General features: G+C 44.6%; 2 protein-coding genes across 8 annotated transcripts; one reads left to right on the top strand and one right to left on the bottom strand.

Annotated features, from left to right (window-relative positions):
• Positions 1-28,052: 28,052 nt before the first annotated feature.
• On the bottom strand, positions 28,053-67,122 carry LOC125446335 (butyrophilin subfamily 1 member A1-like). Of its 2 annotated transcripts, XM_059639476.1 has the most exons (10): positions 66,796-67,122; positions 63,528-63,577; positions 48,739-48,813; positions 45,219-45,566; positions 44,012-44,296; positions 40,363-40,482; positions 40,209-40,241; positions 34,527-34,553; positions 31,731-31,757; positions 28,053-29,105 (listed from the first exon to the last, which is right to left on the bottom strand). In XM_059639476.1, exons 3-10 carry the CDS (start codon positions 48,809-48,811, stop codon positions 28,579-28,581), a joined length of 1,440 nt encoding a protein of 479 aa, XP_059495459.1. In that variant the 5' UTR covers positions 48,812-48,813; positions 63,528-63,577; positions 66,796-67,122; the 3' UTR covers positions 28,053-28,578. The 2 variants fall into 2 exon arrangements, with proteins under 2 accessions (XP_059495459.1, XP_048375792.2); XM_048519835.2 differs by lacking the exon at positions 63,528-63,577 and having other exon boundaries at positions 66,796-67,120.
• A 4,287-nt stretch (positions 67,123-71,409) lies between these two features.
• On the top strand, positions 71,410-107,509 carry LOC132206208 (butyrophilin subfamily 3 member A3-like). 6 transcript variants are annotated; one of them, XM_059639484.1, is made up of 9 exons: positions 71,410-71,522; positions 80,301-80,388; positions 84,315-84,662; positions 87,586-87,870; positions 92,483-92,602; positions 93,287-93,319; positions 99,625-99,651; positions 101,012-101,038; positions 104,381-107,509. In XM_059639484.1, exons 2-9 carry the CDS (start codon positions 80,331-80,333, stop codon positions 104,896-104,898), a joined length of 1,416 nt encoding a protein of 471 aa, XP_059495467.1. In that variant the 5' UTR covers positions 71,410-71,522; positions 80,301-80,330; the 3' UTR covers positions 104,899-107,509. The 6 variants fall into 6 exon arrangements, with proteins under 6 accessions (XP_059495467.1, XP_059495466.1, XP_059495469.1 ...); XM_059639483.1 differs by lacking the exon at positions 71,410-71,522 and adding an exon at positions 79,404-79,524; XM_059639485.1 differs by lacking the exon at positions 71,410-71,522 and adding an exon at positions 80,186-80,204.
• Positions 107,510-144,179: the final 36,670 nt, after the last annotated feature.

Consider the following 144,179-nt stretch of genomic DNA (forward strand, 5'->3'; position numbering starts at 1 on the left):
GCTAATGGTCATTCCTCTCCATTGGACCAACTTTGAACTAATAATGCCCAGTGCCATATGGGGAGGCATTGCACATCAACACTAGATATTGCCTGTGATTCTGATGTGCCAACACTATAAAGGATGATAGCTGTTACTTCACTTCCCTGAAGGCTATGGCTTGACCACACAACCATTTCCAAAGTTGACATTTTTTGAAGAGTTGATGCAAAGGTGCCAGCATGGAGGCCAGGTTATGTATGAACTTTATAAACTACTTCACTAGCCCAAGGAAACACCGGTACTGACATGGGAACCAGGGCATCTTTCATTCCTTTCACTTTATCTTCCAACAAATGTAAGCTGGTCTTGTCCACTGTAGCTCAAGTAGGTCACCTGGGGTGTCCTGAACACACATTTTTCCGTACTAAGGCATACACCCACCTAGGACAAATGTTTAAGTTCTCTGTGCTCCTTATTGGTTATTAGCATGGCATCTAGATAAACTGCAGCCTGGGATGGGCCTTGTAAAATGTTCTACATCATCCACTGAAAAATTGCATAGGGCAACAATACCCAAAATGGCAGTCTTATATTTTCATACAACTCCTTACGGGTATTAATTGTCGCATACTTCTGGGAATCTTCATCTGACTGACCATACAGAACAGACCCCTGCCAGCTTTGCATATCAATCCTCAATGCGAGGGACAGCACATTTATCCAGCTGCAAAAAGTGGTTTACCATTACTTAATATCCCCACAGAGGTGAACCAATCTGTCAGGCTTCATTATCAGTAGAATTGGTGCTGCCAGTTTCTCAAACTGGATTGGTTTAATGATTCCTTCATTTTCTAGCCTTCTGATTTCTGCTTGTACATTTGCCCATAAGGCAAATGGCACGGGGCTGGCCTTGAAGAATCATGGAATTGCTTTGTTGTCAATGTGCAAGGTAGCCTTGGCTCCTTTGGTAGTCCCTAGACCATCCTGAAAAACCTCAGAATATTTAATTAGGACTTCACTAAGGCAGCCATTTGCTAATTGAAAAACATTGAGCCAATCAAGGTGTATCTGTCTCAACTAATTTCATCTCATCAAGCTTGGGCCTGAGCCTTTTACTGAAATCAATGGTAACTGAACCAGCTGCTCCTCATAAGAGGTGAGAACCTAAACTGTACCCTTAATCTGTAGTGGCTACTTAGTACAGGTTGTCAGTGTAGCCTAGATCTTGCGCAAACATAAGGATCAGAATCCATAGAATAAGTGTTAAAGACTTGTTCTGTGATCACTGAAACTAACGTGCTGGTGTGGGCCTCCATTAGAATTGGGTGATGATATAACCAGTTGGTTATTTTGATTGGTTCCAATTTGGATGTTGCTGAGCAATTTAACTGTACCAAACTAGATGTAAGTGGGCTTTCCAGGGTAAGCACTTTCCTGGATACCAGCCTATGACATCTCTTACACAATTTAAATCTAGCAGGACACTTTTGCTTTCTTGAGTCATACTGGCAACAACTACAATGACAGTTCCTGAGCAAAATTTAACCATTTGGCTGAGGTATGATTTTATTTTAGTGTTTTGCTGTGGGCTGCCTGAGGTTCCTCTACATAGGATGTGTCCTGAGTGAGGTTATGTAATTGCCTTCACTCAAATGGTGTCCAGTCAGACTGGCAAGAATATACCCTCAGAATACCCTGCAAATCACATGCTCCACGTGTTGCATTTTCCACTAATAAAACCATCAAAGTTCCTGTTTGCGGTCCCGTTGGGCTTTGGACTTTTGCATGATTACATCATTAATCCCACTTACCAAATAGTCACTTAGCATCTCATTAAGGATAAAAACAGTCACATGTTTTTACCAGTCATCTTAACCTAGTCGAAAATCTCAAATGGATTCCTCTGGTTCTCAAATTGCCAAGTAAAACTGATAGCATCTCAGAATTAGACGAGGTGGGGGATGGCGGGGGCGTAATATTCCTTAACTAAATCTATCAACTCCTGAAACGGTTTTGTATCTGGTGCCTCAGGGAAAGTTTCGCTCCTCATAACCAAAAGAGATGCAGATCCACAAGCTGTCAGGAGAATTATTCATTGCTTTTCATTTGCTCCAATGCGTTTGCCCAGGAAAATTAATGCAGTCTTTCCACATACTGGGTCTGAAGCCAACCCAGCTCATCCCCTCTTCCCACTGCATCCCATAACCAGCCCAGTATGTCCCCACCTCCCTAACCTGTTCTTCCTCTCACATATCCCCTCCTCCCACCTCAAGCCACACCCCCATTTCCCACCTACTAACCTCATCCCGCCTCCTTGACCTGTCCATCCTCCCCGGACTGACCTACCCCTCCCCACCTATACTCTCCTCTCCACCTATCTTCTCCTCTATCCATCTTCGGTCCGCCTCCCCCTCTCTCCCTATTTATTTCAGAACCCTCTCCCCATCCCCCTCTCTGATGAAGGGTCTAGGCCCGAAACGTCAGCTTTTGTGCTCCTAGATGCTGCATGGCCTGCTGTGTTCATCCAGCTTCACACTTTGTTATCTTGGATTCACCAGCATCTGCAGTCCCCATTGTCTCTGATCACAATTTTAATCTGCTCGGTGATGCCCAGTTTGGATTCTGTCAGTGCCACTGAGCCCCTGACCTCATTGCAGCCTTGGTTCATACATTGACAAAACAGCTGAATTCCAGAGGTAAGGCAAGAGTGACAGCCCTGGTGTCAAGGCTGCATTCAACGAGAGTTTCATCAAGAAGCCCTAGCAAAACTGGAATCATTTGGTATCAGGGGAAAATTCTCCAGAGTTTGGGGTCATACCATAAGAAGATAGTTGTAGTTATTGGAGGTGAGTCATCTCTACTTGAGGGCATCTCTGCAGGAGTTCCTCATAGAATCCCTGGTAGGGAAACAGGCTCTTTGGCCCAGCAAGTCCACACTGACCCCTCTGAGCATCCCAGCCAGATCTGATTCCCCTAATCTACACATCTCTGGACACTACGTGGAATATAACATGGCTAATCCACCTACCCTGCACATCTTTGAACTGTGGGAGGAAACTGGAGCACCCGGAGGAAACCCACAGAGACACAGGGTGAATGTGCAAACTCCACACAGATAGTCACCTGAGAGTGGAATTGAACCCGGGTCCCTAGTGCTGACAGACAGCAGTGTTAACCACTGAGCTGCTGTGCCACCCAACCAGCCTAGGCTCAACCAACTTCAACTGCTTCATCAATGACGTTCCCTCCACCATAAGATCATTTACAGGAAGAGGGCATCAATGGCCAGGCAGTACTTATTGCCCACCCTGAATTGCCCAGAAGGCAATTAAGAGTCAACTATGTTGCTGGGAGTCTGCAGTCATATGTAGGCCAAACCAGGTGAGAACGGCTGTTTCCTTCACTAAAGGATATTAATCACCCAGATGGGTTTTTCAAGGCTTGCCAGTGGATTCGTGGTCATCATTAGACTCTTAATTCCAGATTTTTTTTATTGGATTGCAAATTCCACTATTCCTGCCTTGGCTGGGTTTGAACCCATGTTCCCAAAACATTACCTGGGCCTCTAGATTAACAGCACAGTGATAATACCACAAGGCCATTGCCTCATCTCCATATACTTGATGACTCTTAACATTGTAGATGCTTGTCTTCTGGGGATGATGCTGTGCTTAGACAGCACTGTCTAGAGTCTCCTAAAATGTTGTAGGTATACCTTTCTCATCTCAACAGCAGCAGGCAAAAATGTTAATTGCAGGCAGATGTTGAAGAACAGAGAACTTCTGAAATTTATTGAGATGATGGTTAATGGGGGCCTGATGGAGGAAAAAGTGAATGCTTTGCTACTGTTTCCTGTGGCAGATCAGGAGCTTCATCCTCAGACTGGTAACACAACTGTGGAAAGGCTGCAGATTTTTGTGTACAGCAGGCCACTGTCATCCAACAATGCTTGAACAGAAAGGTAAAGAACAATTTGGTGAAGACAAAGATCTTATGCTGTCTAATGTAATTGCCTTCCTACACATTTTTGGGTAGCAGACCACAATGTTGCTTATCAGCCACCTCTGACATTCTCATCACCGATCACCACAAGCATATTAATGGGCTTCCTCTGCCTACTCAGCTGCTTACTCCACCAACAGGATGAGCAGAATAACCAGTGGAGTTGAGAATTATCATACCACTTATGATTTCATTGAATAGCAGACTCAATTTGCTGAATTACATACTCCTGTCCCCATGACATATAGTCATCCTCTTGACAGTCTTGACACTCACAGCTTGGTCTTATCCCGAAGAGAGAGAATAAGACGGACTGAATTTGGTGCCAGTGGTTCCTGGAACACTTCATGAGCTTGCAGGTCAATGTCCAGAAGTAAGCCCTCTCCAGCAGGAAACACAGTGCTCAGGAAGAGTTAATGCTTTGAGAACATGAGGCACCTGGAAGTTGTTGAATACACACATAAATGCAAGAGATGCTACGATTTGCAGGCAATCACCCAACTGAATTCCAGTGCAGTGACTCAGTTAAAGTGAGTGAATCCCTGTGACTGTGGGCTCGCAGAGGGAAGACAGTGCAAACTGCCCTCAAAGCATTCCAACCATTACTCTTCTTCCAATGGTGCATCTAGGTTTGCACTTGTATAGTATTAGCACTGCACAACACCAACTGGGCACAGGCCAGATGAGTTTGGTGAGATAGTCTCCAGGCGCCATCCCTTGGGAAGTACATCACAGAATGACAGGTGTGTTATGGCACAGAAGAAAGCCATTTAGCTCATTCTGTCTGCACCAGCTCTCCAAATGAACATCATGACAATGCATGACAAAGCCGAATTCTTCGGCTTTTTCCACACGTGCTTACACATGGCTTCTATTCAAGTAATCGTCCAGTATCTTTGCAAATGCCTCAGTTGGTTCTGCCTCCACTGGTGTGTGACAGGAGCACGGAAGCGGGAAGTCCAGGTTCACGTTTTCTTCGATCCAATTCTCTTTCAGTTGTGAAGTCTTGCCTGAATTGTTTGATCAGCTGAGTGTTTCAGCATTTTGTTTCTGGTTTCCACCTCCAGCTCAACATCTCCAGCAGCAGTGGGTGAAGCTGCACCGTCAAACTGGACTGATCTTTGTACAGTTCAGCACCACCATCATCTGGCTGAAATAGGCTCTGCAATGAATTGCAAGGGAAAAGACAATACCACCCAGGGCTCAATTATCACTTTTATCATTGGACACAAAACAGGTATTAGTAAATCAGCAATGAATTTTATCCACAGCACAACAAAAAGTAAAAGTTCTGTCATTGAATACTAAGATTCACAAACTCTTAATTCACTGTCAGAATTAATGTGTGCACCTCCTGTTACTGACGATGCAAGGGGCTACACCCAATGGATATTCCAATTTTCACAGCACAATGACAGCCTCTTTTTTAAAACAAATTAAAATGTCTGAGTAATGAGAAGGGGCTAGAATGGAGTCATTGCAGCTGCACACAATTTTCCTTAAGAATGCTGCAAAAACATCAAACACAATGAACACTGCTATATCTGACCACAGTTAATTTGTTACAAATACCTCTACTCTGCCTCCACTGTGATCTTACCACTTTGAAACATCCAAAATGGTGGTCAGTGAGGAAAATACTGGAATGATCAGGTCTGGATGGTAATGACAGAAAAAGATACACTGCAGTGCTGAGGTAAGAGAGATGGGCAATGTTATGAAGACAGTAAGAGGTGGAAATGAAAGGAAGTGAGTGGCACAGGTTGGTTCTTTTCTTTGTTGGTGGTCTGTTGGAATCAAAGATGATGTCTATTAAGATAAGTGAGGCCGAAGATAATTAGGAGCTCAATTTTTCCACAGTTGTGGTGAACCGTTGCATCGAGAAACTGAATGTGCAGCCCTGGATTGGATTCCTTCTACTTCCTCTCCAAAGGTCCATTTCACAGTTGGGCTGCTGAGCTTTGAAGTGGCTTTTGCCTTAATGGATTGGGAGATATCATGTCAAGTAGTGGACAGTTTTTTCTTCTTGATCAGTGGCATCAATATCTTTATTCTTCAGGAAGCCTTTGAAGTATCCTGGTAACTTTGCCTTTGGCCACACTTGAGTATGAGTGGATGGACAAATGTAAAAGGATCTGTCGACAGAGGAGGCTTTTCTTGATGCAATTGTGCAGCAAAGTTAGCTCATCAGGAGCGGGGCTACATTGTTGGTAGATGGCACAGGATAGGTAATGGCCTAGTGATATTATAACTAGACTATTAATCCAGAAACCTAGGTGTGTTCTGGGGACCCAGGATTAATTATTTTTTAAAACAGCTTGGAATTAAAAATCTACTGATCACCACGAGATCATCACTGATTGTCAGGAAAAAATCCATTTGGTTCACTAAAGTCCTTCAGGGGAGTAACTCTGCCACCCTACTTGGGCGGGCCGACATGTCACTCCAGACCCACAAAGTGGGTGGCTCTCAACTACCCTCTGAAATAGCCTAGCAAGCCACACAGTTGCACCAACTGCTCAAAGAAATCAAATTTGTCAGATCACCTGGCATCGACCTAAGCACCGGAAAAGATGTAGATGTAGGCAGATTCTTCACTTGCGAAGATCAGTTGGGAAGAGATTCGTCAGCGATTTCGTTGGCACACCCGTTGGTGGCTGTAGAGTCCTATCCTGGACCTGCAGATCCTGGGGCAATGCGGGCAGGGGAATGCTCCGGACAGCGGGGCTTGAGATGAGGGGTCCTTCTTGAGTTTCCGTCTGTCCTCTGCAGCTGCTCTCCTCAAACATTCGAATTGCTCCGTCGCCGTCATAGTTTCCTTCTGCCATGCGACCCTGTCAGAGGCCAGCTTTTGCCATTCCGTTGAGGTGACGCCGGCCTGAGACAGCTGTTGTTTCAGTTGGTCCTTGTAGCGCTTGCACGGGACACCGCGGTTTCTTTTGCCGTCGCAGAGTTCCCCAAAGAACACTGTCCTGGGTATTCTGGTGTTGACCATCCAGGATACATGACCAGACCATCGAAGTTGCTTCAGGAGAAGGGTCGCTTCGATGCTGGGGAGCTGGGACTTTTGCAGCACTTCATTGTTAGAGACGCGGTCCTGCCAGGTGATGCCCAATATAGAGAGCAGGCAACGTTGGTGGAATCATTCCAGCAGCCGCATCTGTTTCCGATACAGAACCAGGCCTCGGAGCCATAGAGCAGTGTGGTGATGACCGCGGCCTTGTAAACCTGGATTTTCGTTGACATGCTTATCGAGTGGTTTCCCCATACACGCTTCCGCAGTCGCCCGAAGGCACTGCTTGCTTTCGCAAGGCGATTGTCGATGTTTCCTGTGACTGTAGTATCGTTGGAGATTACGCTTCCCAGGTACGTGAAGAGTTCGACCATGTTGAGAGGGTGGCCGTCGATCGAGATTCGAGGTGGGTTGTATGCGCTGCATGGTGGCTTCTGGTACAGGATCTCCGTCTTCTTCAGACTGATCGTTTGCAGCTTCGGAGAAACGCGTCACTGCAGTCTTAAGTGCATCTTCTGTGTGCGTGAGAAGAGTACAGTCATCCGCATACAGCAGCTCCATGATGGGGTCCAGAGTTGTCTTCGTGCGAGCGAGGAAGCGGCACAGATTGAAGATATTGCCGTCTGGGTGGAAGTGAATGTAGATGCTGCTCATGATGCCCTCCTTCACTTCCTGCAGCATCATGTTGAAGAAGATGGCTAAGAGCGTTGATGCCATGACGCAGCCCTGCTTCACGCCGTTGCTGATGGGGAACGGGTGTGATAGGTCACCGTTGCCACTCTGACCTTCATGAAGTTGCTGTAGGATGGTTAAGAACTTAGGAGGGCATCCGAGCTTCCCCAGGATTTTCCATAGACCGTCGCGGCTGACAGTATTGAAGGCTTTGGTGAGGTCAATGAATGCCGTGTACAGTCCAGCGTTCTGCTCACGGCATTTCTCTGAAGTTGGCGTAGTGCGAAGATCATGTCGGATGTGCCTCTGTTCGCTCTAAAACCACATTGACTTTCTGTCAGGTTGTCCTCCACAATGGTGGGAATCAGTCTGCCCAAGAGGATTCGGGAGAGAATCTTCCCGGCCATAGACAGCAGAGTGACACCTCTGTAATTCGAACAGTCCGATTTCTCACCCTTGTTCTTATACAGGGAGACTATCACAGTCATGTAGATCAGCTGGCACCTCACCTTGTTCCCAACAGAGTGCAAATAGGTTGGTAAGTTTGTTCAGGAGCAAAGGTCCTCCTAATTTGTATACTGCTGCAGGGATTCCGTCGATACCGGGGGCTTTGTGGAGTTTTAGCTTAGAGATGGCTGATTGAACCTCATCCAGCATTGGTGGACAGTCGAGTTCGGATCTGATGTTGTGCTGCAGGATTCTCTCGATGGACGCTGTTTGTACTTTGCTACTGTCCAGGAAGAGGTTCTCATAGTGTTCTGTCCATCGCTCCATAATGGCTTCTTTGTCAGTAAGCAAACTGGCACCATCAGCAGAGCGCAAAGGGGCCTGAAGTTGGCGGGTCGGTCCACACATCGTGCGCAGAGACTCATAAAAAGCTCTGGTGTTGCCAGTGTCTGCATACTGCTGTGTTTGTTCTGCCAGTTTTGACCACCAGTCGTTTTGCATCGTTCTGAGGTTGAAAAGACAAAGAGCAGAAATAGCCCTGTTCAACTTGCAAAGTCCTCCTCATTAACAATTGATGGTTAGTGCCAAAATTGGGAGAGCTCTCTCACAGGTTAATCAAGCAACAGCTCGACATTGTCATATGCACAGAATCACACCTTGCAGACAATGTTCCAGACACCACCATCACTATCCCTGGATCTGTCCTGTCCCACTGGCACAACAGACCCAACAGAGGTCACGGCATAGTGGTATACAGTCAGGAGGGTGCTGCTCCAGGAGTCCTCAACATGGAGTCCGGACCTCATGAAGTCTCATGGCTTCACATTCAACATGGGCAAGGAAACCTCCTGCTGACTACCACATACCATCTTCCCTCAGTATTGAGGAGTATTGGTTAATGTTGAACATCACTTCAGGGAAGCACTCAGGATGGGAAGGCAAAAAGTATGCTCTGGGTGGGGCGTTTTCAATGTACACCATCAAGAGTGGCTCAACAGCTGCATCAAGCTAGTCGGGTCCTAAAGGCATAGCTGCTAGGCTTGGTCAGCGGTAGGCAGTGGGAGAACCAACAAGAGGAAGAAACATATTTGACCTCATCCTTACTAAAGTGCCAAATGCAGTTACATCCAGAACATAGAACATTACAGCACAGTACAGGCCCTTCGGCCCTCGATGTTGTACTGACCTGTCAGACCAATCTCAAGCCCATCTAACTTACACTATTCCACGTACATCCATATGCTTATCCAATGACGCCTTAAATGCACCCTTTCCAAAGCTTCGACATCCTTCTTATAAGGCGGTGACCAGAACTGTACACAATACTCCAAGTGCGGCCGCACCAGAGTTTTGTACAGCTTCACCATAACCTCTTGGTTCCGGAACTCGATCCCTCTATTAATAAAAGTTAAAACACTGTATTGCCTTCTTAACAGCCCTGTCAACCTGGGTGGCAACTTTCAAGGATCTGTGTAGATAGACACCGAGATCTCTCTGCTCATCTACACTACTAAGGATCTTACCATTAGCCCTGTACTTTGCCTTCCGGTTACTCCTACCAAAGTGCATCACCTCACACTTGTCTGCATTAAACTCCATTTGCCACCTCTCAGCCCAGCTCTGCAGCTTATCTACGTCTCTCTGCAACCTACAGCATCCTTCATCACTATCCACAACTCCACCGACCTTAGTGTCGTCTGCAAATTTACTAACCCATCCTTCTATGCCCTCATCCAAGTCATTTCTAAAAATGACAAACAGCAGTGGACCCAACACCGACCCTTGCGATACACCACTGGGAACTGGTCTCCAGGATGAACATTTCCCATCAACTACCACCCTCTGTCTTCTTTCAGCAAGCCAATTTCCGATCCAAACTGCTATATCTCCCACAATTCCATTCCGCCACATTTTGTACAATAGCCTATTGCGGGGAACCTTATCGAATGCCTTGCTGAAATCCATATACACCACATCAACCGGTTTATTCTCATCTACCTGTTTGGTCACCTTCTCAAAGAACTCAATAAGGTTTGTGAGGCACGACCTTCCCTTCACAAATCCTTGCTGACTATCCCTAATCAATTTATTCTTTTCTGGATGATTATAAATCCTATCTCTTATAACATTTTCAAACACTTTACCAACAACTGAGGTAAGGCTCACAGGTCTATAATTACCAGGGTTGTCTCTACTCCCCTTCTTAAACAGGGGAACCACATTTGCTATCCTCCAGTCATCTGGTACTATTCCTGTAGATAATGACGAGTTAAAGATCAACGCCAAAGGCTCGGCAATCTCCTCCCTGGCTTCCCAGAGGATCTGAGGATAAATCCCATCCGGCCCAGGGGACTTATCTATCTTCACCCTCTGAAGGATTTCTAATACCTCTTCCTTGTGAACCTCAATCCCACCTAGTCTAGTAGCCTGTATCTCAGTATTCACCTCGACAACATTGTCATTTTCTAGAGTGAATACTGTTGAAAAATATTCATTTAGCACTTCCCCTATCTCATCTGACTCCACACACAACTTACCACTACTATCCTTGATTGGGCCTAATCTTACTCTCGTCATTATTTTATTCCTTAAATACCTATAGAAAGCATTAGGGTTTACCCTGATCCTATCCACCAGCAACTTCTCATGTCTCCTCCTGGCTCTTCTGAGCTCTCTCTTTAGGTCTTTCCTGGCTACCTTGTAACCCTCAAGTGCCCTAACTGAGCCTTCACATCTCATCCTAACATTAGCCTTTTTCTTCCTATTGACCAGAGATTCCACTTCCTTTGTAACCCACGGCTCCCGCACTCTACAGCTTCCTCCCTGCCTGACAGGTACATACTTATCCAGGACACACAGGAGCTTTTCCTTGAATAAGCTCCACATTTCTAATGTGCCCACCCATGTGCAGTTTCCTTCCCCATCCTATGCTCCCTAAATCTTGCCTAATCTCATCGTAATTACCTTTCCCCCAGCTATAACTCTTGCCCAGTGGTATACACCTGTCCCTTTCCATCACTAAAGCAAACATAACAGAATTGTGTTTGCTATCACCAAAGTGCTCACCTACTTCCAAATCTAACACCTGGCCGGGCTCATTACCCAGTGCCAAATCTAATGTGGCTTCACCCCTTGTTGGCCTATCTACATACTGTGTCAGGAAGCCCTCCTGTACACACTGGACATAAACTGACCCATCTATAGTACTCGAACTATAGTGTTCCCAGTCAATATTTGGAAAGTTGAAGTCCCCCATGACAACTACCCTGTCTCCCTCACTTCTATCAAGAATCATCTTTGCTATCCTTTCCTCTACATCTCTGGAACTATTCGGAGGCCTATAGAAAACTCCCAACAGGGTGACCTCTCCTTTCCTGTTTCTAACCTCAGCCCATACTACCTCAGTTGACGAGTCGCCAAACATCCTTTCTGCAACTGTAATACTGTCCTTGACCAACAATGCCACACCTCCGCCTCTTTTACCATCTTCTCTGCTCTTACTGAAACATCTAAATCCCGGAACCTGCAACATCCATTCCTATCCCTGCTCTATCCATGTCTCCAAAATGGCCACAACATCGAAGTCCCAGGTACCAACCCATGCTCCAAGTTCACCCACCTTATTCCGGACACTCCTGGCATTGAAGTAGACACACTTCACACCAACCTCTTGCTTGCCAGTGCCACCTTGCATCCCTGAAACTTTATTTCGGACCACCCTACTCTCAACCTTTTCTATAGTCGAACTACAATTTTGGTGCCCATCCCCTTGCTGAATTAGTTTAAACCCACCTGAATAGCCTTAGCAAATTTCCCCCTCAGGATATCGATACCCCTCTGGTTCAGGTGAAGACCATCCTCCTTGTAGAGGTCCCACCTACCCCAGAAAGAGCCCTAATTATCCAAGAATCCAAAACCCTCCCTCCTGCACCATCTCTGTAGCCACGTGTTCAACTCCTCTCTCTCCCTATTCCTCGCCTCAGTAGCACGTGGCACAGGCAACAAACCAGAGACAACAACTCTGTTCGTCCTAGCTCTCAGCTTCCATCCTAGCTCCCTGAATTTCTGCCTTAAATCCCCATGTCTCTTCCTACCTATGTCGTTGGTGCCTATGTGGACCACGACTTGTGGCTGCTCCCCCTCTCCCTTAAGGATCCCAAAAACACGATCAGAGACATCACGCACCCTGGCACCTGGGAGGCAACACACCAACCGTGAGTCTCTCTCGTCCCCACAGAACCTCCTATCTGTCCCTCTAATTATGGAGTCCCCAATGACTAATGCTCTGCTCCTCTTCCCCCTTCCCTTCTGAGCAGCAGGGACAGGCTCTGTGCCAGAGACCTGTGCCCCACTGCTTTCCCCTGGTAAGTCGACCCCCCAACAGTATCCAAAACGGTATACTTATTGTTGAGGGGAATAGCCACAGGGGACCCCTGCACTGCCTGCCGGTTCCCTTTCCGTCCCCTGACCGTAACCATCTGCCTTTTTCCTGTACTTGAGGAGTGACTACCTCCCTGTAACTCCTCTTAATAACCCCCTCTGCCTCCAGAATGATCCGAATTTCATCCAGCTCCAGCTCCAGTTCCCTAACAAGGTTTTCAAGGAGCTGGAGTTGGGTGCACTTCCCGCAGATGTAGTCAGCAGGGACACTAGTGGTGACCCTTACCTCCCACATTCTGCAGGAGGAACATTCAACTGCCCTGACCTCCTTTCCCATTATTCTAAATTCCCAAGACTTAAAAGTGAAGAATAAAAAATAAACTTGTTACCTTACCAATCAGGTACACAGAACCTTTTTTTTGTAGTGTTTCGGGTAACACAACCACAAGAATATATTACCTCACTCACTCACCAGTCCCGTGTCGGCTCCTGATCAGCGTACCTCCGCCTATTCATGAGGTAAGCTTTTTAACGATTCAAAAACAGTGACTCACTGGCTTCCCGACAGGCTCCTGCTCCAAGCTCCCGCTCGCGCTGCTGCTGCAACCAGAAATGGAAGGCACCGGCACTCGAGGTAAGCTTTTTGTCCATGACAGTATTGGTAAAGTTACATAGTCCTTGTGGGGATGAAGTCCTTCCTTCACATTGAGAACCTCCATTATAGTGTCAAACAATATCACCGTGCTAAATGGAACATACTTCACACAGATCTAGCAACTCAAGCCTGGGCTTCCAGGAAGCACTATGGGCCATCAACAGCAGCAAAATTGTACACCAGCATAATCTATAATCTCATGGCCTAACATATCCCCTACTCAACCATGACCATCAAGCCAGTGGATGAACCCTGATTCAATACAGAGTGAAGGAGGGCATGGCAGGAGCAGCAGAGGTAACATGATGAAGCCCCCAAACAGGACTACTTGCTCGCCAGACAGTGAAAGCAGCAAGTGACAGAGCTAAGCGATCCCACAACCAATGGATCAGATCTAAGCTCTGCAGTCCTGCCACATCCAGTAGTGAATGGTAGTGGACAATTAAACAACTCTTCGGAGGAGGCGGCTCCACAAATCTCCCCATCCTCAATGACAGAAGAGCCCAGCACATCAGTGTAAAAGATAATGCTGAAGCATTTGCAGCAACCTTCAGCCAGAAGTACCATGTGGATGATCCATCTCAGCCTCCTCCAGTGGTCCCCAGCATTATAAATAACAGTCTTCAAACAATTCGATTCACTCCATGTGGTATCAAGAAATGGTTGGAGACATTGGGTATTGCAAAGGCAATAGGCCCTGACAACATTCCGGCAATAGTGCTGAACCCTTTTGCTCCAGAACACACTGCTCCCCGGCCAAGCTGTTCCAGTAAAGTTCCAACACTGGTATCAACCCAACAATGTGGAAAATTGTCAAAGTATGTCCTTTACACAAAATGCAAGACCAATCCAACCCAGCCAATTACCAACCCATCAGTCTACTCTCAATCATCAGTAAAGTGATGGAAGGTGTCATCAACTGTGCTATCAAACAGCACCTTATCAGCAATAACCTGCTCAGTGACACCCAGTTTGGATTCCGCCAGGGCCACTCAGCTCCTGATCTCAATACAGCCTTGGTTCAAACATGGACAAGGAGCTGAATTCCAGAGATCAGCTGAGAGTGACAGCCCCTGACATCAAGGTTGCATTCGACTGAATGTGGCATCAGGGAGCCCTAGCAAAATTGCAATTAATGGGTATCAGGGGGAAAACAGTCCGGTGATTTGAACCATGCATTGGAAGATAGTTGTGGCTGCTGGTGAGGAATCACATCAGCTCTAGAACATTTTTGCTGGAGTTCCTCAGGGTAGTGTCCTTGGTCCAAACATCTTCAGCTGCTTCATCAATGACCTTCCCTCCATCATAAGGTCAGAAGTGGGTATGTTCGCCAATGATTGCACAACACTCAGCATCATTCATAATTCTTCAGATATTGAAGCAGGCCATGTTCACATGCAACAAGATCCGGACAATATCCAAGCTTGACAAGTGGCAAGTGACATTCATGCCACACAAATGTCAGGCTATGACCATCACCAATTAGAGAAAATCTAACCACCACCCTCTGATGTTCAATGGAGTTGCCATCACTGAATCCCCAACTATCAACATCCTGGGGGTTACCATGACCAGAAACTCAACTAGACTCACCACATTAATGCAGTGGCTACAAGAACAGGCCAGAAGTTAGGAATACTGCCGCAAGTAACTCATCTCCTGACTCCTCAAAGCCCATCTGCCATCTAAAAGGCACAAGTCAGGAGTCTGTTGGAATACTCTACACTTGCCTGGATGAGTGCAGCCCCAACAACACTCAAGACGCTTGACACCATCCAGGACAAAGCAGCCTGCTTGACTAACACCAGCATTCACTCACTCCACCACCAACGCTCAATAGCAGCACTATCTACCAGATGCACTGCAGAAATTCACCAAAGATCCTCAGACAGCATCTTCTAAACCAACAGCCACTTCCATCTAGAAGGACAAGGGCAGCAGACATATGGGAACACCACCATCTCCAAGTCACTCATCATCCTGGCTTGGAAATATATCGCCATTCCTTCAGTCGCTGGGTCAAAATCCTGGAATTCCACCCCCCCCCCCCATAGCATCGTGGATCAACCCACAGCAGGAAGACTATAGCAGTTCAAAAAGGTAGCTCACCACCACCTCCTCTAGGGCAACTCTGGATGGGCGAGAAATGCTAACCAGTCAGCAACTTCCACATCGCACAAATGAATAGGAAAAAAAAAATGTACTTTCATGAAGGACGTGCACACATCAGGATTGCTCCCATTTAAACATAGAGACATTTGTGGCTGTTTTCAAGGACCTTAATGTCACATTGGTACGCAGTCCAAGTTTCACTAGAGCACAGAAGAATCATTAACACAAGTCTTTTGATCAGGATCTTTGTTGACTTCCAGAGGTTCATTTGTCACAACTTGGGAGACATTAGCAATGACACAGTTGACTGGATTTGTTCATCACTGGTAATCCCTTGGAAGAGGTGGTTGCAAAGGCGTGGGTTGTGCTGCACATGCTGCAGAGCCAGCACATTTACTAGATAGCACAAGGAATGTTCAACTGACCTGAGGAAGGTTGGTGGAGGACATCTGCAGTGGTGATGTTTAAAATAAACTAAGCATCAAATAGGTATTGAAAGGCTTGAGTATCCTTTGCACCTTGTGTTTGAAGTGTGCCATCACATCGCAGTCATTTGTAACTGAAGGTCATGGATGTCTATGTTGCTGTGTTTTTTCCTGGAAGTGATCATGTTTGCAGATCTTCCTGCCTGATGATACTGGATATTGACACCAGGTGGTAGACCATCTTAGATGAGGTACAGGATTATGATTAGGTATAAAATGAACAAGATGCGGCAATCATACAACACTTTTCTAATCCTGGTCCAGACGTACCAAACGTAAGAATTTCCAAATAGTGGCAGTCATTTTGTCATGCAGGAATCTGGGCACGAACTTACCACAGGGCAACCAAAGAGCCAAAGGACAGCTCCCATACTTCATAATTTGGAGAAGCAAACAGCTGGTCAGCTGGATGAAGGCAGCAGATTCTAGACTTGGCTCCTGACATGGCAGATGTGATGATAATCGCTCCTTAGCTTCTGCAATCAGATTTATCCCATCCTGTATTTGGTCACATTCTTGAAATCATTGGGAATGTCCCCTTCGTTCTATAATGATCCTGAATGTACCCACCAATTTGCTCAATAGTAGTTATGGGGCAACTACACAAACTGGATATTTTTAATAATCGGGTTGACAGGCTATAATCTATGGGAGAACCAAGGATAAGAAAATAAACGGCAGATTTTCAAGATTAAATTGAAACGTAAAAAAAAACTTGCAACTTAAAACAAAAAAAAGTGATCCTGGCCAATGAGATGGTTCTAAACATTGCAGAATCTATGTATGCCCTCTACATTCATTCTTAATGCTAGAATATAAGGTTACTCCCATGTACTGCAACTTGAATGGCCCACATGGTTCAGATGGATCACACTCCAGAGCTGATGGCAGTGGGTGACAAATCTTATCAAAACTCTGTCTTTCATAAGTGGATCTAATTCTTTACTTTCAAAGATTTAGACTTGCAACGCTCGCAAAGTTTCTCTGGATGCCTCAATGACTGCCACATATCGGCAATTGAATCTCTCCTCCTGAATTCTCCAGCATTCATGAGCCTTCTCACAAGCTTCAAATTACCAGCTGCTATTTGGAAAAATCTGATTGAAGATTTTCACCGAAGAGAATAATTGTTATAATATTTAGATGCATACAACCGCGCACTGAACTTAGCAAATTCATTCATTTCCATTTTCTATTTTTTTTAACCAAGGTGCAACTATGATGATACTATGACTTTAAGAACTGTATTTTGTCTTTTTTGATATGAGAAAAGTTGAAACAGAGGGGATCAGTCTGCTCAGACCAATAATGTCAACAATTGAGAGGCCTTGGCCATTTTGTTTTGAGATGGAACAATACAGGCAGCCTGAACAGGTGGGGTCAAGCTCCCACACAATCAGGATTTTTAGTTTCAGCCTACACAAGTTGCTGGGGTCTTGAAGCTGGATATGGAAGCTCTTATTCCTCTGTTACAGCTAAAGGCTAGGGTTCTATTCCTGCTGCTCAAATTACATTTGAGACAATCTATTTTACTGGATTTGCCTTTGTCAAAGGTGTTTATATGGGATGTTAGGTTTTCCAATAGAGTTATGTTACTCCAATTCTTTCTTTTGTTGTACCTTAACTCCAGCTCTGGAGTGTGATCCATCTGAACCATGTGGGCCATTCAAGTTGCAGTACATGGGAGTAACCTTATATTCTAGCATTAAGAACAAATGTAGAGGGCATACATAGATTCTGCAATGTTTAGAATCATCTCATTGGTCAGTAAAGTGTGTTTTGTTTCAAGACTCATAGTTTGACCAATCAAATTGCATCTGGAATGCAACACTTGCCTTTAAAACAAGGAACAGTTAGGGACTAGTCTATCTTCGTTATATTTTGAGGGGGCCTGGTTCACTATGTAACATGACAAATTCAAAGAAAAAGTCAGTTTTACACCATAAATAAGAAGGGTAAAATGGCAAATAATAAATTAAGCATTTGTGCAACAGCATTTAACAACACGAGTTTAGGGTGACGAACATTACTTGTGGCTTGTGCAGCCTCAAAAGGAATTGATTTTGAGAGGGAAGGTAAAAGTGAATGCCCTTGACATCAAAGCCATATTTGATCATGTGTGACACCAAGGAGCCCTAGAAAAACTGGAGTCAATGGAAATCAGGGAGACTATCTTCCACAGGTCAGAGTCCTAAGACAATGGAATATGTTTGAGGTTGCTGGAGGCAAATCATCTCCGTCTGAGATCATCACTGCACGAGTTTCTTAGGGTAGTGTCCTAGTCCCAACATCTTCAGCTTTTTCACCAATGACCTTCCCTCCATCATAAGGTCAGAAGTAGGGATGGTTACTGATGATTGTATGATGCTCAGCACCATTTGTGACTTCTCAGAAACTCGTCAGATACTGAAGTAGCTCATGTCAAAATGAAGCGAGAGCTGGACAATATCTAATCTTGGGTTCATAAGTTGCAACTAACATTCACACCACCCAAGTGTCAGATACTGAATCTCTCCAACAGGAGGAAATCTAACCATTGTTACTTGCCATTCAGTAGCATTATCAGTGCTAAATTCCCCACTTCCAAATTGGGAGCACTCGGGAGCTACCGTTAACCAAAAACTGAATTGGGCTAGCCATACAAGCACTGTGGGCCCAAGTCAGAGCCCAGAAATCCTGTAGCAAATAAGTCACCTCCTGACTGTTGAAAGCCTTTACATGATCTAGAAGGCACAGGTTAGGGGTTTAATGGAATATTGACCTGGATGAGTGTGGCAACAACAATCATCGAGAAGCCTAACAGCATCCAGGACAAAGTAAGCTTCTTGATTAGCATATCGACAAATATTCACTTCCCATGGCAGCACAACACCAATAAACAGCAGTAGCTGCTGCATCTCCTCTTGTTTTCTTTTTGATTGTGCAGGAGATCAACCTGAAGTACTGACTTCCATAACTGGAAGTCAATGCCTCAACTGCCATGCCAATGGCAATCACAGAAACTTGGAGAGGTAGCAGGCACACGCAACTTAGAGGGAACGCTTATAGTTAAAGTATACCTTCTGCAAGATGCAGTGCAGAAATTTACCATGGCTCTTTAGACATCACTTTGTAAACTCACAAACACTACCAACTAGAAAGACAGTGCAGCAGACACACAAACTGCCTTCCAAATAACTCTACTCTGCTTCAATGCCACTGGGTCAAAACTCTGGAATTTGTTCCTAATTGCACAGAGGATGTAAATCTTTGCAAGGACTTCTGTGGGTCTAGTAGGCAGATCCCCACCATATTCTCATAAATAAATACAGATCTATAATACTCACAAGATGTTTTGAACTAAAAAGTAAAGGAAGATCTGCTTGGGGTCAACACTAGGTCAGACCATGAGATGGAATGTAGGAGAAGCTCGTAATATAGGATTTCCGAAACAAAATAATTGGCAGACTCTGGCTTCCAGAATTGCTCAGTAATATGGTGTTGCAACCCAACATCATTTCTTTTGAACACTATCCAATCTGAATGCATCAGCCTATCTAAAGAAATCTCCAAAATTATAGAAACTTAGCTGTTGTATAATATAGAAATGCAACATTTGCAGATGAAACCAAGTTGGATGGGAGGATAAACTGTGCCAAGGATGCAGAAATCCTTCAGCATGATCTGGATAGGTTGGGTGAGTGAGCAAATCAATGGCAGATGCCATATAATTTGGACAAATGCAAGGTTATTCCCTTTGGAAGCAAAAATAAGGCAGATCACTACCTGAATGGCTGTAAATTGGGAGAGGGGTGTATGCAGTTGGACCTAGGTGTCTTTGTGCACCAGTCGCTGAAGGTAAGCATGCAGGTGCAGGAGGTGGTAGAGAAGACAAATGGTGTGTTGGCCTTCATTATGAGAGGTTTCAAGTGCAGGAATGTGTTGTTGCAGTTATACAGGGCCTTGGTGAGGCCACTCTTAGAATATGGTGTGCAGATTTGGTCTCTTTTTCTGAGGAAGGATGCTTTTGCTCTCAAGGGAGTGCAGCAAAGGTTTACCAGGCTAATTCCAGTGATGGTAAGACTAACGTATGAGGAGAATTTGACTAGTTTAAGATTGTTTTTGCTGGAGTTCAAATGATTGGGGAGGGTGCTGGGGGGAATCTCAGACAGACTTATAAAAATCTAACAGGTCTAGACAGGATAGATGCAGGAAAGACGTTCCCAATTTTGGGTGCGTCCAGAACCGGGGGCACAGCATGAGGATTTGGAGTAGATTATTTAAGAGGGAGCTTGAGGAGACATTTCTTCACCCAAAGACTGGTGAGTCTGTGGAATTTAATACCACAGGAGTTGATGTCAAAACATTGAATGTATTCAAGAGGGGATTAGATAAAACACTTGGGGTGAATGGGATCAAAAGGTTATGGAGAGAAAGCAGGATTAGGCTTTTGAGTCGGATGCTCAGCCATGATCCTGAAGAATGGCAGAGCAGGTTGGAAGGATCAAATGCCTCCTCCTATCTTCTCTGGTTCAATGACATAAATCCCGTATGCCAGAAATGCCTGAAAGGACAATCACTCTGATCTCACACCTCCTGCAGGAGCCACCACTTATTGCCATTTTCCTGAATAAATCAGGGCCACCTGCTCTCCTAGATCATGTAAAGAACTGAAGTCTCTCCCATATCCTGATGGACCCAGCCTCAGGACCAACAGGGTGTTACACAACTGAGGATTTACTTCCGATTTCCAGCGACAGATCCTAAAGCGTACACAGCATTCCTCACTAACTCATTTCAGGTACTTTCTAATCAACCTGTTCAGGGATGTTATTTCAAACATGCAGCAGGTAAGAATTGTATCCAGGCCTCCTGGCTCAGAGGCAGGGACACGACCATGGTGTTACAAGAACCCTACCAACTTGTTCAATATTTACAATTGCCACTTTCCATTTTCCTGCACACTCCTTATGCACGATGTCCTGACGAGAATCTTAGCACACTCATCCTCTGACTTTGTGAGGGACTTAGACACTGAAAGACAACCAAGTTAACCATTGTAACTGAACCTTATTGGGTATTTGCTGAAACTATAAGAACACACTGGGGTCATCAAAGCAGACAGCAATATCAATTGAGTGATTCTAATTGTAATAAGAAGAGGCAGTAAGGAAGTAAGCTGTTAAACTGAAATCTACCGCTCTCTTCATGTCCTGTACTGCACACAAATTTCAGTAGGTCATAAGAAAATCAGAGGAGAACATGACTTCTTGTTTAGGTATGAGCTTACTTATTCTGAATGACATAGACATACTCTCCTATTTGACATTCTTAATCTTGTAATGTTATAGCATTTCTGTAACCTTGCGTGTTATTCCAGCAAGTAACCTTGTATCAAGATTAAATTAAGCAAGACATCAATTGATATGAATAATTTCTATCACGCTTGGTTAAGACAGATTCCCAATGTCCTCCAGGAATGCCTCGAATATCTGCTCAAATGGAAGTATACATCAAAAGTTCTTGTGTCCCCAGTCGTAACACTGTTCTGGGACTGCTTCTGACTTTGTATAACCTTTGCAAGTTACTTTTTCTTTCCCCCAACAGATAACACACTTGAGTCCTAGCTGCTTATTAATTTTACCTGTGAGGCTTCCCACCACCGCCCCCCTCCCCCATAGCACCGAGACGGATTCATGGGATGGAATCTTAACAAGGGTAAAAGCAATGAGGGCTTTGGCAGGATTAGTGGTAGAATTATCTTCAACATTACAGTGGTGGCAAGGTAGACAGTATTGGGGGGCACCTGATCCCACCGCTCCCAATCACAAGGCTCTTCATTTCTCATTCATCTCAAAGTTCACCTTCTCCTTTTTGGCTGTTGAAGTGCAAGAAAGCAGTTGCGAGGGACTGCCGCAGTAGAGGTGGCATGGTGGGTCCGCATCATTCCTCCTGGCCGTGGTGGCCACAGTTTGAACAGTGGCTTCAGCATCAGAGATTTATTGGGCCAATCCTTTCCTCCTGACTATGATGGGAACACAGCAGCGGTGCAGTGGGTCTGGTCAGTTCCTTCTAGCTACGGCGCTCCTGCCGTGGCTTCAGCAGCAGAGTCGGACCAGGAATATCAGTGACGGATCGAGAAAGTGGCTGGAGCGGCGGATGGGCGGTGCATCTAGTCAATTCCACCAGGAACAGTTCATTGGCAAATGCTGCAGAGATGCGAACAGTCAGACGATATTCTCGTTAGGCAGCAGCCAGTTGCCATTTAAAAGGAATTACAGCTAGTTGAATGCCTCATTTATGCAACAACTCAAAACAATATTCAGCATTCTATTTTACCAACTGTCTGACCATTACCATTTATTTCTGTCTAATGATTTCCCCCTCCCTCTGGTTTCCATCTCCACCTAGTCCCTTCCCCACACCCCTTCTCTAGGATATGTACCAACATTTTCCTAGGTACAATTACTTCTGTAGAACAGTCACTGGACCCAAAATGTTAACTCTGCTTTCTTGTCACATGCTGCCAGAGCTGTTGAGTTTTTCCAGCAATTTTGGTTTTTGGTTTTGGGCACACAGGCCCAAGTATTTTGCAGGTAACAGATTTCGGCAAACTCACCCATCCCTGATAAATAGGTGATCATACAGCACCGTGTTCCAGTTGTGCTATACACCTCTCTGTGGTACACCATCTTACGCTATTGACAATCTCATTCGTATCAGGACTTTTGAACTCAGAAATCAAAGAAAGAACAGGTACGTTTCACCACAATGCACAAATATATCAGCAGAGTCCACTGACTGTATATACCTTGCTTGTCTTGCTCAATATACATACATTTGACGTATGGTACATTCTTTATAGAAATGAAACTAGGCACCATACTGCCAAAGTTACATTTAAGGCTGCACAAACATTCACAATATAGACAAACAATTATTTTTAAGGGTGATGCTGGAATGTAAATTGCCAAAGTGCCCACATTTTTTCCCTCTACCTCTCAATATGGTTTAGTATTGGCCCTGGTTCTGCAGTTGGAATGGGTAGAAGGGAACCTGCACAGCTGTGGAACATGTGAGCTTTGGAAGTTACATCAATGATTGGGGAGCATTTGTCATGCTGCAGGTCTCCTTGCCAAGGGCAGGTGGACTCTTTCTGGAACTTCCAAGGCTCAGATAGGGGCAGGCAGAATGGAGGTGGAGGCTGAGACACCTCTGCAGTGTCCTCTGAGGGGCATGCATGTGGTTCCTCTTCAGCTGGGTGCCTCCTTGAACTGTCCTGCCTTCTTGTGAAAAGGAGGCACCTTTAATGAGATCAAGGTCCCCCAGTGCCTGGTCACCACACCCTTATTCATGAGGTCCAGGTATATGCAGATCTCCAGCAGACCCAAGGGTGTCAGATCTAGCGCTCCATGGCATACACCAATCTATCCATGCAGGCAGTAAGACAATCACCAAAATTATTTTCTAGGCAATGTGCATCAGCGAGTCCCATATATCTGTCTGCTGTTGCTGTTCAACTAGAGGGACTAGAACAAAGTCCCTAATTTCCAATAACATAATGGACTTCTCCTGTCTATGGCCGAGAAGGTGCCTGCTCTTCAGCCTGGATAATTCTTCCTTGTCCAGCTGTGAAGCTTTCAATGTGCTCACAAGCTTGTGCTGCCAAATTCTCATGTTCCAACTGAGGTGTCAGTATCTCAGCTGGCGGGTGCTGAAGGAAGTAACCTTGCTAATGTTTCCACCAAGACCTTGGTCCTTTCTTCTTCAGCGGGTAAGGAGGTAGATCCTGGTTAAGTTGGCCATTTTTCTGCTTGAGGCCAGGGATACCCCACTGGTATGTGCAAGCCACAAAGGAGAGAAGGCATCACACCCAATAGTTACAAGTGATGTGTAATGAATGACATTGACAACAGAATTAATGAGACTGTTGCAGTGAATTGAATTGTATTGAATTGAATTGAATATCTTTTATCACCACTTGTACTCCAATACAGAAGTACAGGAATGCAGTGAAACGTTTTTACGATAGCTGCCTTTTACTGCCACCATCTGAGGTACAAGTAACTAGGTACAAATCTTACAGATGTTCACTCTGCTGCTGTTGTTCCAGGTTTTGTTGTTCCAGGTCTAGCCACATCCAAATTGCAGCAGCAACGCATCGCCCTGCCAACACTGTCATTTTTTATTTTAACTTATAAATTAATTACTCAAGATTCCCTGCTCTTCATTCTTCATTGTAATGATGTCATTTTATTTTAGTTTATGAAAATGATAATCAGTTAATACTTAGTAGCTATTTTTAAAAGAAACAAGAAAATCACTGGAGATCTAACACAATCTGAAGAACTTATGTTTACTTTAAAGACTATAAGATTCACCAATCCTACTCACCAAGCAGCTTTTTCTGCATTCTCATTATGGTGTGGTTTCTGATATTGTTCTGGTGCTGGTCTCACTGCAGGTCAGCCTCACAATCAATGCTTTTTATCCTACTCACCTCTCACCCTGGAGTTTGCTTCTCACAGTAAACCTTAGATAAAGCACTTCTGCCCATCTTGGGATCAAATTTCCACTTTAAACAACATTTCCAACAATCTAGTCAGTAACACACTTGTCCTTACTTTCCTGCTGTCTCATTCAGTGACTGTGCTCCTCACTAACTGTGCGATTCTTCTGTGCAAAAGAACATTCTTTCTTATACAAATCAAGTCTTCTCTAAAGTTAGATCACCTTTCCACCGTAATTAATCTGACAATCAGGTTTATCAAAATCTCCTACAACAATTCTGTCCCTAATGAACTGTTTGCCAGTCTTCATAGTCACCTGTATCAATTAATTTGTAAAGGTAATGAATTTTCAAAGGGCACTTAGTGATCCTGGGCTTCTTGGCAACCATGGGCATCTCATCTGTCCAACTAAGAATTCTGTTAACTTAAAAGTGATTGTTGAAAACCTTCCTGTCATCAAAGTGTCTACATTTTGTTTCATTTTTGGTCATTTATAACATCAGCTGCTACAGAAATCATTGAAGTATTACAGTATTAATTTCTGCTTCTGATTTGGTACTTAACTTTGGAGCAATTTCATATCTTGGTAACTGAATTCCCTGGAGAGAACAATCTTGTATGCTGTCAGAACTGTATCTGTTCTTTAATCCACTAGGATTCGTTAGCATTTCTTCTTGATGTGTTGATCAATCTTATGATTTTAAACCAGTACAGCTTCGATATTGTTGAAAAGTTTGCCTTCTCCCATTCAGGAACTCAGTTTCATTTTGTTACCATGAAGTTTGTTTGTATTTTTTCCAGAGCTCATAGCTTATGTTTTTGTTAGTTATGCATCACTGCTGAATTGTATCAAATTCTTTAAATAACAGCATCATTTGTTTGGTAACACCATCATTTGTTTTCTGTGATCCTCTGTTGTGGTTCACTTACCAGCTTCCCCCACCCACCCCCCCCGCCACCGACCCAACTTCTCTTGTAATGCACTTTTTTAAAAAGTTGCTTAGAGCTATAAAAATTCTGCACTGCAGCAAAACTCTTTTAATCATTTCAAACATTGTAAATTCTGTTTTATCTTCCTAATATCAAGAATCACTATGGAGGATTCCAGCCTCTTTCGCTTCTTTCTGGGAGCCTTCAGCCTTTTGAACAAAACAGGGGCTTCATATTCTTGTCTTCTTCGGATGATTTGCACTATTTTACCTGATTTAAAGAAAAATGCACGTCTGCACTCTTTCCATCATCAAAACATATCCAATTTTTAAAAACTTCTCACCTCTGAAATGTTTTACTGGTCACAGCCTTGTTCTTCAGTACACTTACTATTCTTAAGTTTCTTGATCATACTTCTGACTTCAATATGAAGCAAAATTATGATTCCATTTTGCAACTAAAGCTCATGACGCCTGTTTGTAATTTCAGAAATGTTCATATTTTCAGTTTAAATTTTTCCCTTCTCCAAGCCTGGATTTTGTACGATCTGGGTAAGTCTAATGCCTGGATATCAATAGCTAATGGGTGGGGTCAAGTGCTACTACCATTCCTCCTCCTTATGCTAATCTAATAAGTAGTCAGTGGTGTCAGGATGGGCTATGAACATGTCTCAGCAGAAGTGGCACTTGTCTCAGATAAGATGTTGTTTCATAAACAACAGAAACTATACACAAACATATTCATTATTACTAACAAGAGGCACAGAAGACAATGTGCATCGCCATTAAGAGGCCACACCAAGCTCAACAGATTCTCCACCCAAATGCTCACAGACATCATTAGATTGGTTGGAGTTCGGTAAAGTTCAAAGCTTAACTATTTTAGAACCATTACCTTATTACAACTAATACCAGTTTGGAAGTCACAAATTTTAAGAATCTTTTTCATTTAAAAAAATCTCTCACAGTAGAGTCACGAAAACCTCATGCAATTAAGGAAACTTCTCCTGCTCAGACAAGTATTTCCTCCCATGCAGGATCTGTAGATTTCTAAGGGGTTAGCATATTAAGCACAGCTCGTCGGCTATATCATGGATCAATCCTGATTTTTCGATGAAGCGTCTGTTCTTCCCTCATTGTCCTTCACAAGCTGCTCGGGTCCAGTCACACAACCAACGAACCATCTTCCCTTCAAATGTTAATATGTATATTCATCACCGCCAACCCACCCACCCCTCCTTTTTTTAAGTCTCAAATATTGAACCTTTTTTTGCCGGGCAACCAGTGTACACTGCCGCTCCAAATCAAAGCTCCGCTCAATTTGGGCACCGGCAGCGAGCTGAGCTTTCAAATTCAAACCGTCAGAGCGCGAGCCCAGCTTTCAAACTCAAACCGTCAGAGCGCGAGCCCAGCTTTCAAATTCAAACCGTCAGAGCGCGGGCCCAGCTTTCAAATTCAAACCGTCAGAGCGCGAGCCCAGCTTTCAAACTCAAACCGTCAGAGCGCGGGCCCAGCTTTCAAATTCAAACCGTCAGAGCGCGAGCCCAGCTTTCAAATTCAAACCGTCAGAGCGCGGGCCCAGCTTTCAAATTCAAACCGTCAGAGCGCGAGCCCAGCTTTCAAACTCAAACCGTCAGAGCGCGGGCCCAGCTTTCAAATTCAAACCGTCAGAGCGCGAGCCCAGCTTTCAAACTCAAACCGTCAGAGCGCGAGCCCAGCTTTCAAACTCAAACCGTCAGAGCGCGAGCGGGCGCGGGACGCGAGAGGGCGACAGAGAGAAAGTGATGGGGTGGGGAGGTGGAATGTCAATCTGCGATTGGAGGATCCATGAAAAGCTGCACGTGACATAGGCGCCGAAGGTTCAAACGCTAGCTGTCAGCGCGCGAGCGGGTAAAATGCCAGTCTCTGATTGGAGCAATGGCGCGTGTGCGCGCACTGGGGAAGCAAGACTTGGAGATGCTGGAGCTGCATGAACACAGCAGGTCAGGCGGCATTAGAAGAGCCGGAAGACTGACGTTTCGGGGCGGGACCCGTTTTCGGGAAAGAGGGGAAAGTTTCTGAAACAGAGGAGGGGTGATGGTGATGGGAGAGAAGGTGGACAGGTTGTGTCAGGTCAAGGAGGCAGTGGGGAAGAATATGAAACTGGTAAGGTCTACATTGAAACAATTGGGCTGTAGGCTCCCAAGGTGGAATATGAGGTGCTGCTCCAGGTGGCATTGTTTTGATACTAGAGGAGGTCAAGGATGGACGTGTTACCCAGGGACGGGGAGTTAAAATATTTCTTGACCAGAGGTGTTGACTATTTTGTAGGCCTGTACTGCGACATGACAAATGACAACACCTTCCTGTCACCAACAGTTTTAACTCCCTCTCCCATTCCCCAGGCCTCCTCCAGTGTCACCATGATACCACCCACAAACTGGCGGAGCAGCACCTCCTATTCAGCTGTGGTTGCTGACAGCCCAGTGGCTTAAACATGGATTTTGTCAGTTTTAAACTCTCATCCCATGACCAACACTCCCTCACCTCCTTGACCTGACACAACTTGTCCATCTTCTCTCCCACCACTGCCTACCTGCACTCACCTATCACCATCCCACCTAGCCCTCCACCCCATTCTCTATTTATTTCTGATCTCCCCGCTCTCCCCTCCCCATTTCTGAAGCAGGGTCCTGACCCGAAATGTCAACTTCCTGTTTGTCTGATGCTGCCTGGCCTGCTCTGTTCCGCCAACTCCACACTGTTATCTCTGGAGAAGAAAGAAATTTATTTTTGCAACATGTAGTTTTTAAAAGGGTTATGTGCCTTTCTTATGTGTGCATTGTTGTTAAGTTGATTAGAAAATGCAGTGAAAAATCTGAAATTTAATTTGTTTTATTATGGTTTATTAAAAAATCTAAATCTGACAAAATATTAATGATCATAGAATCCCTGCAGTGTGAAAACAGGCAGTTTAACCCATTGTTACAATTTCATTCAAAGCAACCAACATATTGCAAAGTGTTTTTATATTTAAATGCAAAGCAATATATCTTCAGTTTTTTAAATACATGTGTATTTTTTTTAAAAAGTCTAGAAAATTACCCATGACAGTAAATACAAAGGAAAATACAAACAGCTGAAGATATTCAGTTTTGAACTAAGCTGCTAACATCATTTGCAGATTCAACTGATAATTGTTAGACAAGTTTAAAAAAACTCTTATTAAAAATTAATTTTTTCTGAAGTTACTGATTTCTTTTCATGAGATTCTCAGTTTATGAACAATAATTGTCATAATCACTAAAGTACTTTTTGATATTTTCTGTAAGTCTTATCTTAGAATCCAAGATTGACTTTTATATTTACACATTTGTTGGGTTCCTTTAGCTAACTGTGTTAACCTGGAACCTGTCTTGAAGAAAGCATGAGGTCAGAGGTCTTGAACTGAGCAGATTCTCAGCCATTTGTTACAGTGCTCCGTGGTCAAGAAAGGATAAATTTTCTCTGTGAATTTACACCCAGTGAAAGAGTAGAGGTAAGACTTGGTATCGGCACTATAAAATGAAACTATTCCAGAATCAGAATTGAGATAAACACCAATCTTCTTGGGAATCTCATACACTGTAATATCAGATTTTTCATTAGAATTTGACTGAAACTGATTCTCAGTCCTCCCAATTGTCCAGACACCATTCATTGGTGTCAACTGGATTTCTGTCTTCCGTTCCACAGACTCCTTGGCCACTCCCACATGCCAGCATTGATTCCCCTCCACCTCCACTTCCCAGTAATGTGAGCCTGATGTGAATCCATCTGATCCCATCACAGATTCCAAGACTGTAAATCTGTCTTCACTGTCATGGACATTCATCGCTTTCTGGATTAATCTTACATTTTTCATATCCTTAGATATTTCAAGCCTTGGGTTTGCTGTTTCTGTATCCAGGTTTACATTGACTGGAAGGAATATTGCAAAGTTATTGAGAATGATTAAGAAAGGTTCTGAGGCTAGCTTTAATCAATATTTGAACAACCAAATGAAGGGAATCACAATTTGGTGAACAACAGGTTATATCCCTTTAGGGCTCTTAACTGGAACTTGAGGCCTGAAATAACTTTGAGGGGAAGTAAATTCAGGACACCCCCCACCCCCACCCCCACCCCCACCCCCACCCCCTTACCGATTCTGGTTTGCCTCCCTCCATTTCCCTCCCACCTTAGTAGTCCTCCCCAGCACGCCCTCCTAACCCATTCCACACATCTAAAGACTGAAAGAACTGCAGATGCTGTAAATCAGGAACAAAAACAAAGTTGCTGGAAAAACTCTGCAGGTCTGACAGCATCTTTGAAGGAATAATAGAGTTAACATTTGGGGTCCGGTTCTGAAGAACGGTCCGAAGCATTAACTGTGGTTTTTTTTTCCTTCACAATGCTGCCAGACCTGCTGAGTTTTTCCAGCCTCTTTGCTGTTGTCTCCGCCACACATGTTGGGCCTCTCTCTAAATTGCCGAGTGAGTTGCTCCACTCTTGTACCACCCTTCCAGCTCTAATTTGCTTTGTTGCCTTCTTGCTTGCTCCTGCTCACCCGTGAGTGATAGGGAGCTGGATCAGAGGGTGGAGTCTTTCAGAGGTGTAATTTGTCTGCTTTTCCAGGGAAAGGATTTTTCAGTATCATTTTGTCATTCTGAAGGCTACAGTTGCTTGAACTGCATTTCCAGAATACATAAGTGAAGTTAAAATGTTTTCCTGTAAATGTAAGTAAAATTAACAGTTTGGTAACAATTTAATTTGAAAGCACCACTTGCATTCTTTGGAATCATTATTGTTAATGACCTTCCATTGAAAGTAGATCAACAAGGAAAGGATTAGGAATAGTAAGGAGAAACCATGGGTAATTACTTTAAATTTTAAATCATCTGCTTTGTGGTCAGTGGTGAGTTACACCTGGAATACTTCGAAAAACTTAGTCCCCTTGCCAAAGGAAAGATATACTGATACTGGAGGCAGTCAAGAGATTGGTCATTAGGTTGATCCTGTGCATGGAGCAATTGCCTAATGAGTATAGTTTGACTAGTTTGTGTCTATACTCAATGAAATTTAGAAGAATGAGAGGTGGCTTTGTTGAAACACTCAAGATTCTTAGGGGACTCAAAAGTGTAAATGTAGAAAGGTTATGGCTTCTTGTGGAAAATTCTAGGACCAGAGGGCATGATCTGAGAGTAAGGACAGTCACTCAGAACAGAGACGAGAAACAATTTTTTTAGAGGATACTGATTAAGTGGAATGCTTTACTGCAGAGAGCTCTAGAGGCTGGGATAGGCTCGGATAAATTCAGGTCTGAGATAGACATTTTTAATCATTAAGGGAATCAAGTATCCTGGGACAAAGGCAAGAAAGTGAAGTTGAGGATCTTCAGTTCAATCATGAATTCATTGAAAGCCATAGCAGATTCAACGGACAACTTCTGCAATGGCTTATAGTCGGTGTGAAAAGAGAAATAGACTAATATTAATTCTGATCTGTTGACAAGACCGGAAGTTGCTTTGATTGATGTTGCACAACCATATTCAATAAATATTGGGAAAATATCATTCAGCGTGAAAATGGCCAGGATTTTGTCAGCCATTCTTCACTTGGTTTTGGTGGAACAGCGCTTTTCCAGCAAGTCCCCCTTTTTTTAAATTAGTCACATGTATTTATCATAGTGATATTTAAGTGACAGAATTGCTTCATCTGACATTCTCAGCTGTTTATTCCTTAGCAGCATTGGGAACTAGGGTGCCTATTCAAAATGTCTATTGTTATGTTGATGGAGGAAGAGACAACGATTTCCATGGCAATTAGGTTCAATTTTAATGATTTCAACAGTCAGCACCTCGATGAAATCACCTATTTAGCAAATAGTTGATGGAAGTGAAAACAGGTGCTTACAAAACTCAAAAAGCAATGTTCAAGAAAATTAAACAAGCTGCTTTATTTCATAGAAAAAGGCCTTGCTAAGAATTCATTATTTTGAGCCTTGCAGATGAGGAAAACACCACAGAAAAAGATACACATGGGGCAAGGAAGAAAAATTTCAACAGGGCATTGATGGAGCTGATGTAGTGTAATGTAGGTTGACTGGGAGACAGGAGAAACTGCAGACTGCAGTTTGGATGGAAACTGAAACAGGAAGATAACAGGAATCGGGGATGAACGGGGGAAAGGCTACTGTTGTGGATGACATTGATTTCCACAAAAGAAATTAATTCTACACAGCTATGAGCTGGTTTTCTGAGAAGTTTGGCTTGTTCTGCAGCTATGCAAATTGGTTAACTACATGCACACTGCTCTCGATTTGTCATCCATTCCAAATGATCCAGGGAAAATTGTGGACAGTGATCCTGCAAATTCCTGTAACGTACTGCTGACATTTGACACTCTTAGTCAGCAACACGAATCCAGAAGATTACCCTAATATATCCAAACAAGTTGGACACAGAGGAGAGGGTGTCTCTGCAAAGTGGTGATTATGATCAAACAGTGTGATCAGTTATATTCAAATTCACAAAAATATTTATTAGACTAACTTGAAGATCTTACCCTTGCACTCTGAAATCTTCGTCCAATCTGAAATCAGAAAACAAACCCACTAAATTTGAGGAAAGCACCATGTAAATAACTCAACAGAAATGAATTCCCTTGCATTTTTAACTAATGGCTGTAAATTGGGAAACACAGTCTGGATATGACTGAGACTTTAAGTAATACAATATTGCCACAGTCTGAATAGGCAAGGGAATTTAGAGCACAATCTTTTCACATTGTTTTGATGTCTCTTTTTAAGACTGTTTTGAAATTACATTGCAACTGGGGTAGATGCTTTTTCAGACCTGTTTCCACATGGGCTGTTAACATCAGCTAGAGATCTTAAGAAGTTGTTTCCAACATAAAGTCATACAGCATGGAAACAGACCCTTCATTTCGACAAGTCCATGCTGAACATAATCCCAAACTAAACTAGGCCCACCTCCTTGGTCCTGGCCCATATTCCCTCCACACATTTCCTATTTATGTACTCATCTAAGTATCTTTTAAACAGTGTAACTGTAGCCACATCCACTATTTCCTCAGGAAGTTCATTCCACATGCAAACCACCCATGTCTTTTTTAAATCTCTCTCCTTTCACCTTAAACATGTGCCCCCAACTCTTGAAATCCCCCAGATTTTGCTTCCAATATAAAGTCAGAGGCATACAACACTGAAACAGATCATTTGGTCCCACTTATCTGCACCAACCAGATATCCTAAACTGTTTGAGTCCCATTTGCCCACATTTGACCAATATCCCTCCAAACCCTTCCAATTCATTTGCCCATCCAGATGCCTTTTAAATGTTGTAATTATACCCACTTCTACCACTTCCTCCTGCAGCTAATTCCATATACACACCACCTGCTATGTGAAACAATTGCCCCTCAGATCCCTTTTAATTCTGTCCCCTCTCACTTTACACCTATGCCCCCTAGTTTTGTAATCTCCTACCCTCAGAAAAAGACTTTTCAGCACTCCAAGGAAAAAGCCCCAGCAGAATTCCACCTTTCCCTTTAGCTCAAATACGATACAACATGGCATCCGAGCGTGCCAAGACCTGGTCCTGGGGTAAGTGATTCAACACATTTTAAGTTTCTCTAATTGAACCATACACCAGGAATTTCCATGCTATTTCCTGCTGGTGAGAATTGCTTAGGCACTCTGAGTAGAACAGGTCTTATATTTTACACATCTCACAGAATGATTTCAAACATACAGGTGTGGGCAGTTGTAAAAAAATTAAATTAATTACATTAATTGTAAATACATCAAATCATCTTCAATGCAAGACTTATATTCAGACTGTGAAAGAGGAAGTATTTGAAAGAATGTTATAACATGGAAGGAAGCCATTCGGCTGACCATAACTGTGCCAGCTGCTGTGTAGAGTTTTACAATATCTCACTGCCCAATCTTTCCCAATAGACCTCTCCTTTCCCAGGTGTATATCCAGCTGTCTTACAGAAGTTATGACAGAATCTGTTGCTATTTACCATTTTAGAAGTGTCTAGATCACAATGAATGATTAAAAACAGAGACAAAAGTTCCACAACTTCCCTTTGGTTCTTTTGGTAATTGTTTTAAATCTTTCTCCTTTGACCATCACTCCAAACAGGAGACACAATTTCCTTCAAAAGCCCTTATCATTTAGAATCTCTATTAAATCTCTCCTTTAAACTAATGCTGTATTTGACCATTACGATTTTTACAGGAAGTTAGGTCTTATCTTTATCAGTACCTTTTAAACAATTTAATCACTTTTAATGACTATAATCAACCCGTCTATCAGGAAAAAGTAACTATTAGTCTTGATCCTTTGGGTTTTCAATTTTTCAGGGAGATTTTAAAATGATAATCATTTAAATTGCTTTCTTTCTAGCTTTCCATCTCTCTCTTCCAATTATTCTTCCCCTCTCTTTACTGTGTATCATTTGACATTGAATTTATCTGTTGAATTTACCCATCTTCTAAGTGTTTTGAATTTTTTCCTCAATCCTTAGATCTCATTGGTTAAGGAAATTGCCTTTTGGCTGAAGAGTTCACCAGGTCCCAGACGCTGTTTCTATCACTTAGGTCATCTGATGGCACCTACAGTAACTTTGCGAGCAAAACATAACTGAGCTAAAAAGAGTTCAGGGTATTTCTATCAATGTCCTATTTCAGCTGGTCACAAAGGCATACCAGTTATATTTTGAAGTGGGATGCCAATTCAATAATGGTGAGCAGGCTCATATTCCTGGGCAAGGTGCTGAAGCCTGAGACCCCTTCAGTATGCCCAGATTGACACCCATTGAGGGAGCAGTGAGTGAGTTAACTTAAATTTTTCAAATATTATTTCAAAGAAGAATTAGCAGCAGTTGTTTGGTGACATTATGAATGTAGGTGAAGTGAACAATGGGACCTCCATTGCCCCACTATCACATTAATATGTTCCAGACCAATGTGGGCTTCCTGTGTTGCCAACTGGAACCCTTGGAAATGTGAATTTAACTGAAACTTTAATTAAAGTAATTTCTCAGTTGTTAGCTAGCCTCTGGTTGTCAGCGGGCAGCTGATCCAATCCCAACCTGGTCTCTTTGAAAATAGCTCATGATCAAAACCATAGCAGAGAATTGGCATGACAGCTGATGACAGCAAACTGTTCCTAGCCGCATTTGATCTAAATGGCAACTTGATTGAAAATTAATTCCTCTGATTCTCATCAGATTTTTACTGTAGCAAAGACTTTGCTGACTATGGCTAATGCCACAAATTACTCAGTGCATTAATATATAACAGCTGCTTTAGGTGCGAGAGGAACATACCTGATGCAATAAGAGATTTCCACTGGTCTACAAAAGGAGAGAAGATAAATATACCTTATTAATTTGTTTGTCACAAATATTAAAATATTGACAAGCACTCCCTTTTTGATTTGTACCTTAAAATTCTAATGTGTTAATCTCTTTCACGTCCTGAACAAGATATTGTGGGATCTACTCCAAAGCCCTGAATGCACAACTTAAGTGACACAGTCAGTGCTGTGCTGTCAGAGGTACCACATTTCCAGTCAAGTGTTAAACCACGGTCTGTCTCTCAAGTGGACATAAAAGGTCTCACGGCACCAAATTGAAGAAAAGTGAGGGAGCTCTCCCGGTATCCTTCAACTACCATCACAATAACATTTACTTGCTCATGCGTTTCCTTACTGTTTGAGAGACATTGCTATGTGCAAATTGGTTCCTGTGTTCATAGAACATAGAACAACACAGCACAGAACAGGCCCTTCAGCCCTCCATGTTGCACCGACCTGTGAACTAATCTAAGCCCATCCCCCTTGCACTATCCCATCATCATCCAGCTGCTTATCTAAGGACTGTTTAAATGCCCCTAATGTGGCTGAGTTAACTACATTGGCAGGCGGGGCATTCCACGCCCTTACCACTCTCTGAGTAAAGAACCTGCCTCTGACATCTGTCTTCAATCTATCACCCCTCAATTTGTAGCTATGCCCCCTCATACAAGCTGATGTCATCATCCTAGGAAAAAGACTCTCACTGTCCACCCTATCTAATCCTCTGATCATCTTGCACGTCTCTATTAAATCCCCTCTTAGCCTTCTTCTCTCCAATGAGAACAGACCCAAGTCCCTCAGCCTTTCTTCATAAGGTCTTCGTTCCAGACCAAGCAACATCCGGGAAAATCTCCTCTGCAACTTTTCCAATGCTTCCACATCCTCACATTGTAACAGCCAATCCATTTTATATACACATTGTTTGAAAAGTGCTTTAAAATCCTGCAGTCATTAAAAGTACCATACAAACAAGAGTATAAGAGATAACAAAGTGCGGAGGTGGATGAACACAGCAGGCCAAGCAGCGTCTTAGGAGCACAAAAGCTGACTTTTCAGGCCTAGACCCTTCATCAGAAAAGTTCTTTTCATAATCTTCACAAAGCACTGTTATTTTATACTTTGAAGCAATTGCAAAACCTACAAACATAACATTTTTCTTTCAGTTTTTATGCCTGTGTTTCTCCCCTTACAGGCCAGGAATGCTGCTACTACTGAGCAGCTTTAATAGGGTTTTGCTCATCTGGTCATTCACCACATCCAAGTTAAGACAATAAGCATTACATAGTCACTCAAACACAAGGAGCATCAGGGTTCAGAGGATAACCTTCACGGTTGTAATTTCAAATGATCCAGCACACATTTAGGGTATAACAAGGCCTTAATTGCTGGATGGCTTATTAGCACATTGTGCAATAGCTGAAATTATTCAATAGCAACAGGAGACCTGCACCCAAGGCTAAAAGCAGGGGAGGCAGTCACGATTTGGAAGGCAGCAAGACCTGGCAGCATTTTACAGGCAGTTGTGCCATTAATTGACACTCACTCCTGGGAACTGACAGCTCAATCAGCACTGGAAACAGCAGCCTTAGGCTGTACCTAGAGAAATGGAATATATTAATGGATATGCGCCTTCATGACCTGAGGAGTGGTTGGGTCAAAGTGACACTCCCTGGTTCAAGATGGGTCATGTTGGTTAGGGCAGGCAGCACCAATGCTGCAGGAGCAATAATTGTCAAAGTGAAGTCCCTCCATGAGCCAAAATACCCCACAAGTGAAAACCACACCCACGCACCTTCCGCACTGGAACCAGCAGTGAGACTGCAAGAATTTATTTGGCCCTATCCCCATACATTAGAGGGCCATTCTGCTGCTGGTAAAATGCTAGTGGAGACAAGAAGAGGCCCTCAATTATTGATTTAAATCACTCAATCTGCCACCTTTCCTACTACTAGCTGGCAGAAAGGCATGATGATAGAAAGCCATCAAGCATGTCACCTGATGCATTTCCATGCTATTTTGCCAGTCTTCCCATTCAACATTCCAGAAATACCTTGCAAATTCCCATCAAAGTCCTTACACGTACTAATGCCAACAGTGTGTAATTGCACTAATAACTGTTCATTTGATATTCCGAATGATGGTGTGAGAAATGGAGTCAGGACACTAAGGCTTTACATTTTCAGATTGTATACTTTTCCAGTAACAGTCCATCACTGTCAAAGATACTTTTTCTCCAGAATTGAATCTATCTGGTCTTAATGCTTCAAGCAGAGAATAGACAACTTGTTTCCAGTTCTTGCTGCTGTCATCTGGTTGGAAGTATTTACTTAAACTTGAAGACGTAAGATGTTGAACATTTTCTCAAGTGTTTTTTATGAATGAAATCCTGAGAAATGTAAACAATGTGCCTCATTCTGTTTATAATTTTTGGAACATTAATTGAGTGCACAATTAAATTCAGTATCTTAAATTACAAGCTGCACTTTTTCTCGAGGTTTGTATTCAATGCTATTAACATGTACGAAACAAGTACTTTAACAATCAGTGGATTTTCTGTTCGTCTGACAGTTATCATTCTAACTATTTAATATTGTTGCTTTGATACTAACCAATAGTTTCTATCTTGGGTGAATCTCTGAAGAAATTATTACTTTTTAAAAGCATACATATTTTTCTCCATTTGTTCATGGTATGTGTGTGTCGCTGGCTAGGTCAGAAATAAAAGACATTGTTGTTAAGTTTGCAAATGACACAAAGATGGGTGGAAGGATCTTGAACTTCTTCAGATGACAGCTCCTGTCCCTTAAAAGGTTTTATTGATAGAGGGATTGAGTACTGGCGCCATGATGTCATGGTGCAACCGTACAAAATGCTAGTGCGGCCTCATATGGAATATTGCATGCAGTTCTGGTCACCCCATTACAGGAAGGATGTGGAAGCATTGGAAAAGGTGCAGAGGAGATTTAACAGGATGTTGCCTGGTCTGGAGCGCAGGCCCAGTGAAGAAAGGCTGAGGGATTTGGGTCTGTTCTCATTGGAGAGAAGGAGGCTAAGAGGGGATTTAATAGTGGCATACAAGATGATCAGAGGATTAGATAGGGTGGACAGTGAGAGTCTTTTTCCGAAGATGATGACTTCAGCTCGTACAAGGGGGCATAGCTACAAATTTAGGGGTGATAGATTGAAGACAGATGTCAGAGGCAGGTTCTTTACTCAGAGAGTAGTAAGGGCATGGAATGCTCTGCCTGCCAATGTAGTTAACTCAGCCACATTAGGGGCATTTAAACAGTCCTTGGATAAGCTTATGGATAATGATGGGATAGTGTAGGGGGAGGGGCCTAGATTAGTTCACAGGTCGGCGCAACATTGAGGGCCAAAGGGCCTGTGTTGCGCTGTATTGTTCTATGTTCTAAAGTGAGGGAAAGCTGCCTTCCTAAACTGCTATAGGCCAGGTGGTATAGGTGCAGGCATAATACTGATTTCTAATCCAGTAACCGTGAAGGAGCAGTGACATCATTCCAAGTCAGGGTGGTATGCGGCTTAGAGGGGAACTTTCAGGTGTTGGTATTCCCACATGTTTGCTGTTTTATTTCTCCAAAGTGATAGAGGTTATGAGTTTGAAAGATGCTATCAAATACTTGGTAAGTTGCTACAGTGCATGGAATAGTGTAGGTTAGATGGGCTTGAGATCGGTATGACAGGTCGGCACAACATCGAGGGCCGAAGGGCCTGTACTGTGCTGTAATGTTCTATATTCTATGCATCTTGTGGATGGTGCACATTGCTGCAACTATTTAAGGTGATGGTTGGGTGACCATTAAGCAGGCTACTTTATCTTGGATACTGTTGAGCTTCTCAAGTGTTGTCGGAACCACCCCCAGATGAATAAAAGGAGCTTATTCCATTGAACCCTTGACTTGTGCTTGTATGTGATGGACATGCTTTGGACAGTCAGGAGGTGAGTGGCTCACTGACAAACTGCAAGCTTCTGACCTGCTTTTGTAGCCATTGAATTTTAATGGCCAATCCCCAGTTCAGTTTCTGATCAACAGTAACCTCCAGGATATTGCAAGTGGACATCCTGGGATGGTAATACCAAAGGGAAGATAGTGATATTGCTGTAATGTTACAGGACTAGTAATCCAGAGACTCGAGCTAATTCTTAGGGGACACGGTTCAAATCACATCATGGCAACAGGTGGAATTTAAATTAAATTAATAATTTGGTGTATAAAGCAAGTTTCAATAATGGTGACCAGAACAGCTTTCATCTGTTCTATAAAAGTCCATTGTGTTTACCTACATCCTTTCAGGAAGAAAATCTACTGTCGTTATCTGGTGTTACTTACATGTGTCTTCAGACCCACAGGGACTGGTTTATTTTTACAGCTCTCTAGAATGGCACTAACAAGCCACCCAATGACATCTACAGCCCAGGGAAGAATAGAAAGAATGTCAAATGGAGATTATTAGATTCTATTTCATGGGAGTATTGCCTTATGTTGCCATTCATCAATCCAAGCCTTTGAATGCTCGTCAGGTCTGGCTGCATATGCACGTTGACCACTTCAGCATCTGAGGAGTTGAAAATGGGATTGAATATTATGTAAAAATAAACAAGTGTGCTGATATAGGCTGACCTTCTGATGGTGAGAAGGTTATTGATAATGCTGAAGATGGTTGAGACAGGGACAAATTTCCAAATGTTTAGGATATATGTACCCCTTATTGCTCATGCAGCAGTACATGGTATATTTCATGCAATACCTGGTACAGCTTGCTACAATCCCTATTGAATCAATATTCATCACCCACATGATGATGGTGAAATTAGCACATGCAATTCTACAATGGTATAGCTTATGGGAGTCAACAGTTAAGTTGCTACTGACAATTCAAAACACCTCATATAGTCTAGTTTGATCTGCTATACAGTCTCTAACCTGTCTCATATAGCACGATGGCACTGCTACACTATAGCATGGATAATTTGTAGGTAGGACCTTTCACTCTTAAGGAATGGGCAATGGTTATGCTCACTGCTGTTATCATGAATGCATATTTGTTGATGAGGACAAGATTTAAGTTGTTTATTCCCTTGAACTGGTTCCTTCAGGGTTCGTAGAGTTTAGTCAGTGCCATAAATTGCATGTCAATCTCAGTGCTTCTATCCATGTTAATTGTGAGTACTGTTCCAACGTTAGTGATCACTGATTACTTAGTTGAGAATGTGGTAGGCAGTTATCCCCAACTTTGTTAAATTGGCATCAAGCCCAAATGTTGGCATAAAGAATCAAATGGGCATCTTCACCTTATAATTAATTATGAAACGTTATTTTGGAGATACTAGTGAAGAGCTGTAAGGTAACGTTTATCAAAAAGCATACTATAGATAAAAGGCTCATCTAAATTGGTAACTTGACTGACACTAATTATCCCAGTTTTTTCACCAGCCTTGATGTTGCTTCATGCTCCCTATTGTGGTTTTACAAATAATGGAAGCTTATGAAAAAGGTATTGGCATGTTGAAAATAATACTTAACAATTCAGTTTAATTGGTATTATTCAAAAGTAAAGCTGGATCATTGCTACATGTACTGAAACTCAACATTCACTACCATTTTGTATATATTTCAAATGTTTAAATCCTTACCGTATTGTTTGATAGATTTGTCACGTTCAAGATCTGAAAAAATCCAATAAATTCAATAATCAGTCAAGCTTTTACTTCTAATAGAATAAATAGTTCTGTTTAATCTTAAATCTTACATCTGTATTCAATGTTGTCACTTAGACTGAGGCCATACCTTTGATGTGCATGTGTTTTCTCACAATCCAAATGACCCCAGCAATAAAAGTTATTATTAGAAGTACGAGCATCAGAGATAAAAAAACCAACCAGCCCGAAACAGATGGGAAAAATTCAGCTGCAAAGTAAATGGCAATCAATTAGATACAATAACTTCAAATATATTCCACAGTAATCGTTCTTTCAAAATGCTTGATGTTACCAAAGTTAAAAGTTTATGGCCACACCCAAATTGTGTTTTCATTTGCACTGAATGAAGCAGCTTCCCATCAATCATAATTTCTACACAGGCTTCTTAATTTATAGCCAATTCAGTTTTCCATTGTTGGCTTCTTGAAACACACAAATCAGAATTGCAACGTGTTATTGTACACAGACTGTAATTTTAATTCAGAAAGTCAAACTCAACTAAGTCAGGGAATCCTGAACAGGGAATGTGAAGGGGTCCTAAAAGATAAGTTATTCAAATCAACCTGGGGCTTGGAGGAGTTGCTCCAGACAGGAGCACTCCAACACATTCCAGATAGGAATTGTAGCAAATTAATGATAGCTGGGGTTAAAGCAACAGAGGCCTGGTTTGCTCAATGACAGGAGAGTTTCCAGCTGTGTTCATTCTGTCAATCTCGGGCACAGGGATTTTGAGAGCTAGGCATTCAACCAAGAGCTTGTCTAAGAATTAAACTTTCCAACAAAACTGTCAGTTTGCCATAAAAGCTCATCTTATTAATGACTTCTAGTGATGGAAATGTCTCGCAAGCAAATGATAGGGCATTAGAATCTTCCGGCCAAGGTCTTTCTTTTACTCCAAGACTTCTTAAATTAATTCAAATTCTTTCCCATAATTCAATAATTTACAAAATATTTGTTCTAACTAACAGCTCTAGTTGTCTGAAATTCTTTCAGTTTTTATTCACACACTGAAACCTTGAACAATTCCTTGTTCCCTGTTTGATTCCCTTGGGGAATCAGAGATGAATCTATCCATTTTTATTTTTCTCACTGCCACTCAGAGGAAGAATTGCTGTAGCATGTACGGTCAGTTTGTAAGATCCATATCATGTACTGATTGGGCCATGCATTGAGGGGCCTCCTCTTGTCAATTTCTGTATATCACATATTACTCTTTATTTTTATTCTCTGCGCATTTCTTTTTTGCATAGATAGCAAAGTGTGGAGCTGGATGAACACAGCAGGCCAAGCAGCATCTCAGGAGCACAAAAGCTGACGTTTCGGGCCTAGACCCTGCATCTGATGCTTTTGTCAGCTTTTGTGCTCCTAAGATGCTGCTTGGCCTTCTGTGTTCTTCCAGCTCCATACTTTGTTATCTCGGATTCTCCAGCATCTGCAGTTCCCATTATCTCTGATCACAATTTCTTTTTTGCAGACTTCTTTCCTTGCTCCTTTAATCTGTAGTTTATTGATAACATTTATTGTCAATCCTAGCCTAAGGTTTACTCTCCCTCATTTATATCCGTTTAAATCATTCAGCCCTACTTTATTTCCTGTGGTAGATTTAGCTGAAGCCCACAGTGTCAGTAGTTTCCACTGGAACTTCTGAAATCATTCCAAGGCACCAAATGTCTGAAATATTTCCTCTTACACTATCTGTCATACACTACCTATCCTGACTTTATATTGAAGATACCTTACATCCTGTTGTGTAGCAATATTGGTAAATGGGATAGGCTTCGAACAAATCCAACAACTTAGTTGGGTATCCATAAGGCACAAAGGGCCATCAGAAGCAATAGAGTCATAATCCAACATAATCTGATACCTCGTGGCCTTGCATTACCATTAAGCAAGTGGATCAACCCTGGTTCAATGAAGAGTGCAGAAGGGCAGAACAGGAGTAGCAGCAGGCACATCTATAAATTAAGTGAAGCTACAAAACAAGGAGACTTGAGTGTGAAACAGCATAGCAGCAAGCAATAGACAGGGTTAAGCAATCCCAAAATCAACAGATCAAATCTGAAACAAAAATCGAAATTGCTGTGAAGCTCATAAGGTTTGACTACATCTCTGGTGAGAAAGCAGAATCAATGTTTCATGTCCAATGACTCTTCATCAGGTCTAATTTCGGAAATCCTGACTCATCAGTGATGAATAGTGGTGCATAATTAAACAACTTACTGGAGGAGGAAGCTCCACAAATATCCCCATCCTCAATCCTAAGGGAGCCTAGCATCACGGTGCAAACAATAAGGCTGAAGCATTCACGACAACCTTCAGCTAGAATTGCAAAGGGGATGATACATCTCAGCCTCTTCCAGAGGTCTCCAGCATCACAAATGCCAATATTCAATCAATTTGATTCAAAACATGTGATTTCAAGAAATGTCTGGGGCACTGAATGCTGCAACGGCAATGGGGCCTGACAATATTTTAGCAATAGTACTGAAGACATATGGTCCAGAATCTACCAGATCCTTAACCAAGCTATTCCAGCTACAATGCTGGTGTCTACCTGTCAAAGTGCAAAATTGCTTGGGTATGTCCTGTACACAAAAAGCAGGACAATTTGAACATAATCAATTACTACACATCAGTCTATCCTCAATAGTCAATAAAGTGATGGAAGGGTAGAATCGAAATGACTTCAATTAGCATTTGCTCAGCAATAACCTGTTCAATGACATCCAGTTTGGGTTTGACCAGATTCAGTCAGCATCTGATCTCATTACAGCCTTGGTTCAAACATGGATAAAAGAACTGAATACCAGGGGTGATGTGAGAGTGACTGCTCTTGCTATAAATGCTGCATTTGACCAAATGTGGCATCAAGGGGCACAAGCAAAGTTGGTATCTGGGGAAAAACTTTATGCTGGCTGGAGTCATATCTAGCAGAAAGGAAGATGGTTATGGCTGTTGGAGGTCAGTCATCTCAGCTGCAGGACATCTCTGCAGGAGTTCCTCAGGGTAGTATCCACAGCTCAACCATCATCCTCAATTCCTTCATTAATAACCTGCAGTCAAGTTGTGCAGATATTCGCTGATGATTACACAGTGTTCAGCATCATTTGCAACACCTCAGATACTGAAGCAGAACATATGCACACCACACAAATGCAAGGCAATGACTATCTCCATAAAGAGAGAATCTAATAATTACCGCTTGACATTCAGTTGCTTTACCATCACCGAATCCCTCTCTATCAATATGCTCAGGGTCACCATTAGCCAAAAACTAAGCTAGTCGTGCATCTTCCAAATCCACAATCACTACCATCCAGAAGGATAAAGGCAAGAGATATATAGGAACACCAGCTGCAAGTTCCCTCCATGCTATTCACTATCCTGCCTTGGAAATATATTGCTGTTTCTTTATTGTTGCAGGGTCAAAATCCTGGAACTCCCTCCATAACAACATTGTGGGTGTACCTACGCCAAATGGACTGCAGCAATTCAAGAATGCATCTCATCGATTTCGTACTTCAAAATTATTTGCAAAGCAAGCAATAATATTTCCAATTTCACAGTCACCATGTTTATGTAAATATCTTCCATTAAATTTAAATAATTTGAAAGATCATTCTTAATTAAATACAACAGGATAATATCTTAGTCATAATTTGATTTATGATGCTATTGGAACTGTAAATCAATCATTAATCTCTTTAACTGAGTCCATCTTATAATTTACAGACCCGATATCTGGATAGTTGCTTCTTGTTCTTTTTTCAGTAGGTTGTTCTGTATGAGACACTTGAAGGTGTTTGTTGAATCTTGTGTTACAGATACACTGCTCTGCACAGTGACCAGTCCTTTGGAGTCCTGGTGGTAACTTATTTTAGACTGTGCTGTTAAATTTTGTCCAGCTGCACTAGCCCACTGTAGCCCTGGCTTTGGGAACCATCCATTAGATTCACACACAAGCTGAATTCCTTGATTCTTATATCCCTCTATCTGGATCCAGTGCTTACGCCCCAAACCTACAAAGAAATAAACATTTTTTTTAAAAAAACTGTTTGTTAACAATGTGTAAACCACAGAAAATATTTGTGTTGTATCATATCCGTTGGTGGAAAAGTATATATTTTGTTTGGGTGTTGGTTCCTGTAAGAATTAGATTTGTCTGAAAGTAAGAAATATTTACTTTCAAGAACCAAATATATGATTAAGTTGTACAGGGACAAACAAAAGAAAACAGGTCACCCAGAAGGTTATTATATGGCTGAGTAGGTTACTGGTTGTTACTCTGTGTCCAAGCATTTTGGTTTTAGATTTGGATCAAGCTAGCTACAGAGAGATTTCTTTCAATCAAAATTCAGGCAAAATGTTAGCTAAAATTGTTTTTTTAACTAATAACTGAAGGTCTCCACTCACAGGGAGTTGAATTTTGGAATAGCCAAGCTAGCCAAAGGAGGGGAAACAGTAAGAGAGATCATAGCTATAAGACTTAAGGAACATTAGAATCAGAGACCTCTGATCCAAAATGACTACACCAAAGATTCTAGTGATGCTTTATTGTACGGAGAACAACAGTGTAGAATGTTTGGAGGAGATTTGAAGGGAAAACCTTACCAAAAATAAGCAGTAAGTCCAAGAAATCTCATCCAAGAAGCAGTACCCTGGCCAACTGGTTAATATTCCAATTTTTGTTTTGTAAGTATCTGACTTGAGTTTGTTAGGGGCATACATTAGATGGTTATAGAAAGAAACCGGAGTTCAGGTTACAGTATAAGTATCTGTGTTTGCCATACTTTTAATATCTTTAAAATAAAGTGTGGTTATCAGTGATCACATTCTTTGGTGTCGTGTTGTACAATTTTGTAGTAATATGTTTGATCAAAAAACTGTTTTAAAAATGTTGTTTTCCCAGTTATTAGTTTCTACGAAAATCAGTTCACTCACCTCCCACTTTCAATTCTATCACAGTTTCTTCAAAATCTGTTTCATCATCAACTGAACATCTGTATTTTCCCTCATCAAATACTCTTGTATTTTTTACTTTAAGGGAAATGTTTCCTTTGGGTAGCTCATCTTTAAACAGTTCAGTCCTTCCTCTGTAGTCAGAATCCTGAGTAGCAGTGTCATCTTCTCCATTTCTGTATGTGTACACAGCTGAACCAAGGTCTGATTTAAGCCATCGCACCACCATGTTGTTGACGGGTAAACTTGGCATAACCTGACATCCCAATGTAACATCTTCACCCACAATGGCTACAACAGGGTGTGCTGGTCCAGTAACTGTGAATTTACCTGTAGAATTATTCAAACTTAAGGTGTTTAAATTTTAAGTTTAAAAAAATGAACTTTACCAATAGCATCTCTTCTCAAACAATTAATCTGAAGTAAATATTTTTTTCTGTTGGAATAAAATGCTTATTTTATAACTACTTGTTCTGCAAAACATGTTAAGCATTTGGTGAATAAATATTTCTGTTCTAGTACTAAACATTAAATCTTTGAAATAAATAATTCTCATTTTCTTAATTCATACTTTCTTTGTAGATGAGAGAGAAGGGGCATAAGAAAGGGCATAATTATTTCAGTATCACTGAACAAAGATACATTTCTTAAAGTTCTTGTTTGCACACATCAGACACCAAGTTTGAATTATCTAATTTAGGAGATCTGACTGCCTCCTTAAGCAATATCCATGTAACTTTCCCCCTCCCCTATTAGAGTGCAATGTCTACAGCTCAGATTCCAGTTCCTTAGATCCTAAGAGAAGTTGCTCAAGCTGCAAATACTTGTTACAGAGATGTTCACTCCCAAACAGCACTGTGCATTTACCTGCACCACATGAACTGATGTGGATCATCAGGCAGCTGACTTCAATCTTCTCATGGACAATTGAGAATGAGCAATAAATGCTGGCCTAGCCTGTTTCAGCCACATTCTGGGAATGGATAAAGTTAATATCTGCTCAGAAATACTGTGTCCCTGACTGTACCTCTACATTGTGTAAACTGGACTATAAAATAAAGTGTTCTAGAATATTTCAATGTTATGGGGGGATCTTCTTTGTTCTTTGTTGCATTCAGATATTGATTACCAGGAATGAGACAGTACAGAATTAAAGCCAAAGCACACGTGTAAGTGAAATTGGGAAAGAAGGCAACTCGGCAACAATAGGATCTGAGCATGTCTCAGAAGAGTACAGCAAATCTGTAAGTATCAGATCTCCAATGTCATTGCTCATAGCAAACAGGCAAATACAGTAATCCCCCTTTACTGTACTTTCTAGCTGTGTTTGTTTCAAAGCTGTTTGCACACAGTGCAACTTCTTCAGTAGTGCAGCTAGGCACAGCCTTAATTTTCAACACAGCAGTTGGTAAGTCTCGAGGGACTGCTGCTGTTGATTTATATCAATGTACCAGTCAGTCCTGGTGATACCAATGAAATATTCCAATTTGTCCTGGTGACAGATGATTCAGCCCAAGCCTGTGCTGGTGGAATGGGAAAGATTGATTCCCGATCTTTCTTGACGAGACAGGGTATGTTCCCCCGTCCCACCTTATAGGACAGGGTATGATTCTCAACCTGTCCTGGTGAAATAGGGAATGATTCTCCTGAAGGGACAAGGACTGATTCCTGGCATATTTTGATGGAACAGGGACTGATTCCCAATCTCTCCCACAGGATCGGGATCTTTCGGTTCCTGTCCTCCTGCTCAGGGTGTTTACCTGTGGCTGCTCCAGTTTCTCTCTGTGGCACCTTTGGATAGAGACATAATTGGAGCTTTGCAGGGCCTAACCACTTCTAGCTGGGAAACATGTCCAAAATCTGGCCCCAGACTGGATCCCTCACTCTCCCACATTCAGCTCACACCCAAACATAACTCATCCTGAGGATATTCTTGTCTTATTAGAAAACTATTTAGCCCATGCCACCTCAGAAGCACATCAGACGACACAATCTAGATATTCTGTACTGCTTAACATTAAGTATATCTCTATAATCAATGATTTACAGTGAGTGATTAAATCAAATTGAATTTGTATTATGAGCACATCATCTTTTTAGCTCAAATTTCAGACCATGTCTATAATTACAGAGATATAGTAAATGGTTACCTTGTTTACCATGAAGGTTCTTCATGCACCAACAATCATATAACATCAAGAGGTTTACAGGGTCTCTATATACACATATACTTCAGCACAACTGTGTTGTGAATAATGACTCTGGCCACACTGCCACTGAACACTAAGTATTTCAGCTTAAATATGTCATCTATCTCTTGTGGAAAGGTTTGTATGCAAAACACAAGTCCACGAGGCAATGTGGTCAGCACTGAATGTTCTAAAAACCCACATGGTGATGGTGATCCTGTCAGATGGTTCAATGAGCAAACTTTCAAAGTCATTTGGCTTTTTGTCTCAATCCCAGAACTTCCAAACAAACAACAAGGCCTAACTTGGTAGTGATATTGTTCATGCTCACTCAGACTCTCCACACCACCACACACTGCTCTCAAGACAGCTGTGATGATGAGGAAACTATTAAACATCTTCTTTTGGAATGTGCCATTGTGATGTGCTTAGGGGCATTTAAACAGTCCTTGGATAAGCATATGGATAATGATGGGATAGTGGAGGGGGAGGGGCTAAGATTAGTTCACAGGTCGGCGCAACATCGAGGGCCGAAGGGCCTGTTCTGCGCTGTATCGTTCTATGTTCTATGAAGGACCAGAGGGAAATGCAATAGTTCTTGTTAATATTCATCCACAGCAGCAGCTCGTGATGAATGAATGTGTTATATAGGAATGTACACTAAGCCAAAAATCAACTGAGCCTGAAGGACCATCGACTTGGTGTCACATGCTCATTAGTCTATCTGAAATCACCACAGAGAGCTATTTTACAAGAAAGGCCACTATTAGAAATGCCTTGATAAAGGACAGACCAAATGTTTGACAGATGGGATACTGGAAGTGGAGTTGTTGATGAATTAGGGAATAGTATTTATCTGTTGGCAGAATCAGACAGAGGTCAGGATGTGAAAGGGCAATGTGGGTAGAGAGTGATACAAGGACATAGATGGCCTTATCTGTGATTGATAGTAGGAACTGCAGATGCTGGAGAATCTGAGAAAACAAGGTGTAGAGCTGGATGAACACAGCAGGCCAAGCAGCATCAGAGGAACAGGAAGGCTGACATTTTGGGCCTAGTACCTTCTTCAGAAATTTCCGAAACATCAGCCTTCCTGCTCCTCTGATGCTGCTTCGCCTGCTGTGCTCATCCAGCTCTACACCTTGTTATCTTGGAAGTTTTTCCAAAGCAAGTTCACTTTTCAAGAAACAGATAAATTCACAATTAAGAGTCTGCAACTTTAAAACGACACACTTCTGCAATCACAGCAGAATAACAATTCATTGCATATTGCCACGAATATAATTAAATGAATAAATGTTAATATTTCTTACCACCCGTGGATAACGGAACCCACAAGAGTAAAAGCGTAATGAAGTTGATTCCTTCCATTTGTGCAATAATCATTCCTGATTCACAAAAAAATCAATTTAAATCACATGCTGTATGTGTTAAACATGTTTCTGTTACTTCTACAAAGCTTCTTGTGAAATGTAAAATAGCTTTAAAAATTTAATTGTTAATCAATTCAAATGTAATATTTCTGAAAAACATCAGAGATAATGGGAACTGCAGATGCTGGAGAATTCCAAGATAATAAAATGTGAGGCTGGATGAACACAGCAGGCCAAGCAGCATCTCAGGAGCACAAAAGCTGACGTTTCGGGCCTAGACCCTTCATCAGAGGGCCTAGGCCCGAAACGTCAGCTTTTGTGCTCCTGAGATGCTGCTTGGCCTGCTGTGTTCATCCAGCCTCACATTTTATTATCTCTATTTCTGAAAAACATTCTTATTTTCAGGTGAATAGAATTCTGCTATTACATTCTTGACTTTGTGGAATATTAGATTTATTTTTTCATATGTATTAATTTGTTTGTTTTAAACAGCAAGCATACCTTTTTTAATTGAAAACAGTCATGTGAAAAGATATACAGTCAACTGACCAAAAACCCTGTCGGGTGACAGTCAAACTAAGTGGTGGGTTCTTGCAAACATCTGAAAGGATTGTACAAGTCAATGTGAGGAAGTCTTCACCTGACTGTGGCAGTGAATCACAGAACCCTGTGTGGAACAGACCATTCAGCCCACTAAGTCCATAGCAACCCTCCAAACAACATTGCACTGAATCTAACCTCCCATCCACCCCAGGAAATTTAGCATGGCCAATCCACCTAACCTAAATATCTTTGGGAGGAAACCAGAGCATCCAACAAATACAAACTCCAAACAGACAGTCAATCAAAGCTTGAATCAAACCCAAGTGCCTGGCATTTTGAGGCAGCAGTGCCAACCACTGAGCTACCTTGTTGCCCAGAGATGGAAGCTGAGTGAGCCTACCTGGGAATTACAGAGATAAAGTCAAATTCTGGCCTCAAACTATAGCTCTTAAGTAAGTTTAAATAGCCTAATTAAACGGCAACTGTCTGATAGTGGCGCTTATCTATCAATTTCCTTAACTCCCTTGCCTGAATAAGGTGTTAATTACTGCAGCTTGAAGCAAGACAGCTCAATGTCTTTAACACATATGATCAGTAACAGTCCAAAATCACTGTGAGGGAAACATCACCTGAGAAAGGTGGAGACAGAAATGGCAGTTTGAAGTGCAGAGAGAAAAGAGGCACTTCAAGTAAAGTTTACTGCAAGAAGCAGAAAGTATGGAGTGGGTTGTGTGAGGGGGTGTTGTTGGTGAAGGGAGGGGAGGAGGTGCTTTCTTCTTCTTCTCCTCTTTTTCAGCAAGCTGATTCGTTGGTAAGAAACTGCCAGTCGGGACTGTCTTTAAAATGCCGTAAATTAGAAAAGTGTATTATTTTTAAAGAAGTAGCTGTACTTGGACTTGACTTGGAAACAAGGGAATAAGGGAAACTCAGAGCCAATATGTCATTGCAGTGTATTCACAAGGCTGAGAGCCACATGGATAGTATGTTCAGAGTATAGCGATTGTAACAAGGTCAGCCAGCTGGCCCTTACAGAATATGAGTTCCCTGATTGGGGCTGTTAATCTGGTTTTTGTCAGCGAGTCCTGGCTGACAGTTAAAAAAAGGAATGTCAAAGGTTCTGACTCTCTGAGACCTGACTCTGACTGGGGCAGTACTTGAGGCAAAAACTCTCCATGTGTAAATAAAGGGTGACTTGGTGAAAAGATACCAGCCTCTGTAGAGTTATTTAACGGAGAGGTGGTCATGTCAAAGCTTCATGGACTGAAGGCAGAAGAGGAATCAGTGACTACCAGTCAGTCCACAAGAAGCAGATAGGTAGTATAGGAGTCCCCTCGGGTCCCACTGACAAACCATTTTTATATTTTGGAAACTGATGAGGGCACTGGTCCTTCAAGGGAATGTAGTCAGCGCTACGTTTGCAGTCCCACAAGTTGCTCAGCTTTTTGCAGGGGGAGGAAGAAGAAAGGAAGAGCAATAGTGATAAGAGATTATTCAGTTAGGTGAACAAACAGGCATTTCTGTGACTGTAGAAACGGCTCCAGGATGTTGTGTGCCTCTGTGGTTCCAGTTTGAAGGATGTCACAGACTGCCTGCAGGATATTCCTCTGGGAGAGAGTGAACAGCCAGACATCATGGTTCACATTGGTACCAATGACTTGGGTTGGAAAGGGGATGTCATCCTGAAGTTAGAATTTAGGGAACTGTGTGCAATGTTACCAGGTAGGACCTCAAATGTAGTACTATCTGGATTATTTCCAGTGACACATGAAAATGAGTACATCAATCGGAAGGTAATGCAGATGAATACATGGCTGGGAAGAATGGTTCAGGTGAGGAGTGTGAGTATTGGAGGTGGGGGTGGTAACAGAAAAGGAAAAGGTGGGGGTATCGGTTAAGGGGAAATTGTAGCAAAAGGAGCTGTCCCAGAGCATTTAGAGACAGTCAATTTAGCTGGAACTACAGAACAAAAAGGGTGCAATTACATTGCTGGCTGTAGTCTACATACCATTAACTAGCGGAAAGAATGCAGACGAACAAACCTGCAAAAATTACAGAAGTCCCACCATTATACAGTAGGTATAATGGGAGATTATAATTCCCCAAATATAACTGGGGTACTGACAGTGTAATGGGCAGCTGGGGGCAAGCAGTTCTAGATTGTACTTGGAGAATTTCCTCCAACAGTTATGTGCAGTCCAATTAGAAAGGAAGTACTGTTAGACCTAGCTAATGAAGTAGAATAAATAGGTATAATATTGGTGGGGGAACATTTAGGAGACAGTGATCATTGTGTCTTAAGCCCCAGGATGATTATGAAGAATGTCAAAGGTCAATCCAAAATATGAAAAATCAATTGGCTGACTTGAATGGGACAAAAAGAGATCTGGGCTACATTGGCTGGAAAGCTTGGTGGGAGAACTGTAACTGAGCAATGGGCTACCTTCGAAGGGGAGACAGTTTGGGTACAGTCACGATATATTCTATCAAAAGGGAAATGTAGGACAAACAAATCCAGAGCATCTTTAATGAAACAAGAAATTAACATTAAAATAAAGAAGAAAATGTGTGCTTATGCAAGATGTTGGGTAGAAAATTGAGTTACAAAAAGAAGACAGAACGTTCAGAGAGGAATGAAGAAGCCTGTTAGAAAAGCAAAGACAATTTGTGCGAATAGAATGGCAGCCAACATTAAGGAGAATCCCAAAATCTTTTACAGGCACATAGATAGCAAAAAAACGGTAAAAGGAGTCAGACCAATTATGGACCAAAAGGGGATTTATGCATGCAAGCTGTAGGTATAGTTGATGTACTAAATGAATTCTTTACGTCTGAATTTATCAGAGTTTTGTATACCCAAGCCATGGTGACCAGAGGAAACTGCCAGCAGAAGGTTTCAGGTTTGATGGATAAGACATGTTGGATAGAATGTAAAGTTGACAAGGCACCGGGGCAGATGAGAAGCATCCAAGGATGTTGAGGAAGTTACAGTGAAAATTGCAGGGGCTCTGGTCATAATCTTTCATTCCTATCTAGAGTCAGGAGAGGTCCAGAAGCTGGAGAATTGCAAACTTCAAGCCTCTGTTCAAAAAAGGTTGCAAAGATGCAGCATTTACAGACTAGCCAGTTAAGTTCAGTGGTGGGGATGCTTCAAGGCACAATTCTCATGAACAGAATAGCGGTTACATGGGAAAAGCGTGGATTTCTAAAGAGAAATTCATGTGTAATTGGTTTCCTGGAAAGTTTTGAAGAGTAGCAGAAAGGTAATGTGGTTGATGTGGTAGACATGGATTTTCAGAAGACACTGATACAGTACTGCACAGCACAATTGTGAGCGAAGTAATAGGTCATGGACAAACAATGTGGATCCAAAATTGGCTAAATCATAAGAAACAGAAAGAAATGATCCAAATAAAAATGTATTTCGGGCTGCAGGAAGCCAGGGAATGATGTAATCAACTCCAACTGACTCCAGGATGCTCCTCTCACCCACCTTCCTGCAAAAATTCCATCCCCTAATCCCAATTCCTTCACCTCCACCACATCTGCTCCCAGGATGAGGTATTCCACTCCTATACATCCCAGATGTCCTCGTTCTTCAAGGGCCGCAACTTCCCACCCGCAGCGGTCGAGAACACCCTCGACCGTGTCTCCCGCATTTCCCGCACCTCATCCCTCACACCCCGCCCTCGCAATAACCGCCCCAAGAGGATCCCCCTAGTCCTCACATATGACCCTACCAACCTCCGGATACAATGTATCATCCTCCGACACTTCCAACATCTACAATCATATCCCACCACCAAAGACATTTTTCCCACCCCACCCTTGTCTGCCTTCCGGAGAGAACACTCTCTCCGCGACTCCCTTGTCCACGCCACACTCCCCTCCACCCCCTCTAAGCACACATTTTCTTCTATATTTTAATGTTAACTTCTTGTTTCATTAAGGATGCTCTGGATTTGTTTGTCCTACATTTCCCTTTTGATAGAATATATCGTGACTGTACCCAAACTGTCTCCCCTTTGAAGGTAGACCATTGCTCAGTTACAGTTCTCCCACCAAACTTTCCAGCCAATGTAGCCCAGACCGCTTTTTGTCCCATTCAAGTCAGCCAACTGATTTCTCATATTCTGGATTGACCCTTGACATTCTTCATAATCATAACCCGGCACTTTCCCCTGCAACCGCAGGAAGTTCTACACCTGCCCCCATACCTCCTCCCTCACCCCCATCCCAGGCCGCAAGATGACTTTCCACATCAAGCAGACGTTCACCTGCACATCTGCCAATTTGGTATACTGCATCCGCTGTACACAGTGTGGCTTCCTCTACATTGGGGAAACAAAGCGGAGGCTTGGGGATCACTTTGCAGAACACCTCCGCTCGGTTCGCAGTAAACAACTGCACCTCCCAATCGCGAACCATTTCAAATTTCCCTCCCATTCCTTAGACGACAGGTCCATCCTGGGCCTCCTGCAGTGCCATAATGATGCCACCCATAGGTTACAGGAACAGCAACTCATATTCTGCTTGGGAACCCTGCAGCCCAATGGTATCAATGTGGATTTCACCAGCTTCAAAATCTCGCCTCCCCCCACTGCATCCCAAAACCAGCCCAGCTCGTCTCAGCCTGCCTAACCTGTTCTTCCTCTCACCTATCCCTTCCTCCCACCTCAAGCCTCACCTCCATTTCCTACCTACTAACCTCATCCACCTCCTTGACCTGACCGTCCTCCCCGGACTGACCTATCCCCTCCTTACCTCCCCACCCATACTCTCCTCTCCGCCTATCTTCTCCTCTATCCATCTTCAGTCCGCCTCCCCCTCTTTCCCTATTTATTTCAGAATCCTCTCCCCATCCCCCTCTCTGATGAAGGGTCTAGGCCCGAAACATCAGCTTTTGTGCTCCTAAGATGCTGCTTGGCCTGCTGTGTTCATCCAGCTCCACACTTTGTTATCGATGGTACTGGGACTCTTGTTTTTTCTCATTTATATTGGTAGAGATCATGGTGTGCAGGGGCTGATCCTAAATTTGAAAGCATTGAAAGCTGTGAAGAAGACAGTGTGAAAAACTTCATAAGGACATTGACAAGTTGGTAGATTGGGTGTGCATTTAGATGGTAGAAGAAGCTCAATGCAGAGAATTGTGAAGTAATGCATTTTGGAAGATAGAATATGGAAAAACAGTCTAAGGAAAAGGCTACTATTCTAAAGGGGGTGCAGTAGCATTAGGATCTGGGTGTCAATAGACAATAGGTGCAGGAGTAGGCCATTCGGCCCTTCGAGCCAGCACCACCATTCATTATGATCATGGCTGATCATCCACAATCAGTATCCTGTTCCTGCCTTATCCCCATAACCCTTGATTCCACTATCTTTAAGAGCTCTATCCATCTCTTTCTTGAAAGTATTCAGAGACTTGGCCTCCGCTGTCTTCTGGAGCAAAGCATTCCATATATCCACTACTCTCTGGGTGAAGAAGTTCTTCCTCAACTCTGTTCTAAATAGCCTACCCCTTATTTTTAAATTGTGTCCTCTGGTTCTGGGCTCACCCATCAGCAGAAACATGCGCCCTGCCTCCAGAGTGTCCAATCCCTTAATAATCTTGTATGTCTCAATCAGATGCCCTCTCATCCTTCTAAACTCAAGCGTATACAAGCCCAGTCACTCCAATCTTTCAACATATGACAGTCCCACCATTCCAGGAATTGACCTCGTGAACCTACACTGCACTCCCTCAATAGCAAGAATGTCCTTCCTCAAATTTGGAGACCAAAACTGCACACAATACTCCAGGTGCGGTCTCACCAAGGCCCTGTACAGCTGCAGAAGGATCTCTTTGCTCCTATACTCAACTCCTCTTGTTATGAAGGCCAGCATGCCGTTAGCTTTCTTCACTGCCTGCTGTATCCGCATGCTTGCTTTCATTGACTGATGTACAAGAACACCTAGATCTCGTTGTACTTCCCCTTTACCTAACTTGACTCCATTTAGATAGTAATCTGCCTTCCTGTTCTTGCCACCAAAGTGTATAACCACACACTTATTCACATTAAGCTGCATCTGCCATGCATCCGTCCACTCACCTAGTCCAAGTCACCCTGTATTCTCATAACATCCTCCTCACATTTCACACTGCCACCCAGCTTTGTGTCATCAGCAAATTTTCTAATATTACTTCCAATGCCTTCGTCTATATCATTAATGTATATTGTAAACAGCTGCGGTCCCAGCACCGAACCTTGTGGTACCCCACTGGTCACTGCCTGCCATTCCGAAAGGGACCCATTTATCATTACTCCTTGCTTCCTGTCAGCCAGCCAATTATCAATCCAACTCAGTATTTTGCCCCCAATACCACGTGCCCTAATTTTGCTCACTAATCTCCTATGTGGGACTTTATCAAAGGCTTTCTGAAAGTCCAGGTACAAAGCACATAAATTATTGAAAGTAACAGCACTCGGATCGTTCAAGGTAGTGAAACAAGTGGACAAAGCAGTTAATTCCAGATTGTTATTGAATTCAATGCATAAAGTATCCTGGGCTTTATTAATAGGGCCGTACAGTACAAGAGTAAAGAGGTAATGTTGAACATTTATATATCACACTTTAGACCTCAGATGGAGTATTCTGAACAGTTTTGGGCACCACACTAGCAGAAAGATGTGAACTCGTTTGAGAGAGTGCCGAAGAGATAAAGAATAAACAAGATATAAAGAATTACAAGAATAAAACCATAATATATCTGAGCAGAATTAGGCCATTTGGATCATTGTGTCTGCTCTTCCATTCAGTTATGCAAATATGTTCCACAATCCCATTCTCCTGTCTTCTCCCTGTTACCCTTGATCGCCTTACCAATTAAGATCCTATCTATCTCTGTGTTAAATACACTCAACTACTCGGCCTCCACAGCCCTATGCAGCAATGAGCTCCACAGATTAACCATCCTCTGACTGAAGAATCTTTTCCTTATCTCAGTTATAAAGGGTCATCCATTACTCTGAGGCTGTGTCCTCAAGTCATAGTTTCTCCAACAAAACAACTTCTTCTCCACATCCAAACTATACTGGCCTCTAAGTATTCTCTAAGTTTCAATGACATTCCCCAATCATCCTTCTGAAGACTATTTCGTACAGACTTGGACTCCAAAACTGCTCCTCACATGACAAGTCCTTCGTCCCTGGAACCACTCGTGTAATTATTGAATTTGAATTCAATAATTTTAAAAAAGTTTGGAATTAAGAATCCACCAATCACCAGGAAATCATTGCCAGTTGTTGGAAAAACCCATCTGATTCATCAGTGTCTTTCTGTGAAGGGAAATCTGCCATCCTCACCTGGTCTGGTCTACATGTGACTCCAGACCAATGTGGTTGACTCTCTGAAATGGCCTAGCAAGCCACTCAGTTGTCCCAATTGCTACAAAGTCTCAAGGAAATGACACCAGATGGATCACTAAGCATCGATCCAGGCACCAGAAAAGACAACAGCAAAAACAGCTCTGTTGATCCTGCAAAGTCCTCCTCACGAACATCTGGGGGTTAGTGACAAAACTGGGAGAGGTGTCTCACAGACTGTGATAATGGGAACTGCAGATGCTGGAGAATCCAAGATAACAAAGTGTGAACACTGCAGGCCAAGCAGCATCTCAGGAGCACAAAAGCTGACATTTCGGGCCTAGACCCTTCATCAGAGACGGGGATGGGGAGAGGGAACTGGAATAAATAGGGAGAGAGGGGGAGGGGGACCGAAGATGGAGAGAAAACAAGATAGGTAGAGAGGACAGTATAGGTGAGGAGGTAGGGAGGGGATAGGTCAGTCCAGGGAAGATGGACAGGTCAAAGAGGCGGAATGAGGTGGTAGGTAGGAAATGGAGGTGATGTGACCGTGGTACCTGGTTTGCTTCAGGACATGGTCGAGCAGAGATCACCTGTCCATCTTCCCTGGACTGACCTATCCCCTTCCTACCTCCTCACCTATACTCTCCTCTCCACCTATCTTCTTTTCTCTCCATCTTCGGTCCACCTCCCCCTCTCTCCCTATTTACTCCAGTTCCCTCTCCCCAGCCCCCTCTCTGAAGAAGGGTCTAGGCCCGAAACGTCAGCTTTTGTGCTCCTGAGATGCTGCTTGGCCTGCTGTGTTCATCCAGCTCCACACTTTGTTGTCTCACAGACTGGTCAAGCAACAGTCTGACGTAGTCAGATGCACAGAATCACACCTTACAGACAATGTCCCAGAAAACACCATCACCATCCCTGGATACGTCCTATCCCACCTGCACGACAGACTCAGCAGAAGTGGTGTCACAGTGGGATACAGTCAGGAGGGAGTTGTTCTGGGAGTCCTCAACATTAAATCCTGACCACATGAAGTCTCACAGCTTCAGGTTAAACATGAGCAAGGAAACCTCCTGCTGAATACCACATACCATCCTCCCTCAGCTGATGAATCACTGCTCCACAATGTTGAGCAACACTGGGAGGAAGCACTGAGGAAGAGGGAAAAACATACTTGATCTCATCGTTACTAATCTGCCAGCTACAGTTGCATCTATCCATGACAGTATTGGTAAGAGTGACCATTGCACAGTCCTTGTGGAGACAAAGTCCCACCTTCACATTGAGAACAACCTCCGTTGTGGTGTGTGGCACTATCACCGTGCTAAATGGGACAGACTTCACACAGATCTAGCAACTCAAAGCTGGGCATCCATGAGGAGCTGTGGGCCATCAACAGCAGCAGAATTGTACTCCAGCGCAATCTGTAACCTCATGGCCCGGGGTATATTCCCCCACTCAACCATTAACATCCAGCCAGGGAATCAATCCTGGTTCAATGGGGAGTGCAGGAGGGTGTGCCAGGAGCAGCACCAGGCATTCCTGAAGATGAGAAATCAACCTGGTGAAGCCAATGAGATGTTAATAGAAAAACATCCCATTAATTTTTAGAGATAATGGGAACTGCAGATGCTGGAGATTCCAAGATAATAAAATGTGAGGCTGGATGAACACAGCAGGCCAAGCAGCATCTCGGGAGCATTAATTTTTATGCTCCTTATCTTCTTACATAGGAATATGTGGAAACTGTCTTAAACTTCCTGCCCGATAGGATTGGATGGGAAATGTTTGTAAAGGTGTGAGACTTCTGTAATTCTGTAAAGGGGTGAAACCTCTGTAAAGGTATGAAACTTCCGTTTCTACTGAAGTGGCCAGAACAGTTATCTTTGTTCAAGCCAGACACTTCGGTGGCTTGAAATCGCATCCTGCCATTACTAGTCACTTCGTGAACAATCAATGCTGTATCCTGTTCTCTTTATGTTCCAAATGTAGTATTTGTTTTATGTATCAGCCAGATATAAAAAGCGGGCACTGTCCGCTGTATGGGGAGAATCACTTATGGAACTGAGCACTCCTGTGCCAGGTTGTGTACGGTGATCCTGCGCACCTTATACTTGCTTAATAATAAAGGATTGTGTTTTTGTAGCCAGGGCAGTGTCTTGCTATTGCATCAAGGCCGTGAGGGTCTCTGAAAAACGAACCTAAGTCCACCAAAAAAGACTACCTGCACGCCAAACAGCGAAAGCAGCAAGTGATAGGCAGAGCTAAGTGATTCCACAACCAATGGATCAGAGCTAAGATCTACAGTCCTGCCACATCCAATCACGAATAGTGGTGAACAATTAGACAGCTCACAGCAGGAGGATGCTCCTCAAATATCCTTATTCTCGATGATGGAAGAGCCCAGCACATCAGTGCAAAAAATAAGGCTGACGCTTTCACAGCAATCTTCAGCCAGAATTGCTGAGTGGATGATCCATCTCGGCCTCCTCCAATGGTCCCCAGCTTTACAAATACCAGTCTTCGGCCAAATCGATTTACCTCACGTGATATCAAAAAATAGTTGGAAACACTGGCTGGATACTGCAAAGTCTACTGACCCCGACAATATTCCAGTGACAGGACTGAAGACTTGTGCTCCAGAACTTGCCGCTCACCTGGCCAAGCTGTTCCAGTCCAGTTACAATACCGGTATCTACCCGACAATGTGGAAAATTGCCCAAGTTTGTCCAGTACACAAAAAGCAGGACAAATTCAACCCGGCCAATTATCACCCCATCAGTCTCCTCTTGCTCATCAGTAAGCTGATGGAAAGTGTCATCAACAGAGATATCAAGCAGCACCGACCCAGCAATAACCTGCTCAGTGACGCCCAGTTTGGGTTCTGCCAGGGCCACTCAGCTCCTGATTCTATTACAGCCTTGGTTCAAACATGGACAAAAGAGCTGAATTCCAGAGGTGAGGTGAGAGTGACCGCCTTTGACATCAAAGCGGCATTCAACCAAGTGTGGCATCATGGAGCCCTGGCAAAACTGGAGGTAATGGATATCGGGGGCAAATTCTCCCATGGTTGGAGTCAAACCTGACACACACGAAGATGGTTGTGGTTGTTTGAGGTTAATCATCTCAGCTCCAGGACGTGATCCTGCGCACCTTATACTTGCTTAATAATAAAGGATTGTGTTTTTGTAGCCAGGGCAGTGTCTTGCTATTGCATCAAGGCCGTGAGGGTCTCTGAAAAACGAACCTAAGTCCACCAAAAAAGACTACCTGCACGCCAAACAGCGAAAGCAGCAAGTGATAGGCAGAGCTAAGTGATTCCACAACCAATGGATCAGAGCTAAGATCTACAGTCCTGCCACATCCAATCACGAATAGTGGTGAACAATTAGACAGCTCATCTACGCAGGAGTTCCTCAGGGTAGTGTCCCAGGCCCAACCATATTCAGCTGCTTCATCAATGACCTTCCCTCCATCATAAGAATTAGAGGCATACAGGTTACATTGCACAGGGCATGAGCCCTGTGGGGATGTTCGCTGATGATTGAACAATGTTCAGCACCATTCATGACTCATTTTATTCTGAAACAGTCCGTGTTCGAATGCAACAAGATCTGGACAATACCCAGGCTTGGGCTGACAAGCGGCAAGTGACATTCAGGTCACACAAATGCCAGGCTTTGACCATCACCAATAAGAGTCAATCTAACCATCACTTCTTGATATTCAATGATGTTACCATCACTGAATCCCCTACTATCAACATCCCGGGGGTTATCATTGACCAGAAACTCAACTGGACTCACCACACAAACACAGTGGCTCTTAGAGCAGGCCGGAAGCTAGGAACACTGTGGCAAGTAACTCACCTCCTAACTCCTCAAAGCCTGTCCACCATCTGCAACGCACTCATCTGGAGTGTGATGGCATACTTCCCACTTGCCTGGATGGGTGCAGCCCCAACAACACTCAAGAAGCTTGACACCATCCAGGACAAAGCAGTCGCTTGATTGGCACCCCATCCACAAGCATCCACTCCCTCCACCACTGACACTGAGTAGCAGCAGTGCGTACCATCTACAAGATGTGCGGCAGAAATTCACCAAAGATCCTCAGAAAGCCCTTTCCAAACCCACTACCACTTCCGTCTCAAAGGACAAGGTGGGAGGGGAAAAGTTTAAGGGAGATATGCGTGGAAAGCTCTTTACGCAGACAGTCGTGGGTGCCTGGAACACATTGCCAGCAGAGGTGGTAGAGGCGGGCACGATAGTGTCATATAAGATGTATCTAGACAGCGACATGAATGGGCAGAGAGAACAGGGATGCAGATCCTTGGAAAATAGACAAGATAACAAGGTGTAGAGCTGGATGAACACAGCAGGCGAAGCAGCATCAAAGGAGCAGGAAAGCTGATGTTTCAGGTTGAGACCCTTCTTCAGCAATCTTTGGTTCTGCTTTTTAATTTAGCCTCTAGATGCTCATATTGCCTCAGCAGAATCACTTTCCTCTTTCTGCCAGTATTGATTTTACCGACATGGATCACAATAAGTGGGTCGTTCCCCACTCACTCCAAGTTCCTCTGTAGCCCAGAAAAGAATACCTTGAACCCAGGCACCAGGCAGGCAACACAGCCTTCACATTCTCAATTCTGGCCACAGAGAACAGTTTCTATTCCCCTATGTTATCCACAATTAGAACTACATTTTGCTTTTCTCCCCATTGTTGAATGCTCCCTGTACCAAGGTGATAATGCTCAGTTTGCCTATCCTCACACTAGCCCCACTCTCAGCCACAGCAAGAATCTCAAAATGTTGGAAAATAGGCGACAGGTTTAGGTCGAGGACCTGGATCACCATAGGCTTGGAGGGCTGAAGGACCTGTTCATGTGCTGTAATTTTCTTTGTTCTTTGACAAGGGCAGCAGACAAACAGGAAACACCACCTTCAAGTTTCACTCCAAGCCACTCACCATCCTGACTTGGAAATATGTCGCCGCTCCTTCACTGTCACTGGGTCAAGATCCTGGAATTGTCTCCCTAATGGCATTGTGGGTCAATGTGCAGCAGGGGGATTGCAACAGTTCAAGAAGGCAGCTCAACCATGACCTTTTCAAGGACAGCTAGGGATGGGCTAAGAAGGCTGGCTCAGCCAGCGATGCCCACATCCCACAACGCCCACATGAATAAAAAATTACGTCTCCTGGGCTGCCTCCAATGCCAACACATCCTTCCCTTGATATGAGGCCCAAAACTGCTCACAGTATTCCAAATGCAGTCAGATCAGAGCTTTATACAGCTGCTACTGTATTGTAGACTTCCTGAAATGAATGCTAACATTACATTTGCCTTCCTAATGCCAAGTGAATGTTCATGCTAATCTTCAGGGCATCCTGAACTAGTACTTGCAATTCCGTTCGTGGTTCAGATTTCTGAAGCCTTTCCTTTTAGAAAATACTCTACATCTCTGTTCTTCTTACTAAAGAGCATAACCTCATACTTTCCCACATTGTATTACAGCTGCCACTTCTTTGCCCACTCTTCAAGCCTGTCTAAAAGCCCTTCTGCAGCCTCTATGGTTCTTCAACAGTACCTGCTCCTCCACTTATCTTTGGGTCATCTGCAATCTTCCTAACAATTCTCTCAGTTCCTTCCTCCAGATGGTGAATACATAATTTAAATAGTTGTTGTCCCAAAAAGAAACCTATGGAACTAAATTCACCTGCTGCCATCCTGAAAAAGACCCCTTTATCCCTACTCTTTACCTTCTACCAGATAGGCGATCCTTTATCTATGTCATTATCTTGCCACTAACAACGTGGGTTCTTATCTTATTTAGCAGTCTCCTGTGCAACACTTAGTCAAAGGCCTTCTGGAAATCCAAACCTATCACATTCACTGGCTGTCCTTTGGTTAACTTACTCTTTACCCCAAAATCCTAGTAATGGGCAAGTTCAGGCTAACTGGCCTATAGTCTGTGGTCTTCTGCCTCCCAGCCTTCCTAAACAGGGGTGTTATATTAGTCATTTTCCAGTCCTCTATCACCCTTCCTGACTCCACTGATTCCTAAAAGACCACCACCATCAGAACAACTCCCTGCTTCTTCAGTTTGCTGCCAACGGCCCATGAACTTTTACTTGTTTGTTTTAAGTCAATCTTTGATCCATGCACTTAGCTCTTTAATCTCATTGACCCTGTGCCAATTTAATCATTGCTCAGGCAGTAACCTAGAGATTATTAACTCTTTGGTTCTGCTTTTTAATTTAGCCCCGAGCTGTTCATATTGCCTCAGCAGAAACAAGAGGTAGTTTCTTTACTCAGAGAGTAGTAAGGGAATGGAACTCTTTGCCTGCAATGGTAGTAGATTTGCCAACTTTAGGTACATTTAAGTCGTCATTGGACAAGCATATGGATGTACATGGAATAGTGTAGGTTAGATGGACTTCAGATCGGTATGACAGGTCGGCACAACATCGAGGGCCAAAGGGCCTGAACCCCGTGCTGTAATGTTCTATGTTCTATGTTTCTGCCAGTACTGATTTTACTGACATGGATCACAATAACTGGGTCTTTTCCCACTCACTCCAAGTTCATCTGCAGCCCAGGTGAGAATTCCTTGAACCCAAGCACCAGGCAGGCAACGCAGCCTTCACATTCTCAATCCTGGCCACAGAGAGCAGTTTCTATTCCCCTATGTTATCCCCGATTAGAACTATCGTTTGCTTTTCTCCTCATTGTTGAATGGCTCCCTGTACCAACGTGATAATGCTCAGTTTGCCTATCCTCACACTAGCCCCACTCTCATCCACAGCAAGAATCTCAAAACTGTTGGAGAAACTCAAGCGCATTACCTCACAGAACTGTTTTGGGCTGGGTCCCTGGTCTGGGACTTCAATTTATCCTGTTAAAACAAAAAGCAATGAGCCAAAAAAGCAAGCAAAAAACACTTCCCCTGCTCTGAATTTCCACACTGCCACCCATTTCCCCAGGCTGTGACTCATTCTGGATCTGAAATCCCCATCCTGACCACGCAAAGCTTACCAAATATGCACTTCCAACAGGCTCTTTCTCAAACAGAGATGAGATGAGCTGAGATCGCTCAGACTGGTTAAGCTTCAATAGTATTTAACACATATTAAGGCCTCATTGAGGCTTCAGGTCAATTGAGTCAGCTACCCTATTAACCTTTGCACTGGACTAACTAAATTTTAAACTTTTAAAGTGGAGAAAGAAAAGCAAGATTTGCCAGCCATAGAGTCATGCAGCATAGAAACAGGCCTTTCAGCCCAACTCATCCATGCCAACCAGGTTTCCTTAACTAAACTAGTCCCATTTGCCTGTGTCCCTCTAAACTTTTCCTATCCATGTCTTTTAAATGTTGTAACTGTACCCACCTCTCCCACTTATTCGCACCACCCTCTGCATGAAAATGTTGTACCTTAGGTCCCTTTTAAATCTTTCTCCTCTACCTTAGACCTATGCCCTTTTGTTCAGGACTCCCCTAAACCATGGAGAAGATCTTGGCTACCTATCTTATCAATGCCCCTCGTGATTTTAGAAACTTCTATAAGATCACCCCTCAGACTCCTAAGCTCCAGGAAGACAAGTCCCAGCCAATCCAGCCTCTCCTAATAACGAAACCTTCCAGTCTCAGTAACATCATTGTAAACCATTTTGCACCCTTTCCAGGTTAATAACATCCTTCCTATATCAGAGCGACCAGAATTGTATGCGGTACTCCAAAAGAAGTCTTTCCAATGTCTTGTACAGCTGTAACACGACATCCCAACTCCTGTACTCAATGCTCGAACTAATAAAGGCAAGTGAGCCAAATGCCTTCTTCACTACACTGTCTACTTGTCATGCTGCTTTCAAAGAACTATGTACGTGCACCCCAAGAACGCTCTGTTCAACAACACTCCCCAGGGCCCTATCATTAACCATGTAAGTCATGCCCTGGTTTGTCTTACCAAAATGCAACTCTTCGTATTTATCTGCATTAAACTCCACCTGCTATTCATTGGCCCAATGGCCCAGTTGATCAAGATCCCATTGCACTCTTAGATAATCTTCCTCACTGCCCACTTGACCACCAATTTTGGTGTCATCCACAAACTCACTAACCATGTCTCTTACATAAACAATTTGAATGAGAATATATATGATGAGCAAGAGTGGACCCAACACCATTCCTTGCGGCACACCACTTATCACAGGCCTCCAGTTTGAACATAACCCTCTACCAACAACCTCTGTCTCCTACTGTCAAGCCAATTTTGACTCTGTTTGGCTAGCTCTCCCTGGATCCCATCAGATACAACCTTAGTAACCAGCCTTCTATGTAGAACCTTGTTGAAAGTCTTGTTAAAGTCCACATAGACAACATCTACCACTCAACGGTCATCAATCTTCTTGGTCACCTCTTCAAAATAATCACATTTGTGAGACACAACTTCCCATGCATTAAACCATGCCGACCATCACTAAGCAATCCTTACCTTTCCAAGTGTATGTAGAATCTGTATCTCAAAATCCCCTCCAAATACTTACCCACCACTGACATAAGGCTCAGCAGTCTGTAGTTCGTTGGCTTTTCTTGGCAGCCTTTCTTAAATAATGGCAACACATTAGCCACCCTCCAGTCTTCTGGCACCTCACCTGTGGATGTCTACCACACAAATATTTCTTCCCGAGCCTCTCAAAATGTTTTAGGATACATCCACTCAGGTCCCAGAGAGTTATCTACCTTTATGCATTTTAATTCCTCCAACACCTTCTCTTCTGTAATGTGGACACTTTACACTTTTTTTTTCTCAGAATTCCCTACCTTCCCAGTCTTCCTTGACAGTAAATACCGGCAAGAAATATTCATTTAGGATCTCACCCATCACCTGTGGCTCCACAAATAAATGGCCTCATCGATCTTTAAGGGTCCCTGGCTACTCTTTGTGCGTTTGATATACTTGTGGAATCTCTTTGGATTCTCATTCACCTTATCTGCCATATCTTAAGCCCCCTTTTTGTCCTCCTGACTTCCCTTTAGGTGTACTGTTCCCACACAGCCGCCAGCTATATACTCAAAATCAAAAACAGAAATTGCTGGGTAAACTTAGCAGGTCTGGCAGCATCTATGGAGTGAAAACAGGGGTAATGTTATGGGTCCAGTGACCCTGGTTCAATAAACCTTCCTCAGTTCTGAAGAGACAATGGACTTGAATCATGAACTCTTGCTTTTCTCCACAGATGATTAGATGGATTGGCCTTGCTAAATTGCCCATAGTGTTCAGGGGCTTTATATATTAAGTGGGTCATGGGGGTGGGATTCTCCGCGGGTCAGTGGGGCTTGTTGGGCCGAAGAGCCTGTATCCACACTGTAGGGATTCTATGATTGGGGTGAGAAGTGGAGAGGTTCTCAAAACAAGCTCAGAGATATTATGAATTGCCGACCCATTTCTGAAGAAGGGTGCCAACCCGAAACGTCAGCCTTCCTGCTCCTCTGATGCAGACTGGCCTGCTGTGTTTATCCAGCTCTACACCTTGTTATATCAGAACAAGCTGAAGGGAGCAGAGGGAAATGGAGAGGGATTGAGGGAGGGAGTGGGCTCCGGACCTGAGGGCTCAGGCAGTTGCACTCACTGCTCTCGATGGTGGAGGCAGAAAACCCGAAACGGGAAAGAATGGAATCGGAGAATGGACTCAGCACAAGGGAAACTCTTCAATTAAAGTTTATGTCAGGACATGAAGCGTCACAATTGTCTCCAGGATTGAATTATTTGCCTTTAAACAGAAACCCCAGTGGGTCATGTTCCATCTCATGGCCCTCACTCTGTTCCTCCTTTTCACTCCCGTCTCCCTTTCCAGTCGCTGTGTCTGACCCTGAGAAGTGAATGTTACACATTGCCTCTCCCTCCTGTTCCCTTATACTGACAGGAACCAGCTCCAGGCTCTGTGCAGCTGATCAGAGACATTGGAGAAAGGTTTCACCTTTTCACTGCACAATCCCCAGCGGCTCCCCGTTCAACTCCTTGGATTTGATTGGGATCTTTCAGCGGGACTAAAATCCACCCGATCCCACTGGGAATGAGCCCTTCCTGAAATTAAAGAGGATTTGGGACTCACCTCTTACTTTCCCACAATCTGATCGAACATTTTCCGCCTTTTCTCGGACAAATGTATGAAAAATAAAGACGTTCACAACGACAGCCCCTCCCTGAAAACATTTACTTTCGTTTTCACTGAATTCGCTCTTTGGCTTTTGCTCCCTCCTTCGAACAAACTGCGGGGAAGTTGCTCTTTCAACTATAATCCTCAGAAAATTATTAATGTCAATAAAATTATTGCATCACCTCCAGGCATGTATTTAATGGATAAAGTGAAGCTTGTGTAAATACATCTCACTGCGGGACCAGAATGATTTTCGAGGCTACGCTTTGAATTCCAGCCTTTGACTGCGCTGGGATCTGTATTGGGGCAGATTTTGGGAACCACTTGTCACTCCACAGCATTGAACCTCAGCATCCAAGTCACTGAATCAGTAACGCGCTCCTCAAACCCCTCCAGGCATTGAACCTCAATCACGAAACCTGAAAGAGAAATTTACGGAGAAATTTCACATCGAAAAAGATGATTAACATTAGAAACTCAGCAAACGGTGCAAGGCTTGACTGGGCTTGACATGGGCTGGGGAAGGCGATGGCCTCGTTCTATTATTGCTGGACTATTAAACCAGAGACTCAGATAACCTTCGGAGGACCCAGCTTCAAACCCTACCTTGGCAGGTGGTGCTATTTGAATTAATACAATATTTGGAATTACAATTGTCAAGTTGGCCATGAATCTATTGTCAATTGTCAGAAAAACCCATCTGGTTCACTAATGTCCTTTAGGCAAGGAAACTGCCATCCCTACCTGGTCTGGCCTACATGTAACTCCAGACCCACAACAAAGCGGTTGACTCAGCGGCCCTCTGGGCAATGAGCGACAGGAATGAATGTTGCCCAAGCCAATTGTAATTTTAATTTGTCAGGCACAATTCTTCCTTCCTGCTGACCCTGTTTTTATGTATTTCTAGGTGTCTGTTGTCACATCCCTTGGAAGAGATGCTAACGTTTTCTCACAACAGATGTAAATGCAGTTGGCCTCATTACCTATTTCTCTCTCCCTTGCTTTTTGAATAAGCTGTTACCTTGGCAGTTTCCAATCCAATGAGACTTTCCTAGAATCTTGCAAGTTTATGAGAAATACATCATTATCTCTTTAGCTAGTTCCTTTAAAATCTAAGAATGCAACCCATCAGATCTACACGACGTTTTGGCCTCTTCCCTTAAAAGTCTCCTGAGTACTTTTTATGCAGTGATAATTATCGTGTTTACTTCCCCTTTTCCCCTGAGCCTCTTGATAATTTAATGTGCTTGGATTGCTCTTTGTGTCCTCTACTTTGAAGACTGAAGAAAATTATTTATTCAACTACACTGCCATTTCCGAGTTCCCCAATATTAGCTTCCCAAACTCATTGCATGGGGGCCTATATTCACTTTCGCCTCATTCTCCCTTTTCATCTGTTTAAAGAAGCCTGTACTGTTTGTTTTTTATACTGCTTGCTAATTAGAACGCATAGTTTATTTTTTTCACTCCTTCAGGCTGTTCTGCTCATTTTTTTCATTTAGTTTGCTTTTTATGTAATAGAAATGATTTTATTTATGGCATAATACTATTTACACGGCTTTTGAAACTTCCCAAAACTTTGGGAGAAATTTTGCCAAGTTGTATTTTTCCCTTTCAAATTAGTTCTATCCTGAACTTTAGTGGGTTTATCCCTTCCTAGAATCTTTCCTCTTCTGTGGAAAATCTCTTTGTTGTGAATCCTGAAGTATTTGTTGAAACATTTGCATTGTTGCTGATATCCCCTTTGTGCTAAACTCCTTTCCTGGTCCTCTCCAGCTAACTCTGCCCTTATCCTTATGAAATTACCCTTCTTTCAGTTTATCACAGTTCTTCCTGATTCAAGTTTCTCACTCTCAAACAGAATGCTACAATCACAGTTGTGGTCACTGCCCTCTTGGGAATCATTAACGCTGAGATTACTTTTTAAACCTGCCTTATTAAATATTGCCACCTCCCAAATAACTTGATGTCTCGGTGGATCCTTGAGATATTACAACATGAAACTGTCTCAAATATTCCTTTTGAAATCTTTCTCACGGATATCTTTGCCAATTTGATTTTCCTAATTTGCATGACGATTAAAGTGACCATGGTTAGTGTACTGCCCTTGTCATGTGCCCTCATTATCTCAGTATTTATTCTCTGTTCCACTGTGTAGCTATTGTTAGGGAGCCTATAGTCTACTGTTACAGTGCCTTCTTCCCCTTGTTACCGCTTAGCCGAAGCCAAACTCCTGAAAGTAACCATCCTTGATAAATCACATTATTTTAAACTTCTGTTATTGAACAACACTTTTATAAAAACATAAGCTCCCAACACAGCAGTTTGTGTTTTAACAGTAAAGCAAAATGTACATGTATAAATGTCAGAGATAAAGAAAACAACTACACAAATGCCTTCAAGGATGTTTAAACAAACATTAGAAATAACAGAAGAGCTGTTAATGAACTGTAATGGAGTCAATCCTCCCAATATAGCTTACAATCTTGTTGCAACTTGAAGACCATTAAATTCCATACCTATAGCAAATCAGTCTACCTCACTTCCATGACAGACTGTTTTCTTTCTGAACATGTTGATGGGATTCGTTAAGAAAAATATTTAATCATCTGTTCGAATGGGATAAATATTTTCTTGAGTATTATTCTCATTCTCCACCTGATTTAGTTTTCATCCAATCCTTGATACTATTCCTATTCCAGTTTCAATTTGTTTTCTTCTTTTGTAAAGCTTCTAATAATTTCACTTCTTTTCTATTGACTGTATCTGAAAACTCCAGTCTGGGATCAATGGTAACTTCATAACTTCTCATTCGAAGATAGTTTTATTCCATTGAGCCCCTTTTGTCACAAACACTGCTTCACATGTTACTTTGTCAAAAGACATGTCAGCACTTTGAAGCTTAATACATGCTTCTCTCTCACATGACTTCCTAGCACAGACTGAAAAACAATGTCAGAGACTGAACACAACTGCTCCTGTATCATGAGGGTGTATGGGCAGGGTTAGATAGGAAGAAACTGTCCCCAATTGGTGGAGGGATCAACAAGATTGAAAATAGGTTACAGGCAAAAGAAAAAGGATTAGGAATATGCCATGACACAGTGAGTGGTTAAGTTCTGAAATTCACTACCTGATAGTGTAGTGGAGGCAGGGGCATTTGATCTGTGCATTTGGGGTCATTTGGAGTGGGGGGGGGTCTCACGATAAATTACTCCTGTGGAGAGCAGCACATATGTGATAAGGTCCTGCACTGTAAACATTCTGTGATCCTGTGCCTTACTGCAGATGGGGTTGCTGTGGGTCCCACAGGTATTCACCAGCACCCACACATTACAGCTGCAACACATCAACTCTGCTGTCTTTATTGTGCATCATTCAACTAATTAGGTTGCAAGTTTGGAAATATCTCTCAAAAATATTTTGTCATTATAGTCAATTGCAAATGTAATATTATACCCAAATCTCCTACTTGCTGTGGCAATTAATGTCCCAGTAAATTAATATCTTGACATATGCTCGATGTCATACTCTTGCTAGTTCATTTGCGATTACTTAGCAAATCAGAATTTTTAATTTCACTACTTAAGTAAAAGAAAGAAAAAAATTACCTTGGCTATTTTTCTCAAATGGCTCAACAGGAACTTTCATTGAGTGCAGTTGCTGGTCTCTCATCCCATGGACCTCTCATTAATCTCACTTTCTCTCCTCCCTTCCGAAGGAGAGACCCATCACGGTGATATCTGTTCGGAAATGGAAATATTGGTTTATTAGAATAATGAGTGAAACATTCACTTCCATGTTCTGAGAATTCTAATTTAGCTGCATGAAGGGGGTGGGGAGGGGACGGTTGTGGTCTTCAGTGATTGCTGATTCAGGGTCTTCAAACTAAGAAGTTTCAAAATAACTTGTCAAACTAGCCACTCAGTTGTTAAAAACTTCACCAATGTTACAAAGAAGGGCCAAGTCAGTCTGACATCAAATCACTCGCTAGTGATATACATCTCCAAGGATAAAGTGGAAACGGCTGGCCAGGACAGGAAATCAAAAATAGATTCCTGATTAGAATGGGCGGTAGCTCTGTGTCAAGCCCATTCTAACTTTGCACCATTTGCTAACTTTTTAATCATTGAGCACAGTTTATAAAAAGGCAGCAGTTTTTCCAATGGCTGAGAAATCAAATGCTGTAAGCTTAAAGACAAGAGATTGACAACCAACGGGGAGACACCCCTTCACACAGAGTGTGGTTGACCTGTGAATTTCTCGTGCAGGTTCAGTGATTGAGGTTCAATGCTGTGGAGGAACAAGTGGTTCCCAAACTCTGCCCCAATACAGATCCCAGCGCAGCCAAAGGCTGGAATTCAAAGTGTAGCCGGGAAAATAATTCTGGTCCCACAGTGAGATGTATTCACACAAACTTCACTTTATCCATTAAATACATGCCTGGAGGTGACGCATTAATTTTATTAACATTAATAATTTTCGGTGAGTTACAGTTGAAAGAGCAACTTGCCCGCAGTGACACATTTGTTCGAAGGAGGGAGCAATGAATTGCACTGAATTCAGTGAAAACGAAAGTAAATGTTTTCAGGGAGGGGCTGTTGTTGTGGACGTCTTTATTTTTTATACATTTGTCCGAGAAAAGGCGGAAAATGTTCGATCAGATTGTGGGAAAGTAAGAGGTGAGTCCCGAATCCTCTTTAATTTCAGGAAGGGCTCATTCCCAGTGGGATCAAGTGGATTTTATTCCCGTTGAAAGATCCCAATCAAATCCAAGGAGTAGAACGAGGAGCCGCTGGGGATTGGGCAGTGAAAAGGTGAAACCTTTCTCCAGTGTCTCTGATCAGCTGCACAGAGCCTGGAGCTGGTTCCTGTCAGAATAAGGGAACAGGAGGGAGAGGCAATTTGTAACATTCACTTCTCAGGGTCAGACACAGCGACTGGAAAGGGAGTCGGAAGTGAAAAGGAGGAACAGAGTGAGGGCCATGAGATGGAACATGACCCACTGGGGTTTCTGTTCAAAGGCAAATAATTCAATCCTGGAGACAGTTGTGTGTTTTCATCCCCGGGAACAGACCTTTAAAGCAGAAAGTTAATGTTCAGCCATTCCTCCATCCACATTGATTGCAGTTTGCTGCTTTGTCTAAGTCGGGTCTTTAAAGAGAATTGATGCACTAACTTTCCCTTCCCCTGTGTAAATATTTAATTTGTACATTTTAGAGAGATGGACAAGGGAAGCGAGGATACTGTGAGGAAAAACACTTTCACACAGCGAGTAGTTCGAGCCTGGAATGTGCTCCTGGAAATGTGGTGGAGGCAGACTCAGTTGGGGAGTTGGAAAGAGCATGGGATGGTGTTTTGGATGATAATGGTGTGCAGGGATATGGGGAAAAGGCAGGAGATTGGCCCTAGATCATAGAGCCAGACACAATGTTGGAGATGGTGCAGGCACGATGGGCAGAATGGCCTCCCTCTGCATCAGCATCATTCTGTGACTGTGTGAAATTTGAGCCGATCTATTCACACAGACCTGTGCTGTATCCAACAAGACCATCTCCGACAGCCTCGCCTTCCTCAGGGATAGCATTGCCCATGTGAGGGTCAGGGGCTGTGGGCACTTGCCTCATCTGCCTGGTCCAGGAGAAAGGCCTTTGACAGAATCTCCCACAACTGACAGATTGGACACACTCTGTAACATGGGGTTTGGGGGATGGGGGGGGAAGCACTTGGATAGAACTGTCCCACACAAACAGCAGTGACCCAGTTGCCATCAGTGGGTGGGAATCAGAAAGCTGTCCCAGCCAGGCAGGGCTGCCCTCTCTCCCCTGTCCTTCAGGTGTGTTGTGTAGGACCTTTTCCTGAATCCCATCACCCCCAGGATGGGGGGAATGTGAGGGGGGAAGGTCTCAGGTTGTGGAGGCACTGAGATGAATATCTCCTGCACGTCGACCCCATCGCTGTCTCCAGCTTGGATTCACTGTCAGTGTAAAGACTGGGTTAATATCTCTGACCAGTTCAAACTGGCCTCAGGAACCAACATGAATCAGAGTAAGAACGAGGGCCATGTTCTTTGGAAACTGGCGTGAGAGATCCTTGTTCTCTTTACTGACAGGACGGATGACTTGACAGTGCAGGGAATTTTGTTCTGAGGGCCTGGGGTGTGTGCTAAAACTGGAAGGAATGAAGCGCTCTTAAGTTTTGCTGACATTAAGCGAGATATTGTTATCTTTGCACCATACCACGAATCACTCTATCTCTTTTCTGTATTCTGTCTCACATTGTTTGTTATCTGGCCCACAACAGTGGTGCCGCTTGTGAACGTGGACGTGGCATTTGCACGGAATTTGGCCACACAGTCATGTATGTACACGGAGTACCAGAGGGGGCAAAGCGTGCAGCCTTGCAGGGCACCAATGTTGAGGATTATTGTGGAGAAGGTGCTGTTGTCCATCTTCACCAACTGCGGGGGCTCAGAGGCAACTTGCAGCAGTTGCTTATGGAGTGTTGCTGGAGCTGAACACACGCAGCCAATTGAGGAGTATTCCATTACAATCCTGACTTGTCCTTGGAGGTGGTGGACAGGTTTTGGGGCGTCAAGAGTACCCACAGCATCTGACCAACTCTTGTGTCTTCTTGTTTATGTGGCAAGTCCAGTTGAGTTTCTGGTTAATGCTAAGCCCCTGGATGTTGGTCATGGGGAATTCAGCGATGGTGTGCAATTCTGGTGAATGAAGCCAGCCGGGGGTTCTGGATCACAGCTGGGGATCATTTTAGTGATAGCGATCGTAACACTGTATATTTTAAATTTTTTATGGAAAAGGAGAAAGAGAGCCTACAAAAAAATGGTTTTGAATTGGGGTCAGGCTGATTTTATAAAAATAAGGCAGGATCTGGTGAAATTAGACCGGGAACAGCTACTTGAGGGTAAATCAACAGGAGAGCAGTGGGAGGCATTCAGAAAAGTGCTGGGGCAATACATTCCCTTTCAGGGTGAAATGTAGGAGCAACAAACCTAGCGAATCCTGGATGTTTATGAATATTCAGGACTGGATCAAAAGTAAGAGAGAGACATGTAGCAGAACCTGCTTACAGAGGCATGCTACAGGGACCAGAGCTAGATTCCGTAACGTTTCTGATATTCGTAAATGATTGAGTTCTTTGAGAAGGTGACCAAACAGGTAGATGAGAGTAAACCGGTTGATGTGGTGTATATGGATTTCAGCAAGGCGTCCGATAAGGTTCCCCACAATAGACTATTGTACAAAATGCGGAGGAATGGAATTGTGGGAGATATAGCAGTTTGGATCGGAAATTGGCTTGCTGAAGGAAGACAGAGGGTGGTAGTTGATGGGAAATGTTCATCCTGGAGACCAGTTCCTAGTGGTGTATCGCAAGGGTCGGTGTTGGGTCCACTGCTGTTTGTCATTTTTAGAAATGACCTGGATGAGGGCGTAGAAGGATGCGTTAGTAAATTTGCAGACGACACTAAGGTCGGTGGAGTTGTGGATAGTGACGAAGGATGCTGTAGGTTGCAGAGAGACATAGATAAGTTGCAGAGCTGGGCTGAGAGGTGGCAAATGGAGTTTAATGCAGACAAGTGTGAGGTGATGCACTTTGGTAGGAGTAACCAGAAGGCAAAGTACAGGGCTAATGGTAAGATTCTTAGTAGTGTAGATGAGCAGAGAGATCTCGGTCCCCATGTCCACAGATCCTTGAAAGTTGCCACCCAGGCTGACAGGGCTGTTAAGAAGGCATACAGTGTTTTAGCTTTTATGAATAGAAGGATCGAGTTCCGGAACCAAGAGGTTATGGTGAAGCTGTACAAAACTCTGGTGCGGCCGCACTTGGGGTATTGTGTACAGTTCTTGTCACCGCATTATAAGAAGGATGTGGAAGCTTTGGAAAGGGTGCAGAGGAGATTTACGAGGATGTTGCCTGGTATGGAGGGAAGGTCTTACGAGGAAAGGCTGAGGGACTTGAGGCTGTTTTCATAAGAGAGAAGAAGGTTGAGAGGTGACTTAATTGAAACATATAAAATAATCAGAGGGTTAGATGGTGTGGATAGGGAGAGCCTTTTTCCTAGGATGGTGACAACGAGCATGAGGGGGCATAGCTTTAAATTGAGGGATGAAAGATCTAGGACAGATGTTAGAGGTAGTTTCTTTACTCAGAGAGTAGTAAGGGAATGGAACGCTTTGCCTGCAACAGTAGTAGATTCGCCAACTTTAGGTACATTTAAGTCGTCATTGGACAAGCATATGGACGTACATGGAATAGTGTAGGTGAGATGGGCTTGAGATTGGTATGACGGGTCGGCACAACATTGAGGGCCAAAGGGCCTGTACTGTGCTGTAATGTTCTATGTTCTATGTTCTATGGAGATGGGAATGTGGGCGGTTGATAAGCAAGTTTACAGAATACACAAAAATTGTGCAGGCGATTGACAGGAAGTGTTAAGTTATGGGAGGGAAGATGGGCAGATCAGTGGTAGATGTTAATCCTGACAAATGTGAGGTGATGCACTTTGGCAAGAAAATGAGGTGAAGGAGTACTCAATAAATGGCAAGACACTGGAAGCTCAGAGGAACAGAGTGATCTTCGGATACTTGTCCGCAGACCTCTGACTGTGGCAGGACAGTGTAATCAGGTCATTAAGAAGGGGTCCAGGACTCTTGTCTTTATGATTGTGATAAAAATTAAAAGAACAGGGAGGTGGTGCTGGATCTGTGTGGGAATTTGGTTCGACCACAGCTGGATTACTGTGGGATCATGAGGGAAAGTGGGACTTGTCTGGAGAGCAGTATATTTTTGGCAGGATAGACTTGATAGGCCCAGGAACCTATTCTGCACTGTCTGATTTTACGATCTTTGCTGTCCATTTGATGTTACTTACAAGTTTACCCTCAAAGTTAATATTCCCCTCTTTATTCTTTAGTTAGCCATGTTTTGTTGGATTTTAAGGTTTTCCCAGTCCTCTGGCCTACAAATCATGTTTGATACATTATATGTATGTTTTCTTTCAATTTGATGTTACCCTTCACATTGCCTTCCCAGAATCCTCCTTTCTCAATTTGAGGATGAATCTCAGCCATCAGGCTGAGCATTAGTTTTTGCTGCTTTGTATATCTTCATTTTTAATTGGATCCCCTCATTGGTAATATTTGTTAGCCAACGGCAGTTTATCTTTCTCATTATTTTTGCTTAAATATCTTTCACTACTTATCTCCAGACCTTTGTCATGATCCATTTTCTTTGCCCATTTTAGGCAACTTTCTCCATCCTTCTGTGACTGTCCTTGTTAAATTGAGGACGCTGGTTTGAAAATTAGTAGCAGACTTTCTTCTTGGATTTGAAATTCTACCTCATTGTGATCACTACTTCATATTCATCTATTTCTATTGATCTATCTTGTTCAAAAGTCATGCATTCAGACAGACAGCATTAAGCTTCAACTTTCGACCATTATTTTGTATTCTGTTTCTAATTTCTGCTCAGTCATGCAATACAGAGGAGGCTTATCGAGTCACTACCAGCAAAGAAAATCTTCTGCCTACAATAATCCCATTTTCCACCACTCGGCCCATAGTGTGAATGTTATGCCATTTCAATAAATTTTAAAATGTTATGAGGCTTCCTGCATCGACTGCTACCCTCCAAGGCAGTGCATCCCAGATTCCCTCCTGACTTGTAAATACTTTGATGGGCTTCATTAATTAAAATATTAACTCATCTGTTGGAACAATAGATAGTTCTTTTCTAAGTATTATTCTTATTCTACTCCTAACTTCATTTTCATCCAGCGTTATTCAATCCTTGACACAGCATCAATTCCTTCTCTTTAAGCTTTGAAAACATTACCTTCCCGTCTTTTCTATTGACTGTATCCCAACACTCCAGTCTGGGATCAATAGTAACTTCATAACTTCTTATTCTAAAATAATTTCATTCTATTGAGCCCCTTTTGTCAAAAACACTGCTTCGCATGTTACTTTGTCAAAAGAGTTGTCAGCACTTTGAAACTTAATACATGCTTCTCTCTCACATGACTTCCCAGCACAGACTGAAAAACAAAGTCAGTCTGGAAAGGTCTACTCCTGTATCATGAGGGTTTTGGGGAAGGTTAGATAGGAAGAAACTGTCCCAGTTGGTGGAAGGATCAACATCAAAATTGAGAATCAGTCGTAGGCAAAAAAAAATGGGGAACTTGAGGGAAAATGCTTAGACACAGTGTGGGTGGTTAAGTTCTGAAATTCAGTGACTGACGGTGTGGTGGAGGCAGGTACATTCAAAGGATCGATGGGGGATGATTGGGATTGGGGGTGTCACAAGATAAACTTCTCCCGTGGAGAGCAGCACATATGTGAAATGGTCCTGCACTGTAACCATTCTGTGACCCTGTGCCTTACTGCAGATGTGGTTGCTGTAGGTCACACAGGTAATCACCAGCACTCACATACTACAGCTCCAACACATCACCTCCCTGCTGTCTCTATTGTGCTTTATTTAACTAATGAGGTTGCAAGTTTGGACATATCTCTCAACAATATTTTGAAATCATAAGAAGTAGTAAATTTGACATAATGCTCAAACCACCCACTACTCTTGGCAGTTATTGCCCCAGTAAGTTAATACCTGGACATAAGAGGCAATGGCCTAATTGCTATTCTCACTGCACTGTTAAGCCAGAGGCCTAGATTAATGTTCAGGAAACTTGCGTTCAAATCCCGCCATGGCAGATGGTGGAAGTTGAATTCAATTTTAAAAATCTAGAATTAAACGTCTCATGATGACCATGTATCCATTGCCAATTGTCAGAAAAACCCACGTGGTTCACTAATGTCCTTTAGGGAAGGATACTGCCACCCTTACCTGGTCTGGACTACATTTGACTCCAGGCCCACAGCAATGTGGTTGACTCTTAACTGCCCTCTGGGCATTTAGGGATGGGCAATAAATGCTGCCCTTGCCAACAATGCGCACAAGCCATGAATGAATAAGAAAGTAACACATGCTCGAGGTCGTACATTTTCATACTGTTTCATTTGCAGTAACTTACCAAATCAGAATTTTAATTTTTCTATTTGAAGTAAAACTGTTTCAATAAAGAAAGAAATCACTTAGTTATTTCTCTCTGACAACACAATAACATCTCTTACTGAGTGCAGTTGGGAGCCTCTCACTGACCTCACTGTCTCTGTTCCCTTCCTAAGGAGAAACAAACACGACGCACCCAACTCAGTCATATCTGTCAGGAAATGGAAAATTAGTTTTGTTAACAACATTAGTAAAACATTCTTTATAAGGAATATGTCCAAGTTATGACAATTCTAATTTAGCTGTGTGTGTGTGTGTGTGTGTGTGTTTGTGTGTGTGTGTGTGTGTGTTTGTGTGTCTGTGTGTGTGTGTGTGTGTGTGTGTGTGTTTGTGTGTGTGTGTGTGTTTGTGTGTGTGTTTGTGTGTCTGTGTGTGTGTGCTTGTGTGTGTGTTTGTGTGTCTGTGTGTGTGTCTGTGTGTGTGTGCTTGTGTGTGTGTTTGTGTGTGTGTGTGTGAGTTTGTGTGTGAGTTTGGGCGGGGTGGTTTGTTGGTGGTTGATGATTACTGATTCAGGGCCTTCAAGCTAAGCAGTTTGAGAACGACTTGTCAAACCAGCCCCTCAGTTCTGTCAAACCTTTCCCAATGTTTCAAGAAGGACCGAGTCAGGCTGACGTCAAATCACTTGCCAGTGATATCCATCCCCAAGGATAAAGTGGAAACCAGTTGTATGACAGGTCAGGAGGACAGGAAAGCAAAGATATATATCTGATCAGAATGGGCAGTAGTTCAGTGTCAAGCCCATTTTATCTTTGCACCATGTGCTAACTTTCTAATCATTTGAGTACAGTTTATAAAAAGGCAGCAGAATGTTTCCAACAGCTGAGGAATCAATTACTGTACGGGTTGTTTTGAGGCTGTGAATTTCTCTTGCAGATGTAGTGACTGCTGTCTGACAAGCTGTTCCATCGAGCAGAAGAAGCAGAAGCTTAAACACATGTATCATTAGGTTCAAGAATAACTTCTTCCCTGCTGATATTGGACTGATGCATGGCCGTTTCCAAATAATGTTGGTGTTATTAATGTCACTGTTGCTTCATGCACCTCTTGTGCAGTGTATTCTGTTTCACTTGTCGCAGCACCCGATGATCTGTATTTCCTTGCTTACTTTGACTTCTCTGTACTGCTCGCAATCTAAGCTTTTCACTGTACTTAGGTAGATGTGACAACAGTAAATCAAAATCAATCAATCAAGATTTAATGCTGTGGAGTGACAAGTGGTTCCCAAACTCTGCCCCAATACAGATCCCAGCGCAGTCAAAGGCTGGAATTCAAAGCGTCGCCTGGAAAATAATTCTGGTCCCACAGTGAGATGTATTCACACAAACTTCACTTTATCCATTAAATACATGCCTGGAGGTGATGCATTAATTTTATTAACATTAATAATTTTCGGTGAATTATAAATGAAAGTGAAACTTCCCCGCAGTGACACATCTGTTCGAAGGAGGGAGCAAAAGCCAAAGAGCGAATTCAGTGAAAACGAAAGTAAATGTTTTCAGGGAGGGGCTGTCGTTGTGAATGTCTCCATTTTTTACACATTTGTCCGAGAAAAGGCGGAAAATGTTCGATCAGATTGTGGGAAAGTTAGAGGTGAGTTCCAAACCCTCTTTAATTTCAGGAAGGGCTCATTCCCTGTGGGATCGGGTGGATTTTAGTCCCGCTGAAAGATCCCAATCAAATGCAAGGAGTTGAACGGGGAGCCGCTGGGGATTGGGCAGTGAAAAGGTGAAACCTTTCTCCAATGTCTCTGATCAGCTGCACAGAGCCTGGAGCTGGTTCCTGTCAGTATAAGGGAACAGGAGGGAGAGGCAATGTGTAACATTCACTTCTCAGGGTCAGACACAGCGACTGGAAAGGGAGACGGAAGTGAAAAGGAGGAACAGAGTGAGGGCCATGAGATGGAACATGACCCACTGGGGTTTCTGTTTAAAGGCAAATAATTCAATCTGGAGACAATTGTGACGCTTCATTTCCCGACATAAACTTTAATTGAAGAGTTTCCCTTGTGCTGAGTCCATTCTCCGATTCCATTCTTTCCCATTTCGGGTTTTCTGCCTGCACCATCGAGAGCAGTGAGTCCAGCTGCTTGGACCCTCAGGTCCGGAATTCTCTCCCTCCCTCAATCCGTCAATTCCTCTCCACTTTCCTCCGCCTCCCTTCGGATGAAAGGGATGAAATTTAAAATTTGATGTAATTTAAAGAAAAAATAATTACACCTTTAGGAATATCAAAGAATTGCGTTAATCTGGACAGTAGAATATGTCCAGGAGGTTTGTGATACATGGCGTATTGAACAATGAAAGGTTTATACTCTGAAACAAAGATTGAAGGCACTGAATGACAGCTGTATTTTGTTTGTGTATCAGGCCTGGTTATTCTGCTGAGACCCCACAAAGATGGAAGGAGTTCACCTCATCCTGCTTTTGCTGTTTGGGATTCCATGCTCTGTGTATGGTAAGGAATATATTAACATTTGATCATTTTTGATTGGATACAACACATCAACCAGGTATCAAATTGGAACAGTACGTTATTGAGTGAATATTTGAGACCTTAACTGTTGCTTTGCTTTATTTGCTGTTTTAACACATGAGAGTTTGGCATTTCCTTGAAATGAACTCAACAGATGAACTGCAATTACAGTGTCTATTGTGTAACGTATCAGATGTTGTAGGGACTGAATGCAACAGATACCTGGCTGACATCTCCTCTTGTGTGAGAGAGGCTGTTTAAGATTAAGGGCTCACCCTTTTAAGATGGCAATGAGAATGTTTTTATTTCTTAGGGACAGTTTAGAGTGTGGAATTTCCTTGCCAGAAGGTTGTGGAAGCTGAGTCTTTAAGATAGTTGAGTTAGGTACAGTTTTTGACTGACAGGTGAGCGGAGGTAATGGCGCTGACAGGAAAGGCTGAACATGACACCACATCAGGTCAGCCATGTTTTTGTCAGGAAATATGGGCTGCTTGTTTTTAAAGCTACAGAAATCAACAAAACTGAGTGATATCTTCACCCAACGCAAACTTATTGGAAATGGGTATCAACAGGGATCTGACTGCCTTCATGTATTAGACCTATCATGGCCTTGGTGATATTCCTCCCTGACAGTATCCTCACCCTCAGAAACTGCTGCCGTTTTCCCAGCTGTTCAGTGTCCAGAATATCCCACAGAGGGTATAGACACAACATGGATGACAGCTCAGTGATGATAGCCAGGACCTCCTCAGTCTCAGCCTGTACTTGGACTCTGACAGCTGTCGATATTGATAGGGAGGAGGCTGATCATTTCACTTACATTCGTGCCCACCTCTCAGGGAAATTGGGGCTGTTCCCCTGGTGGCTCAGTGGTTGGAGGTTCCTGTTGCTGCTGGGTTTGGTGACACCTCATGTCACCTCATGATCAGCATCGCCTGGAGGAATCCATTCAGTGCTGGTTCCATCTCAGATGAGTCAGCAGAAATTCTGTGGACTGTGTCAGAAGGCGCGCACAATGACAGCGACATGTTCCTGATCCAAAGAACAAAGAAAAGTACAGCGTAGGAACAAGCCCTTTGGCCCATGAAGTCTGTGCCAACATCTGTACCTTCTCCAAAGCTTCCACATCCTGCTGGTAGTGCGGTGACCAGAACTGAATATAATATTCCACATGTGGCCTTACTAAAGCTCGACACAGCTGCACCCTGGCTGTATCCCTCACGCTGATTCACAATGAATTGACTTGTGAGTTTGTCACACAATGTGGCTGGACTCTTCACCTTTGCAAGGAAGCCGAGGTTATGGTTTGCTATGGTGTTCTGAACGATGTGAGCTAATGGAAATGTATGTTGTAGATCCTCAGATGCTAATGCTTCACTGGGTGAGTTAAGTTCAGACACGCATTGACCCTCAGAAATGCCAACTAAAAGGACAGTTACTCCTGAACATCATAGACCACGTTGATGCATACACAGACTTTGGTATGAGAATGAGGCATCCTCTGCAAAGTTGATTACAGTGTAGTGTAGGCGAAGTGACACAAGAATGGCAAATTCAGTTGAGAATCTTAATGTGCGTCTCCATGGATTTGTGTATCTGACATAGAACATAGAACGTTACAGCACAGCACAGGCCCTTCAGCCCTCAATGTTGTGCCGACCTGCCATACCGATCTGAAGCCCATCTAACCTGCACTATTCCATGTACGTCCAAATGCTTATCCAATGACGACGTAAATGTACCTAAAGTTGGTGAATCTACTACTGTTGCAGGCAAAGCGTTCCAATCCCTTACTACTCTCTGAGTAAAGAAACTACCTCTAACATCTGTCCTATATCTTTCACCCCTCAATTTAAAGCTATGCCCCCTCGTGATCGCCGTAACCATCCTAGGAAAAAGGCTCTCCCTCTCCACCCTATCTAACCCTCTGGCGTATAACCATCTTAGTTTATACGGTTCATGACCACAATTATTCAATGCAGGCAATCAATATTCTGTTAGGAATTTTCAGATGGTTTACTAAGTTTAAGAATGAGCAGTGTAGAAATGGTACATTAGTAAATAAGACAAAAAAACTGATTTGAAACAAACTTTATCATGCAGCAACTGGTTAGGCTATAGAATGTACTGCCTTGAAATGTGGTGGAGGGATATTCAATTGAGATATTCAAGAGTATATTGGATAGTAATGGTACTCCGGCATATAGGGAAAAGGCAGGAGATTACACTGGTGTATTCCCTTGTGTCAGATACGGTGGACTGAATGGCTATCTTCTGTGCTGAAGGAATCTGTGACTGTGATTGGTGTGCTGTTGCTAGAAGTATTTTCTTTCTCCCCACTGGCTGCAACATGCATTTCTTGTTGTATATTTGAAAGAGGTTGATTGGTTACAGATTACTTTGCAACAGATTCAGATATACTTGAATGTAACAAGAACATATCAATTAAACAAATCTGAACAGATCACAAATTTATTTCTGTGTGATATGAAACAACATTATTTACTGTGTTCGTCATGTTACAATGGAGTCTGTGATGTTGGGGTGGGGAAAAGCTGTGTGAAGTGGGCAGAGACTGAGGAAGAGTTTTGTATTCACCTCTGGCTCCGTCAAAAGTGGACATTGGCAGGAATACGATCAGGTCTCTGACTGGGTCCACGTGGTCAGATCTAGTCTCCTTACCTTCACAGAATTATAGAATCCCTACAGTGTGAAAACAGGCCCTTCGGGCCAACAAGTCCACACCGAACCTCAGAGCATTCCACCCAAACCCATGCCTTTAGCTTACCTAATCTACACATCCCTGAACACTACAGGCAATTTAGTATGGCCAATTCTCCTAACCTGCACATCTTCGGACTGTGGGAGGAAACCGGAGCACCCGGAGGAAACCCACGCAGACGCAGGGAGAAAGTACAAATTCCACACAGACAGTTGCCTGAGGCTAGAATCGAACCTGGGTCCCCGGTGCTGTGAGGCAGCAGTGCTTATCACTGAGCCACAGAGCCACTCACTTCTAATTTTGTTTTTTATTTAATTGTGTGAGGCCATGTGCTCGGTACGCAGCTTTATTAGATGCAAGCGCAGGCCACAATCAGAGTATTGACGATATGACCTTAAGGAAAGATATTTGCAGAGAGGGAGTGCAACAAAGTTTCAGCAAAAAATATTCCTGTAATGGAAGGATTGTCCTATGAGCAAAGATCATTGGCCTGTATTTCCTGGAGTGAACTTATTCAAACATGAACAATTCCAATGTGGATTGACAAGGAAGGATGAAGCAATGTTCCTCCTGCTAGGGGTCTCGAACCAGGTGACACAGTCTCAGACATTTTCTTTAGTTAGGAAGGAGACATGGGCATCACTGGCTGAGCCAGCATTTACTGTCTGCTCCTAGTTGCCCCCTTTAGTAGGTGATGGTGGTGAGCAACCTTCTTGGACTGCTGCAGTGTATGGGCGGTCAGTAGATCCACAATGCTGTTAGAGAGGGAGGTCCAGAATGTGCTGTTCTGGCCATATCTGTGCCCAGGGAGCTCTGGTAGGGATCTGTTGCCAGAGGAAGATTGGTGGGTACACCCAAAAAGAAGGAACTGGAATTCTACCTGAGGAGCTCTTAGGCTTTGCAAGAGGTGATAGCTGTGATTTGGACCATTTACACTGAGTGACTGCCTGCCAATTTGTGAGTTTGAGCTTTGTTGTATCAGCTACTTAGTATGTAATTTATAGATTAATTGGCCACAATATACCAGCTAATTTGCGTCATTTCTGCATGTTTTGGTTAAATTAACAATGATCGTGTGAAATCTTGTTTGTTTGATTAAAAGTGTCACCTCATAACAGTGATTTTAAAGTGTAATGATTGATGTATTTGAGATTTACAGTAGTTAAATGAGACACCACCTCTGCAGGTGACTTCCGAGTGAGTGGCCCAGGCCGTCCTGTGGTAGCCGTTGTGGGTGAAGATGCTGTCCTGGAATGTTACCTTGTGCCGAAGGTATTTGCCAACAACATGGTGGTGCGCTGGTTTAAATCAGGCATTCGGTTACCGGTTCACTCATACAGAAACGGGCAAGACAACACTGCTGCTCAGCATGAGGATTACAAGAAAAGGACTGAACTGTTTAAAGATGAAGTGTCCAAAGGCAATGTTTCTCTTCGAATAAAGAACATAAGGGTGTTTGACGAGGGGAAATACCTGTGCACAATTGATGACAAAACAGCTTTTGAAGAAACTACGATTGAGCTAAAAGTTGGAGGTGAGTGAACACATCTACGACAAATCAGTACCATATCAAATTGATACTTCAGTCAAAATGCAAGTTGTTTTTATGAAAGTAGTTATTTATCTAGTGAAAACGTTTACTTAGAACATTGAACAACATATTGTACATTTCATCAGGAAAACACTTGCAGTAAAAAAATTTGCAGGCTGTATTATTGCAGTAGCAGGGGATGATGTACCTGCATAAAGCTGATTTGGTGAAAGTTGAGGTAGCCAAAAGAGTTTTTTTTCCAGTTTTAATTTCAGAAGTATACTTTATTCACAAGTTATCTATGAGTAAAGACAAGCAGTGCAAAACAGATCTGTACAGACTTTGCAGGAAGTATCCTGGAATTTTGACATTTCTCTTTAGAGCTTCAATCCATTGCTGCTCACAAAATGGCTGCTGCAAAATGGGTGAATTTGCCAAATCACCACTGCACTTCCGGCCTCCCAGCCTTCCCTTCTAACATGGGAGTGAAAAGACGTTTCCCTAACTCCTCCCTCTTCATCCCCAAGATTGATATCCAAGGGCAGTCATGACTGACCAAATCTGTTCCATTATGGACAGGACTCCTTCCCCGATGATTAGGATTTCGCTAATTCCAGGCTACATTGACAGTTAGAAGTGTTGCCTTACAGTGTAAATTTATAGAAAGTCTTGCTATATGTTTTTGTATTTCTCGCATATTTTTCTTGGACTTGAAAATTTACCTTTTTTATAGTTATCCTTTGCTGATTTCTAAAATGTTCTTGACCTTCAGTCCTCCAGTGAATCTTTGGAGCATTGAATGTATTTACTTTCAATTTGACACTGTCCATAATTACCTTAGTTCGCTGCAGATGGTCTGCTTCAACTCAATCTGTATTCATTTCTTTATAAATGCGTTTAAGACTGTGAGTGAAAAACCACAATCTCAGTATGAAACTCTGTAATGTTATAATCACTCTTTGCGAGGGAATCCTTTACAATGGGATGTTAAACTAATTGTATCTCAGTCCACCCCCACTTCAATGGTACTCTCTTCCTGGGTGTTGTCATCAGTTTCCTCATGCTCCCTAAAGCCCCTGCAAGAACCATCAAAGCTGTTGGACAGGTACATGGACTGAGGCTCATCCCTCAATGTTACCTTCTGGATGTTTAAACTGCCTCATTCCTCCTTCCACCATTCTGTTCCTCACCATGGAACAAATCAGCCTCCGGAGACAGTGTCAAACTTACATTCTTCATCCCTGATGCATTGCAGTGTTCGGAGCCTACATTCCTTGAGCTGCAGACCCTTCCTGCACATGACATTGTTGTGGATCACACTGATGTTCACCAACATCTGCAACACAGCTGTCTTGCTGTCTTCATCAAGTTGTATTTAATTAATACAAACACATCACTGAATGGTATTAACATGTCAGGCTTTAAGTTTAATGCAGTGTTTCAGTTGCAATGGCCCTAATTTAAATAACGGCCCTAACTTTAGAATAAAAGGCACTCCGAACCAATCACCAACCTGCTGACCTAATTCATGCCTCCAGCTCTCAGCTCTTGGGTCTTACTGACATTTTTTGTCTGTCTCAGGTCACTCCTTGCCTTTCGTTCAAACATCAGAACGATGCCTTGTCTGTCAGTGTGAGAAAATTGCTGATTTACCACATTTTCTTAGTGGAGTTCCCTGAAACTGTATTCTAACAACTTTGGTTCTGCATGGATCAAAATCTCCTGCGTTCAATCTGGCCACGATTTCAAAGAGCTGAATCAGCTTCTAATTTACGAGGCCCAATCAATCGCTTGCTCACTGTGTGGCTGCCTGCAGCTCGTGCCTCTGATTCTGAAGGAACCTGTGAATTAAGGATAAAGTTAACTTCAACGCCAAGTGCAAAACTTGACTCACTTTTAGAAACAGGTCAACGTTTGAGACACTTCAGATTCCCTCAAGTATCAGAGTCAGTGCACTGGAGAAGCAAGACTCAGTGAAAGTGAACTTTGAGCTCCTCACAGTGCTTATGAAAGTCAGAATACACCGCTTCAATTGTAATGCCCTCATCAAGGCTCTCTTGTTGAATTATTTTATGAGTTAATAAAGTTAAATGCTGATTGCCTTTACAGGTACAGCTGGCCTGCCTTACGTGATCCAGATTTATCAAAGTAACTGTTAATTTTCTCCCAGATTATCAGTTCTAAAAGACTTCCTGCCACAAAATGATTAAATGGACTGAACTATAAAATTCATACATCTATAAAAAGATGTACAATATTTGCACATCTCCACTTCTCTTGAGCCTCAACTACAGCTGAGCAGGACTGGAGGATAATGGCAGAACCTCAGTAATGTTGGATGTATCCTATCTGGCTACAGTGATTTATCAGTCGAAGTTCAGCCAGCCGAGTGAATAGTTGTTCTTTTATTTATTTTTATCCCATCTATGTCTCAGCTACCTCTCCTCTCTCTGTGACTTCATCAGGATCTTCTGCTTTGGCGTAACACTCAGAAAATAACTCAGCCGTGCCCGTTGTTTCCAGGCACAGATCCCTTTATTATCAAACTGCAGATGATGGAGATCTGAAACAAAGTCCTGATGAGGAGTCACCAGACTCCAAGCGTTAACTCTACTTTCTGTCTACGGATGCTGCCTTACCTGCAGAGTTTCACCAGCAATTTCTGTCTTTGTTATGGATTCCTTTGTGATCCCTTATCAGCCCAACCCCTCCTCTAACTATATCTGAGACATTTGGATTCCCTTTTGTTTTAATTTTTGGATCAGTAGATTAAAAATACATTTTGTGATGAAATTTCGTACACATCGTATGAATCATGTCACAGAAATACTCAGGACTATATTATCATTCAATAACAGTAAATGAACATCACTTGTGGGTTAAGAATTGTTTGTGAAATGTTTAAAAGAGTTTTCGATTATTGTAGCAGTGGGACGTGAGCACTGGATCCAGGTCGATGGTTACCATAAAAATGGAATTCGGCTTGTGTGTGAATCTAATGGCTGGTTCCCGCAGCCCCAGATATCGTGGACTGGTGGAAATGGACAGAACCTAACAGCAAAGTCTGAAATAAACAATCGACGTGACTCAAAAGGTCTTGTAAATGTCCAGAGCAGTGTAATTGTAACAAAAGATCCAACAAACAACTTCAAGTGCCTCACACATAACCATCTTTTGAAAGAAGAACAAAAAGCAGACATCCAGATAGCAGGTCAGTAAATGATCAAATACAGCTTTATTTTCAAAATAAACACTGCTGTTTGTCAAATCCAGAAAAGCAAATTACATAGTAGATGGAATTTACTGGTGCACTGGAGTTCGCTTTTGACTACAGTGTCACACTCTGAGGTACCTCATTGCATTTACAATTTGAGTTTACATTTACAGTATACATTTGGATTTCATGTCAAACATTTCTCTGGTGCAGACAGAAGTAGGCGATGGCCTGATGGTATTATTGCGAGGCTATTAATTCAGAAACCCAGCTCATGTTCTGGGGAACTGTATTCGAATTCCATCACAGCAGATGGTGGAATTTGAATTCAGTAACAAATTTTTAAAAATGCCTGGAATTAAAAATCTACTGATCGCCATGAAATCCTTGCCAGTTGTTGGAAAAACCCATCTGGTTCACCAATGTCTTTCTAGGAAGGGAAATCTGCCATCCTCACCTGGTCTGGCCTACATGTGACCCCAGACGCACAGCAATGTGGTTGGCTCTCAAGTGCCCTCTGAAATGGCCTAGCAAGCTACTCAGTTGTCCCAATCGCTACAAAGTCTCAAGGAAATGACACCAGATAGATCACCCAGCATCGACCTAGGCACTGGAAAAGACAACGGCAGAAAGAGCCCTGTTGATCCTGCAAGGTCCTCCTCACTAACACCTGGTTGGGGGGGGGGGGGGGGGGCGCGAGTGCCAAAGTTGGGAAGACTGCCTCACACACGAGTTAAGCAACAGCCCGATATAGTCACACTCAGAGAATCATAACTTACAGACAATGTCCCAGACACCACCATCACCATCCCTGGTTATGTCCTGTCCCACCAACAGGACAGAGGTGGTGGCACAGAGGTATACATAAGGAAAGTATTGCTCTGGGAGACCTTAATATTGACTTGGGGCCCCGTGAAGTTTCATGGTTTCAGGTTAAACATGAGCAAGGAAACTTCGTGCTGATTACCACATGCCGTCGTCCCTCAGCAGATGAATCAGCTCTCCTCCCTGTTGAACAACACTTAGAGGAAGCACTGAGGGTGTCAAGGGGACAAAATGTACTCTGGGTGGGGGATTTCAATGTCCACCACCAAGAATAGCTCGGCAGCAGTACTACTGATCAGCTGGTCGGGTCCTAAAGGACATAGCTGCTACACAGGGTCTGCGGCAGGTGGAGCGGGAACTAACAAGAGGGAAAAACATACTTGGCCTCATCCTTACCAATCTGCCAGCTACAGTTGCATCTGTCCATGATAGTATCAGTAGGAGTGACCATCGCACAGTCCTTGTGGAGACAAAGTCCCACCTTCACATTGAGAACAACCTCCATCGTGGTGTGTGGCACTATCACCGTGCTAAATGGGACAGACTTCACACGGCTCTAACAACTCAAGCCTGGGCATCCATGAGCCTCTGTGGGCCATCAACAGCAGCAGAATTGTACTCCAGCACAATCTGTAACCTCATGGCCCAGAATATCCCTCTCTCAACCATTACCATCCAGCCAGGGGATCAACCCTGGTTCAATGGAGAGTGCAGGAGGGTGTGCCAGGAGCAGCACCAGGCATTCCTGAAGATGAGATATCAACCTGGCGATGCCACCAAACAGGACTACCTGCACGCCAAACAGTGAAAGCAGCAAGTGATAGACAGAGCTAAGTGATCCCACAACCAACAGATCAGATTTAAGCTCTGCAGTCCTGCTACATCCAGATGTGAATGGAGGTGGACAATTAAACAATTCACTGGAGGAGGAGGGCCCAGAAATATCCCCAACCTCAATGATGGAAGAGCCCAGCACATCAGTGCAAAAGATAAGGCTGAAGCTTTCACAGCAATCTTCAGCCAGAATTGCTGAGTGGACGATCCATCTCAGCCTCCTCCAGTGGTTCCCAGCTTCACAGATACCAGTCTTCAGCCAATTCGATTCACTTCATGTGATATCAAGAAATGGTTGGAGACACTGGATCCAGCAAAGGCTACAGGCCTTGACAATATTCCAGTGATAGTACTGAAGACTTGTGCTGCAGGACTTGCTGCTCACCTGGCCAAGCTGTTCCAGTCCAGTTGCAACACTGTGGAAAATTGCCCAAGTTTGTCCAGTACACAAAAAGCATGACAAATCCAACCCGGCCAGTTACCGCCCCATCAGTCTCCTCTCGATCATCAGTAAGCTGATGGAAGGTGTCAGTAACAGCACGATCAAGCAGCACCGACTCAGCAATAACCTGCTCAGTGACGCCCAGTTTGGGTTCTGCCAGGGTCACTCAGCTCCTGATCCTGTTCCAGCCTTGGCTCAAACATGGACAAAAGAACTAAATTCCGGAAGTGAGGTGAGACTGACAGCCTTTGACATCAAGGTGACATTCGACTGAGTGTGGCATTGAGGAGCCCGAACAACACTGGAGTCAACGGGTATCGGGGGAAAACTCTCTGGTAGTTGGAGTCATACCTGACACACAGGAAGATGGTTGTGGTCGTTGGAGGTCAATCATCTCAGCTCCAGCTCATTTCTGCAGGAGACCCTCAGGGTGGTGTCCTAGGCCCAACCATCTTCAGCTGCCTCATCAATGACCTTCCCTCCATCCTAGGGTCAGAAGTGAGGATGTTGGCCGATGATTGCACAATGTCCCGCACCATTCGCGACTCCTCAGACACTGAAGCAGCCCGTGTTCAAGTGCAACAAGGTCTGGACAATATAAAGGCTTGGGCTGACAAGTGGCAAGTGACATTTGTGCCACACAAATGCCAGGCTATAACCATCTCCAATAAGGGACAATTTAACCACCGACCCTTGGCAATCAATGATGTTACCATCGCTAAATCCCGCACTGTCAACATTCTGGGGGTTATCATTGGCCAGGAATTCAACTGGACTCACCACATAAACACTGTGGCTACAAGAGCAGGCCTGAAGCTCGGAATACTGTGGGAGTAACTCCCCTCCTGACTACTTAAAGCCTGTCCAGTGTCTGCAGTTCACAAGTCAGGAGTGTGATGTAATAACCTCCATTTGCCCTGGATGGGTGCAGCCCCAACGACACTTAAGAAGCTTGACACCATTCAGGACAAAGCAACCTGCTTGATTGGCACCACATCCACAAGCATCCACTCCCTCTACCACCGACGCTCTGTAGCAGCAGTGTGTACTATCTACAAAATAATTCACCAAAGATCTTTGGATAGCACCTTCTAAACAAACAACCACTTCCATCTAGAAGGACAAGGGGTAGCAGACATATGGGAACACCACTACCTTCAAGCTCCAATCCTAACCACATGCCATCCTGACTTGGAAATATGTCGCCGTTCCTTCACTGCCACTGTGTCAAAATCCTGGAATTCCCTCCCTGATGGCATTATGGGTCAACTCATAGCAGGTCCACTGCAGCGGTTTCAGAAAGCAGCTCATCCGCCACCTTCTCGAGGTCAAATGCGGACAAGTAACAAACGCTGGGCCCAGCCAGCGACGCCCATATCCCAGAAACAAGTAGCAAAAAAAGGAACTTGAGGAATTTGATGTGGGATCCAACTTCTTGGATGGTAGTGCCCCTACCTCTGAGCCAGAAGATCTGATTTCAAGTCCCACCTATTTGAGAGGTGTGTAATAACAACCTGGCAAAGGTTGATTTTTAAAAAGCCTTTAATGGAAGGGCCTTACTCTGCGGTGTTTCTCCATTGAGCTTAACAATGGATGTGCCAAGCTCCCAGCAGGGACCCTGGACCTTGGAATGTGCAAATCCACATTATACAGTTCTTGACAGCTCTCTGTCCTGAAAGATAGACAAATACAAGCAGATTACGAGTAATTTTCACCCGATTAATAGTGCTCTAGGAGTAGATGATATTCGTCTTGATGCCTTTTGTCTGTTTGTCAATAAATTTCAAAAGGCACAAAAAAACTTTATGCCGTAAATTGATAATAGCACAAAGAGTGTGGTAAAATTTGAATAAGTCTGGATTCTTGCATCAAAATGATAGTTGTCAACTTGTTGACCATCAATTAACAGCCCTTTAACTGAGTAGCTTGTTCACCCATTTCAGCTGGTAGTTAAAAGTGTAGGTTTGGAGTGACAAGTAGGCCAGGCCAGGTAAAAATGGCTGATTTCCCTACTCTGAAGGACATTTGCGAAACAGATGGGTTTTTTCAATAATTGATGTTCACTTTACAGTCACCACTATAGAGACCGGCTTCAAATTTCAGGTTTTATTTGTTGAATTTAAATTTCATCAACTGCTGTGCTGGGTTTGAACCTGTATCCCCAGAACATTCTCTTGGACCCCAGTGACATTTCCACTTCATCATGCACTGGGTCCAATAGCACTGCCCATTTTTGACCCACATGTTTAAAGAGGCCAGCTTTGGCCAGTTGAGTTAGTAGCACAGTAAACAGTCATGCAAAAGCCGTGGTTGATGGGATCCAAGTGACTCAAGGAGAAGAGAGTGACATGGGCAATTTTAACTGCCCACTTATTTGTTTGAAACCTCAGCCTTCAGCATGGGGCCATAAACTCGAAATTGTGCTAAAATCAGTCATTTGAAAAGGATGATTACAGTGGAAGAGGTCAGAAGTTAAAAGTATCTGATTAACTGCCATTTACTTTGCAGATGACTTCTTCCCATCTGTCTCAGGCTGGCTGGTGTTTTTATCTGTGGTGCTCTGTCTTCTCATAATTACTTTAATCGCTGGGATCCTTTGGGATGTGAAACAACTCAGAAATATTAAAGGTACAGTCTCAAATTCAATGACAATGGAGGAGACAGATTCGGGACTTAAGGAAAATGTTAAAACTGAACCAGGGTCTTTTTGTTTGTATTTTTTGTGTTGCACCATAGATGTGATAATTCAGTCATGAAAGTTTTGGTCACAGTGGGAGGGGAGGAGATTTCTGTTTTAATGAAGCCAGCAGCATGTCTGAGAGATCCCTTTGTTTTAATTTTTTTTCATCAAATATTATTGTTTTCAAAGATAATGGGAACTGCAGATGCTGGAGAATCTGAGATAACAAAGTGTGAAGCTGGATGAACACAGCAGCCAAGCAGCATCTTGTGCTCCTAAGATGCTGCTTGGCCTGCTGTGTGCCTCCAGTTTCACACTTTGTTATCTCATTGTTTTCAATTTTTTTTCCCATATCTGCAAAAAAGATCTTTTTGTTTAATTTTCTTCTACCTCCTCGTCAATCTTCTGTACAAAGAAGCCAATTTCATTGTATAATACAACATGAAACGCAGCACAGTCTAACTCTTTACCATCTAAATAGAGCTTGGTGTGTGTTACACTGAAGAAGTGCTAATCTGGGTTTGTTTCAAATTGAAATGAATGCTATTAATTCGTAGTAAGTGAAAGTATGTCAGTTGAATTAAGTCACATTTATTTTTAATTCCAATTTATATTTAATGGATTTCTTTCAGAACTGCGGCATGACAAGACGATTGAACAATACGGTAAGAAATGATGAAATATTTGTCCTCCAGCCAGGGGCCTAGGTATTTTGACGTGCAGATGGCACATCTAACTGCTAAATAATGCCTGTTAAGCAGTCTTACTGAAAATTACTTTGTGCACAATTTACCATATAAGCAGTACCCTTGCAAAATTTGCCATTTTTGAGGTAAATGTTGCTGAGATTCGCTGATGTTTTTACAGACTAAAATCCCGCTTGATAGATCATTGTTTGCTTCTTCCTTGTATTTAATGATGTGGTCATTCATTGAACCATAAAGGTACAATACTGAAGATTTGGTTCCAAAGATAAAAGAAAGTAATATACAAGAGATGGTAACATAGAATGAAGCAATGTATTTACATTTAACACAGTTTGAAAATTTTAGAAATGCTCAATTAAGAATACAATCTTCTTGATCCCAATAGCATCATTTTACTATCTTAGACACCACAAGAATCCTTTCTGAGTCACATCTATAGACTTGACGTAATGTTTTCTTTCAACTCCTGGTCTTTGGTAGCTGATCCTTGATTAGTAACACAATTGAACTCAAACACTCTCAGCTTCACAACACCTCCCTGGTTCTAAACGAATAATTCTGGTCTGGACCTTTCACACAAAAACCCTGACACCTTGAGTTAATCTATTTCCTATCCTCTCTAAATATCTCCCTTCTTATGAGAAATATTTCATAGATTTAACCTGGATTCTACCAAGGTATCTGCCAACAGTATGAATGACATAAGTAGACAAAGCGATGGTGTCCTGCAAAGTGCACCCAGGGAGTTAAGTAAGAAGTTAAAAAGCAAGACCTCAAGGGCAGTGATTTCTTCATTACTCCCAGTGCCACGCACCAGTGAGGGTAAAAATAGAAAGATAGACCAAGTGAATGCGTGGCTGAGAAGCTGGTGTAGGGGCAGGGTTTTCAGATCTCTTCTGGGTTAGAGGTGACCTGTACAAGAGAGACGGGTTACACTTGTACCTCTCTCCTCGGGGGGAGATTTTGTTCCTGTTACCCAGGAGGGTTTAAACTAATTTGACACAGTTTTGGGACTCTGAATAAGAGAGAGACCGTTGAGAAATCAGGGGTAAATACATTAGCCATTGAGAGCACAGTTACTATTTGGGATAGCCGGGGATACAGTAACGGAAAGGAAAGGCTTCTGGTTTAAAGTGCATTTATTTCAATGCATGAGGCCTGACTGGTAAGGCCGATGAGCTCAGAGAATTGATTGGCTGTGGGGTCTGGGATATTGCAACCAGAACAGAAACAGGGCTGGGAGAAGGGCAGGACTCTCTCCTCAATGTTCCAGGATACAAAAGCTACAGGTGTGACAGAAGTCCAAGTAAGTGAGGAAGGAGAGCTGCCATTTGATAAGGGAGGACATAACAACAGTGCTTAGAGAAGATATTCTAAATGGGTCATCAAATGAGGTCATATGGTTAGAACTTAGAAACAAGAAGGGGATGGTCACTCTGTTGGGACTGTGGTATAGATCCCCCCCCCCACCCAACAGCCAGTGGTTACTAGAGGAGCAAATGTGTAGAGAGATTGCAGTTACCTGTCAGAATAATAGATAATATAAGTTGGAGATATTAATTTCCCCAGTATTGACTTGACCACCCAGAGTGTAAAAGGTCCGGATGGGGTGGAATTTTTCAAATGTGTCTCAGAAAGTTTGGTAAGTGAATACGTTGAGGTCCTAACTCAGGAGGGTGCAACACTGGACCATCTCTTTGGAACAGGTTCAGGCAAGTGACTGAAGTGTTAGTCGGAGACCACTTTGCAGTGACCGTAACTCCGTCATAGTTATGGAAAAAGATAGGATGGGGTCCACAGGTTAAGGTGCTAAACTGGTGCAGGACCATTTTTGTGGCCTTTTGCAGGATCTAGCAGAGGTTGATTGGGTGAGTCTGTTTGAAGGAAAAGGAATGTGTGGCAAATGGGAGCTTTTCAAAGTGTAATATCAAGAGTCCAGGAACAGTACATTCCTGTTAAGGTGAAGGGAAAAGCTGTCAGATTTGGGGATCCATGGTGAAGAAGGATATTGAGGCTCTGGTCAGGAAATGGAAGGCATACATTCCATTTTAAGCTATCAGGCTCAAGTGAATCCCTATTTGAGTATAAAAAGTATAGGAGCACTCTTAAGAGGGAAATCAGAAGAGCAAAAAGAGGGTATGAGCTGGATCTGGCAGATATTGAGCTTACAATGGTGCAGTGGTATTGTCACTGGACTGTGGGCCAGAGACCCAGATAATGTTCTGGAGACCTGGGTTCAAATCCTGGCAGATGGTGAAATTTGAATTTAATAAATATCTGGAACTAAGAGTCTAATGATGACCACGGATCATTGCTGATTGTTCGGAAAAACCCATCTGGTTCACTCATGCTCTTTAGGGAAGGAAACTGCCGTCCTTACCTGGTCTGGCCTACATGTGACTCTAGACCAACAGCAATGTGATTGTCTCTTAACTGCCCTCTGGGCAATTAGGGAAGGGCAATAAATGTTGGCCTGGCCAGCAACACCCTCATCACCTGAATGAATAAAGGAGGTAAGGGTTTAAGATAATCCCAAAAGGTTCTATAGCCATATGAAGAGTAAAAGGCTGGCGAGGGAGAGAATAGGTCCTCTTAAAGATCAGCATGGCCATCTATGTGTGGAACCACAGGAGATGGGGGAGATTTGTAATGAATATTTCCCATCCCTCAGAAAAAGACCTTATGCATTCATCCTATCTGTGCCCCTCAATAGAGTCAACACTGAGGAGAGAATCGTGGATGCTAAGGGAATAAGTGGGACGTGTTGGACCACATACATACGACCAGAGAGGAGGTGTTTGCAGCCTTAGGCGCATTAAGTTAGATAAATTCCCTGGGCCTGATCAAGTCCATCCTTGGACATTGTGGGAGGCTAGGGAAGAAATTGCAGAGATTTTTGCTGCATCTTTAGCCGTTGATGAGGTTCTGGAAGACTGGATGGTGGCTGATGTTGTTCTACTGTTAAAGAAAAGGAGCAAAGATAGTCCAGCGACCTGCAGGACAGTGAGGCTGACATCAGTGGTAGGCAAGTTATTAGAGAGGATACTGAGGGACAGGATCAACCAACATTTGGATAGTCACGCTCTGATGAGGGATAGTCAGCATGGATTTATGCACAAGAAGTTATATCTGACAAATCTTTGAGAGTTTTTCAAAGAGGAAACCAAGAGGATAGATGATGGTAGGATAGTGGATGTTGTCAATATGGTCATTGGTAAGGCCTTTAACAAGGTTTTGCATGGCAGGCTAGTCATGAAAGTTAGGTCGCATGGTATCCAGGGAAAGCTAGCTAATTGGATTGAAAATTGCCTCGATGGTAGGAAGCAAAGGGTGACAGTTGCAGGTTGTTTCTCAGACTGGAGGCCTGTGACTAGTGGTGTGCCGCAGGGATCAGTGCTGGGACCTTTGTTATTTGTTATTTACATCAGTGATTTGGATGTAAATGTATAAGGCATGACTGGTAAATTTGCTGAGGTTACAAAGTTAGGAGGTATCGTTGACAGTGAAGAAGGGTATCAAAAATACAGAGGAATCTTGATCAGACAGAGAAGTGGGCTGAGGATGGATAAATGCAATTCAATACAAATAAGTGTGGGGTGTTGCACTTTGGAAAGTCAAACCAAGTAAGACTGAAACAGTAAATTGTAAGGCCCTGAGGAGTGTTATTGAACAGAGGCATCTAGGAGTGTAAGTACGCAATTTACTGAAAGCGGCGTCACAGGTAGACAGGGTGGTGAAGAAGGCATTTAACATGCTGGTCTTCATCAGCCGAGGCACTGAGTATGGGAATTGGGACGTTATGTAACAGTTGTGTAAGTCGTTGGTAAGGCTGCACTTGGGAGCATTGTGTACAGTTTTAGTCACCCTGTTATAGGACAGACAGAGTTAAACTGGAAAGTGTGCAAGCAAGACTTACAAGGATGTTGCCAGGACTAGTAGGCCTGAGTTTTAGGGAGAGTTTGGTCAGGATAGGACTTGCTGTCCTATGTTCAAAGGAATGGTCGGGTGACCTTACTGAGGTGTATGAAATCATGAGGGGCATAGGTGGGATGAATGCATGTAGTCATTTTGCTGGGAGATGGGGAATTGAAAACTAGAGGGCATAGATTTAAGGTGAGAGAGGAAAGATTTAAGAAGGACCTGAGGTGCAACTTCTTCACACACAGTGTGCTGTGTATGGAATGGGCTGCTAGAGAAAGTGATTGAGGCAGGTACAATGGCAACGTTGTAAAAAAAATTTGGATAGGGACATGGATAGGAAAGTTTTAGAGGAATATGGACCAAATGCGAGCAGTTGGAACTAGCTGAGCAGGCACCGTGGTCAGCATGGCCCAGTTTGGGCTGAAGGGCCTGTATCCATGCCGGATCACTCAATGACTCTGTTACTGATCGTTACATCTGAGAGGCTTGCGAGTTATTTCAGACGGCAGTTAAGAGTTGGTGACATTGCTGTTGGCCTGGAGCTGCTTGTAGGTCAGTCTGGATAAGAACAGCAGAATTTCCTCTTTAAAGGAAGTTAGTGAAACTGATGTTTTTTGTAAGAATTGCTTCATGCCATCATGAGGTTTTTAATTCCAGGTATTTAAATATCAAATGCTACCATGTACTGTGCTAGGATTATTACTTGGATCTCAGGATTACTAGTCTAGCAGCGATACCAAATCAGCATTACCTACCACATTTAGAACCTAAATCCTGTGGTGAGGTCCTCAATCTGTGGTGAATCAATGAAAGGCAAAATAAGAAAACAAGAGTGCCCTGTGTGACTGAAGTAAAATGAAGAACTGTGGATAACTGGAAGTCTGGAGAAACTGAGCAGGTCAGGCAGCGGCTGTGAAGAGAGAAAGTTAACATTTTGAGTCGGTTACATTTTGTATGATGTGAAAGTAGCTGGGAAATAGCAGTCTTGAATATTTTAGTCAAAATGGAAATGCTCAGAGAGAGAGGAGCAGAATTTTCCTTTGCTTCTGTTTGTGCTGTGCCTTGTATCCAGTAAAAAATGATGTCCTGTGATTGGATAACCAGATAAGGTTTACTCTCTCAGGCCAGATGTGAAGAAAAGACCACATGAGCAAGACATGACGGAGCTGCCCAGGGAAGTGTAGCATCCTTAGTGTAATTAGTGTTATTATTATAAGAGAAACTGTCTCATGAATAAATGTCATTGTTTAGAAGATATATAGTAACACTGATGTATATTCGCCTGTACAAAAGTAAGGGTTACATTAAGAATGATGTTGTTGTACAGTATCATGAAAGGATGTTTCAAAACGCTTGAGAAACAAGATGTTTCCGAGGTGTGTTCATTGTTTCATTGTGAGAAATTCTGCAGCAATGTCCCACAAACAGAGTGTGATGCAATGCGTGAGCTGTGATGTTGGCTGAGGAAAAATGTTGACCAGGGACAATCCCACGGATCGTCAGAGCAGTCCCACGGGATGTTTTATGTCCAACTGATGGGGCAGACAAGGCTCGGTTTAACAAGATATACAAGATAATGAGAGGCATAGATAGAGTTGATAGCCAGAGACTATTTCCCAGGGCAGAAATGGCTAGCACGAGGGGTCATAGTTTTAAGCTGGTTGGTGGAAAGTATAGAGGGGATGTCAGAGGCAGGTTCTTTACGCAGAGAGTTGTGAGAGCATGGAATGCGTTGCCAGCAGCAGTTGTGGAAGCAAGGTCATTGGGGTCATTTAAGAGACTACTGGATATGCATACGGTCACAGAAATGAGAGGGTGTATACATGAGGATCAATGGTCGGCACAACATTGTGGGCTGAAGGGCCTGTTCTGTGCTGTACTGTTCTATGTTCTATGTTCTATGTTATCTCACTTGAAAGATGACACCTCTGATTGTGCAGCAGTCCCTCAGCACTGCACTGGGAGGGTCAGTGTGGATGACATGCTGAGATGTTTGGAGGAGAATCTACAACCTCTTGCCTCAGAGGTGAAAGAGATACAACAGAATCGAGGCTAACACCTGTTTGGGTAAGATCTCAACACTCAAACCACTTCAAATACGGAGAACCTTTGTTTGAATTCACGGTGGGACATGGACATCACTGGCTGGGTCAGCATTTATTGCTAATCCTAGTAGCCCTTGAGAAGGCAGTGATGAGATGCCTTCTAAAACCGCTGTAGGCATCGTGGTATCACATTGGTATCACATGGATTGAGTATCATATTGATGTACCTACCAATAATTTAGTGTTTGTGACAACCAAATCAATGAAGTGTATTAACAGCTTGATTTCTATTTTTAGGTCGGTGGAAATCTGTCAGTGATTCAGGTACGGTACACTGTTTGTCTTGAAATGTGGGTCAGTGAGGACATGGCTGATAGTGACTGAGATTTGCTGCACGTTAAAACACAGCAGCAAACTTCTCCATGACCTTAAATTTATAGAAGGTAAAATCTGGGAGAGCAGCCTGCAGTGCATTAAGGGAGTCAAGATTGGAGCAGGACTTCCCAAACTGTGGGAACCCCCGACTGGGATCACTTAAACACCAGATGGGGTTGTATGCTCCCCACTCCTTTGAGTCCATGCCCCCACACAGGCATCAAGATCCAGGTGGTATCTGGCCCTCCCTGTTCACCTCACTGTTCACCTCGAGATGGAGTGGGGGAAGCAATGGAGGGATGGAGGGCGGGGTAGGGAGGCGTTCTAAAGGTTCTATTATTTAGGCTGTGAATCCTGAAAAAGAAGCCACAGGCCCCGTCCATTTGACTCAGACTGGGCTGAAAGGAACGGCGTTCCAGGATCTTAATGCAGTGACAGTAAAGGAACAGTGACATGGTTCCAAATCGGCATGGTGCGTGGTATGGAAAGGTGTTTCAGTGAGTCTGTTGTACCTGTATTTCTCGGTGAGACAGGTTGTAGGTTTGGAGGGAGTTATCAGAGAACACTGATGGTGCAGTGAGTTACAGTAATGCATCTTATAGCTGGGACACACTGCTGCCGTTGTCTATCAGTACGGGCTGAACTGAATGTTTAAGGTGGTGGATTGAGTTCTGAAAGGTCAGGTCGATTGGCCCTGCAAAGGGTCAAGTTTTAGTGGTGTTGTTGTTGCAGGACATCTCTACGTAATTGGCAAATATTTTATCACATTCCTTGTCGGTGTTTGACTGACGTTGGTCAGTCAGGAGCTGAGTCACTGCCAGCAGATTTCCCTGTTCTCATCGTGACAGTATTTATGTCGCTGGTCTGGTTAAGTTTCAGGCGAATGATCAACTCCCAAGATGTTGTTGGTTGGCAATCAGTGATGGTGGGAATGTTGATTGTCAGTGCAGCTGGTTAAATGCCCACTTCTGAGAGATGGTCATTGCCTGGCACTTGTGTGCCAGCGGCATTACTGATCATATAAAGCGACCTGTCTCAGCTTTCTCTGTGTCCCCACACGGGAGTAGGATGTAACATGTCACTGCTGCTATTGGTGTGAAACTTTGAAATGGTTTTGAAAAAGATTAAAGACCGGAATGAGGAAATTCTTCCCTTACCGCCCAGACTGCAGCTTAACTTTCTCAACATTTTCAGGCTAATGCCTTCCAATTCACAGCCAGCAGTTAAAAGTTCACGTGCCATTTTCTTCTGTGGAATTATATACATGCTGATTTCCCCGGTTTCACTGGTTTCTTGTTTCTGATTTCAGATTGGAAGAATATTTCGAAGTGCAAAGGTAAGGTCCTTATGCTATCACAATGAGTATTTATGGAAGAGTAACTACAAGGGATTTTATCCCTGAGCCACCTTCTCTTGTCACTCTCCAGTAACAATGTGCATCCTTCAGGGGAACTTTCTGGGTTCCTGTTGCTGCATCAGGGTATCAAACCCCAGCAGCACCGATTGGGAAATAGCTGCTACAACTGCCCACAATTTTCCGTCTATCGATGGGAATGAATGGCAGATCAAGAGCAGCATGGATGCAGTTTCCAATCTGCATGACAATTGGGCGACTCACAGGCCAGCAATGTGAACTCAGAAAACCAGCTCTGAAGTTGGAAGATTTCTGTATTTTTAACAGGTATAATTCATATAGTTCAGTGTCTGTCACTCTTATCCTTTCCATCCTGTGACTCCTGGTCTGTTCCTGATCTAATTCAGCCTGAGGACATTGCACCTGTTCCTTGGGTATGGTCCGAGGTCCAGTCATCTTTCGCTGCATTTTAATTTATTTTTGGAATGTGTACATTTATTTTCCATCCTTTATTTCCCTTGAGGAGGTGCAGTTGAACAGGCTCCTAGAACAATGGGAGATCACGTGGTGTTGATGCACCCACAAAGCTGTCAGGGGTGTATTCCCAGAATGTTATGCCAACAATAGTGAAGGAACAGCAGTATAGTTCCCATTCAGGATGGTGTCTGAGTGTGAGGAGGGGCCTTGTAACTGTCGGGTGGTGATGACCCCATGCATCTGCTTCCATTGTCTTCCAAGGTGGTGGGGGTCAGGGGTTTATCAGGAAATTGAATGGACACATAATGCGAGTAAAGCTGCAAGGTTTGGGGATTACAATGGAGGAATAGAACTGACTGAATTGTTTTATAGAGAGCTGGGATTGACATGAAGGCTAAATCACCACTGTCTGTGCCATTGTGACTCTGAGAGGCTGCTGTAGGAGGAAGCTGAGTGAGTGCATGCAGTGTACCTCGTGTGTGGTACGCACTGCTACCAGTATGCAGACAGCAGTGTGCACCAGAGGGGGCTTATCGTCACAGGCCCAGTGACCTGTAAATGTCAGAGCAGTAACGGTTTCAAAGTCTGTGTCTCTGTAGGAAGGTGGTCACTGGACCATTCACCGCAATGAATGAGGAGCTGAGCCCAAAGGGAAGTGGTGGGATCCCAGTATCGGTGATTTGATTCGATTTATTTTTGTCACAAGTACTGAGGTACAGTGCAAAGTATTGCTTTGCAAGCTATCCGGGGGAATTATAACGTACCTAAGTACATCAGGAGAATAGAACAAAATGCCGAATACAATGTTACAGCTGCAGAGAAAGATCAATTTGAATATATGATAGGTCTGTTCATTATGTGGTTTCAAACTGTTGTATCTTCTGCCCAATGGAAGAGGGTGGAAGGGAATGGTACTCAATTTCCACAGTTCAGGATCATGCCATGCATTTTTCCAGGTATCTCTGGGCACTCCCATCGTGTGGCTCCTCACTTAGTTAAGAAGAATGCCAATGCTATGTTGAAGAGGGCCAGCCAGTATCTATGGATTTCCAGTCTGAATGATCAATGTGAGAGGTTTATAGGAATCGGGTTCGTTGCTGGATTCTCCCATGTGTCAGAGATCCTTGATTGCACGTTGGTCTTACCCAACAGGAAAGACTTTCACTCAACGTACAGCTGTTCTGAAGCTATTAGTAAATGTTTCTTCAGGCCTCAGTGAGGAGATTTCTCACAATACTTACACTCTCAGGCACTCCTGACCTTCTCAGGCCCCACTTGTGTCTTCAAGATGAATGCTGGGTGGCCAGGGCTACCTGGTGAAGACACAGTTCCTCCTATTTCTATCGAATCTATCCCAGATGATATTGAACTTCTTGCGTATCCATCAGACTCCTGAAGGCTTCTTCATCGATGCTTTGGAGTGTCAGGGCATGAGATACTGACCTTTGACCTGGAGTTGTAGCTACAGTATTTGTTTGACTGGTCCATCTGTGGCTGGTGGTCACATTGCATAAAGCTGATGGTTATTCGGTGATGGCAATGCTGTTGGATGTTAAGAGGAGATATGTAGGCAATTGCTTGGTACTTCTATATCATGAAAATAACTTGTTAGTTCAAGCCTGGATGTTGTCCAGGTCACTTGCATATGGATGCAGACTGCTTCAGTATCTGAGGAGCGGTGAATAGTGCTGAGTGTTGTACCCCAGGCAGCTAAAGATGGTTGGGTCGAGGAAGAGCTGTTTCATCACATCTCTGAGCAGCTTGATTCGAAAGTATCTTCCCCGAGGAGCTGCTGTAGTGATGTCTCTTGCTGAGATTATTGATTTCCAGCAACCACATCCAACTTCCTTTGGACAGGAAATGATTCCAAACGATGAACAATCCTGCCCTTTTGATTCGAAATGGCTTCCATTTTACAAGGATTCTTTGGTGCCACACTTTGTCAAGTACAGCCTTGATCTCAGGTACAGTTGCACTCAGCTTGCCTCTGCATTTCAGCTTTTTGTTCATGTTTGGAGAAAACCTGCAATAAAGCTTAGAGCAGAGCCATCCTAACAGACTGAAACTGAGCGTCGGTGAGCAGGCTATTGCTAAATTATACCCCCTTGATAGCGCAGTCAAAAATATCTTCACTCACTGCAGTGGGCCAGGATTAGATTGAGAGTGCTGTATTTGGTGGAATTGGAAACTGACTCAGGACTGGCCTTCTGTCTTGGTGGTAAAGTCATGAGATTAAAAAGTGAGGGTGTGAAATTCTGCTGCTCACAGACTGTTGGACCTCAAAGATGTTTGGATTTCAAGATCAGTTTTTTTTCTAACAACAAAATGAGGCAGAGACTGATGAAAATACTTTGCAGATGAGTCAACAGCTGTGGTAAAGGGAAGATTAAAGCTTGAGGTTCCAGCAAATGACTTTTCATCAGAATATTTTGCATTCTCTGAGTTTTACCAGAACTGACCCTTTTATATTTCTGTAACTCCACAGCCACTAAAACTCGAATTTTCATCAACTTGAGCTTTGCTCTCTCCAGGCCTGTCAGATGAAATTTTAGAGGCAGCTTTTATCCATCACAACCTTCCCTGCAGCAATCTCTCCTCAAATCTGTTCCTATACTTCTGCTATCCCTTTAAAAGACGTCCTGTTGAAATCCTGTTTTTCCCAGTTTGCTTCCTCTCTGTAAAGTGCTTTCAGGCATCTGTCTATCAGCCAGGAGTGATACAGATTACAAGCTTTTGTTCTCCTGAACATGATTTTTGTTCCAATAACCCTGGCTTCATTTTGGATTTCAGTCATTAGTTTTGATTGATTTAACTGAACCTCTCAGATTTTTCCCTTTCTATTTCCAGTCCCTGTAAATCTGGATGCAGAAACAGCAAACCCAAAGCTTGAGGTATCCAAAGATCGGAAGAAGGTGAGATTGACCCAGACAGCATTGAGCGTCGACAACAATGAAGAGAGGTTTACAGTCTTGGAATCAGTGCTGGGATCAGAGGAATTTACTTCAGGCTCACACTACTGGGAGGTGGATGTGGTGGGGAATCAGCACTGGACTGTGGGAGTAGCCACACTATCTGTGGAGAGGAAGAAAGAAATCCAAGTGAAAGCAGAGAATGGTCTGTGGACGATTGGTAGGGCTGGGGATAAATTTCAGGCAAACGCTGAAAATACAATCGATATCCAAGCTGGTGAGGTTCCCACGAAAATTGGTGTTTATCTCAGTTATGAGACCGGGACTGTTTCATTTTACAGCGCAGATACAAAGATTTACCTGCACACTTTCACTGGATGTGGATTCACAGAGAAACTGTATCCTTTCTTCAGTACAACAGTCTGTAACACGTGGCTGAGAATCTGCCCAGTTTAACATTGTTTCTGTGAAAAGTTTCTAACCTGAAGGTTTCTACAAAGTATTTTACAGTTTAACAGGAAAAAAGGGACCTAGAATCATGCCATTTTACAAAACGCTGTCTGATTGTCTGAGCTTTTAAGTGATGTAATATGCATTTGATCAGATTCACAGAGAGGAGGTGGTTTCCCTCCATGTAAACCACTGATAGGCCAGGGATTGTCTTACTTTGGAGAAGAGGAGGAGGAGGAGAGGGGACCTAATTGAGGTATACAATTGAGGTATCCCCTGAGAAAAAGAACAGGAAATGACATCGCCAACCCAAGGAAACCTAACCAGATAAATAGAAAGCGGGACATAACACCAGCGCTTTTTCGGAGGCTCACTGATGATGTTACCTAGAATGGTGACGAAACGTCTGAAAACTAACCTTCCAGCTCAGCGAGCAAACTCACATCCAGAACCTCAACCTGAGCTACAAATCTTCTCAAAACTCGCTGAGGTATACAAGATAATGAGAGGCATAGATAGAGTTGATAGCCAGAGACTATTTCCCAGGGCAGAAATGACTAACACGAGGGGTCATAGTTTTAAGCTGTTTGGAGGAAAGTATAGAGGGGATGTCAGAGGCGGGTTCTTTACACAGGGAGTTGTGAGAGCATGGAATGCGTTGCCAGCAGCAGTTGTGGAAGCAAGGTCATTGGAGACATTTAAGAGACTGCTGGACATGCATATGGTCACAGAAATTTGAGGGTGCATACATGAGGATCAATGGTCGACACAACATTGTGGGCTGAAGGGCCTGTTCTGTACTGTACTGTTCTATGTTCTATGTTCTAGATGGATTTGTCATCCACCTGCTCCCAGGGGAGCTGATGGCCGAGTGGTTTTATCATTAGACTGTTAATCCAGAGACCCAGATAATGTTCAATTTTTTTCTGAAAAGTCTGGAATTAAGAGTCTAATAATGACCATAAATCCATTGTCAATTGGTGTAAAAACCCATCTGGTTCACTAATGTCCTTTAGGGAAGGATAGTGCCCTCCTTACCTGGTCTGGCCGACATGTGACCCCAGACCCACAGCAATGTGGTTGACTCTGAACTGCCGTCTGGGCAATAAATGCTACCCTGGTCTACAATGTGCTCGTCCCATAAATTAATAAGTAAAATAAAAAGATTATTCTGGAATCCATGTTACCAGAGACTTCACTGTTTCAACTGAGTCTTAGGATTGGATAATGTGACCTGTGTCTCAGTCTGGAATCAGATGAGGGTCAGCGCTACAATATACTTGAACAGTAAATGAGCTGGATTTTGATGTGTAGAATGAGTACCTGATGTGGGAAGCAATGTCATACTTAGCAAAAGGTTTGAAATGAATTTGAGACAAAATAGAAACTGTTGGTAAAGCTCAGCAGGTCTGGCAGTATCTGTGGAAAGAAATCAGAGTTAATGTTTCAGGTCGAGTGACTGTTTTCCTTCAGGGTGCAGTGAGTATGTAGCTAATGGTTCATGTGCTTTACTCTACAGCTTTTGTTCTTTCGAGTTAAGTTTATGTGTACGAATGGATAAATGTGAAACAAAGTGCATCTTCAATTCCATTACACCTGAAAGGTTAGGGCAATGTTTCTTTTAGAGGTTAACATCTCCAAATGTATGATCATGAAAAAATGTGGAATTGCTTGGCTGGAGAGGCAGAGATTTAGTGGTGAAGCTGCTTGCAAAGAAATAGAGTTGAGGGAGATGTTTTTATCTGTAATTTAGAGCTAAATTATGATACAAGTTTTACAGAAATCTGATCTGAGAAGAAATTGTAGAGGAAGAATCCTCAAGAGATCAGTGTGACTATAGCCCAGGACAGGTTACATCATCATGCTCCTGGGGAGAGCTTAAGGAGATTTTCTGGTTTAAATTTCTTTTTGCTGAGGGAGGTGGTTAGTTGTCGTTTGGAACTGGGAGTGTTGCAGAAAAGAAATGGCTTCCAGCAACACAAGTACCGTCATTCGCAGTCTCTAGGTAGTTCGGTCCCAGAGAGTGTGGCTCCAAACCTTTTGAAAAGGGGTTAAAAGACAGAAGCCCAGTGCAGCTGAGTGTGGGATGAAGGAAGTTCACAAAAAGTTTTTGCTTCTGAGGCTGGACCTTGAAGAGTGAAGATTCGGACTCCCTTGTGAAGGAAACAAAATTTTGTGACACAAGGCGGTCACTAATATCTGGATGGGTTCCCGAGAAATCTACAGACCTTGTTGTGGTTGTATCTGCCATTCACAGTGCAGAATATCGGGGAGCCGAGCACGATTTGTTTGTGAACTCGGGGTTACTAAGTTAATTCTGAATGTTCAAGTGTGAGTTTTTAAAAAAGACAGACATAGCCTACTCCGTGTCCTGTTTTCCAGTTAATACTGCCTGAACTGGTGCTTATCTCCATGTTCTGCTACTTTTGTTCAACTGTACGAAGCATTTTGCTTTTCCTTGCACAGTGTGAATTGTATAATTGAATATTATGACTGCGATGGGACAATGAGCACGAATAGTCAAGCCTCATGACTCCTCCAGTGACATCATTTGTACAAATGGAAAATACCCATTTGCTTCTCCTTTGTATTTCTAATAAACATAAAAGAAACATCACCGGGCTTCATTGCTGCGCTCACATCATTTGTTTACTGTCGCTCAGTCTCAGTCAGGGACTGTATGGATAAGTGAGCCCCAGGGTTCCACAAACCATCACAAATGTGTAAATACCCAATTAAATCACCAAGATGCCCAATTTGTCGAACTGACTCTGATTCAGGTTAAAATTAATTCACACCAGGGTTTGTCCTAATAGGAAAAATAACCATTTATTGTAAACCAACTTCATGTTTTCCAAGTGACAAAAGAAAAATAGATTTCCCATTTCCTGCAATGTGGGTTACGTTGCATCCCTCTTTGTGAATGTTTGTTTCTTTTCTCCGCAATGGACCTCGGTCTTTTTCAGTCATGGAATTCTTCCTTCACAAATTTCTTGATTGTCTTTTCCACTCACAGTGAAAAAGGAAGGGAACTGTTTCTTTCCTGCAGGCTTTTGAAACTCTCGCGACGATGAGGGAGAAACTTTCTCTTTTCAGGGCTTAGGGTGTCTCACACAGCAAAGGGAGAGGGAGCTATTCCCTTGCTCGGGCTTCCGATATCTCCCTGGCTGCATTACACACAGGACCAATCAGAAAGCTGCTGTCAAGCAGCTGTTCTTTACTCAAATGAAGATTTTGAGGCAATGTAACAATCTCCCTTGTCCTAAACGAATTAGCAATGTGTAAAGCTTTCGACAGGTGCCATTAAATTTGCACATTGCTGTGCGGAGGAAATATGAGGATGGTTTGCAATGTCCAAATTCCATTCCAGTTGCACTTCAGAAGAAAAATATATAGTCTTTGCATTATGAATAAAACTTACTCTTGATTTGGAAATATATTGCCATTCCTTTATCTTGTCTGGTTCAGAATTCCTGGGGTTTGCTCCCTGGTATCTGTGTCTTCTACAGCGTATGGACTGCAATGAGTCAAGAAAACAGCACCACCTTCTCAAGGGCAATGAGGCCAAGGGGATAAATGTGAGCTCGGGGAGCAACACCCACGTCCCATCAGTCCCTTTAGAAAGAAAAGGGCAAACTCTGGTGAGCACCAAAACTGTGATCTGGAATTAAATTTACACTGCACAATCCCACACAAGGACCCATAAAAACACAACAAATCTCTTTTGGAAACGATAGGATTTTAGAAAGAGAAAGGGAAAGGACATTTGCTGGATTTGGATGGACACAATAAAATGTGATGAACACTCACACTTGCTGAATTTCTTGCTGATGAAGCTGAATCTCTGACAGCTGCAGATTGATGATAAATGTTCGGTTCTGATTCCAGTCAAGTTGGATTCAAATTCTTGAGAATTGGACAGAGTCAACAACTTCAGGTTTGACCAAGGAGTTCTCAATAACAGGATTCCAGGTGTCTGTAGCTTCTGAAGTATCTGCTTCATTCACTGACTGCTGGATCTGCAAAACCAAACTCTGGGCCAGATTTTTAAATGAGAAGCAATCACACATGGATTGCCATTCCACTCCTTCCTTTTAATGTAAGGGAAGATCTTCCCATTTTTAACAGGAGAGTCCCATCAGGGCACCTTCAGAAATGTAGAGCTGCATTAACATTCTGACAGGTCCTTCATAGTTCGGAATAGTTTGGGGATGATGTGAGGATCAGGTGTCAGGTTGGCAGGGGCCCATGTTGGAAAGGTGCCAGACAAGAAATGGTGCTAAAATTCTGACCATTTACTTTAATATTGAAGTAAAGCTCTTCAGGTGACAAGGTTTACATCCTGCAGCACCGTTGCAGGTTTGTGACATTTGCCACTTGTGTTCAAAGTTGACTGAGTGACAGATTCCTTCAAATTAGTGACTGACTCATACAAATGTGCGTAACTCTTTAACTGAAAGAACCAGCTCAAGGCCTTCACAGAGGCATTACAGGATATAATATGACATTTAGCCACCTCAAAGATGAGATTCCCTGCAGCTTCATTCAAGAGAGAAGTTTTACTACGTCTCTCAAACCCCATCTCAGCCACGATCTCATTAAATGGTGGAACAGGCTTGAGGGCTGAATTGCCAGCTCCTGTTCCTAGGGACAGGCAATAAATATGGGCCAGGGAGTGATGACCACGTCCCACGCGTAAGTAAATAAAATTTCTACGTGTTTCAGGAAGAAAGCTCTGTAAGCCTTCATGAAATGTATCTTCCAGCAAGTACTTGCATGAAGTGTAAATGTGACGGACCCAAACCACAATAATGATGCTTATAGAATCACCACAACACAATGGAGCTCTATGAAAGCTCAAGACATCAAACCTCATCTTTCATTTGAGGCTTTACAACCTTCGTACTCAATATTCACTCCAACAATTCCATCCCAGGAGGAGAGGGGAAGGTGACTGGAGATTGGGAGGGAAGGAGAATAGAGAGAATTGGGGACGGTGGTGAGAAGGGAGAGTGGAGGGAAATGAGGAGTTTAGAGGAGAGGAGAGGGACATGGAGAGGATGATGAGACTGGAGAAGGGGATAGAAGGGAAGGGCGATTGAGGATATTAGGGAGGATGGTGAGAGAGGAGAGTGGATGAATAGAGCACAAAGAGTGACAAAGGAGAAGGTGGGATGAGAGGGATGTTTGGCATGGGAAAGTTGAGGGAAGTGGGCGGAGGGGAGTATGGTAGGAGAGGAGAGGAATGTGGAAAGTGGGGCAAAGGCGGATGAAGTGAGATGGGAGAGAAGGAAAGGGAGGGACAGGGATTGTGAGGGAATGGAGAGGCCCGGCTGCAGCTTTCTGACCCTGGGGGAGAAGAGTTACTTTCTCTAGGCCAGACGCTCCGAGAGCAGCCGAGCACCAAGAATCTGGAAGCGAGGGAGCAGCACTCAGTGAGAGAACTCTGAAAGCTGAAAGTGAAAGGTCTCCGTGTGGGAGGGAGGTGCAAACTTCCACTTTACTCTTTACACACCTGTCCGGGAAAAGGCGGAAAATGTTCGATCAGATTGTGGGAAAGTAAGAGGTGAGTCCCAAATCCTCTTTAATTTCAGGAAGGGCTCATTCCCAGTGGGATCGGGTGGATTTTATTCCCGCTGAAAGATCCCAATCAAATCCAAGGAGTCGAACGGGGAGCCGCTGGGGATTGTGCAGTGAAAAGGTGAAACCTTTCTCCAGTGTCTCTGATTAGCTGCACAGAGCCTGGAGCTGGTTCCTGTCAATATAAGGGAACAGGAGGGAGAGGCAATGTGTAACATTCACTTCTCAGGGTCAGACACAGCGACTGGAAAGGGAGACGGAAGTGAAAAGGAGGAACAGAGTGAGGGCCATGAGATGGAACATGACCCACTGGGGTTTCTGTTTAAAGGCAAATAATTCAGTCCCGGAGACAGTTGTGTGTTTTCACCCCCGGGAACAGACCTTTAAAGCAGAAAATTAATGATCAGCCATTCCTCCATCCAAATTGATTGCAGTTTGCTGCTTTGTTTAAGTCGGGTCTTTAAAGCGTGCTGGTGCACTAACTTTCCCTTCCCCTGTGTAAATATTTAATTTGTACATTTTAGAGAGATGGACAAGGGAAGCGAGGATACTGTGAGGAAAAACACTTTCACACAGCGAGTAGTTCGAGCTTGGAATGTGCTGCCTGGAAATGTGGTGGAGGCAGGCTCAGTTGGGGAATTGAGAGTATGGGATGGTGTTTAGGATGGTAACCGTGTGCAGGGATATGGGGAAAAGGCAGGAGATTGGCCCTAGATCATAGACCCAGACACAATGTTGGAGATGGTGCATGCACGATGGGCAGAATGGCCTCCCTCTGCATCAGCATCATTCTGTGACTGTGTGAAGTTTGAGCCGATCTATTCACACAGACCTGTGCTGTATCCAACAGACCATCTCCGAGGGCCTCCCCTTCCTCAGGGATAGCATTGCCCATGTGCGGGTCAGGGGCTGTGGGCACTTGCTTCATCTGCCTGGTCCAGGAGAAAGGCCTTTGACAGAATCTCCCGCACTGACAGATTGGACACACTCTGTAACATGGGGTTTGGTGTGTGGGGGGGAAGCTGCACCTGGATAGAACCGTCCCACACAAACTGCAGTGACCCAGTTGCCATCAGTGGGTGGGAATCAGAAAGCTGTCCCAGCCAGGCAGGGCTGCCCTCTCTCCCCTGTCCTCCAGGTGTGTTGTATAGGGCCTTTTCCTAAATCCCATCACCCCCAGGATGGGGCAATATGAGGGCAGATGGTCTCAGGTTGTGCAGGCATGGAGGTGAAAATCTCCCTGCACGTAGACCCCATCACTGTCTCCAGTTTGGATTCACTGTCAGTGTAAAGACTGACTAATATCTCTGACCAGTTCAAACTGCCCTCAGGAACCAACATGAATAAGAGTAAGAACGAGGGCCATGTTCTTTGGAAACTGGCTGAGAGATCCTTGTTCCCTTCACTGTCAGGGCAGATTGCTTAAATGTGCAGGGAATTTTATTCCGAGAGACTGGGGTGTGTGCTAAAACTGGGAATGAGTCGCTCTGGACAAAGTGAAACAGAGTGTGTGAAAGGAACACTCCCTCTCGGTTGTGGGTAAGAAGCTGGTCATTATGTGTGGTGTGGTCTCAGTGATGTGCCCTTACAGCAGCTCCGGGCCGCTCCTCACTCCCACATCACCGCCATCACCCAGGCTGCTGTCCTTTTGACTGGGAGGACACAGATGCACTGTGTTCACTGGGATATGATGTACAAACCTATTGATAAAGCGGGGAACAATGGACCCAACATCCTCTGTTCATGCTCATGTACGGCCTCCAACATGGACTCTTAGCTTGTTAAACAGCTTTTTGTATATTACCTCATCAAATGCCTCCTGGAAATCCAAATATATTACATATTACCCCCCCCCCTTTATCTATCCTGCCTGTTACCTGTGCAAAGAATTCCTGTACATTTCACAGGCATGATTCCAGCTTGATGAAGCCATGCTGATTCTGATTCGTCATACTGTGTATTTCTAAATACTCTGATACTACGTCCTTTCTAACAGATTCTGCCAGTATCCCAAAAGCAAATGTTCAGTTAATTGATCTATAATATGTTTTTTAGCTTTCTGCCTTTTTTGAACAAGAACATTCTTTGACAGTTTTCTGCCTCTCTGTACTTCTTCAGAATCAAAGAATTCCTGGAAGATGTGCATCCCCTGTCGTTGTGACGTATTCTTATAATATTCTAAGATGCATCCTGTCACATCCATGGTACTTATCAGCTTCTAGTGCCATGAGTTTCCTCTCATGATCGTTACTGTATTTATTCCTTTCTTCCTTTTACCCCTTGTATATTTAGTCACTTCGGATGCTAATAATGTCTTCCTGTCTGAGGACTGATGCTAAGTTTTTCTTCAGCTTGCCTGCTTTTTCCTCGTTCTCAATTTTTTGTCCCCATCCTCATTCTCTAAGGGCCCGATGTTTGCCTTGGCCACTCCCCTCTCTTTTATATATTTAGAGAAGCTTTTGCTGTCCATCATGGTATGACTTTCAATTTCACCCTGAAAGTTTATTTTTCTCTGTCTTTATTTTATATCAACCATTTTTAGTTGAAGTTTAAACATTTTCCAATTATCTGGCCTGATGTTTGCTGCATTGTATGTTTTTCTTTGAATTGATGTTTAATTTCTCTTTCCGAGAATCCTTTCTGATTGATTGATTGGTTTATTTTCACATGCACCGAAGTACAGTGAAAAGTTTTGTGTCCGAGCAGTACAGGTAGACAATATGCTTTCAATGGTGCATCTGTAGAAGTTGGTGGACGACCTTATGGACATCCCAAATTTCCTGACCCGCCTGAGGAAGAAGAGGGTTGTTGTGCATTTTTGTCCGTGGCATCTATATGGGGAGACCTGCACAGGTCATCGGTTGATAGAATGCCGAGAGTGTGGAAACAGGTCCTATGGCCCAACAAGTCCCCACCGACCCTCAGAGCATCCACCCAGAGCCGTTCCCCTATAACCCACATGATCTACACATCCCTGAGCACGAAGGACAATTTAACATGGCTGATCCACCGAGCCTGCACAATTTGGGCTGTGGGAGGGAACCGCAGCACATGGAGGAAACCCACGCAGACACAGGGAGAATGTGCAAACTCTACACAGACAGTTGTCCCAGGGTGGAGTTGAACCCGGGTCCCTGGCACTGTGGGGCAGCAGTGCTAACCACTGAGCCACTCCTCGGAACTTGATGCTTTCCGCCCTCTCAACCTCAGCTCCGTTGCTGCAGACTGGGGCATGTTCTCTTTTCTTCCTGAAGTCAATGATCAAGCAGTTTCTCATTGAGACATATCTTTGCTGCACCCATGAACTATTCTCTTCAACTGCCTACCACTTTTCCTCAATTGTCTTTGCTGCTAAACTCCTTTCCCACACCAGCCTCGTGAACTCTGCCTTCATTCTTTCATAATCATACTTATTTAAGCTTAATACTTCTGATTCCAATGCAACTTGCTCCTTGTCAAACAGAATGCTACATTTTATGATATTATGGTCACTGTTTCCTTGGAGATATTTTACTCGGCCATCGTTTATTCAACCTGCCTCTTTACATGTCACCACCTCTTAAAAATAAACCCTGATGCCTGGTTGGATCCAGAACATATTGTCCGTCTTCCCTGGACTTACCTATCCCTTCACCTATACTCTCATCTCCACCTATCTTCTTTTCTCTCCATCTTCAGTCAGCCTCCCCTTCTCTCCCTATTTATTCCAGTTCCCTCTCCCCATCCCCCTCTCTGATGAAGGGTCTAGGCCCGAAACGTCAGCTTTTGTGCTCCTGAGATGCTGCTTGGCCTGCTGTGTTCATCCAGCCTCACACTTTGTTATCTTGGATTCTCCAGCATCTGCAGTTCCCATTATCGCTTGAGGAAACTGCCCTGAGTCCTTTTTCATGCCAATCTCTGCCAATCTCACATCACATTCAAATGATGATTAAAGTCATCCATGATTAATGTACTTTGTTACATGAGCTCAGTATCTCCGAATGTTCTCTGTCCTACCATGCAGCTACTTCTCTGGGAGCTACAGATTACTCCGATCAGAGTTTTCATCCTGTGTTTATTGCGTGCTCATTGGATTCTACATTTTCTGATCCAAGGTCATTTCTTGCTATTGTGCTTATCCCATTCTGGAAAAACATTATTACCCCATCACCTTTTTCTTCCTGCTTACCCTTTTGAAAAGTCACATACACTTGAATATTTAGTTCCCAGCTTTGATCTCCTTGTAACTGTTGTCTCCATAATGACTATAAAATCAACGCTTTTATCCGGTATTTGAGATGTTCATTGAATTGTTCTGAATACTACGTGCATTCCAGAGGAATTAATTTTGCCCTTTTTTCTCCCAATGGCCCTGTTTACTGCTGTTATTCTGTGTCTGTCTATTCTGCCCCTTCCTGCCCGACTCAGGGTGTTGTTATCCAAATAGGCGATCCATAATGCTGCCATTTCCTCTTGCTTTGGAAACCTGCATTTCACCTCTCCCAAACCCTTCCTCTGTCGAATGAAGGTAAAGCTTTCTCTACAGCCCTTGTTATTCGATTCACTGGGGCTTTGGTTATAGCAGGGTTCAAGTGAAGCCTATCCTATCAGAACCACTCCCTCCTGTCCCAGTACTGGTCCCAGTGCCCATGAACTGGATCCCATTCCACTCCCACCAATCTTTGAGCCATGGACCCACAGGGAAATATAAATTGATTTCAAACAACAAATTGGAAATAAAATGGTGGCATCAATCCAGAGATCAGACCTAAATGGCAACTCTATATTGCTGTCCGATCATGCCTACTTCTGGATTCTGATTTCCCTGTGCTTATGTTTATGAAATCCTGATCATTCTCAATATCTCAATCTTCAACCTACCGAAGTCAAGACATTACAAATCACATTCATGCAACCTTTTCCTCGGGATATAATGCTCCACGTGCTGGCTTCATTCCAGTGATAAAACAAAACATATTCAAAAGAAAGGAGGGAGGTGAAAAAGGGTAAATGTAGGCTGTTTAGCCGAACATCTATAGCTGGAAACATGACGGAAACAGCAGAGTTGGAAAATCATAATCTAATCAAACAGAGTCTGCGTGGCTTCATGAAATGGAACTTGTATCTGACTAATTCCTTTGCAATTTTCAAGGAAGCCTCAACCAGCGTGGGTACAGGGGAAACCATTAATGTGTTATATTTGGACTTCCAGAAGTTGTTGTACAAGGTACCATGCGGTTAAGTTTGGTTTAGCTCAGTTCACTAGACGTTTGGTTTGTAAAACAGTGTGATGCTAACATTGCGGGTGCAATCCCTGCCCTGGCTGAGGTTACCCTGAAGGACTCTCCTTCTCAATCCTTCCCCTTGCCTGTGGTGTGGGTGCCTGCAGCTTAAATCACCACCAGTAACTCTGTCTAATGAGAAAGCAGCCGGATGGTCTGGTAAGACTGTGGCAACTGGAGGTAGTATATCGGCATGAGTAGAGAATTGGCCCATGAGCAGGAAGCAGTCAGTGGGGATAAGGGACCCTTTTTCAGGTTGGTGACCTGTGACCAGTGGCATTCCACAAGGTTCAGTGCTGGGATCACAGCAGTGTATAATCGATATCAATGACTTGGAGGCAGGAAGCAAGTTTACTGTAGCCAAGTGTGCAAATGACACGAAGAAAGATGGAAAGGCAATTTGTGAGAGGGAAATAAACAGTTTATAGAGAGATGTTGGTAAGTTAAGCAAATGAGCAAAGAGCTGGCAAATGCAGTATAATGTGGGAAAATGTGATGTTGTTCATTTTGGAAGGGATAACAAGAGAACACAGTATTGTTTCAATGGAGGAAAAGTGCAGAAAGCTGCAACACGAAAGGGACTTGTGCACGAAATGCGAAAAGCTAGCAAACAGGTACAGCAGGTAATCAGGAAGGACCACAGTCCAAAGATGTGCATGTTCAGTGGATTTGCTACATTAAGTTGACTATCATGTCCAGGGATCTGCAGGCGAGGTGTATCAGCCATGAGATGTGTGGAGTTACACGAAGAGGGTAGTGGGTTGTGTTTGGGTCAGTGCAGACTCGATGGGTGGAATGGCCTCTTGTGCACTGCAGGGTTCTGTGATTTTTCCTGTCTATTATTGGCCTTACTTAAGTTGATGACACTGGGTTGAGAATGGAGCTGCTGGCCTTCAAACTGAATTTGAAATTTTACCACATTATGCTCACAAGCTCATATTCATTGATTTCCATTGACACAGTCAGTTCATCTATCTTGTTTAAAATGCTGCATGCTCTCAGATGAAGAGCTCTGAACATTGACTTTCCACCATTTCTATGTATTCTGGTTCTGTTTCTGCTACACTCTTAGAGCCAAGAGTAATGATTAGGCCCTTCAGCCCATTGAGGCTGCATCAAACAAATTAAATCACCGAACTACACTGATCTCACTTTGCAGCACTGGGCCCAAAGCCGGGAATGTTAGACATTGGAAGTGCTCATCCATGTATTTTTAAAGGTTCTGCCAATCCTCTCAGTCAGCTCATTCCAGATTCCCACATCCTGTGGGTGAAAAATATTTTCCTCAGATTCCCCCTAAACCTCCTGCTCTTCTTCTTAAAATTATGTCCCTTCAATATTGACCCTTCAACTGAGGGCAACAGTCATTTCCCATCTACCCTGTCCATGCCCCTCATAATCTTACCCTCCTCAATCAGGCCCCCCTCCCACCTCAGCCTTCTCTTCTCCAAAGGAAACAACCTGAGCCTTAGGGCCACACGGTGTCTCAGTGGTTAGCACTGCAGCCTCACAGCGCCAGGGACCCGGGTTCAATTCCAGCCTCGGGTGACTGTCTGTGTGGAGTTTGCACATTCTCCCCGTGTCTATGTGGGTTTCCTCCAGGTGCTCCGGTTTCCTCCTACAGTCCAAAGATGTGCTGGCTAGGTGGATTGGCCATGCTAAATTGCCCGTAGTGTTCAGCGGTGTGTGGGTTGTAGGGGGATGGGTCTGGGTGGGATTCTCCAAGGGGCGGTATGGACTTGTTGGGCCGAAGGGCCTGTTTCAAGGTAAGCTTCTCTTTTTTTTACTTTCTGTTTGGGGGATTAGCAGGGATGGCAGTGCAGGTAGAGGACTGTTCCTCCTGCATGATGTATGAGGTGAGGGACGCCATTAGTGTCCCATCCAAATACGTCTACAGGAAGTGCACCCAACTCTTGCTCCTCCAAGACGGCGTTAGGGAACTGGAGCGGGAGCTGGATGAACTTCGGATCATTCGGGAGGCAGAGTCAGTGATAGGCAAGAGTTAGAGGGAAGTAGTTACTCCTAAGCGTGAAGAAAGCTGGGTAACTGTTAGAAGGGGGAAGAAGCAGTCAGTGCAGGGATCCCCTGTGGTCATTCCCCTGAAAAACAAGATTCCCGCTTTGGATACTGTTGGCGGGGACGACTTACCAGGGGCATGCAGTGGGGTGCAGGTCTCTGGCACAGAGTTTGTCCCTCTTGCACAGAAGAGAAGGGGGGATAGGAAGAGAGTGATTGTCATTGGGGACTCAATAGTCAGAGGGACTTACAGAAGGTTTGCCGGGAACGAAAGAGACTCACGGTTGGTGTGTTGCCTCCCAGGTGCCAGGGCCCGTGATGTCTCGGATCTTGTCTTTGGGGTCCTGAAGGGAGAGGGTGACGAGCCCCAAATCATGGTCCACATAGGCACCGACGACAGAGGTAGAAAGAGGGATAGGGATGTCAGGTAGGATTTCAGGAAGCTAGGGTGGAAGCTGAGAGCTAGAAAAAACAGAGTGGTTACCTCTGGTTTGTTACCCGTGTAACGTGATTGTGAAGCGAAGAACAGGGAGAGATTTCAGCTGAATACGTGGCTGCAGGGATGGTGCAGGAGGGAGGGCTTCAGGGACATGGACAGTTGGGGCTCATTCCGGGGAAGGTGGGACATCTACAAACAGGACAGTCTCCACTTGAACCAGAGGGGCACTAATATCCTGGGTGGGAAACTTGCTAGTGCTGTTCGGGTGGATTTAAATTAGCTCGGAAGGGGGATGGGAAACTGAGGTGTAGTCCTAGTACACAGGAGGATGAGCGTAGGGAGGACATGGACAGGACCTCACTGTAACAGGAGAGTGCTGGCAAACAGCAAGCTGGATTGAAGGGGGTCTACTTTAACGCCAGGAGTATCCAGAATAAGGTAGGTGAGCTTGCAGCATGGGTTAGTACCTGGGACTTTGATGTTGCAGCCGTTTTGGAGACATGGATAGAGCAGGGTCAGGAATGGACATTGCAGGTTCCAGGGTTGAGATCTTTCATTAAGGTCAGGGAAGGTGGTGAAAGAGGGGGAGGTGTGGCTTTGTTAGTCAAGGACAGTATAACGGCGGCTGAAAGAACCTTTGATGAGGACTCGTCTACTGAGGTGGTATGGGCTGAGGTTGCCGAGGAAGGTTTGTCGACTGAGTCAGTATGGGTGGAAGTTAGGAACAGCAAGGGAGCAGTCACCTCATTGGGGGTTTTCTACAGACCCCCAAATAGCAGTAGGGAGATCGAAGAACTCATTGGCCGGCAGATTGTTGAAAAGTGCAAACGTAGCAGGGTTGTTGTTATGGGTAACTTCAACTTTCCCAATATAGATTGGAACCTCCTGAGTGCAGATGGTTTGGATGGAGCCGTTTTTGTCGGGTGTGTTCAGGAGGGCTTCCTTACTCAGTATGTGGACAGGCCGACGAGGGGGGGAGGCCATTTTGGATTTGGTGCTCAGCGATGAGCCAGGACAGGTGTCAGATCACGTGGTGGGAGAACACTTTGGCGACAGCGACCACAACAGCCTCACATTTACCACAGCCATGGAAAGGGAAAGGAGCAGTTACCAGGGGGAGATATTTAACTGGGGAAAAGGAAAGTATGAAGCTATCAGACAGGAGTTGGGAAGTACAGATTGGGAGCAATTGTTCCACAGAAAGGGCACAACAGACATGTGGAGGCTGTTTAAGGAGCAGTTGTTGCAAGTGATGCATAAATTTGTTCCTCTGAGACAGGTAAGAAGGGGTAAGATTAAGGAGCCTTGGATGACGGGTACAGAGTGGCTTCTTGTCAAAAAGAAACAGGCAGTTTACGTAAGGTGGAGGAAGCAAGGGTCTAGCACAGCTTTAGACGATTACAGGCTTGCTCGGAAGGAGTTCAAAAGTGGACTGAGGAGGGCCAGGAGGGGGCACGCGAAAGGCTTGGCAGGAAGGATTAGGGAGAACCCGAAGGCATTTTACTCATACGTGAGGAATAAGAGAATGATCAGGGAGAAGGTAGGGCTGATCAGGGATACAGTAGGGAACTTGTGTGTGGAGTCTGAGCAGATAGGGGAAGCCCGAAATGAGTTTTTTGCTTCGGTTTTCACTCAGGAAAGGGACCTTGTTGTGAATGAGAACTTTGAGGAGCAGGTAAACAGGCTTGAACAGATCAAGATTGAGGAAGTTGATGTGCTGGAAATTTTGGCAAACATTAAGATCGATAAGTCCCCAGGGCCAGACCAGATTTATCCAAAGTTGCTCCGCGAGGCGAGAAAGGAGGTTGCTAAGCCACTGGCGAAGATCTTTGCTTCCTCACTCTCCATGGGAGTCGTACCGGAAGATTGGAGGGAGGCAAATGTTGTTGTTCTTTTCAAGAAAGGGACAAGGGAAATCCCTGGAAATTACAGACCAGTCAGTCTTATGTCTGTGGTCAGCAAGGTTTTGGCAAGAATTCTGAGGGATAGGATTTATGACTATTTGAAAAAGCATAGCGTGATTAAAGGGAGTCAGCATGGCTTTGTGAGGGGCAGGCCATGTCTTACAAATCTGCTTGAGTTCTTTGAGGAAGTCACGAGACAGGTTGACGAGGGTCGAGAGTGGATGTGGTGTACATGGACTTCAGCAAGGCATTTGATAAGGTTCACCACGGCAGGCTCATTCATAAAGTCAGGAGGTATGGGATACAGGGTGATTTGGCTGTCTGGATTCAGAATTGGTTGGCTGACAGAAGGCAGAGAGTGGTTGTAGATGGTAAGTATTCTGCCTGGAGGTCAGTGCTGCGTGGTGTCCCGCAGGGCTCTGTTCTTGGGCCTCTGCTCTTGTAGTTTTTATAAATGACTTGGATGAGGAGGTTGAGGGGTGGGTTAGTATGTTTGCTGATGACACAAAGGTTGGAGGTGCCGTGGATAGTATCGAGGGCTATTGCAGGCTTCAGCGAGACATTGACAGAATGCAGAGCTGGGCTGAGAAATGGCAGATGGAGTTCAACCTGGATAAATGCAAAGTGATGCATTTTGGAAGGTCGAACTTAAATGCTGAATATAGGATTAAAGGCAGGATTCTCGGCAGTGTGGAGGAACGGCGGGATCTTGGTGTTCAAGTGCATAGCTCCCTCAAAGTTGCCACCCAAGTGGATAAGGTTGTTCAGAAAGCATATGTTGTTTTGGCTTTCATTAACAGGGCAATCGAGTTTAAGAGCTGCGAGGTTATGCTGCAGCTCTACAAAACCCTGGTGAGACCACACTTGGAATATTGTGTCCAGTTCTGGTCGCCCTATTATAGGAAAGATGTGGAGGCTTGGGAGAGGGTGCAAAGGAGGTTTACCAGGATGCTGCCTGGACTGGACGGCTTGTCATGAGGAGAGGTTGATTGAGCTCAGACTTTTCTCTCTGGAGAGAAGGAGGAAGAGAGGTGACCTGATCGAGGTGTACAAAGTAATGAGAGGCATGGATAGAGTTGATAGCCAGAGACTATTCCCCAGGGCAGGATTGACTGCCACGAGGGGTCATAGTTTTAAGGTGTTAGGAGGAAGGTATAGAGGTGACGTCAGAGGGACGTTCTTCACCCAGAGAGTTGTGAGCGCATGGAATAGTTTACCAGTGGTAGTCGTGGAAGCAGTCATTAGTGACACTTAAGCGACTGCGAGACATGCACTTGGACAGCAGTGAATTGAGGGGAATGTAGGATAATAAAATGTGAGGCTGGATGAACACAGCAGGCCAAGCAGCATCTCAGGAGCACAAAAGCTGACGTTTCGGGCCTAGACCCTTCATCAGAGAGGGGGATGGGGTGAGGGTTCTGGAATAAATAGGGAGAAAGGGGGAGGCGGACCGAAGATGGAGAGAAAAGGAGATAGGTGGAGAGGAGAGTATACGTGGGGAGGTAGGGAGGGGATAGGTCAGTCCAGGGAAGACGGACAGGTCAAGGAGGTGGGATGAGGTTAGTAGGTAGGAGATGGAGGTGCGGCTTGGGGTGGGAGGAAGGGATGGGTGAGAGGAAGAACAGGTTAGGGAGGCAGAGACAGGTTGGACTGGTTTTGGAATGCAGTGGTGGGAGGGGAAGAGCTGGGCTGGTTGTGTGGTGCATTGGGGGGAGGGGACAAATTGGGCTGGTTTTGGGATGCGGTGGGGGAAGGGGAGACTTTGAAGCTAGTGAAGTCCACATTGATACCATTGGGCTGCAGGGTTCCCAAGCGGAATATGAGTTACTATTCCTGCAACCTTCGGGTGGCATCATTGTGGCACTGCAGAAGGCCCATGATGGACATGTCATCTAAAGAATAGGAGGGGGAGTGGAAATGGTTTGCGACTGGGAGGTGCAGTTGTTTACTGCGAACCGAGCGGAGGTGTTCTGCAAAGCGGTCCCCAAGCCTCCGCTTGGTTTCCCCAATGTAGAGGAAGCCACACCGGGTACAGTGGATGCAGGTTACCACATTGGCAGATGTGCAGGTGAACCTCTGCTTAATGTGGAAAGTCATCTTGGGGCCTGGGATGGGGGCGAGGGAGGAGGTGTGGGGGCAAGTGTAGCATTTCCTGCGGTTGCAGGGGAAGGTGCTGGGTGTGGTGGGGTGGACTACAGTCTACATTTCAGCCTTCCCAATTTGGCCCCAACCATGACCACCTCTACACCCAGAATATTCAGACCCTTCAGAAGCATTTCTCCCTGCGAGTCCTGAAACAGACACTCGCAGCCATGCGCCGACGCCTCCACATACTGCAATCCAGCCTGCCCCAGCTCAGAGCCTCCCTCTCCCAGACCTGCAAAGGACCTCTGCTGTTTTTTATCCTCCGCAGGATCCACAGACTGAACACCCAGTTTCACTCAGCTTTGCTGGACACCAAAAATCGTAAGTACAACAAACTCACTGGCCCCTGCCACCCACAAGAGGATTCCTGCGCCTCCCAAATCCCGAGTCTGTCCCTGCCCCTCCCCCACCATGCACCCGCCGCCATTGACCATGAGGACACGGCCGGAGACCCACCAATGACGTCACATCCGCCTCCGCCGGCCACACCACTTACGGGACTGCTGCTGCAGTTACCGCCTCCACTTCCAGTTACAACACCTCACACACCACCTTTACCGCAGCTGCTGCCGCCCTCCCCGCTCCTCCAACCGGCGGCGGACCCCCGCCCACGGCCGACGCCGACGGAACCCCGCCCACGGCCGACGACTTCATCGCTCCGCCCACAACCTCCGCAGCCAGCAACCCCAGAGAAGACAGCCACACTGAACCCTCCCGCATCTTCACCATCCCCCCAGACCTCCCACTGACTGAGGACGAACGGTCAGTCCTTAGTAAGGGGCTCACCTTTGTCCCCCTACAACCACACATCAACCAATACCAGTCACGGTTGGACATAGAACAGTTTTTCCGCCGCTTTCGCCTCCACGCTTTCTCCTTCCCAAAATCCACAAACCTGCCTGCCCTGGTCGACCCATCGTCTCAGCCTGCTCCTGCCCCACCGAACTCATCTCCACCTATCTGGACTCCATTTTCTCCCCTTTGGTCCAGGAACTCCCTACGTACGTCCGTGACACCACCCACGCCCTCCACCTCCTCCAGGACTTCCAATTCCCTGGCCCCCAACACCTCATTTTCACCATGGACGTCCAGTCCCTATACACCTGCATTCCGCATGCAGATGGCCTCAAGGCCCTCCGCTTCTTCCTGTCCCGCAGGCCCGACCAGTCCTCCTCCACCGACACCCTCATCCGCCTAGCCGAACTCGTCCTCACCATCAACAACTTCTCTTTCGATTCCTCCCACTTCCTACAGACTAAGGGGGTGGCCATGGGCACCCGCATGGGCCCCAGCTACGCCTGCCTCTTTGTAGGTTACGTGGAACAGTCCCTCTTCCGCACCTACACAGGCCCCAAACCCCACCTCTTCCTCCGTTACATTGATGACTGTATCGGCGCCGCCTCTTGCTCCCCAGAGGAGCTCGAACAGTTCATCCATTTCACCAACACCTTCCACCCCAACCTTCAGTTCACCTGGGCCATCTCCAGCACATCCCTCACCTTCCTGGATCTCTCAGTCTCCATCTCAGGCAACCAGCTTGTAACTGATGTCCATTTCAAGCCCACTGACTCCCACAGCTACCTAGAATACACCTCCTCCCACCCACCCTCCTGCAAAAATTCCATCCCCTATTCCCAATTCCTCCGCCTCCGCCGCATCTGCTCCCACGATGAGGCATTCCACTCCCGCACATCCCAGATGTCCAAGTACTTCAAGGACCGCAACTTTCCCCCCACAGTGGTCGAGAACGCCCTTGACCGCGTCTCCCGCATTTCCCATAACACATCCCTCAGACCCTGCCCCCTCCACAACCGGCCAAAGAGGATCCCCCTCGTTCTCACACACCACCCCACCAACCTCCGGATACAACGCATCATCCTCCGACACTTCCGCCATCTACAATCCGACCCCACCACCCAAGACATTTTTCCATCCCCACCCGTGTCTGCTTTCCGGAGAGACCACTCTCTCCGTGACTCCCTTGTTCACTCCACACTGCCCTCCAACCCTACCACACCCGGCACCTTCCCCTGCAACCGCAGGAAATGCTACACTTGCCCCCACACCTCCTCCCTCACCCCTATCCCAGGCCCCAAGATGACTTTCCACATTAAGCAGAGGTTCACCTACACATCTGCCAATGTGGTATACTGCATCCACTGTACCCGGTGTGGCTCCCTCTACATTGGGGAAACCAAGCGGAGGCTTGGGGACCACTTTGCAGAACACCTCTGCTCGGTTCGCAATAAACAACTGCACCTCCCAGTCGCAAACCATTTCCACTCCCCCTCCCATTCTTCAGATGACGTGTCCATTATGGGCCTCCTGCAGTGCCACAATGATGCCACCCGAAGGTTGCAGGAACAGCAACTCATATTCCGCTTGGGAACCCTGCAGCCCAATGGTATCAATGTGGACTTCACCAGCTTCAAAATCTCCCCTTCCCGCACCGCATCCCAAAACCAGCCCAGTTCGTCCCTTCCCCCCACTGCACCACACAACCAGCCCAGCTCTTCCCCTCCACCCATTGCATCCCAAAACCAGTCCAACCTGTCTCTGCCTCCCTAACCTGTTCTTCCTCTCACCCATCCCTTCCTCCCACCTCAAGCCGCACCTCCATCTCCTACCTACTAACCTCATCCCACCTCCTTGACCTGTCCGTCTTCCCTGGACTGACCTATCCCCTCCCGACTTCCCCATGTATACTCTCCTCTCCACCTATCTTCTTTTCTCTCCATCTTCGGTCTGCCTCCCCCTCTCTCCCTATTTATTCCAGAAACCTCACCCCATCCCCCTCTCTGATGAAGGGTCTAGGCCCGAAACGTCAGCTTTTGTGCTCCTGAGATGCTGCTGGGCCTGCTGTGTTCATCCAGCCTCACATTTCATTATCTTGGATTCTCCAGCATCTGCAGTTTCCATTATCACTGAGGGGAATGTAGGTTAGGTTATTTTATTTTTGGATTAGGATTATTCCACGGCACAACATAGTGGGGCCGAAGGGCCTGTACTGTGCTGTACTTTTCTATGTTCTATGTCCTATATGTTCTATGTTTCCACACTGTAGGGAATCTAATCTTAACTAATCGTCTATCCAATCTCTCTTCATAGCTCAACTACTCCAATCTAGGCACCATCCTGGTGAGTCTTCACTCCACCCCTTACAGAGCAATCACATTCATTCTATAGTGCAGTGACCAGAACCGTACACTGTACTGCAGTAGTGGCCTAACTGAAGCCCTGTATAACTCCAATATAATCCCCCTGCTCTAATAATCTGTGCCATGATTCATAAAGGCAAGTGCCCATGTGCCTTATTTACCATCCAATTAACCTGTCCTGCCATCTTCAGGGATCAGTCGACAATCACACCAAGATCTCTCTGTTCCTCTTAGCTTCCTTTGAAATACAATTCACAGGCCACCATTGTTTTGTCACATCTTCTAAAGAGCATCATGTCACACTTTTCAGGATTAATTTCTATGTACCACTGATATGCCGATCTCACCAACCTGTGGACAGGGTCTTGTCACCTAAAAGTCCCTCCTCACTATTAACCATCCAACAATCTTTGTGTTATCTGGAAATTTACAGAATATTTCTTTCACATTCTCATCCCGATTATCTATATAAATTACAAACAATATGGGACGAAGCGCGGATCCCTGTGGCATGTCACTGGACACTAGATTCCAGTCACACAAACAGCATTTCACCCCATCCTCTGTCTCCGACCACTTAGACAATTTTGGATCCATTTTGCCAAATTACCTTAAATGCAAAGCACTTTTCCATTCTTTATCAGTCTCCCATGTGAGACCCTGTCAATGGCTTTGCTGAAATCCATATAAACCACATCACTGCGTTACCCTCACCCAAACATTTGGTCATCTCCTCAAAAAATTCAGTCAAATCTGTTCAGCACGGCCTCCCTCTGAAAACACTCTGCTGACTATTCCTGATCAAATCTCGCCTGTCTGAATGGAGATTACTTCTCTCCTTCGGAATTATCTCCGATAGTTGATGCATGACTCACTGGTCTGTGATTCCCTTGTTTATTGCTAACAGCTTCTTGGAAAGTGGAAACACATCAGCTGTCCTCCAGTCCTCTGGCATCTCCCCTGTAGCCAGAGAAGAATTAAAAATGTGTGTCAGGGCCCCTGTAATTATCTCTCTCACTTCACACAGCAGCCTGGGATACAACTTTTCTTGTAATTCATTCACAGGAAGTGGATGTCACTGGCTGTGCCAGCATTGTTTTATTGCCCTGGGGGTATTTATGAGTCAATCACATTGCTGTGGCTCTGGACTCACATGTGGGCCAGACCAGGTAATGATGGCAGTTTCTTTCCCTAAAGGACATTAGTGAATCAGATGGGATTTCTGACAATCAACAATGGCTTCATGGTCATTTTTAAACTTTTAATTGCAGATTTTCATTAAATTCAAAACCCATCATCTACCAGGGCAGAATTCAAACCCCAGTCCCCAGAAGATGACCAGGATCCTTCGCCTCAGCCAGACCTGGAATTTTGTCCACTTTTGAGCTCACCGAAACCTCCATTGACTCCTCACTCTCTTTGTCAAATTGCTGAAGAACCTCACAGTCCATGTTCCCAAATTCTATGCACCGTTTTTTTCTCCAAAATGAAAACCCAACTGCGATCCTCTGGTTCCTTGCACAGATTGCCCCTTTGGTCCCTAATGGGCTCTACTCTTTTCCTGGTTATTCTTTTCTGTTTGATATATTTGTAGAATATCTCAGCATTCTCATTGAGTTGCTTCCTTTGTATCTGCAAAAGCCTCTCTTTTCCTTCTTATCCATCCTGAGTGTTCCTGGACATTCAGGGTTCTCTGGGCTTGTTACTCCGACATTTCAGCCTGTTGGGTTTATACTCTGTGCAGGAATTCTGTCCCCTCTACAGCCTTTACAATATGACTTTCCAATTAATGTTGGGAAAGTTAAAATCCCCTCGTTTAATTATGTTATTATTTTTACGCACATCATTGAACTGTTGACATGTCCAATCGCCTATTGCCTCTCGACTGTTGGGGGGCCCATAAATACACTCCCAGCAATGCGACTGCTGCCTTTTTATATCTCAGCTCGCCACACAAAACCTCGTTGGAAGAGGAAGTGCTGGAGGGTGGAGAAATCCCAGGACCTGATCAAGTATAATCCAAGAGGTTGTGGGAAGTTAGGGAAGAAATTGCAGGGTCCCCAGCGGAATCATCTTGCAACATCTATAACCGTGGGTGAGGTGCTGCAGGACTGGAAGGTGGCTATTGTTGTGTGTTTAAGAAAGGCTGCAAGGAGAATCATAGAGCTCGGAGTCCGACTTCAGTGCTGGGTAATTTGTTGGAGGTGATTCTGAAAGATAGGATTTACATACATGTGGAAAGGTAAGGATTGGTTAGGGATAATCAGCACAGTTTCATGGGAGGGAACCGTCTCTCACAAACTTGATTGAGTTTTTTAACAAAGTACCAACTGAAAGATAAGGCAGAGTGGTAGATGTTGTTTACTTGGGCTTTAGTAAAGCCTCTGACGAGGTTCCACATGGCAGACTCTGAGTAAAGTTAGAGCACATGGTATTCAGGGTGAGCATGCCAACTGGATACAAAGTTGGTTTTACTTTGGAGACAGAGTTTGGTGGTGTTGGGGGATTGTTTTTTGGACTGTGACCATTGGTGTTCCACAGGTACTGGGTTCACTTTTGCTTGTCATTGATATAAATGATTTGGATGAGAATATAGGAGGTGTGCTGAGTAAGTTTGAAGATGACATCAGGATGAGTGGGATTGTGGACAGTGAAGAAGGTTATCTAAGATCAGAAAGAAATCTTGACCAGTTGGGTCAATGGGCTGAGGAGTAGCAGATGGAGTTTAATTTGGACAGATGTGAGGTATTGCATTTTAGTGAAACAAAAAAGGGCAGGACTTATACAACTAACGGTATGCCCCAGGGCGGTGTTGTAGAACAGAGAGAATGAGGGGTTCAGCTACAAAATCCTTTGAAATCTGTGTCACAGGGCAGTTAAGAGCCCATTTCGCACACTTGCCTTCATTGCTCAGACCTTTGATGATGGGAGATGGGACATCATGTTGACATTGTACGGGATTTTGGCCTCTCCTGGACGGCTGTATCCAGTTCTGGTCAGAGAGCCATAGAGTCACAGAGATGTACAGCACGGAAGCAGGCCCTTCACTCCTACTTGTCCATGTTGCCCAGATATCCTGCATTGGTCTCGTCCACTTGCCAGTATTTGGACCATAATCCCTCTAAACATTTCCTATCCATTTGCCCATCCAGATGCATTTTAAATTTAGTAATTGTACCAGCCTCCACACCTTCCTCTGGCAGCTCATTCCATACATGAGTCACCCTCTGCGTGAAAAAATTGTCCCTAAGATCCCATTTCAATCTTTCCCCTCTCGCCTTAAACCTGTGCCCTCTAGTTTTAAACACCCCCACCCTGTAGAAATCCATTTACTCTCTCCCAGCTGCTCATGATTTTGTCAACTTTTATAAGGTCACTCTTCAACCTCTGATGCTCCAGGGAAAACCATCCCAGTCCATTCAGCCTGTGCAGCTCAAACCCTCCAACCTTGGCAATCCCCTTATAAACCTTTTCTGAATCCATGCAAGTTTCACAACATCCTTCCAAGAGCAGCAAGACCAGAATTGCACACAGAAGTTGTCCTGAAGCCTGGGCTTTCTGTTCAGATGAGGAGGAACGAGACAGACACCTGAGGATGTTGAAGTACGCCCTCACAGGAACAGGATGAGATGCTCAACTCATAGATCACGAGTTCCAGTGTGCCACAGTGAAAAACCGCAATGACATCCTCAGAAGACAGACATGGGATATGCCCGAAAGCATACCCTTCATCATCCATTGCTTCCTGGGAGCGGAGAATCTACACCATGTTCTTCGTAGCCTTCGACACATTATCGATGACAATGAGCACCTCACCAAGATCTTCCCCAAACCTCTACTTCGCACCTACAAACAACCACCAAACCTTAAACAGACCATCGCTCGCAGCAATCTACCCAACCTTCAGGACAACATTGACCACAACACCACACAACCCTGTTATGGTAACCTCTGTAAAACATGTCAGAGCATCAACATGGACACCGCTATCACGCATGGGAACACCACCCACCCACGTGCATGGCAGTTACTCATGTGGCCTGGCCAACGTTGTCTATCATCCGCTGCAGGTACGGATGGCTCAAGGCATGGTACATGGGCGAAACCACAGCGGATCAGTGGTGCAACTATCACCAAACAGGGATCCCCTCCTCTCTCTACCCGCCCCCAACACACACACACACACACACACACACACACACACACAAACATACTCTGTCTCTCTCATACACATACACACACACTCACTCACACTGTCTCTCCCCAACATAAACACACACACACACTCACTCACACTGTCTCTCCCCCACATAAACACACACACGTGCCCACACACATGCGCACACATGCATTCACATTCTCTCTCTCTCTCCCACTCAGATGCACACTCACTCTCTCCCCCGCTCTCACACACACACACACGCATAAATCTGTGGGGTGAATTTGTATTTGTAGATATATTATAGTTCATTCAAAAAGCTCACAATTTATAGAGAGTCAGTCAGTGTGGCATTTTATAAATTCCTACTTTAGAAATAAAACCAGGCTGACTCCAAACCGAAACACAAACAGATTCGAAACAAGGCCTCGCACCTTGTGTGCATTGTCCGACATGAAATGTCACCTCTTGTTTACACTGATAAAACTTTTAGTTTTCTCAGGGCAGTGATTTGAAGGGAATTCGGGGATTTACATAGATATATTAATCAGTTAAAACCTTCTCACTGATTAACGATTTAACTGCATCTCGGGTTTGTCTTATACATCCTCATCAGTGCTGTGGCTCCTTGATCTTTTACTATAAATTCTGTATCTGATTCCTCCTCTCTCACTAACACCTGCAGAAGCGAGGCTTGAAAGCTTCTGTTTTCAAATAAACCTTTTGGGTTATCGCCTGGTGTTGTGTGATTTCTAACACTATTCTCATTGAATTTAATCCCATTGAACTCCTTTTGTCAGGAATGCTGCTTCACATGTTAATTTGTCAAAAGACAAATGTCAAAAGACAAAGTGTCAGCACTTTGAAACTTAATACATGCTTCTCTCTCACATGACTTCCCAGCACAGACTGAAAAACAAAGTCAGAGTCTGGAAAGATCTGCTCTTGTATCGTGAGGGTGTGGGGGAAGGTTAGATAGGAAGAAACTGTCCCACTTGGTGGAAGGATCAATAGGAAGATTGAGAACAGGTTGAAGGGAAAATGGCATTGGGAACGTGATGTTCTGAACATCAGTGCCTGACAGTGGGGTGGAGGCAGGGACATTTGAAGGATCTGTGGGTGATGATTGGGATGGGGAAGTGTCACACAATAAACTTCTCCCATGGAGAGCTGCACATGTGTGATAAGGTCCTGCACTCTAACCATTCTGTGATCCTGTGCCTTACTGCAGATGCTCTGGGTCATACTCTTTCTGTTTTATTTGTTACTTACCAAATCAGAATTTTTAATTTCTCCATTAAAAGAAAAATGTTTCAAGAAAGAAAAAAGCTCACAGCTTTTCTCTCTGACAAATCTGTTAAGTTCTCTTGCTGAGTGTGGTCAATGATCTCTCACCCCATGGACCCTCTCACTCATCTCAGTTTCTCTGTGCCCTTCCTAAGGAGAGACAAACACTACACACCCAACTCGGTAAGGAAATGTAAGTATTGGTGTGTTAAAATCAAGAGTGAAACATTATTTTTAATTCAGATCCAATACAGGTCCCCGCGCAAAGGCTGGAATTCAAAGCGTCGCCTGGAAAATAATTCTGGTCCCACAGTGAGATGTATTCACACAAACTTCACTTTATCCATTAAATACATGCCCGGAGGTGATGCATTAACTTTATTAACATGAATAATTTTCGGTGAATTATATCTTAAAGTGAAACTTCCACGCAGTGACACATTTGTTCGAAGGAGGGAGCAATGAATTGCACTTGAGTTCAGTGAAAACGGAAGTAAATGTTTTCAGGGAGGGGCTGTCGTTGCGAACGTCTCTATTTTTAACACATTTGTCCGAGAAAAGGCGGAAAATGTTCGATCAGATTGTGGGAAAGTAAGAGGTGAGTTCCAAACCCTCTTTAATTTCAGGAAGGGCTCATTCCCTGTGGGATCGGGTGGATTTTAGTCCCGCTGAAAGATCCCAATCAAATCCAAGGAGTTGAACGGGGAGCCGCTGGGGATTGTGCAGTGAAAAGGTGAAACCTTTCTCCAATGTCTCTGATCAGCTGCACAGAGCCTGGAGCTGGTTCCTGTCAGTATAAGGGAACAGGAGGGAGAGGCAATGTGTAACATTCACTTCTCAGGGTCAGACACAGCGACAGGAAAGGGAGACGGAAGTGAAAAGGAGGAACAGAGTGAGGGCCATGAGATGGAACATGACCCACTGGGGTTTCTGTTTAAAGGCAAATAATTCAATCCTGGAGGTAATAAAGCGTGAGGCTGGATGAACACAGCAGGCCCAGCAGCATCTCAGGAGCACAAAAGCTGCTGGGCCTGCTGTGTTCATCCAGCCTCACATTTTATTATCTTGGATTCTCCAGCATCTGCAGTTCACATTATCACTGATACAATCCTGGAGGTAATTGTGTGTTTTCATCCCCGGGAACAGACCTTTAAAGCAGAAAGTTAATGTTCAGCCATTCCTCCATCCACGTTGATTGCAGTTTGCTGCTTTGTTTAAGTCGGGTCTTTAAAGAGTATTGATGCACTAACTTTCCCTTCCCCTGTGTAAATATTTAATTTGTACATTTTAGAGAGATGGACAAGGGAAGCGAGGATACTGTGAGGAAAAACACTTTCACACAGCGAGTTAATAAAATGTGAGGCTGGATGAACACAGCAGGCCAAGCAGCATCTCAGGAGCACAAAAGCTGACGTTTCGGGCCTAGACCCTTCATCAGAGAGGGGGATGGGGGGAGAGAACTGGAATAAATAGGGAGAGAGGGGGAGGCGGACCGAAGATGGAGAGTAAAGAAGATAGGTGGAGAGGGTGTAGGTGGGGAGGTAGGGAGGGGATAGGTCAGTCCAGGGAAGACGGACAGGTCAAGGAGGTGGGATGAGGTTAGTAGGTAGCTGGGGGTGCGGCTTCGGGTGGGAGGAAGGGATGGCTGAGAGGAAGAACCGGTTAGGGAGGCAGAGACAGGTTGGACTGGTTTTGGGATGCAGTGGGTGGGGGGGAGGAGCTGGGCTGGTTGTGTGGTGCAGTAGGGGGAGGGGACGAACTGGGCTGGTTTAGGGATGCAGTGGGGGAAGGGGAGATTTTGAAACTGGTGAAGTCCACATTGATACCATTGGGCTGCAGGGTTCCCAGGCGGAATATGAGTTGCTGTTCCTGCAACCTTCGGGTGGCATCATTGTGGCAGTGCAGGAGGCCCATGATGGACATGTCATCAAGAGAATGGGAGGGGGAGTGGAAATGGTTTGCGACTGGGAGGTGCAGTTGTTTGTTGCGAACTGAGCGGAGGTGTTCTGCAAAGCGGTCCCCAAGCCTCCGCTTGATTTCCCCAATGTAGAGAAAGCCGCACCGGGTACAGTGGATGCAGTATACCACATTGGCAGATGTGCAGGTGAACCTCTGCTTAATGTGGAATGTCATCTTGGGGCCTGGGATGGGGGTGAGGGAGGAGGTGTGGGGGCAAGTGTAGCATTTCCTGCGGTTGCAGGGGAAGGTGCCGGGTGTGGTGGGGTTGGAGGGCAGTGTGGAGCGAACAAGGGAGTCACGGAGAGAGTGGTCTCTCCGGAAAGCAGACAGGGGTGGGGATGGAAAAATGTCTTGGGTGGTGGGGTCAGATTGTAAATGGCGGAAGTGTCGGAGGATAATGCGTTGTATCCGGAGGTTGGTAGGGTGGTGTGTGAGAACGAGGGGGATCCTCTTGGGGCGGTTGTGGCGAGGGCGGGGTGTGAGGGATGTGTCGCGGGAAATGCGGGAGACGCGGTCAAGGGCGTTCTCAATCACCGTGGGGGGGAAGTTGTGGTCCTTAAAGAACTTGGACATCTGGGATGTGCGGGAGTGGAATGTCTTATCGTGGGAGCAGATGCGGCGGAGGCGGAGGAATTGGGAATAGGGGATGGAATTTTTGCAGGAGGGTGGGTGGGAGGAGGTGTATTCTAGGTAGCTGTGGGAGTCGGTGGGCTTGAAATGGACATCAGTTACAAGCTGGTTGCCTGAGATGGAGACTGAGAGGTCCAGGAAGGTGAGGGATGTGCTGGAGATGGCCCAGGTGAACTGAAGGTTGGGGTGGAAGGTGTTGGTGAAGTGGATGAACTGTTCGAGCTCCTCTGGGGAGCAAGAGGCGGCGCCGATACAGTCATCAATGTACCGGAGGAAGAGGTGGGGTTTGGGGCCTGTGTAGGTGCGGAAGATGGACTGTTCCACGTAACCTACAAAGAGGCAGGCATAGCTGGGGCCCATGCGGGTGCCCATGGCCACCCCCTTAGTCTGTAGGAAGTGGGAGGAGTCAAAAGAGAAGTTGTTGAGTGTGAGGACGAGTTCCGCTAGGCGGATGAGAGTATCGGTGGAGGGGGCCTGGTCGGGCCTGCGGGACAGGAAGAAGCGGAGGGCCTTGAGGCCATCTCCATGCGGAATGCAGGTGTAGAGGGACTGGACGTCCATGGTGAATATGAGGTGTTGGGGGCCAGGGAATTGGAAGTCCTGGAGGAGGTGGAGGGCGTGGGTGGTGTCACGGACATAGGTGGGGAGTTCCTGGACCAAAGGGGAGAAAATGGAGTCCAGATAGGTGGAGATGAGTTCGGTGGGGCAGGAGCAGGCTGAGACGATGGGTCGACCAGGGCAGGCAGGTTTGTGGATTTTGGGAAGGAGATAGAAACGGGCCGTGCGGGGTTGGGGAACAATGAGGTTGGAGGCTGTGGGTGGGAGGTCCCCTGAGGTGATGAGGTCATGAATGGTGTTGGAGATGATGGTTTGGTGCTCGGGTGTGGGGTCATGATCGAGGAGGCGGTAGGAGGTGGTGTCGGAGAGTTAGCGTCTGGCCTCGGCGATGTAGAGGTCAGTGCGCCATACTACCACTGCGCCACCCTTGTCTGCGGGTTTGATGGTGAGGTTGGGGTTGGAGCGGAGGGAGCGGAGGGCTGCCCGTTCTGCGGGGGAGAGGTTGGAGTGGGTGAGAGGGGTGGAGAGGGTCCCTGCCACCCACAAGAGGATTCCTGCGCCTCCCAAATCCCGACTCTGTCCCTGCCCCTCCCCCACCATGCACCCGCCGCCATTGACCATGAGGACACGGCCGGAGACCCCACCGATGACGTCACATCGGCCTCCGCCGGCCACAGAACTTCCGGAACCGCTGCTGCAGTCACCACCTCCACGTCCAGGTTCTACAGCCCACACACCACCCTCACCTCAGCTGCTGCCGCCCACCCCGATCCTCCCACCGCCGACGGAACCCCGCCCACGGTCGACGCCGACGGAACCCCGCCCACGGTCGACGCCGACGGAACCCCGCCCACGGTCGACGCCGACGGAACCCCGCCCAAGGCCGACGACATCATCGCTCCGCCCACAACCTCCACAGCCTGCAACCCCAGAGGAGACAGCCACACTGAGCCCTGCCGCATCTTCACCATCCCCCCAGACCTCCCACTGACTGAGGACGAACGGTCAGTCCTGAGCAAGGGGCTCACCTTTGTCCCCCTACAACCACACATCAACGAATACCAGTCACGGTCGGACATAGAGCAGTTTTTCCGCCGTCTTCGCCTGCATGCCTACTTCTTCAACCGGGAACCCAACCCTCCTTCCACTGACCCCTTCACCCGCTTCCAACACAAGTCCTCCTCCTGGACACTACCCCCAGGCCTCCTACCCTCCCTCGACCTCTTCATCTCCAACTGCCGTCGAGACATTAACCGCCTCAACCTCTCCACCCCTCTCACCCACTCCAACCTCTCCCCCGCAGAACGGGCAGCCCTCCGCTCCCTCCGCTCCAACCCCAACCTCACCATCAAACCCGCAGACAAGGGTGGCGCAGTGGTAGTATGGCGCACTGACCTCTACATCGCCGAGGCCAGACGCTAACTCTCCGACACCACCTCCTACCGCCTCCTCGATCATGACCCCACACCCGAGCACCAAACCATCATCTCCAACACCATTCATGACATCATCACCTCAGGGGACCTCCCACCCACAGCCTCCAACCTCATTGTTCCCCAACCCCGCACGGTCCGTTTCTATCTCCTTCCCAAAATCCACAAACCTGCCTGCCCTGGTCGACCCATCGTCTCAGCCTGCTCCTGCCCCACCGAACTCATCTCCACCTATCTGGACTCCATTTTCTCCCCTTTGGTCCAGGAACTCCCCACCTATGTCCGTGACACCACCCACGCCCTCCACCTCCTCCAGGACTTCCAATTCCCTGGCCCCCAACACCTCATATTCACCATGGACGTCCAGTCCCTGTACACCTGCATTCCGCATGGAGATGGCCTCAAGGCCCTCCGCTTCTTCCTGTCCCGCAGGCCCGACCAGGCCCCCTCCACCGACACTCTCATCCGCCTAGCGGAACTCGTCCTCACACTCAACAACTTCTCTTTTGACTCCTCCCACTTCCTACAGACTAAGGGGGTGGCCATGGGCACCCGCATGGGCCCCAGCTATGCCTGCCTCTTTGTAGGTTACGTGGAACAGTCCATCTTCCGCACCTACACAGGCCCCAAACCCCACCTCTTCCTCCGGTACATTGATGACTGTATCGGCGCCGCCTCTTGCTCCCCAGAGGAGCTCGAACAGTTCATCCACTTCACCAACACCTTCCACCCCAACCTTCAGTTCACCTGGGCCATCTCCAGCACATCCCTCACCTTCCTGGACCTCTCAGTCTCCATCTCAGGCAACCAGCTTGTAACTGATGTCCATTTCAAGCCCACCGACTCCCACAGCTACCTAGAATACACCTCCTCCCACCCACCCTCCTGCAAAAATTCCATCCCCTATTCCCAATTCCTCCGCCTCCGCCGCATCTGCTCCCACGATAAGACATTCCACTCCCGCACATCCCAGATGTCCAAGTTCTTTAAGGACCGCAACTTCCCCCCCATGGTGATTGAGAACGCCCTTGACCGCGTCTCCCGCATTTCCCGCGACACATCCCTCACACCCCGCCCCCGCCACAACCGCCCCAAGAGGATCCCCCTCGTTCTCACACACCACCCTACCAACCTCCGGATACAACGCATTATCCTCCGACACTTCCGCCATTTACAATCCGACCCCACCACCCAAGACATTTTTCCATCCCCACCCCTGTCTGCTTTCCGGAGAGACCACTCTCTCCGTGACTCCCTTGTTCGCTCCACACTGCCCTCCAACCCCACCACACCCGGCACCTTCCCCTGCAACCGCAGGAAATGCTACACTTGTCCCCACACCTCCTCCCTCACCCCTATCCCAGGCCCCAAGATGACATTCCACATTAAGCAGAGGTTCACCTGCACATCTGCCAATGTGGTATACTGCATCCACTGTACCCGGTGCGGCTTTCTCTACATTGGGGAAACCAAGCGGAGGCTTGGGGACCGCTTTGCAGAACACCTCCGCTCAGTTCGCAACAAACAACTGCACCTCCCAGTCGCAAACCATTTCCACTCCCCCTCCCATTCTCTTGATGACATGTCCATCATGGGCCTCCTGCACTGCCACAATGATGCCACCCGAAGGTTGCAGGAACAGCAACTTATATTCCGCCTGGGAACCCTGCAGCCATATGGTATCAATGTGGACTTCACCAGTTTCAAAATCTCCCCTTCCCCCACTGCATCCCTAAACCAGCCCAGTTCATCCCCTCCCCCCACTGCACCACACAACCAGCCCAGCTCTTCCCCCCCACCCACTGCATCCCAAAACCAGTCCAACCTGTCTCTGCCTCCCTAACCGGTTCTTCCTCTCACCCATCCCTTCCTCCCACCCGAAGCCGCACCCCCAGCTACCTACTAACCTCATCCCACCTCCTTGACCTGTCCGTCTTCCCTGGACTGACCTATCCCCTCCCTACCTCCCCACCCACACCTTCTCCACCTATCTTCTTTACTCTCCATCTTCGGTCCGCCTCCCCCTCTCTCCCTATTTATTCCAGTTCCCTCCCCCCATCCCCCTCTCTGATGAAGGGTCTAGGCCCGAAACGTCAGCTTTTGTGCTCCTGAGATGCTGCTTGGCCTGCTGTGTTCATCCAGCCTTACATTTTATTATCTTGGAATCTCCAGCATCTGCAGTTCCCATTATCTTTAACACAGCGAGTAGTGTGCTGCCTGGAAATGTGGTGGAGGCAGGTTCAGTTGGGGAATTGGGGAGAGTATGGGATGGTGTTTAGGATGGTAATGGTGTGCAGGGATATGGGGAAAAGGCAGGAGATTGGCCCTAGATCATCGACCCAGACACAATGTTGGAGATGTCAGTGTGAAGACTGGGTTAATATCTCTGACCAGTTCAAACTGGCCTCAGGAACCAACATGAATCAGAGTAAGAACGAGGGCCATGTTCTTTGGAAACTGCCTGAGAGATCCTTGTTCCCTTCACTGTCAGGGCAGATTGCTTAAATGTGCAGGGAATTTTATTCCAAGAGACCAGGGTGTTTGCTAAAACTGGGAATGAGTCGCTCTGGACAAAGTGAAACAGAGTGTGTGAAAGGAACACTCCCTCTCGGTTGTGGGTAAGAAGCTGGTCATTATGTGTGGTGTGGTCTCAGTGTTGTGCCCTTACAGCAGCTCCGGGCCGCTCCTCACTCCCACATCACCGCCATCACCCAGGCTGCTGTCCTTTTGACTGGGAGGACACAGATGCACTGTGTTCACTGGGATATGATGTCCAAACCTATTGATAAAGGGGGGAACAATGGGCCCAACATCCTCTGTTCATGCTCATGTACGGCCTCCAACATGGACTCTTAGCTTGTTAAACAGCTTTTTGTATATGACCCCATCAAATGCCTCCTGGAAATCCAAATATATTACATATTACCCCCCCCCCCCCTTTATCTATCCTGCCTGTTACCTGTGCAAAGAATTCCTGTACATTTCACAGGCATGATTCCAGCTTGATGAAGCCATGCTGATTCTGATTGGCCATACTGTGTATTTCTAAAAACTCTGATACTACGTCCTTTCTAACAGATTCTACCAGTATCCCAAAAGCAAATGTTCAGTTAATTGATCTATAATATGTTTTTTAGCTTTCTGCCTTTTTTGAACAAGAACATTCTTTGACAGTTTTCTGCCTCTCTGTACTTCTTCAGAATCAAAGAATTCCTGGAAGATGTGCATCCCCTGTCGTTGTGACGTATTCTTTTAATATTCTAAGATGCATCCTGTCACATCCATGGTACTTATCAGCTTCTAGTGCCATGAGTTTCCTCTCATGATCGTTACTGTATTTATTCCTTTCTTCCTTTTACCCCTTGTATATTTAGTCACTTTGGATGCTAATAATGTCTTCCTGTCTGAGGACTGATGCTAAGTTTTTCTTCAGCTTGCCTGCTTTTTCCTCGTTCTCAATTTTTTGTCCCCATCCTCATTCTCTCAGGGCCCGATGTTTGCCTTGGCCACTCCCCTCTGTTTTATATATTTAGAGAAGCTTTTGCTGTCCATCATGGTATGACTTTCAATTTCACCCTGAAAGTTTATTTTTCTCTGTCTTTATTTTATATCAACCATTTTTAGTTGAAGTTTAAACATTTTCCAATTATCTGGCCTGATGTTTGCTGCATTGTTTGTTTTTCTTTGAATTGATGTTTAATTTCTCTTTCCGAGAATCCTTTCTGATTGATTGATTGGTTTATTTTCACATGCACCGAAGTACAGTGAAAAGTTTTGTGTCCGAGCAGTACAGGTAGACAATATGCTTTCAATGGTGCATCTGTAGAAGTTGGTGGACGACCTTATGGACATCCCAAATTTCCTGACCCGCCTGAGGAAGAAGAGGGTTGTTGTGCATTTTTGTCCGTGGCATCTATATGGGGAGACCTGCACAGGTCATCGGTTGATAGAATGCCGAGAGTGTGGAAACAGGTCCTATGGCCCAACAAGTCCACACCGACCCTCAGAGCATCCACCCAGAGCCGTTCCCCTATAACCCACATAATCTACACATCCCTGAGCACGAAGGACAATTTAACATGGCTGATCCACCGAGCCTGCACAATTTGGGCTGTGGGAGGGAACCGCAGCACCTGGAGGAAACCCACGCAGACACAGGGAGAATGTGCAAACTCTACCCAGACAGTTGTCCCAGGGTGGAGTTGAACCCGGGCCCCTGGCACTGTGAGGCAGCAGTGCTAACCACTGAGCCACTCCTCGGAACTTGATGCTTTCCGCCCTCTCAACCTCAGCTCCGTTGCTGCAGACTGGGGCATGTTCTCTTTTCTTCCTGAAGTCAATGATCAGGCAGTTTCTAAATGAGACATATCTTTGCTGCACCCATGAACTATTCTCTTCAACTGCCTACCACATTTCCTCAATTGTCTTTGCTGTTAAACTCCTTTCCCACACCAGCCTCGTGAACTCTGCCTTCATTCTTTCATAATCATACTTATTTAAGCTTAATACTTCTGATTCCAATGCAACTTGCTCCTTGTCAAACAGAATGCTACATTTTATGATATTATGGTCACTGTTTCCTTGGAGATATTTTACTCTGCCATCGTTTATTCAACCTGCCTCTTTACATGTCACCACCTCTTAAAAATAAACCCTGATGCCTGGTTGGATCCAGAACATATTGTCCATCTTCCCTGGACTTACCTATCCCTTCACCTATACTCTCATCTCCACCTATCTTCTTTTCTCTCCATCTTCAGTCAGCGTCCCCTTCTCTCCCTATTTATTCCAGTTCCCTCTCCCCATCCCCCTCTCTGATGAAGGATCTAGGCCCGAAACGTCAGCTTTTGTGCTCCTGAGATGCTGCTTGGCCTGCTGTGTTCATCCAGCCTCACACTTTGTTATCTTGGATTCTCCAGCATCTGCAGTTCCCATTATCGCTTGAGGAAACTGCCCTGAGTCCTTTTTCATGCCAATCTCTGCCAATCTCACATCACATTCAAATGATGATTAAAGTCATCCATGATTACTGTACTTTGTTACATGAGCTCAGTATCTCCGAATGTTCTCTGTCCTACCATGCAGCTACTTCTCTGGGAGCTACAGATTACTCCGATCAGAGTTTTCATCCTGTGTTTATTGCGTGCTCATGGATTCTACATTTTCTAATCCAAGGTCATTTCTTGCTATTGTGCTTATCCCATTCTGGAAAAACATTATTACCCCATCACCTTTTTCTTCCTGCTTACCCTTTTGAAAAGTCACATACACTTGAATATTTAGTTACCATGGTACCATGCGGTTAAGTTTGGTTTAGCTCAGTTCACTAGACGTTTGGTTTGTAAAACAGTGTGATGCTAACATTGCGGGTGCAATCCCTGCCCTGGCTGAGGTTACCCTGAAGGACTCTCCTTCTCAACCCTTCCCCTTGCCTGTGGTGTGGGTGCCTGCAGCTTAAATCACCACCAGTAACTCTGTCTAATGAGAAAGCAGCCGTATGGTCTGGTAAGACTGTGGCAACTGGAGGTAGTATATCGGCATGAGTAGAGAATTGGCCCATGAGCAGGAAGCAGTCAGTGGGGATAAGGGACCCTTTTTCAGGTTGGTGACCTGTGACCAGTGGAATTCCACAAGGTTCAGTGCTGGGATCACAGCAGTGTATGATCGATATCAATGACTTGGAGGCAGGAAGCAAGTTTACTGTAGCCAAGTGTGCAAATGACACGAAGAAAGATGGAAAGGCAATTTGTGAGAGGGATATAAACAGTTTATAGAGAGATGTTGGTAAGTTAAGCAAATGAGCAAAGAGCTGGCAAATGCAGTATCATGTGGGAAGAGGTGAAGCTGTGCATTTTGGAAGGGATAACAAGAGAACAGAGTATTGTTTCAATGGAGGAAAACTGCAGAAAGCTGCAACACGAAAGGGACTTGTGCACGAAATGCGAAAAGCTAGCAAACAGGTACAGCAGGTAATCAGGAAGGACCACAGTCCAAAGATGTGCATGTTCAGTGGATTTGCTACATTAAGTTGACTATCATGTCCAGGGATCTGCAGGCGAGGTGTATCAGCCATGAGATGTGCAGAGTTAGGAGAATAGGGTAGTGGGTTGTGTTTGGGTCAGTGCAGACTCGATGGGTGGAATGGCCTCTTGTGCACTGCAGGGTTCTGTGATTTTTCCTGTCTATTATTGGCCTTACTTAAGTTGATGACACTGGGTTGAGAATGGAGCTGCTGGCCTTCAAACTGAATTTGAAATTTTACCACATTATGCTCACAAGCTCATATTCATTGATTTCCATTGACACAGTCAGTTCATCTATCTTGTTTAAAATGCTGCATGCTCTCAGATGAAGAGCTCTGAACATTGACTTTCCACCATTTCTATATATTCTGCTTTTGTTTCTGCTACACTATTAGAGCCAAGAGTAATGATTAGGCCCTTCAGCCCATTGAGGCTGCATCAAACAAATTAAATCACCGAACTACACTGATCTCACTTTGCAGCACTGGGCCCAAAGCCGGGAATGTTAGACATTGGAAGTGCTCATCCATGTATTTTTAAAGGTTCTGCCAATCCTCTCAGTCAGCTCATTCCAGATTCCCACATCCTGTGGGTGAAAAATATTTTCCTCAGATTCCCCCTAAACCTCCTGCTCTTCTTCTTAAAATTATGTCCCTTCAATATTGACCCTTCAACTGAGGGCAACAGTCATTTCCCATCTACCCTGTCCATGCCCCTCATAATCTTACCCTCCTCAATCATGCTCCCCGCCCGCCCCCCCAGCCCCCACCTCAGCCTTCTCTTCTCCAAAGGAAACAACCTGAGCCTTAGGGCCACATGGTGTCTCAGTGGTTAGCACTGCAGCCTCACAGCGCCAGGGACCCGGGTTCAATTCCAGCCTCGGGTGACTGTCTGTGTGGAGTTTGCACATTCTCCCCGTGTCTATGTGGGTTTCCTCCAGGTGCTCTGGATTCCTCCCACAGTCCAAAGATGTGCAGGCTAGGTGGATTGGCCATGCTAAATTGCCCGTAGTGTTCAGCGGTGTGTGGGTTGTAGGGGGATGGGTCTGGGTGGGATTCTCCAAGGGGCGGTATGGACTTGTTGGGCCGAAGGGCCTGTTTCAAGGTAAGCTTCTCTGTTTTTTTACTTTCTGTTTGGGGGATTAGCAGGGATGGCAGTGCAGGTAGAGGACTGTTCCTCCTGCATGATGTATGAGGTGAGGGACGCCATTAGTGTCCCATCCAAATACGTCTACAGGAAGTGCACCCAACTCTTGCTCCTCCAAGACGGCGTTAGGGAACTGGAGCGGGAGCTGGATGAACTTCGGATCATTCGGGAGGCAGAGTCAGTGATAGGCAAGAGTTAGAGGGAAGTAGTTACTCCTAAGCGTGAAGAAAGCTGGGTAACTGTTAGAAGGGGGAAGAAGCAGTCAGTGCAGGGATCCCCTGTGGTCATTCCCCTGAAAAACAAGATTCCCGCTTTGGATACTGTTGGCGGGGACGACTTACCAGGGGCATGCAGTGGGGTGCAGGTCTCTGGCACAGAGTTTGTCCCTCTTGCACAGAAGAGAAGGGGGGATAGGAAGAGAGTGATTGTCAATGGGGACTCAATAGTCAGAGGGACTTACAGAAGGTTTGCCGGGAACGAAAGAGACTCACGGTTGGTGTGTTGCCTCCCAGGTGCCAGGGCCCGTGATGTCTCGGATCTTGTCTTTGGGGTCCTGAAGGGAGAGGGTGACGAGCCCCAAATCATGGTCCACATAGGCACCGACGACAGAGGTAGAAAGAGGGATAGGGATGTCAGGTAGGATTTCAGGAAGCTAGGGTGGAAGCTGAGAGCTAGAAAAAACAGAGTGGTTACCTCTGGTTTGTTACCCGTGTAACGTGATTGTGAAGCGAAGAACAGGGAGAGATTTCAGCTGAATACGTGGCTGCAGGGATGGTGCAGGAGGGAGGGCTTCAGGGACATGGACAGTTGGGGCTCATTCCGGGGAAGGTGGGACATCTACAAACAGGACAGTCTCCACTTGAACCAGAGGGGCACTAATATCCTGGGTGGGAAACTTGCTAGTGCTGTTCGGGTGGATTTAAATTAGCTCGGAAGGGGGATGGGAAACTGAGGTGTAGTCCTAGTACACAGGAGGATGAGCGTAGGGAGGACATGGACAGGACCTCACTGTAACAGGAGAGTGCTGGCAAACAGCAAGCTGGATTGAAGGGGGTCTACTTTAACGCCAGGAGTATCCAGAATAAGGTAGGTGAGCTTGCAGCATGGGTTAGTACCTGGGACTTTGATGTTGCAGCCGTTTTGGAGACATGGATAGAGCAGGGTCAGGAATGGACATTGCAGGTTCCAGGGTTGAGATCTTTCATTAAGGTCAGGGAAGGTGGTGAAAGAGGGGGAGGTGTGGCTTTGTTAGTCAAGGACAGTATAACGGCGGCTGAAAGAACCTTTGATGAGGACTCGTCTACTGAGGTGGTATGGGCTGAGGTTGCCGAGGAAGGTTTGTCGACTGAGTCAGTATGGGTGGAAGTTAGGAACAGCAAGGGAGCAGTCACCTCATTGGGGGTTTTCTACAGACCCCCAAATAGCAGTAGGGAGATCGAAGAACTCATAGGCCGGCAGATTGTTGAAAAGTGCAAACGTAGCAGGGTTGTTGTTATGGGTGACTTCAACTTTCCCAATGTAGATTGGAACCTCCTTAGTGCAGATGGTTTGGATGGAGCCGTTTTTGTCGGGTGTGTTCAGGAGGGCTT

The sequence above is a fragment of the Stegostoma tigrinum genome, chromosome 34 (genome assembly GCF_030684315.1).
Source record: "Stegostoma tigrinum isolate sSteTig4 chromosome 34, sSteTig4.hap1, whole genome shotgun sequence".
NCBI classification, from domain to species: Eukaryota; Metazoa; Chordata; class Chondrichthyes; order Orectolobiformes; family Stegostomatidae; genus Stegostoma; species Stegostoma tigrinum.

Bases quoted from the DNA above. Each gene is read 5' to 3' on its own strand.
- LOC132206208 (XM_059639484.1), top strand. From the start codon at position 80,331: ATGGAAGGAGTTCACCTCATCCTGCTTTTGCTGTTTGGGATTCCATGC. The intron at 80,389-84,314 runs GTAAGGAATATA...CCACCTCTGCAG, and splicing joins GATTCCATGCTCTGTGTATG to GTGACTTCCGAGTGAGTGGC. The intron at 84,663-87,585 runs GTGAGTGAACAC...CGATTATTGTAG, and splicing joins GATTGAGCTAAAAGTTGGAG to CAGTGGGACGTGAGCACTGG.
- LOC125446335 (XM_059639476.1), bottom strand. From the start codon at position 48,811: ATGATTATTGCACAAATGGAAGGAATCAACTTCATTACGCTTTTACTC. The intron at 31,758-34,526 runs GTATGTTCCTCT...TTCTGATTTCAG, and splicing joins GAAATCTCTTATTGCATCAG to ATTGGACGAAGATTTCAGAG. The intron at 29,106-31,730 runs GTAAGATCTTCA...TATTCCTTCCAG, and splicing joins GAAGATTTCAGAGTGCAAGG to TCAATGTAAACCTGGATACA.